We start from the raw sequence: 142,238 nt of genomic DNA, 5'->3' as shown, positions 1-142,238 counted from the left end.
TCCCACCACGTCACATTTGCAGTGCGAAAATGGCGCTTCCGTCAGATTTCACATCCAATCAGTTTCTATTCAGAGTGAACAAGCGGCTGTGTTTCCTAGACAGGGCAACTATACTCCCTCCTACGAGGTTCCCAGGTCACTTCCATGACCCACTCACCGTGAGAACCACAGGGTGGCGGGTTGCATCAACAACCACTACCCTGCCATTCCTGAGATTTTCGCACTTGAGGCCATGACATAACTGGAAGTTGCCTTGAGCTTGTTGAACTCCAACCAGCTTCAAACTTTAGACTCAAAATTCAGATAAATCTAGGTATTCTCTCACCGCACGTCTTCCTCGCCACCCCCTCTGCGCGTGTCTAATTGAAACGCAGAGGCAAAGGAGCCGTCGTGTTTTTAATACTTCTGAAACATGGAAGTGTTATTGAACGCAGCTACGTTTTCACGCGCGCCTTCAAAGCCAGACACACAGACCTGATGAACGACCAGTTTCCATTTTTAGGACAGCCCTTTATTCTGCTTTTGAACTCACAGAATAAATGCAGCAGCAAAGGGAATTCAATCACTTACTGTGCTGGCTGCAACAGCTAGGGCTGAGCTGCAGGCATACGCAGAGCTGTTTATTAAATGAAGCGAGGGGCTGTTCAGGAGGCTTACATAAAGGCCCTGTGTCTCTGGAGCGCTTGTCTAAGTAGCCGGCCGGTAAAAAGGTACTGCGTTTCCCGGTGATGTTGTCCTGCAACGTATTGATCCCTGATTTAGCTCCTCGCCAGCTGCCCAGACTGCTGCTGGGAAGTGAGACCCTCACACTGGGTGTCTGCAATCTTTCTTACACACACATATTTTACATTCTCTCCCTCTCAGACAGTGTAGGAGGAAGATTAGTGGGAGGCAGGCAGGTGGGAGCGAGGCGAAGAAGGAGGTGGAAGGGTCAGAGGTTGGAACTGACCAATGTGCCTTAGGGCAGGAGAGAAGTGGGCTATTAGTGAGAGTGTGTGCCAGAGTACAAGCACCCTGACACCTGTGTGGGAGGCTTCAAGTGTTTACTGGCTTTTAGTCAGGCATACTAACCCAACACCTTGTGGTCCTCGCAGAGGTGCCTTGAAAGTACTAAAGGGCAATTTAGCAAGCTTTATCACTTTTACAGGGTAAACTGTATTATTCCGAAAATACATTTTCTAAAAGGTGATATTCGGATATGAAAAAGATAGGCCTACACTAGATTTGTAAGGCAGATAAACAACTTAAATACCCTCTTTGATAAATGTTCTCCCTCTTTTTGGGTAAATACCAGAGAATCATTGTGGAGCTGTAAGGTGGCTGTAGGTGGCTTGAAGAGACAGATTCAGTGAATGGGGAACTGTTTGTGTTTGAAAGATGAACGCGTGGTGCTCAGGCTTTTTCAGAGGGCAGCCTGACTGACACAAGGACAAAACTATTTGTTTTGAATTGTAAAGCTTCATTGAGGCAATGATTTAGCAGTACAAAAGATTGATGGCCCCATGTTTTGAAATGGAAACTGGCATATATTACCTATTCTTCCTCCTGTCAGAGATGATGTTACCCTAGTAACATCAAGAGAAAGATAGATTGTTGTTCTTGACAATAACCCAATTTACGTCAAGGATATTTTGGGGTGTTTTAATGAAATTGCAGGCATTGAATGATGTCAAAGGATAAAGGTAAGGTCTCCTTCAGAAATGAAGTAAAGATGAAAACTTTAGTTCAACCCATGTAATGTTTGAGTCCATACAAGAACCTTGTCATACATCTTTAAAACCTTCCAATTGTGTTTTCCTTAATTTACCCCATCTCTCTTATCAGTCTCATCAGTGCATATCAGTGAAAGATTAAAACACACACACACGTTTGTCTGTGAAGCAAAACGAGATGGAGCGTTTTTGCGTCACAGGCTTTTCTGAAAGCGGCAAAGCGTAAAAAGGCTTTATCGTCGTTTGCCATCGCTCGTGGCCCGCGGCCCAATCGCACGTTACGCTTCTGTTTGTGTGCGAGGACCCGGCTGCGTTTACCGTGCCCGTTGAAGCATAGGCCCAAGCACATTCCAATTTTCTGCCTGTGGAGATGCCAAACTAAATTAACTGCGCATACAGACAAAACATCAAGACAAAGTCATAAACCAAGGCAACTTCCACAAAAGACCAGACTTTGTCTGTTACTTAAGTCTGCCCCCTATAGCTAATGTGCTGTATAAATGATTGGGTGGTAAGCAAATCCTTCCGAGAGGAGAAGCAATCATAACACAATCGATGAGAGATAATGAGAGATGCATGAGGGTCAGCAAAGGAGAGAAAGAATGAAAGTGGGAGCGAGGAAGAAAGGAATGTCGAAGATCAATTGGAAGACCAGTGAGAGATCTACATAGATATCTATATATATGTAATCATGTTCTATCTTTAATAGAAAGAGAGAGAGAAAGAGACAGAGAGAGAGATGTGTTATTGTAAAGTCGAGAGTTAGGAAGTAAGAGGTGTAAAGTAAAACTAGCGCTGTTTAGAGCAGATGTTTCACTTTGGGGAAAAGAAGCACAGCAGTTGATATCAAATCTTTTGTCCCAACTGATATTTCTACATCCAGTACTGCTGTTATGTTTCTGGACTGACCATTGTTTGTCTGCAAATAGAGGTTTGGAATGTGTTCATGTCATCATTACATTACATTTACATTTATGCATTTAGCAGACACTTTTATCCAAAGCGACTTCCAAGAGAGAGCTTTACAAAAGTGCATAGGTCACTGATCATAACAACGAGATAGCCCCAAACATTGCGAGCAGGCAAAACATGAAGCATACATTGTGAAAAACCAAATAAGTGCCAAAGGGAAGAACCATAAAAGCATGCAGTTAAACAAGTTACAATTAAACAACATGAAACTCAAAAAGTGCAAGAGTGTACCTGTAGAAAAACAATCAACAGTAAAATATTTCACAGCGAGTACAATAATTTAAATCCGTTACAGCTAACCAACAAGAGCAACAAGTCTCTCAATAAGAGTAATTGTGATCCTGGAAGAAACTAACAGGTCCAGCCAAGCATTCCTAAGTGCTGTTGTACTCTGGTGGTCCCAACGCTCTTGAGCGGTGGGACCACCAGACGGTTGTCAGAAGAAGACCGTAGGTGGCGGGTGGGGTGTAAGGCTGGAGGAGAGACTTGATGTAGTCGGGTGCAGTCCCGTTCACCGCTTGGAAGGTCAGTACCAGAGTCTTGAATCTGATACGGGCCGTGATGGGAAGCCAGTGGAGGGAGATGAGGAGTGGGGTAACATGGGAGCGTCTGGGTAGATTGAAGACCAGACGGGCTGCTGCGTTCTGAATCCTTTGGAGAAGGCGGGTTGCGCATGCTGGGAGACCGGCGAGCAGCAAGTTGCAGTAGTCCAACTTTGAGAGGACAAGTGCTTGGACAAGCAGCTGGGTGGAATGCTCAGACAGGTATCCTAGGTAGGCTCTCCTGCCAAAGTAAATTCCTTGTCTGTGCAAACTTTCATGGCGAATAACCCATTCTGATTCTGATTCTGATCTCCTGATCTTGGGGTTGTTGTAGAGGGTGAATCTACACGACAGGGAAACCACAGCACTGTGGGCTGTGAGGGAGAGCTCGTCATCACCCCGAGGTTCCTGGCAGAGGATGTAGGGGCCACCGTCGCCGATCCCAGGGTGATTGAGAGATCGTGGGAGATGGAGGGTTTGGCCGGGATGATGAGGAGTTCTGTTTTGGCGAGGTTCAGCAGGAGGTGGTGCTTCCAGGCGGAGATGTCTGTGAGGCAGGCCTCGATCCTAGCTGAGATCCCCGGATCAGTCGGGGGGAACGACAGGTACAGCTGTGTGTCATCAGCATAGCAGTGGTAGGAGAAGCCATGGGAGGTGATGATTGGTCCAAGCGAGGTGGTGTACAGGGAGAAGAGGAGGGGTCCAAGGAAGGAGCCCTGTGGGACACCAGTGGAGAGCTGGCCTGACACGTTGCCTCCCCAGGAGACCTGGTAGGATCTTCCCGACAGGTAGGATGAGATCCACTGAAGTGCATTGCCAGAGATGCCCATCTCAGAAAGTCTGGCGATCAGGATTTGATGGTTAACCGTATCAAATGCTGCAGAAAGGTCCAGCAGAATGATGATGGATGACCTCGAAGCCGCTATGGCAGTCTGGAGGGCAGTGGTGACTGACAGGAGGGCAGTTTCTGTGGAGTGGCCAGTCTTGAAGCCTGATTGGTTGGGGTCAAACAGGTTGTTCTGAGAGAGAAAGTTTGACAGTTGTCAAACTTTGACATTGCATTTCATCATGCAATGTCAGGCTAGACTGATCCATCTGTATCCAGCTGTCAGGTGGCTGAGCGGTTAGGGAGTCGGGCTAGTAATCTGAAGGTTACCGGTTCGATTCCCGGCTCTGCCAAGTGACGTTGTGTCCTTGGGCAAGGCACTTCACCCTACTTGCCTCGGGGGGAATGTCCCTGTACTTACTGTAAGTCGCTCTGGATAAGAGCGTCTGCTAAATGACGTAATGTAATCCAGCTAGGGCTTCCTTTTGTGCTTTTGACAGAGCTAGATTCTGTCTGCTTCAATCCAGCATTCAGTTTGGTCAGTTCCAGCAATTTCAGACATTTCCGGCCAGTTCCAGCCAGTTCCATCCAGTTCCGATCAGTTCCAGTCAGCATGGTGCAATTCCCATCCTTCTTCGGTTTGTCCACACCATGGTCCACGTTAGATCACCCAGAGACCTCTGTGGGAGTCTGGCCTCGTGTCTCCTCAAGGTGACACGAGGACAAAAACCTACCAGAACCAATTTTTGTAGCCTTAGAAGCAGGTCAAAAATAAGCACAAGAGTAAATGGTTTTGTCTAAATTTACTCAAAGTAATCCACACTACGGCTCCAGTGATATAGACAGCGTGTTATTGGCTAAGATAGTTCAGCCAAGAAACTGAGCAAACATGACTTCCTGAGAAACTTGATTGTCTTATTTTTATGCAAATTTGTGAATGTGGAAGATTTGAAATTACCTCAGAAGCTTTTTAGAGGGAGTATTTTGTCAAGAGAGGGGGGTAATTTTGCTTTAGTTTTGTCACTGTCACAGTGGGCCGCATTATCTGTTGAAGGAGACGTCGAGTCTGCTGAAAATGTGACATGAAATTACCCACTACCCCTTTCTGCCCTCCCATCTACTTGACACTTTAGAGTTACAGGGTAATTTAGAAAACGCTGTTGGAAAATTGTGACTTTTTTGTGTGTCTGTGAAAGTGTGTGTGTGAGTGTGGGGGAACTGACAGAGGAACTGAGGAGAGGAGAGAGTTTACTCAGTGAATAGTGACTGGAAACGTCTAAGTGCAAAACTTTTTACTGCTACTTGCTGGCTGATTTGAGACGGTACGGTGACTTTGCATTGTATGTAAAATGAATTGGCAGCATGGCCCTAATCAGACCTCATATGCTTTTAAGAACTGTTTAATAAACTAAGAAACTTTAATAGATTACTTTTTTACTCACTTCATTGCTATGTCTCAGTAAAAGCGAATATTGCCCTATATGACAACTTCCTTTATGGAAATGTACTGAGCCAAATCAACTTGCAAAGTCAATTCATACATACATATCAGCTCAACCACTTCATTAAGGATCTTTACAACTCAGATGACATTAAAAACTCTATCATACAAGCATGCTTTCCAATGAAGCGTACACTCCAAAGCTGCTCTCCAGATAGTAAACAGGTCATGTGGGTTCTGGGTGGACGTGTGTGTGTGTCTGCTGTGTGTGTGTGTCTGCTGTGTGCGTGTGTCTGCTGTGTGTGTGTCTGCTGTGTGCGTGTGTCTGCTGTGCGTGTGTCTGCTGTGCGTGTGTCTGCTGTGTGTGTGTGTGTCTGCTGTGGGAATGCAACACCTGCTTGGTCCCGGGTATGTGGATGAGCCTCATCTCCCTCCATCTGTCTGTGTGCGGTGGCCAGATGTGTTAAAGGGGAACACTAATGAAGGAAAGAGACAGAAAGACAGAGAAAGAAAAAGAAAAGATGGAGACTCTTGCTCTGAGACCGAGGTCTACAGGCAGAGATCCTCATCAAACACAGAAAGCTTGTCTTTGATAGGGAGATATATACCATGCCTACCTGGAAACCACCAACAACACAAGCTTTTGATTTCATTGTTATGGCTACAGAGAAAGCCCCATGTTCTCTAGAGGAACATTATCTGTGTATTGTCTAGTGGTACAGAAAAATCTGTCCTCAGCCTCGTAGACTGTAAATAGCTAGTTCCTGTATCTTCCGTGCTGCTCTGTAGATGACAAACCAAACCAATCCTCTCCAATTGATCTGCATTAATTATCTGTTGTCACCAGTGATTTATGGTCCCATCCTTCCCAGGTACGGGAAGCCATATGCCATCCCATCCTGAAGTACTCAGGGACCATCCGATTAATGATGTTTGGATTCATCTTCCTAAGACAGAACCAACACTCCAAATGAACATTTATTGGCATCGACGTCCACGTTTTCCCCCAGTTTCAATTCCCAACTCTGCATGCCTAGCAGAAAAAAACTCGATTTGGATGAGAAAAAAGCTCCACGAAGCAGTTCCTCGGCCTTGAGACAAGCCCATTGTCGCCAAAAAGACATACAAAGAAAGAACAATGCCTCTTGGTGTTGCTCATGGGCCAGCGTTGTATTGAATCCCGTTGTGTGAAAATCCCCTGAGATTCAAAGAAACCCATTAGGCAGGGAAATTCTGTGTCTCGCTGTATCTCACCAAGGGTCATTACCTGTTTGGTACATCTCATACTACCAAGAAGATTAGGTGCTCCTCATTGTCTCCATCTCTGATAGACACCAGTCACGTGGAAGGGCTCTCAGACAAACACGCTGTTGGTGTTCAAGGGTCACTGTGATGTCATTTCCTAAATCGGCTTTTAACTAGGGAGGTCAGGAAAAAAAATGGTTTTGCACTGATGGCCTCGCTAAGAAAGGTCAAAAGTGCTGACTTTCAATGAAGTGTTCAACAAGGTTCGTACACGTGTAAAACATGTGTATTAGAAGTATAGACCTTGTATAAAGTGTTTTGTCCTGAAGGTTCTGAATACCTACCATTCTGTAGGTTTGTACTCAAACTCGAATCGAGTGCACCCAAAACGCATAATTAGCTTATCAACATAAGCACAATCAGGCTAGTTATAACTGGGGTTGGAGCTGTAGGACAGTTCTCCGGGAATAGGGTCGGGTAGCCTTGGTATTGTCAGTGTGGCAGCTTATAAGAGTGTCTGCCTGTGTTTGCTCTCCCGGAGCAGGCCTGCTGTTGACGGGTCTGGCAGGGCCCCTGCGTTTTACGGCCAAGGAGTGAGGATCAAGACAGGCTTCACACTCTGTCCCTGCCAGGTCCACTTACATCTCACTTCCACTGCACGACCTCACCTCTGACAGGAATGGTGGCCATCTCTGTTCACAGCCCATTTCCTGTTTGACAGCAAATATAGCCTGAGGTAAGAAATTGTTCGAGTTGATAGAGTACCCAAACAAACAAAAATGTGTTTGTTTGGGTACATTTACATTTACACATTTATTCATTTAGCCGACGCTTTGATCCAAAGCGACTTCCAAGAGAGAGCTTTACAAAGTGCATAGGTCACTGATCATAACAACGAGATAGCCACAAAACATTGCGAGTAGCCAAAACATGACGCACACATTGTGAACAACCAAAGTAAGTGCCAAAGGGAAGAACCATAAGAGCATGTAGTTAAACAAGTTACAATTAAACAACATGAACTGCTATAAGTGCAAGTGTACCTGTGAAAAAAACAAAAACAAAAAAAACAAGCAACAATAATAAAAACAATATATCACAGCGAGTACAAACAATTTTAAATCAGTTACCACTAACCACAAGAGCAACAAGTCTCTGAGCAAGAGTCATTGTGATACTTGAGGAAACTAACATCGGGTCAAGCGAACCATTCCTAAGTACCGTTGTACTCCCGGAACAAGTGCGTCATGAGCCTTTTCTTGAAGGTGGAGAGACAGTCAGTGTCTTTGATGGAGGTGGGGAGTTGATTCCACCACTGGGGGGCCAGACAGGAGAAGAGCTTGTGTTGGGACCGGGTGGTCTTGAGCGGTGGGACCACCAGGCGGTTGTCTGAAGAAGACCGTAGGTGACGGGTGGGGGTGTAAGGCTGCAGGAGAGACTTGATGTAGACGGGTGCAGTCCCGTTCTCGGAAGGTCAATACCAGTGTCTTGAATCTGATACGGGCCATGATAGGTAGCCAGTGGAGAGAGATGAGGAGCGGGGTAACATGGGAGCGTCTGGGTAGATTGTAGACCAGGCGGGCCGCTGCGTTCTGAATCCTCTGAAGAGGGCGGGTTGCACATGCTGCGAGACCAGCGAGCAGCGAGTTGCAATAGTCCAACTTGGAGAGGACAAGTGCTTGGACTAGCAGCTGGGTGGAGTGCTCAGACAGGTATCTCCTGATCTTCCGGATGTTGTAGAGGGTGAATCTACACGACCGGGAGACCGCAGCAATGTGGGCCGTGAGGGAGAGCTCGTCGTCCATGGTAACCCCAAGGTTCCTGGCAGAGGATGAAGGGGTCACCATCGCAGATCCCAGGGTGATTGAGAGATCGTGGGAGATGGAGGGTTTAGCCGGGATGATGAGAAGTTCTGTTTTGGCGAGGTTCAGCTGGAGGTGGTGCTCGGTCATCCAGGCGGAGATGTCTGTGAGGCAGGCCTCAATCCTAGCTGAGATCCCCGGATCGGTCGGGGGGAACGACAGGTACAGCTGCGTGTCGTCAGCGTAGCAGTGGTAGGAGAAGCCATGGGAGGTGATGATTGGTCCAAGTGAGGTGGTGTACAGAGAGAAGAGGAGGGGTCCAAGGACGGAGCCCTGTGGGACACCAGTGGAGAGCTGGCGAGGGCCTGACAGTTTGCCTCCCCAAGAAACCTGGTAGGATCTTCCCGACAGGTAGGATGAGATCCACTGGAGTGCAGTGCCAGTGATGCCCATCTCAGAAAGATGGTACTTACTGTAGTGAATGTTGTTACGTTGTTAAATTCTTAAATGACAAAGGTGAATTACCACACCATAAAACTAAAACTAAATACAGAATAAACTAAATCTAGCACTTTTTCACTGACAGTTCATTTCAATGCAGGACCAACTTTTTGAAGCCAGAATTGCCATTTGGAATATGAAGGAAAATGTTTCATAAGTCAGGAATGATAGGCTGACTTGATATGTATATATTAGAAGGGACTTTGTTCATGGGCCAGTGATGCTTTGAGGAACATTTCTCTCATTGGATCGTTTAGTGCTCATTGATCTCAGGATTACCATGTTAACCAGGTTGTCAGCTTTGGCATCTGGACTCAGTGATTCACAGACAGACAGAGAGTAGAGGGAAGCTCACTTATCATGCCTGGCCATGCAGACCCTTTCCTTTCCTCTCCATATAAAGTCTAGCCAGCACACATCATTAGCCAGTTAAAAACAGGGCTAAATCGGCTACAGTATTTTTCAAGAATACACTGTCCTGTCCTTTCTGGCATCTTCCAAACGTATTAGTCCCAGTCCACTGTCTGAGCTACTTGACTGAACTACAAATGCACACACACACAGACGCATAAACACACACACACAATCCAGACATGTCTTTAATATTATCATTAGCCTGCTCTGTGATGCGCCACCGTGTCCCAGGGCAAGCTGGCGTGATTGATTGTTGGGACAGTGAACAACGTACCCATTTGATGTTGAAATGAAAGTGCGAGAACTGATTTAGAGAAAAGAGAAACATGACTGATGTGTTTTGATAAACCTGTCAAAGGCCATCTCTCTACAGCAGATCTGGATGGAGAGAGAAGCTGTTTAGAATGTGAGGAGCGATAACAGTTTCATGATACTAACTTACAACATCCGGATCCAGATTTATACTGTAGTAAATCTAGAGTAGCCGCTGGAAAGCAGAGTATCCTTGTGTAACGCAGCTACTGCAGAACCACTAATTCAACTAACCATCTTTTAGGGGCAGCCCGATTTGATTAATGTTACTTTTAATTTAACGTGAGCTTTTAGTTTGATTAAAACGCGAAAACAATGCAGGTGCAGTTTGCTGTAATTTGATCAAATTACCCAAATGTCGCTAGGGCTGAAGGGCTTTGTTCTTTGCAACACAGAGAGTAGAACAAAGTTGGGTGGAATTTCATTACAATAATTACTTTGCTCTCTCCATTTGCCAGCACTGTTCTCTCACACAATGTTGGAATGCGGCACTGTTCAAGCTTGTCTTCACTTACTTTTCATAAATAGAAAACAATGAATAATTAATTTAGAAATCTTTTAGGAACCAAACACTCTGATGTTGTGAGTAAAATGCTACATTTTAATCTGCACTTTAATTTGTTTTTGGTAATTAACTGATGTGAAATGCCAGGAAAGTCTAACTACAACACACTTGCACAATAAACGTTTTCATTATTACTTGCATATGCAAAGGTACATTTATTTAATTGATTACATAAACTTGAACAGCCCAAAGATTAAAACAACAGCTGAATGGAAAAACTGCCAAGTGTCACATGTATCCCAATTCTTCTTGCTGCAAGTTCAGTTCTCTCCTCTCTCCTAAGAGTCCAGAGGTCAAGCTAATCATTTCGGAGATCACGCCCTAGCCCTCCTGTCACAACAGTCTCTGATTGGACGTTTGACCTTTTTTTGCCACTCAGGGCAGAGGCAGTGTGGTTGCACAGAGTTGCCATGGGTAACTCCATAAGACAAGCTCACAATGGGGCTATGATTTTACTGCGGGAATTCAATACCTTTGATAAACAAGTGGACAGACTTCACAATCACAGGGAGGTGAGTGAAGGAACCTTAGTAATAAACCTTGGATCCCTGGACCCTGATGTCTCCTCTATCTTATATCTTTCTATCTTGCATCAACTCTGAAATGGCAGCTCATGTTAAGCACCCAGGCATGGTAGATGGTGGCTCATTTAAGTAAAGAGCAACAGAGCCACTCGCTTGCTGAGGCCAGGGGTGTACAGTAACACATTACTAGACACTGCTACATCTCCCGCCAAGACGTGGAATCTATTGATCTGGGATACAGCTTTATTTACAGAGCCGAGGAACTTTGCTGCCTCGATACCTGCAAAGTGAATCTGCTGTCAAGTCCAATTCGGGTATGATAAATGATACACACTGTTCAGCAAGTCAGCCAAAATGTCTTTACAGTGGATTCAACAGCATGAGTTGTTCCAACGCATAACATTGGCTGTGTAAAATTATGACATGTCTTGTCTCCATTTCCTGTTGCAACAGTTTGTTGAGGGAGCTTATCAAAAGATACACTAGGCTTTAGAAACAGAAACTGGGTTTGATTCATTGGTACACTGAGGTTTATACACAAAAAACACTGGGGTTCATATACAGGTACACAGGGGTTCATATACAGGTACACAGGGGTTCATATACAGGTACACAGGGGTTCATATACAGGTACACTGGGGTTCATATACAGGTACACAGGGGTTCATATACAGGTACACTGGGGTTCATATACAGGTGCATTGGGGTTCATATACAGGTACATTGGTTTACTTTTTTGGCCCACCCACACCCATAGAAAACATTGTATGTTTCTAACGACTCTGTCAGTCTCACACTCTGTTGGACTCAAAACACACTTACACACACAGCACATGGTGGACTGTACCAATGTGTCACCTTCCCAACATCCAAATGAGGATATGTTCTGCAGATGAAATCAATGTGCGGTGGCGGAATATAAGATAGAGTGGACAACAGCCACTTATTGACAGCCAAGACGGATTCTACCACAGCCAGCGACTCCAGCGGATGCTGATTGAGGGTTGGGGCTTGTCAAAGGAAAAGACTTGCTCCATCCATTTCTTGCTTTTCAGCCCCGTCGTTCCTTTTCTCATGATGAGTGGTAATGCACCTCAAATGAGTGGAAGCACTTGAGCGTTGAATGGAACGGAGGGAGGTCATCTATTCTGCCTCGGTATTTCAGGAGCTGCCATAGATGTGGTGTTAGGGAGACCCTGGGAGTCGATTTCAACAGCACAGCCTTTGAGGCGGGCCTTGAATGTCTTACTGTGTGTGTTGGTATCGCACACAAGCTGGTGAAGAGAGACGACTCATTGAGCTCCCTTAACCCTTGTGTTATCTTCGGCTCATTCTGACCCATCAGTCATTGTGACCCACCTTCGTATTGCGACAAATTTACCTCATACAAAAACAAAGTGAAGCATTTTCTTTTAACTGTCGGGCTGTCTCAGACCCCCCACATTGGAATGGTTAAAAGAAAAAAAAAAAAATTGGGTAAACACAACGATGGTTCGTTATGAACCTTTGGGTCATGTGACCCGAAGGCAGCACGAGGGTTAAGAAAATGCAAACCCTTTTTGTGTGTGTGTGTTGTTTATGTCGGGCATTATAGTAGTTCTGTCAATAGCATTTCTGTAAAGCGCACAAACACGTGTGTTTTGATTTGTGGCAGGACTAACCAAAAAAAGGGTAGGGGACCAACTGTTGTCAACTGTTGCTCAGCCACAGGCTGCTTGGCAGCATGGAGACTGTGTGATTTTGCACTCAAGATGGTCTTTAAATATCTGTACCAAATATCTGAGGTATCCCATGAGGTATCCCATGAATTGCGTGTGTAAGATTGGGGGACTCAGATAGAGCATGAAATTGTTTGCGCGTGTTTACAATTTGCAGAGATGAATGAATCACAGAGGCACAGATGGTGTGTCAAAGGGATGAACAGGTGAAGAGATGCAACACTCGAGAGGCATTCCTGCAGTCTGAATGCAAAATGCCAAAAGACTTTGGAGTCCCTGCACAGAGAGGCCCGTCATTTCCAGATGATCTGGAGGGAATTGGGGTCCATTATCAGACTGTGAAAGGCTGGCTCTAATAGAACAAGACACCATCACTGGTGTGAAACTCGTCGTACAATCCCTAGAATAGGAATATGCATCAGTTAGACAGATAAATATGAAACATTGCTATATGGATCCTGTCAAAGCATGAATAGAAATTCAGAAAAGGCCCTTTGACAGTTTTAAAACATCACTCATATGTCACAGACATGCATTGAAAGTAGTTCAATGTTCTCAGTACATTTGTATGGTGTAAGACTAGACTTGGAAGCTATTGCAGTGTAGCTCTTCTTCTAATAGTGTTCTAACCTGAGCACCCTGTCTCTTGAATTATACAACACAAGCTAACAAAACAAGAGTTATGCCATTCAAATATGTACCCGGCATTGTCATTGCTGACAACACCAGGATATGAGAAATTCATGTGTTGCCAGATGTTGTAAACTGACTGAAATAAACATGGATTTGCTTGTTTTTACCCAAGGAACATCTGCTACCTTATCTGAAGTGTACTATATTTATATTTCAACTGTTGTTCAAGACAACTCAATTCCTTACCAAGAAGGCACTTTTTTCTTGAACAATTCTTCTGCTCTACCTTCAGTCATCAACATATGAGTACAGAAGCCTGCCAGGGGTGTCAGGGACAGAGAGCGAGATGTCCCTGAAGGCTTATCCCATCTCAAGAGAAGCACCTCAATGTATTTCCAATGCTCCTATGTGGTGTATGAAGAGCTATGAAATCCACCACCCACCCTCGTGAGACTAGGAATAGTTCAAACAGTTCCCCCTGGTTCCTCTCTTCATAAATGCTCTCTATTACAGGTGCCACAGCACCTGTATGCCGATGTGGTTGTGTATGTTTGCTACGGGAGTCCGGGGGTGAAAGTAATACATATAAAGTGTGGTTGTTTGTTGCAGGTGGCTAATAGAAGCGTCTGCAGGTGAGAAGATCCACGTCTCCATGATGAATGGCCGTCGGACGCAGACAGGCGCACACTAATAGAGCCTGCCGGAAGATGAATGTGAGATTTCTGTGAGAAGCCATGAGTTCATGCTAAAAATACCACCCTGAAAATAGAGCCAATACACTTCAACAAAGCAAAGGCTCGCGCTTTTTCATTGGTTGAAAAAAAACGTACATGGTTTATTTATAAAAATGCATATCTTTTGCCTGCAATTGTAGACTGATTATAAACAAGCAGTTGAGGCAAGCACACTTTAACTGTAAGGTCATGGCTTTCTGAGTAATTAAAAAAGGTCCTGGCACTTCAAGGGCTCATTAAAAGAAATCTGCCCCTAGCATAGCTGGTAAATGTGAGGCCTTCCGTCTGTTATGATTTATGTTTTTATTTGATATTCTCTTCATCAGGCGTATAGTTCTCCCATAAAAATAACTTTGACTGACTCACTATAGGTCTGCCTTCTGGAAGATATGAATTGGCCTGCTTCCATAACAAAGCAGACATTTTACCAGTTTGCTGATAGTTTGAGCCTGTTATTTCCCTGAGATATTATTGGTGATATTTGGACAGCGAGAGTGAGTGGATTTAATTGTATTAAATCAAACAGGCTATTATTGTTTGAATATGCGTAGATCACATACTTGGACTGTATCATGTAATATACGTAATGTGTGTACAAAAGGTATCATGTGGAAAATCATGCTGAACAAGTTTGAATGCAACTAAAAACTCCTCAAAAAAAGTTTGGAAACGTTATTTCGGTCGATTATTCCTCCCCTTCAATAATACCAATTGGTATTGTATTTTATATTGTTGGAAAGCCTGATTAGTCACATTTACAACGAGTTACAACTTGTAAGGATCGTGCATTAGTGGAATGAGAAACACAGCTAACCGTGTAGATAGCGGCCCCAAAAGATTTGACAAAATCCTCTGCAATATTCTTCTGTTGGTATTCACTCTCGGTTTGAGCTTCAAGCGGGATCTGCTTGGGTGTGCTGTATGTGCCAGAATGACCAACGCAAACATGTTGGCTGACTTGCGGCAAATCCTGGTTGAGGAATGGGATGCCATCCCACAGCAGTGTGTGACCAGGCTGGTGACCGGCATGAGGAGGAGGTGCCAAGCTGTTGTGGCTGCGTATGGATCTTCCACATGCTACTGAGGTCCCTGACAGTGTAAAATGAATAAAGGGTAAAAATGGCTAATATGTGTTGTTTTTTCCTATTACTGTGGGAGAGTGCAATTATCCAATCCACCAAGCAACTAAAAACGAGAGTGAATACCAACAGAAAAAGCCTCCTAGGTTAGGTAATACTCCCATGCGGAGAGAAATATGGTAACATGTTAACAGGGTAACATGGTAGCATGTTAACATGGTAGCAGGATAACATGGTAGCAGGGTAACATGGTAACAGGGTAACATGGTAGCATGGTAGCTTGGTAACATGGTAGCATGGTAGCATGGTAACATGGTAACAGGGTAACATGGTAGCAGGGTAGCAGGGTAACATGGTAGCATGGTAACAGGGTAACATGGTAACAGGGTAACATGGTAGCATGGTAACATGGCAGCATGGTAACATGGTAACATGGTAGCATGGTAACATGGTAGCCACTGAGCCTGGAAAGGCTTGCCTTAGTCCTCCTTTCCTCCTGACTTTGCTAGAATATTGAATAGCTCAGTCCAAACCCGTCTTTGTAAACAATCCTGCCGAAACCTACTTGTTTCAATACCCATTAGCAAACCAGGAGCTACTTCATTTTATTGCAGAGCTAAGACAAAAACGACATCTGTGTGACACAACCATTACTGGAAAAGTAGTAGTAAGATAAACTGTGAAGTCACATTCAAAGAATGAGTGTGTGGTGGAGCTTAAATGAGTGTGTGGTGGAGCTTAAATCAGGAGAATGAATGTGTCATTCTGAGAACAAAGCAGAATGGATCCATTCATGCTGACAGCTCACCGGGAACAGATGTGAGAATAGGAGAAAGACAAAGGGAAAGAGTTCATAGTTTACTGTAATAGCATGTACGAAAGCAATATGTATTGACTTCAACCCGCCGCATAAAGAGCACAATGAGAATAAAGATCGGGTAGTAGTTCATGTGTCATACATGAAGTGGGCCAGGGCAAGGATGCAGTTAGGGTTTATTCCCCCTAACTGGGCAGACCTGAATATATATATTTTTTTTTTTTATTAATGGAAACACAAACAAGATGAATTGTATCTGAACCTCTGAAAAGTTTGGAGAGTCTGTTTTTCATCTATTGACTGAAAACAGTGAACGTGGAGGGAGGAACTGCACAGCTTTTCCACGGCTTTAAGGTTTTGTTTGTTTGCTTGGATTTATTTAGCAGGAAATGACATTTTCCTTTTCACAGGTAGCATTAAGGCCTCTACACAACAAAGACAACTCTACCATTTTCCTTTACAGCCTTGGACGGTGAAAACACAGAATTTCTGTGAAATGCCACATAAGCATCTGGGACCCGGGAGTAATCCTTTATACGTAGGAGACGAATTTGGCACAGAAGATATCAGGTGAGAGAAGGCAAGAGAGAAGAGAGAGACTGACTGGTTTATATTTCTGTCATTTGTTCGACTCTCGCAGGTAAAAATGTGGTCATTGCCCACTTTACAAAATCTACTATTCAAGCATCTGGGAGTTTCTTCGAGTTTTTGATTTATTCAGTCATCAAAGTTCTATTAGCAGTCGACAAAACCAAACGTCAAGGTGCCTTTTCAAATGTCAGCTGAGAATGTTTTCAGGCTACCTGAATATTGACCAGAATAGGACAACCACTCAACTAAAAAGGCAGTTTTCATCAAATTGAAGTGAGCAGAAGTTTATTTTGCTTTTAGTTATATGACCATCTGGCAACTCGCACATTAATCATGGTGATTGGACAAATGTATTTTGGTAAAGCATTCTAACTTGAAATGTGTCACACTTTAGGACCTCCGGGTCCATTGCCTCTAATCCATTCACAGTTTGCAACTATCCCTTTGAACCACAAGGGGGCTCCATTCTCAAGTCTGTGGGCAACAACCAGACGAGCGTAGCTGTCCAAACTTGAGTAGAAAGTCTTCCCGGGCGCAAACCAAGGCCTCTTCATCAATATAGACCGCCGCCCTCCTGGCTGCAACAAAGTACTGCACCCTCCTCAGGCTCCAGCCCAGGATGTACATGAGGAGACCACACACGGCGGCGGTGGAGCGGCCTACGCCCGCATTACAGTGAACATAGACGGTGTGACCGTGTTCCAGCAGCCCGTGCAGTAGGAAGACAGCCTGGGGGAGCATTCTTATTCTACCTGTACAGGGAAACAACAGGGGGAACCATGTTATAGTTCATAGCACATGACTCACTCATCAAATAATAGGAACTATATGGATGGGACAAATGGCATTTAGGTCTGCACATGCAGCAGTCAGGAGCTATCCAAACTGTAGCATTCTCAATCACTCATTTCTCCAAGATATATTGGACAGGTCTTCAAATCTGTCAAACTTTCTGACAGCTTTTGAGTTTTGAAGTTTCTGAATGAATACCGTGAGACAAGGGTGTTCCACTGAAGGAGACTTGACTTGTATCATTTTAGATCAGAGGCCAGCTATAAAATAACTTGGAGGAGACCTCCTCTGCTCAGTAAATGAACACTCCGGTTTTGACGTAGGTGACATGGGTCAAGAGAGAAGGAATGATAATAGGTTCAAAATGTTCTATTCAAGAGTGATTGATTCAAGGACAAGTGTTTCTCAATTAGTAATACTATTCAAGTGTTTCTGAATGCTTTTTATGTAAGTGTTTATGAATGGCTACTTCTATTTCACATGGCTTTTGCATCTTATGTGCTGCCATGAAAAGTTCGGGCTGTGACACCTCAGTATTGTATTAATCCTCCTTTACATTTCCAACATAAATGTGGTTTCTCTGGGTCGTCATAATAAGAGACAATCCTATAGGATCTACAGGAGAACTTATTTACTCCTGAATCCTTCCCAAGATCCTCCTCACCCTCCGTGCTCATGTCTGGCGTGGGGATCCACACGTACACCAGGCCGCTGTCCTTGTACAGGTGCATCATGGTCTCTGGAGTCATGGGTTGTCCAGGGTCGTGCCGGCAGCCGTGCGAGTTGTTGACCACATCCGCTTCCGTCTGGAAGTTCATCACCGCGGAAACGCCCAGCTCCTGCTTCAGCTTGAGGGTCACATGCTCCAGCTGGCGAGGACAGCTGCCTAGCCAGACCCTGGGAAGGATCCTGAGGGTAGAGAAGGGAGCACGGGGGTTTAAGGAGGAGTGAGTGGAGGGTACAGTGAGGAGGACTGCAGAAATGCTCGGCTGTGTTGTAATGGACCCAAGAACAGAGTGCAGTCTGAAGGTCCGGGAAGGATGAGAGCAAGGTGAGGGAGGAGTGGTGAGGCGTGAGGTGAAGGGTGCTGGAGTGCTTAGGGACAACGGGTGAGAGTGACAGAGCTTGTCAGAAGCCCAAGGAGAACGGAAGTATTTTTAGAACCACTCTCCCAGACCGACCACAAGCCAGCCAGCTAAAGCTGTTCTCTCATCTTATTTTTCTGTGCAGGAAAAATAGGCAGGGAGGGGAGGGGGGGGGGGGGGGGGGGGGCTCTCCCTTCTTAGAAGAACCTCTATTCTATTACTCTCTCCCTCCCTACTTGTCATTCTCCCCATTGGTGAAATTTCCTCCTCTGCCTCTCATTTTCTGCCTTGTCACTCTCAGGCTAGACTTCATTTAGCACTCATTAGCATGCATAAACTCTGCTGCAGAAGGAAGTGACACGTAAAAGAAGGGACGGCGTCACTCAGGGATGTCCTCGAGTGAGACCGCAGGGACCCTTCTGGTTAGGCCGTCAGCGGGGCAGGTACTCAGAGACCTCTGGGTATTATTGAAAAACTAGGGCAGAGTCGCACTCACAGACAAGTCAGTGAGAGCGCGCACATGCTTAGAAGCTTAATGTGCTCCTCACCAACCTCAAGTCATCGCTTTAGACTACCGTTTGTTTTCAATGCAAAAACATTAAAGCAAATCGTTTTTTACTTTTCAAATGTAGTCACAACAATAAAATATGGGCCTACCCACGACAAAGGTAGAACTGACTGCACATTCCTGAACTGCCATGTTTACATTTCTGTAGCACATTTCCTTGAAGGTGTTTCTTTTTTTTGTACTCAATGTTTGTCTTCATTTGGCTGTGGTGATGATGCTACAGTAAGCTCATGTGGGATCATCTTTCACTGCGTAAACTTGGCCAGACATTAAAGCACTAGCATGGTGGCAGAGGAGTGCTTAAATCCTTGTTCACAATACGCAAACAAACATCCAAACCAATTGATCCTATTCGTATGAACAGGGTTAAGGCCGATTATGAAGATGTAGGCAAAGTCATAACCTCTTAGAAATGCATTGGGGATCAGAAACTTGAAAAGCGATACAAAGTCTCTTTCAAACTATTAATGAGACATCTGAGGCACCTGAGACTTGTGTGTGTGTGATACAAGGGGCTACAACGACACAAGCCTAGAAGTCTAATTTAAAAAGCCATTATTTGAGGAGACATACAAGGACATTATGCCTCCTGATACTCAGGTCCTTGACCAAAGCTTGTAAGGTCTTTGGACACAAATTAAAACCGCCAGGCCCCTGCCAACCACGCTCATTTTCATGCAGGATACGTGCTCCATGCCTCAGAGGATCCAGATCCTTTCAGCAGTGTCCAGGAGCCCTCACCAAAGGGTGGGACCCTGGGTTAGAGGGCAAATGTATTTTGGATCTGAATGAGATGACTGAACGGGATGTGAGTGGAGTAGCTTCTGTTGTGCTACTGGCTGTGAGACCACACTCCCTTTCGCTCATGTCATTCACTCACTCACATACTCACTTCTCACTCAACTCCATTTCTGTTTCCAGAGAGATCGGAAAGGGCATAGAAGGCTTTTAGTACAAGCAATTGTTCTGTTCCAAGTGAAATGACATCATTTTACCGGATCCATTATTATGCACAGCGAAAGGACTCTCACCACCTTTAAAGGGAAAGTGTGAAAGATCCTAAATATGATGACGGTAATTGTGATGACAATCTGCCTGTCATAAAAACATATTACCAGTGACCTCCTAGAGGTCTTTCACTCTTCAAACCCATATCAATTTAGGGTCTTCAACGCTTTTAATCTCTCATTCCTCTAATGGATTTGGCACACACAAGCGGAATGAGCTATCTATGAGGTACCTGGAGGACATGGTGTGACTGCTCCTTCTTTATCCAAACCGATGGAAGGAAAGGTTGCAGGGGTTGACACATTCCAACCACTAATGGTTTAACTTCACGAGGGAATGGGCGTCTCTCTGAAATAATTGCAGAGTATCGCACAGAACCACCTTGCCACCAAGTAATTAAAAGCTGTGCGACATGTGACTCGGATGGTGTCTTTCCACCTAACTTTATGGAGAGAGTGGAGTGACACTGAAGATGGGACAGAGAATAAAGGCCCATATTTTATCGATATGAGCTACAGTTTACAAGGAGAAGAGAGGAGGTACTCTTATAGGTAGGCTAGTGATCTCTATTGGAAGTTCTTTCTCTATTCATCAAACGTTAATGGCATAGGTAGGTTGACCGCCATTAACATCATATGTGTATAGCATTGAGGGATAGAGTTATGGCTATAGAATGACCTTGCAAAAAAAAAAAAACATTTTCTCACAATGTTTTGTGTTAACCATTTCAGGAAATTCCACTGGGGATAAAGAATGTGAAAGACAATGAGATGGAAGACACACTTTCTAAGAAAACAACATCTTTACCCATACAAAAAAAAACAACGATATAATTGAAATAGAGATCCTTCAAAAGTTCCATTAAAGGGGTCATCCCACTATGTACGGAAACAGACACACAATGACAGTAACACATACAGACAATATTAAACCCACACACGCACAGGGCCCCCTAGGGAACTCATTAATGTTGTAATGTTGTGAAATGATGTACTCATCCATTGAACATCACAAAAGGCAAAGGCAGGCAAACAATAACTGGTGACAAGTGTGTAGAATGACTGGAGAAGGATGCTAGATTAGAAACTCACTGGGCTCCTCCAAACCTGGTTAGCTCCTGTTTTTCACAGTACTGGTCAGTACTGGTCAGCTGTACTGGTCAGCTGTGAGCAGTATTTCACATACTGGCTAGCCAGGGCCTTGATTTACTGTTGTACTTGTCAGTGTTCAGTCCAATGCCATTTTCTGGTAACATTCTGAATACAAAAGCCAGAACACTTCTGAATGTAGGGATGGTCAATGCAGATAAGAACATCCTATCCAATAACCTAAAGAAGGCTGTAGGACTCAATGAAATTATAATTGTAATAATGCAATCAGCAACTGTCTCACAGCAGACATTATAAAACAATTTTGATGGTCAGTTCTATAAATAAAATATAATAAGCTAATAAGAAAAAGGATGGCTAAGGATGGCTGGTTAGTGTAGATGGCTGAAATACCCCTACTCCTTTTCTCTTCAACTGTCTCCATCAATTTACATAATCCGTTTCTCCTTTTGCTCTCATCCCTATCTTACAAATATTGCCAAAGTGACCATTGACCTCTGACAGGGCAGATCTTCAGCAAGGTCTTGTTTAAGGCTTGGTTGAGTGGACAAAAGGCTATGTTTGTTTACTCTGTAGGTGTATGCCTTCACCCTTACCTTTGACTACATTACCTGAGGGAGAAGACAGAATTAGTGAGACCGGTTTGCTCACCTGGAGAAATGCATAGCTTGCTGGCCCGCCACACCAAAGTAGAAGTCAGTTGTGTGCTTCATCTCATCTGTGTGGCCAGTCTCCTCAATCCAGTGGCCAATGGGGTGACAGTAGACACCGTCCACCAGGTTGTTCTCATCATACACACAACATCGGTCATGATGGGGCCCATTGCCTGGATATCCAAGATCAGAATTATCGAAAAATATGGTAAGAGCAGGTGACACACTCAAATATTCTATAGATTTAGAGATATTTAAAGTTAAGGGTTTTAAGCAGGGCCGGACGACCCAATAAACAAACTAAACATTTCTTTAGGGCCCCACATTGGTTTGGGCCCCCCCAAAAAAAAACATTTTTGTAAAATCAAAACCATAGGGCCGGCCCTGGTTTTCAGGTTAGAATTGGATACATAGTGTTTGATTGCAGCATGGGCCTGTATGTGTGAGATAAGAATGAGACAGAACTGTTTGACAAACTATGTACGACTATGTCCACCTGTCGGGATGGACTCTTGGGACAGAGATGCACTTGTCACACATCAGCTCTAATGGTGGCACCAGAGTGGCGCAAGCTGCAGCCTCCCGAAAGCGTTTCCAAAGACGTGTCTTTGCTGCCATCGAGTGGTAGTATGACTGACTTACAAAAACAAAACAATGTTGAGAAATATTCGAGAGGGACCAATCATTTTAGATTATATGCACAGGTTATATCATTTTGTATTAAGGGGTTTGTTATGTCACTGGTCACATCATTTTCACTCACTAAGCGAAACGTAGGGTGAGAGTAGCCTATGCAGAATAGCTCCCGTAACAAATGGTTCATTATTTAAGAGTCCGTGTTGATGGGGTTTCGTTAGGCCTATGTGTAATTTTAAACTGTAACAATTTAACTAGGTGAGTAATACCTTCCCAGATGAAATTGCCATCTATTCTTTTAATGAACTTGAACCACAGGCTGTCTTTGCACGGCTCCGCGAGCTGCACGTCGCCGATCCAGAGGCAAGGCTCGTGCATTGACAGGACAGCCTGTGTAGGTTTCATAAGAACCGCCTTGTTCGGATCCCAGTGACCCATCTCTGGACGGGAACCCAAAACATACACGTCAATGTCATTGCACTCCGGAGTGAGAATTACACCGAATCTGTAAAACATTGTTCAGAGATGAATGCACTGTCCTAACAGCAGTGTGCTTCCAGATTTGGCGTGTGGTCCGGATTAACCAGTAGTTTCTGTGTACTGATTGTAGCTCCGTTTCTCGTCTGCGCTAAAAACAACATTTGACTACAGCTTTTATTTGTAGGTTGATCTCTGCAGTGTAGGCTACCTACAGACGCTGATAAGGGACACTCTTCCTCGGAGTGCGTTAAATCCTATTTTTCTCGCAGCTTCATACAGCAATAGGCTACAGTGCATGAATTCACAAAACACATCATTTATATTGCTTTGTTTCATCCATCATGAAGTGTAGGAGTTTCACGAGTGAGAGCTAAGGGACACATAAGAATATTAAGTTGTGTTTCTGTATTTAGGCCCATTTGAATTATGTAATTGATTTTTCCCCGGGTTATCCCTATGGTTCCACACACTGATATAACATATATGTTTTTGTGGGATCTGTGAACTTCAGCAGGGCTGTGTTGCTCTATGCTGCCATTCGACCTGAGTTTCTGAGAGCCCCAGACAGCTTCAGTAGGAGCTGAACCTAGTTAATATGTAACTATTTGTATCAGATGCAATTCTTAATGATCCCCGTCCTGAAGGGTGTGGACAGAAGGAGTTGTAAGGAGAAAAACAGGTGTGAACTTCCAAACAGAGTTGTTTTTCACTGCGTACACAGGGGCTTAGGTGTTAGTGTAGCTGGTGATCGTTTTGTTTCCCGAATGTTTTTGTTTTTCGAGGGACTAATCAAGAATAATTAGTCATGCGTCATGATTGCCTTAAAGACTAAAGCTGGTAAGGAGATATCTCCATATATTTACTGTACCTGTCAGAGTTAGCCAGGACACATGGCGGCAGGAGAGTAGGATATCCTGTCCAGTTGAATGAAAACCTTACATTTCAAAAGGAGTGACTAGTCTAAATTGTATATTTTGAGGATAAGGAAAATACCGACCATATCAATGGTGTAATGATCATGTTTCCTTACTTATTTACATTTAGTCATTTAGCAGACGCTCTTATCCAGAGCGACTTACAGTAAGTACAGGGACATTCCTCTGAGGCAAGTACACAACGACAGTTGGCATGACCGGGAATCGAACTGGCAACCTTCGGATTACTAGTCCGATTCCCTCACCGCTCAGCCACCTGACTCCCTGTCCAAGGTAGCAAAATGGCAGAGTCCGGAGTTCACTGTAAGTCCCCACCTACCGAATCATAACTCACAGTGACTGAATACAAAAATGTTCAATAATACACTGTATTGTATTACTGTACACTGCCTGTGAGAAAAAACCTTGGCTCATGGCAGTTCAGTGTCAAACATACAAGCGTTTGTAGCTGTAGATCCTTTCTCAACACTGGTTATCTTATCGTAAAACCTTTTGTGTTGTAGATAACCAAGATACAGTGGTTGCTTAACATTTGTGCTGTATTGTGTGTTTCAATTATGTGAATTATTTTCGTATCATCAAACACTTTACAACAAAAGAAAGATAATTTCTAATCAAAGCAAAGAGCAGAGCAAATTCTAACGTGTTTAAACTGTAATCCTGGGGTAAAAGGCACTTTGAGTTTCCCCACTGAGAACTTCCCATCTGTCCTTCTTGTCTTGCACCAGCAGAAATGCCAATACTGTTTCTCTTCTCCCCAACAGATGTTAAACTCTGGATACCAGAGAAGGTTGTGGGGGCTGGTGATAGAGGATGTCACCTTCCCATGTCACCTCTTGCCTGAGACCAGCGCTATTGCCATGACAATCAGGTGGTTTAAGAGGACAGAGTGTATTTACCTGTATAAGAACGGCCAGGTGATAGAGGTGAGGGGCTACGAGGGCAGGGCGAGTCTGGTCCCCCAGGAGCTGGAGAGAGGCGACGTGTCTCTGAGGCTGAGAGAATACGGGGGGTCAGATAGAGGAGAGTACTGCCAGGTCATCCATGGAGAACAGATCAAGGAGGAGGCTATTGTGGGTCTATGGCACAAGGATAGTAAGTGTTCTAACAGCTACAGAACATAACTGAACACATGGACATAAACACAACACAAATACATGTATTGTACTGTAAGTATATGTTTGCATTAGCGTTGTTTACATATGGTTATGCTGCACATTCTAACCACTCTGTTATGAGTCTGTCTATACAGTCTAGAAACTTAACATTTACATTACATTTAGTCATTTAGCAGACGCTCAGTTTGTCCTAACTGGACAAACTGGAGGAGATATACATCATCATTCAGATATGTCCCATAATAAGCTCTGCTGTATTCACCTATAATTACTTTTTTCAATTTATTTTTAAACTGACATATTAAATAGAGGTAAGTAATATCTAATATTTAATATAAAATCATTGTGAGTAAAGAATGTACCATTATCTTTTAGAAAGTTGACATTACATGTTATGGTTGCCGTTTTTATATCATGGTGTTATTATAAAAATATCAGAATACTAGAAATTGAATTATACATTTAATCTGCAGATTTCCACGTCCACACAGCCTTTGTAATAACTTTGCGAGAGGAGATTTGTTCATTTAATTCACTGTCCAGCTTACCTATTCCATCAGACCCTGAGTCTTAGTCTGGTTGTACTGAACATCCAGTCAAGCTGGAGACTTGAGGGAATTCAGTGCGATGTTAATGCAATGCATTATTGTATATCTGCAGTGGGGGGGGAGAGCAGCAGTGTGAGACTGGTGCTGCTGGGGGGGACTACGGCAGGGAGAAAGGCAGCCGGAGACACCATCCTTGGCAGAGAGGAGGTTGAGGCTCAGGACAGCCCCTCTGCAGTTATCCACAGCTGTACGAGGAGAGAGGGGGATGTGTGTGGGAGACGGCTAGTACTGGTGGACATTCCAGACTTGTTCTTCGCTGGACTATCTTTGGAGGAAATGAGACAGCGTGTGGCTCTCAGTGTCTGTCTGTCTTCCCCAGGACCCCATGCTTTCCTCCTGGTCAATCCGATCGAGTCCTCTGAGGGGGAAGAGAGAAGAGCCATGGGGAAAATGGCGGAAATATTTGGAGGGGATTGCTGGGAGCACACTATCGTTCTGTTCACCCATGATGATAATCGGAGAGAGGAGAGCATGAAGGGGTTTCTCCTAAATGGAGGTCAGGACCTCCAGCAGCTTTTAGACAGATGTGAGAACAGGCACCACGTCCTCAACATTAAAGACAGAGGTCATGAATCTCAGGTCTCGGAGCTGCTGGACCAGGTAAAGGAAGTAGTGGCAGGAAACAGGTTCTATAGCAGTCAGAACTACCTAGAGGCAGAGGCCCAGGTCAGAGATATCGAGGAAAACATTCAAAAGAAGAGAAAGGAGAAGGTGCAAAGGGATGAAACAGAGATGACAAACAGGTTTGCGACACGGCTGCAGACCTAGCTGAAGAAGATGGATGGAGTAATCCTGGAGCAGGAGGTAGACATCAAAACACTTAGTCATCAAACAACTCAACTGGACAGCCGGATAAAAGAAGAGAGGAATGAGGAGACGAAGAGAGAACTGGAGAGGAAGCTCATTAGAGAGTCTGGTCAAAGGGAGGAGATGAAGAGAAAGCTGGAGAGACTGAGGGAGGAGAAAGAGAAGGAGGGAGAGGGAAGAGAGACACGGGCAGCCTATGGAGAAGATCAGGGATAACTATGAAGGGGAGACCAGAGTTGAAGCCGAGACTAACCTGATGGAGGTGGTCCTACCTGAGCTACAGAGGAGCATCATGGTCTTGCAGACTAAGATGCAGGGGATGTTCAACAGGCAGATAGAGGACAAGGATAGGCAGATAGAGGACCGGGATAGAGAGACAGAAAGACTGAGGATTAAACTGAAAGATCTCAGTGAAGACTTCTTGAGGGAAGTCTATGCAGTAAAAGAGGGTGGTAAAAAGATCCCTCCTCACATGCAGAAAAACATGGAAAGACAAAGTATTGTATTCTGTTTTTATTTCCATTTTCCACAACGTCCCATTTTTGGGGGAATTGGGGTATAAATTAGAGAAGAGACCTATAGTAAATTGTTAGGTTCAGGCACTCGAGTGAAAATGAACACATTCACATTCTTCTGTACACCAGATACTGGCAGTGCGATCTAGATTCACAGCCGTTGTTTTCTGAAACCACCAGTAGAAGGTGTCATACTGTCAAATGATCTACTTACTGAAAGGTTGACAGGACTGTATGTGATGGGAAGTTTGGATCTTGTTAACTTGAATTTACTTGTCATTCACATCTTTGAATCTAGTTCAATAAAGTTAATCTTTTTCCAAATGTTTATCATTGTGGGGCACAGGAAGTGGAGCTTCATAAGCAACTGTTCAAGTGAGTGATTTTGTGTCATTTTACTTGCTCTGTGCTCAGGCCAATGCACATTATTATTGACATGCAGATACAATAAGCTGCATCTGTAATGTATCCACTTTATATTGTCTTGCTACTAGTTAGCCTCCCACCATTTCCTCTCCAAAGGAAACCCTTTGAAACTATAAATCAGTAAAGTAAAAAAAGAAGTCAATTTACTTCTTTAGAAAACTGGCTAAAGTAACTAGTTTCCTAATTCATTGTGATGAATTACCCATTAAAATGTTTTGCTGTGTTGTTTCAGAACCTGTGTATTTTCATTCTCTTGTTTCAATATTTAGGCGGGCTGAATATGCAAAGGGAGCCTAAATACATAATACATAATACTTGAATAAATAAATTATTATATAATACAAATGACTAATTCTATAATTGAATGCCTAATTGACTACCATATTTTTTTCTATTAAACGCCGCCCTCAAATAAACGCCGGCCTCCAATAAACGCTGCACCAAAAATGATCATTGTGTAATAAACGCTGCGGCGTTTAATCGAAGAAATACGGTACAACATTTATAAATTACAAATTAAATAAGACACTAAATATATAACACAATGTATTTGTGTGTATATATATTGATTTTCTTTTCATGTGTTCACATTTATTTATTTATTTACACTTTTATTTATCCACGGTGTAACTTGTTGCAGCAAAATAAATCTGTTGTCACCCGTCATAAGTCAGGGGGCAGAAGTTTGCATTAAAGTTTGTAAAGGTCTTAGCTTTTAGGTTAATTTATGTAAGTTTGACACATTTCTGTCAACCTTTATCTGATATATTGATCTTTGAACCCTTGCCAGGGGTCACCTTTAAAGCCCTATATTTCAGTGATTAAAAGAGCTACTAAAAGTGGTCATTTACTACTAAGAGTCAAATAATTTTTTGGTGGCACATAGTCCTGGTGAGCACGGGGAGAACATGCAAACTTCCCATAGAAAGGCTAGATAGATAACCCACCTGAGCACAGGTAGGCCTGAAGAGGGAATCGAACCCAGAGCCTTCTTGCTTTGAGGCAACAGTATAAACCACAGTTAATGGCCTCTTCAACAAGGCCAAGGACTACCACTGACATTTAAATATTATCTATTGCACTTCACACAAGCCACTTGAAATGTTACCCATTCATGCTGCTCATTCATATTCTTATTCATATTCTTATATTCATACTTATTTTCTTATTCTTGTTTTTATATACATTTTATGTTTATGTATGTTAATTTAAGATTTAAGTAAAGGGAGTCTGAGCGGTCAGGGAATTGGGCTAGTCAGAAGGTTGCCAGTTTGATTCTCAGCTGTGCCAAATGACGTTGTGTCCTTGGGCAAGGCACTTCACCCTACTTGCCTCAGGGGAAATGTCCCTGTACTACTGTAAGTCGCTCTGGATAAGAGAGTCTGCTAAATGACTAAATGTAATGTAAATGTAAGATCTATATATGTTTGCACCTTCCTGCCACAGTAAATTCTGTGTTTCTGTAAACCTATATGGCAAATAAACCAAATTCTGATTCCTATTAGGGAGTTATTAACTTTAATGGAACCCATCTTAAAGACACATTGATATCAAGGAAAAGGGCTTCACACGAGAACTTACCCTTTCCATGGAACCGTGACATGGCTTGGGGGTGTTGTAGCAAAGACAAATACCACACTCTCTTTTGGTTTATTGCTTCATCACTGGAACTGTTTTTTATAAAAACATGTTCTGAAGTGATGCCATCGAGGCCATCCAGTAGATACATTGATACCAAGGAAAAGGGCTTCACACGAGAACTTACCCTTTCCATGGAACCGTGACATGGCTTGGGGGTGTTGTAGCAAAGACAAATACCACACTCTCTTTTGGTTTATTGCTTCATCACTGGAACTGTTTTTTATAAAAACATGTTCTGAAGTGATGCCATCGAGGCCATCCAGTAGATACATTGATACCAAGGAAAAGGGCTTCACACGAGAACTTACCCTTTCCATGGAACCGTGACATGGCTTGGGGGTGTTGTAGCAAAGACAAATACCACACTCTCTTTTGGTTTATTGCTTCATCACTGGAACTGGTTTTTATAAAAACATGTTCTGAAGTGATGCCATCGAGGCCATCCAGTAGATACATTGATACCAAGGAAAAGGGCTTCACACGAGAACTTACCCTTTCCATGGAACCGTGACATGGCTTGGGGGTGTTGTAGCAAAGACAAATACCACACTCTCTTTTGGTTTATTGCTTCATCACTGGAACTGGTTTTTATAAAAACATGTTCTGAAGTGATGCCATCGAGGCCATCCAGTAGGTAAAGAGTTTCTAACTTGTAATGGAAAGTATCTGCCACCTAGCTGTGTGTCTGTGATGTCACCCTTAATACATGTTTTGGCCATGTAATATTCTAATTAGCATATTTGCATCATGCTAATCACTTTTCTATCATGCAATTTGCATGATAGAAAAGTGATTACAGGTACAATTATATATTAAAGCAATTGGTTACAAGCATATTTATCCGAAAAATAAGGACAATTTCCCTTAAGTAATTGCATATTTCTCCTTTCTCATATCGTTTTGCCTAGTGTTGGTGGTTTATGTGGTTCATAACCATTCTTTTGATTCCAATAAAGAATAAATTCATTAGAACTGTGTGGTACTGTAAAATTAGTCAAAACATGGCTGCCACGTGAAGGCTCAGTACCGCTAGCCCCTTTTATTTTTAAATATTTTTTATAATGCGTTTGGTTTTTTTTTCCTTTTGGTTTTTATATTTTCTAAAATACTTTTCTTATTTATACATATCTTTTTCTATTTTCTTCAGTTGATTCCTGTTGTTCTGGTTTATTTGTTATACTTTTTTGCACTGTGACTTTCACTAGACTTACCATTAGTCATCACACTCTTCCTCCCATAGAGGTTAATTATAGTGATTCTCACAGTTCCCAACTTGACATGGTCCACAAGCAGGCAAGCATGGTAGTCCATATGCCCTGCAACTGCACCGTTGTGTTCAACAGGTAGTTGTGCAATTACAGTGGATCATCTGCAGGAGGCTTTCTGGGGTGGCAGTCTTACTGGTCATAACTGGCAGTAACCGGTTGTCTACCAGTTTCCATCCCCAATCCACTGTTTTCATGTCACCTTCCTTTCCAATCCACACCATGATCTGGAAGTATACTCTTTGGCAGTGGTATTTGGTTGAGGACTCAGTTGGAGGCAGATGTTCTGGGGTAAAAAATGATTTGTCTGAATGAATGAAAATAGAGGCCTCTATTGTTTGTCCCAATCAAGGTTGTGGGCTGATGTTTTGAGGCCTTGACTGCAGCTTTGACAATGTCAACGTCAGCATCACCTGATGCATTAGTAACAGTGCAGCCCTTCTTCTCCAGCTCCTCGCTCATAAGATTGATAAGTCCTTGTTTGTTGCAAGATCTGGAAAGGAAATCATCCTTTCTTCCCACAAACTCAGTCTCTGCATTGAAGTTAACGATGGGGTGAGTGTTTTCACCACGTCTCTGATGCGTATTGTCTTTGATGGATGGACCTTCGCTATAACCATCAAAAACGACTGTTGTTTTACCATAATGGCGTATGGTAAAGTCTGCATATGTCACCCTTTTTCCATGCCAAGGGGTGAACCAGGAAGCCACCGTCAAGGATATAATGCTCAGTTGGTGGGATGGAATCAAGGACAGTTTTTTAGATGTCTTGCTTGAGAACTCAGTGACTGCCTGCGCTAGTTGGGGCTTGTTGGCTTTACGGAAGATTTCCTTTCCTTCGAAAAAGGCTGAGCTCGTAGCTCATAACATCTTCCAGGGAAAATACAGAGCTACACTCTGTATTTATTTTTTAGAGTTACACTCCAAAAAGCTGTGTAAGTTGCCTTACAAGTAGAGTCAACTAGCTCTATCTGTTTGATAACATACTAAGTCATGACTTACATTGACGTCTCCTCGACAAACATGGAAAGACAAAGTATTGTATTTAGTTTTTATTTCCATTTTCCACAATGTCCAAACTTTTTGGGAATTGGGGTATAAATTAGAGACGAGACCTATAGTAAATAGTTAGGTTCAGGGACTCAAGTGAAAATGAGCATATTTCACAGAGTTCCTCTGTAAGCTAAACACTGGCAGTGCAATCTAGATTCACAGCCGTCAACAAAGTTACCACTATAAAACGTACACACACGCACACACAAAGACAAACAGAGAGTCCTGGAATTACAGTATAGATTAAAGAATGAGCCTGCAGAAGAAGAGATCTCCAGGAGAAGACAGAACACTTCAGGCCATCCTAGGTAGGCTCGAAGTCAAATGTCTTAAAGGCAGAATGAAACAGATCATCTCTATAGGGGCGTATTTGCATTCCAGCCTGCTGATGTGACCTGTTTTGCAACCGAATTGTTATTCTTAAAGGGGAGGAGTTTTACAAATATATGAAGCTCTCTAGTCAAGAGAAAAAGCAAAAGCAAGCAAAATCTGAACAAGGTTTTTTCTCATCTGTTCTAGTGATTTCTATACCAAATCGTCATGGCCGAGTACAAAGTAGAGGTGACCACTGGTGAGTGGGTGCTGTCTGAGACATCTGACTATATATATGTCACACTGATTGGAAGAGATGGGCAGAGTAACCGCACAAACCTGGACAACTATGGTCTGGATTTCCAAACTGGGCAGGTAAGTTAAATTTCTATGAACCATTCAAAATCCATATATATATTTTTTATGTCAGTGGATGATGGGATATAAGAATGTTATAAGAATATTTTGTGAATCACATGTGAACCCTGTTAGTAGATCATTTCTGCACACTAATCTGTGCTGGTTACTATGTTAGATTGATAAATGAGGGTCAGTGTCAGGGCTGTATGAACTTGAAAATGTATTTGAAAATACTGTGTGCAAAGGAAACCAGGCTAGGTTGATGAATTTAGCCAACATACTGTGTGTTCTGCCAAGTAGGCCTAAGCTATAAATACTGTAGACACTAGCCTATTATAAGTAGAAGTCATATTCTGTTTGCTAGTAATTGCAAGCATTTCCTCGACTGGAACCATATTTCAATTACCAACATCCTACCTATATTATGGAGGACCAAACCTATGGAGGACCATATTTAGATTTAGTCATTTAGCAGACGCTCTTATCCAGAGCGACTTACAGTAAGTACAGGGACATTCCCCCGAGGCAAGTAGGGTGAAGTGCCTTGCCCAAGGACACAACGTCAGTTGGCCCGGGAGCTTCAGGGAGCTTCGCAGCCAGTGTGTCCCAGGCGTTAGCTACATTGAATCTATGGCTCTGGATTGATTGCAATGTCTGAACGTCAGTTTCCACGCCTCCTCTCATTATCATATTGGGAACAATGAATAAATAAATGAATAAATAAATGAATAAATAAATGAATAAATAAATGAATAAATAAATGAATAAATACATCAATGAATATATAAATGAATCAATCAATCAATAAATGAATACATGAATAAATAAATGAATACAAAAATAAATACATACATAAATGTAAAATATATGTAACTATTGATTGACAATTGTGCATTAATTAATACATATATTCGTTGATTTCTGTCTAAATGCATGGATGTGGACATTTATTTATTTATTTATTCATTCATTTGTAAATATGGCAGGTTTGGTCCTCCAAACCTGCCATATTTTGCCATAGACCTAGGCTGTTAAACCAAGATACTGTCTACTGGTTTCATCATGTCTATGTCTTTGACATAAGCAAAAAGTGCAAAGAGTACTAGTTTTCCCATGTTGTTTCAAAATCAACACATTTTGGCCAAAGATGTATTCTATTTATAACAATTGTGGATTATTGGACTTGAGCTGATTTAATTAAATCACCGGAACAAGCCAAAACTGACATGTAATACTACCAATCCATCGAGGCATTTGCTTCAAGATGAGGAACTAGGGGTGGGGTCTTGATCCTACCACTCCAGTATCCGTCAGAAGGAGATGGTTGCATTGGGACATGCAAGTTACAGCCTCTCAGAGACATGGCATCCTGCTCACTTATAATTATCATTCATTTAAATATTATTATTCAATGACAATTGTCCATATTGTATGTCAGACAAGCAGCTACAGTGTCACCAGCACCTCGTCTCTGGGGCGCCCCCTCCTGGTCAAGCTGGAAAAAGAACAGTTCCTTTACTTGCCTGAAAACGAGTGGTTCTGCTCCAAGATCGTTGTTACAACCCCGGAGGGTGATGTCATCCTGTTCCCCTGTTACAGATGGATTTCCAGGGGGGAGGTTGTAGAGCTCAGGGGGGGGAAAGGTACATCTTGAATTTGTATTTGTTAAGCAAATATAAGCCTTCAGTTATTCATGAAATCTTGTAAATAAACATTGCATTTATTTAATAACGTAAGTAAATTATGTAAGTCTTTTCACTACCTCTCAGCCACCAAGGTTTTTGAGGATGAGCTTCCTTTACTGGTTAAGCACAGGAAACAGGAGGTGGAGCTTCATAAGCAACTGTTCAAGTGAGTGATTTTGTGTCATTTTACTTGCTCTGTGCTCAGGCCAATGCACATTATTATTGACATGCAGATACAATAAGCTGCATCTGTAATGTATCCACTTTATATTGTCTTGCTACTAGTTAGCCTCCCACCATTTCCTCTCCAAAGGAAACCCTTTGAAACTATACATGAATAAAGTAAAAAAGAAGTCAATTTACTTCTTTAGAAAACTGGCTAAAGTAACTAGTTTCCTAATTCATTGAGATGAATTACCCATTGAAATGTTTTGCTATGTTGCTTCAGAACCTGTGTATTTGCATTCTCTTGTTTCAATATTTAGGTGGGCTGAATATGCAAAGGGAGTGCCTTACATTAACAGCATCACTGACACCCTTTCCCTCCCTTCTGAAGTCCGATTTTCCTTTTCTAAATTTGGGGACTTCATCTACACCAAATCCATAGCGTGAGTTGCTGTTGAATCACCTCAAATTGACAAGTACTGTACATTGTATGTTAATGGGAGTCAGGTGGCTGATCGGTGAGGGAATCGGGCTAGTAATCCGAAGGTTGCCAGTTCGATTCCCGGTCATGCCAACTGACGTTGTGTCCTTGGGCAAGGCACTTCACCCTACTTGCCTCGGGGGAATGTCCCTGTACTTACTGTAAGTCGCTCTGGATAAGAGTGTCTGCTAAATGACTAAATGTAATGGTACTGAGTAAGACATGTTGTGGAATATACACAACAAACGTATTGGTATGCGTGTGTGTGTATGTAGTGCAATATATATATATATATATACACACGCACAGTATACTTGTATATTGTGTATATTGGTATTGGAAATACAATGACATTTCAATGCTGAATGCTGAATGCTGTTTTATATACAATATGTACAAATTAACCTTTCAGAATTCACTGAGTTTTAATCTTTTTTTTTTTTTATCGCTTTCCTGTTGTGCAACCTCCTTCTCCAGTTTGGCTGAGCTCAACCTTAAGGGTCTTGCATCCTCCACTGAGCACTGGAAAACCTTGGAGGACATGAAGAAGGTCTTCTGGTGCAAGAGGACACCCATAGCAGGTAGATGAACAAATCCTCTTGAACAAATGCTCTTTTGTGCTTTTATGCTTCTTTTGCAGGAATACAATATATGTCAAAGAGGGCTTTCATATTGTCTGTTGTAATCCTCTTTGTAATTCCCCCAATGTATTTTATATATTAAATGACAATTAAAATGTTCCTTCTAGAGTACGTCTATGAGCATTGGAAAGATGATGAATTCTTTGGGTCCCAGTATCTTAACGGAACCAACCCCAATGTGATCCAATGCTGCTCCAAACTTCCCCCTAACTTCCCTGTCACTGACGAGATGGTACAGCCCTTCCTGGAGTCTGGAAGCTCTCTAGCCAGAGAGACCAAGGTCTGAGTTTAAATTGTTAATGTGGATCTGAGATACGAAAACTGAGTTTTCTTCCATAACAGTGCAGTTAAGATAATACGTTTTGTTTTGCCCACAGGAAGGGAACATATTCATTTGTGACTATAAGAAACTAGAGGGTTTGCCAACCAGGGTTGTCAATGGTGAACCTCTTCCTCTGACTCCAGGATTCTGTCTTTTCTACAAGAACCCAGAGGACAAATTGCTGCCCATTGCCATCCAGGTACATTAATGCCCAAAAGATGTTAGCCTGTATAATAGACATGAACCTCTTTGTTTGTTGACCATTCTCATTTCACTCACAGCTGGGACAAGTACCTTCGGAGCATTGCCCCATCTTTCTGCCTAGCGACTCAGAGCATGACTGGCTGCTAGCCAAGTTATATTTGAGATGTGCAGACTTCAATGACTATCAGATTACTCACCATCTACTGAACACCCACCTGCTGGGAGAGGTCTTTGCAATGGCAACCTTTCGGAACTTTCCTGTGATACACCCCATTTACAAGGTACATTTTGTGTAAAATAGTGCATTTCAATATGGCCACTTGGGTCCAGTTGTACACATTGATTCATGGCTAAAAACATGTAAATGGTGACATTGATTAAAACAAAGTAGGCGGTAACAATTGTCTTAGTGGATTTTTTTTATAACACAATGTATTCACTTTTCTTCTCTCTGTATTGTTCTTGTTTGCATTCCAGATGCTGACACCACACTTTCGTTACACTCTGCAGATAAATGTCCTTGCTCGTAAACAACTAATCAGTCCAGATGGACCCCTGACAAATGTACATTGCCATTCATAAGTTTACATTTCCCTTATATCAGTGTGACAAGTGAGAGTTCAACATAACTAGATTATGGTTGATCCAGGTTATTGTGTTCAGTTTTCCACAAGAGTTTAGTGTTCTGACTTGTGTGTTTGTTTCTTCAGGGTTTGATAGACGGAAATGGTCTGAAAGAACTTTTGAAGAGGTCACTGTCGGATTTAACTTACAGCTCCCTCTGTCTGCCGGAGGACATCACTGCACGAGGAATGGAGTTCATCCCCCACTACTACTACAGGGACGACGGCCTGAAGCTGTGGAAGGTCATCAACAGGTAGCACAACACTGTTCAGCTGTTTTTGAATTGACTTCAAACTGAACTCAAACTCTGAAGGTATATTCTCTGTGTTGTGTTTTGTTTTATAGCTTTGTCAAGGGGATGGTGGAGTACTACTACCCCTCTGACAGTGAGGTGTCCAGGGACTCGGAGCTCCAAGACTGGATTAAAGAGATCTTCCTCTATGGTTTTCTGGGAAACAGCAAGTCAGGTACTCAGCTTAATGATGGCAAATGGCTCTGAAGGAATTGTTGAACGTGACATGTTTCAGTGACACTGACTGCTCTGGTATTTCCAGGAATCCCTGAATCGTTTCATACAGTGAGCGAGCTGGTCAAGTTCATTACAATGATCATCTTCCTTGTCTCCGCTCAACATAATGCTGTTAACATGGGACAGGTGACATTCAAGTAGTCAATAAGCTCTTATATATATATATCACATACCATTTCCCTATCTATAACCTAAATGACATACATTCCATTGTTCTTTTCATTTTCTTTATTGTACGCTTATTAGTATGACTACTCCAGTTGGATTGCCAACAACCCCTTGTTTCTGAACAACCCTCCTCCGACCACGAAAGGAAGGTCTGGCATGGACTCCATCTTGAAGACTCTACCAAATGTTGGCACCTCAGTCAACAACATGGCCTCAGTGTGGTTGCTTAGCAAGAAATTTGACTCTGACTCTGTGAGTAAGCCTATAGATTTAGATAGGAGCAGCGTTTCATTGAGTGAATTCAGAACTTTTATCTCTGTCCATTCCATAATTCTCATCAAGATTACAATTTGTTGTCCTTCTTCAGGTTCCCCTTGGAACATACCCAGATGAATACTTTGATGAGGCTTCTCCCAAGAAGATGAAGAAGCAACTGCAGACCGAGTTGTCCTTCCTGAGCGAGTTCATCAATACGAGGAACTCAAAGCTTAAACTGCCCTACATCTACTTGAACCCTACAAATATGGAGAATAGTATAACGATATGAGTGATTTTGTCAAACAATTTTTGTTTTGGATCTGGTGTCTGTAGCACCCACTAGAGGCAATTTATGTTCTGCACGTCTGTAAGTAGACTTTGAAAGGGTGTAGAGCCTGACACTGTGATAGCATAATGACAAATGTGAAGTAGGACTGGAAGGTTTTGCATTAGACTTGAAGTTGAAAGGCATCTGGAATATGTAGTAATGTATGCCAGGAGATTTTAAAATGTAATGCAATAGTTTTTTTATGTCTTACAGGAGAGGGGGTGTATTAAAAGGAGAGTCGGGGTCCTCCCCCGTGGTAGTCTGTCCTTACTGTGAAAGGTTAATGTTAATGCTGTATTCGCCTTGCTTTGCAAATAAAGAGAAGATAGATTGGATGCTGGACTCAGACATTCAAGGAAACATTAGGACCTTGTTTGGAGAGATGTTGAAAGAACCTGAGCAGTCTGTCTGACACATCACGTGGCCTATCCTCATTCATATAGGGATGTCCAAGTGATGGAGGGCCTATCCTCATTCATATAGGGATGTCCAAGTGATGGAGGGCCTATCCTCATTCATATAGGGATGTCCAAGTGATGGAGGGCCTATCCTCATTCATATAGGGATGTCCAAGTGATGGAGGGCCTATCCTCATTCATATAGGGATGTCCAAGTGATGGAGGGCCTATCCTCATTCATATAGGGATGTCCAAGTGATGGAGGGCCTATCCTCATTCATATAGGGATGTCCAAGTGATGGAGGGCCTATCCTCATTCATATAGGGATGTCCAAGTGATGGAGGGCCTATCCTCATTCATATAGGGATGTCCAAGTGATGGAGGGCCTATCCTCATTCATATAGGGATGTCCAAGTGATGGAGGGCCTATCCTCATTCATATAGGGATGTCCAAGTGATGGAGGGCCTATCCTCATTCATATAGGGATGTCCAAGTGGGGGGGGGGGGCTTTCCTGAAAGTTATCTATCAAACAAATAGGTAAGGTTAAATAGCTGGAAATGTGTCTATCCAACCAAGGATGGACTTGATCACCAATATAAACATGATAACATCATTGATTGGGTTCCTTATAGTGGGGAGAGTTATGCGAAAGGTTGTTGCACGAAGGATTGAAGCATGACATTTGTTATGTCCTTGGATGATCCTAAGACACCCTAGAAGGAGTGCCCCCAGAAAATCTTAAACACAAAATAGGTTATGGAAGAAATGCAATATGCCGCGTAAACAGGTGACAATTGACTCAGAAGGCACCTAAAGGACTTCATTAAAGCATGACCTTTGGCACACATCCCCATCCCTGGGCTGAGTGAGAAGAACTGAACATTACAGAACTGTCGATAGTTAAGTTACACCTGGAGGCAGAATGTTGACTGGAGCATGGGGTGAGGGGGACTGAGAGAAGGAGTGAGATGGGTCATTGAAATGGAAACGGATCATTGAAGAAACCGTATAGGCTACATATTGCACACCCATTTCAAATAACATGATATTACATTAGTTGTTTTTATATTTCTCCTGCTAACCTACTATTTTCAGGGTATCCACTGACTCGACATATTGCACATTCTTTTTGTTACCTGATAAGTACAGAACACAATTTGATAGACTACAGAACACAATTTGCAACAAGACAAATTCTTTATTTCATAATGCTGTAAGAATAATGCACGAATAATAAAGAATAATAAGCAGCACAACGAGCAGCAGCTAAAGACAGATCCACTATATCTTGTTTCTGCCATTCAACAATTCAAATGTTTCAGGGGCAGAAGTTAAGTAGGACACTTTGTGAATGTACGATCAGTATATTTGTAAAAGTTAAGCTTAACTACACAAAAGGACAATAATTCAGTATCTATGATTAGGGTCACAAATGTAAGTCTTAGTTTTTCACCCCCCTGAATATTGTGCAAGAAGCCCCAAGTCTACTTATTTATTTGTTTGCACAAGAAAACAGACCATTCCTGTTTCCCACCTTTTTGCCACCTGAAACTGTTGGGAGCATCTGGTGTAACATGTTTAGTAAGTTCTGGTGCCTATTAACTTTCCAGTTAACCTTCTGGTCTCATCACTTGCAATATATTAAGTTTTTAGTATGTGACAAATCCTTCAGATAAATTTGGATATTCAGAGACATGGAAAATAACAAGAATGAAAGAAATTATCCTTCAGTAAGTCTATTGGTCAGACTTTTCTTCCCTCTAGGACTAGGTCATGACAGTCCAACCCTCTTCTTAAAGAGCCACCCGTCTGAACATTTATATTTTTATAATCAGCTGGTTGATAAGCAAAAATATTTTTGTCACACGTAGGGCTGGAGTTGTAACAGGAATATTTTTGATTTGTGTACACAAGTATGAAGAGAAAAAAAGATTCCCATTTCGATGGAATCCATATTAATCTTAAAGTGAGGCCGATGCAGTTTTACTCAGTTGCTTTTGTGCCCACATTTGTCAGATCACAGTTGAAATTCTATAAAAACTGAAACTACTTGTTCAGCCTTCACATCCTCTGGTCATTTATGCATATGATAAAAACAATTATGAGAGTGGGGGTTTAGTTGCTATGGCAGGTCTGTATATGCTGGGTATAGGGTTGCTGGTGGTCCTGGGCAACACATATGTAACCTTTTGGCAAAGGTCTTTTCTTTAGAAAATGAGCTCATCCAAACAACATCTAACCGTGTGGCACCGCACGTCCTGGACACATGGACACCTGCAAAATTACAACTTTGCACAGTGCTCGCTTCTCAAGCTTATCTTTGACAAAATTACCACTATAAAACGTGCACACACACAAAGACAGACACAGAGAGTCTGGAATTACAGTATAGATTAAAGAATGAGCCTGCAGAAGATGAGATCTCCAGGAGAAGACAGAACACTTCAGGCCATCCTAGGTGTGTAACCAGACCAGACTCAGGATCCAGGTGCAGAGGGTTTATTGTAGAACAGGGTAGTCCAGGAACAGGCAGAGGTTGATACACAGGCAGACAGGGCAATATAGGTCATTCAAAATCATAATCAGAAGACAGGCAAATGGTCAATGCACAGAACGGCCAAAACTATATAGAAGAAGGCTCAGACAGACTGTTTAAAAAAAGAGTAAACTTTGAAAAGAAACTAGGAAACACTGGGGTTTAAATAGCAAACATCACCGTCTGGTACGCTGCTGCCATTGCCAAGGACAATAGCAGGCTGCAGTGTATCATCCACACTGCTGAGAAGGTGATTGGCTGCAATCTGCCTACCCTCGAGGACCTGCACACCTCGAGGACCCTGAGGTGAGCGAGGAAGATTGTGGCCGACTCCTCCCACCCTGGTCACTCCCTGTTTCAGTCACTCCCCTCTGGCAGAAGGCTGCGGTCCATCAGTACCAATACCTCACGCCACAAAAAGAGTTTCTTCCCTTCCGCTGTTGGCCTCTTCAACAAGGCCAAGGGACCACACTGACTTCCTGCTTAAAACACACTGCTTTTTGCACTGCATTACAAAATTGTATCTTGTACATTTGTATTTTTTGTAATATTTGTATTTTTGTATTTTTATATTGTAATTTACGGCAACTTATATTTTATTTTATTTTATTGTATATTTAATTCAATTCTAATCCCACTTAGTACTGCTAGTTTATGTACCCTTAGTATAGATAGTCCACATATTTAAATTTGAGGTCCCTATATGTTTATTGTATGCACCTTCCTGCCAAAGCAAATTCCTTGTCTGTGCAAACTTTCATGGCGAATAAATCCCATTCTCATTCTGATTCTGATTCAAACAAGCAACAGGTGAAATACATTTGATTAATTAATCAGGTAGGCTTGAAGTAAAACTTCATTCCAAACTTCATTCTTCATTTAAACAGACAACTAAAGGCAGGGTGAAACTGGTCATCTCTTTGACCACAGGGATAAGTGATCATTTGCATAAAATCCTGCTGGATGTGACCTGTTTTACAACTCAATTGTTATTCTTAAAGGGGAGGAGTTGTACAAATATATAAAGCTCTCGTCAAGAGAAAAAGCAAAAGCAAGCTAAATCTGAACAGGTGTTAACGGTAGGTTCTGTTTTCATGTATTGGGATGCAGGATGTTTAAAGACACAGGCTGAAATTAATACCCTGGAATCCATGAACTTGTACAGTAAGGTTTTTTCTCATCTGTTCTAGTGATTTTTATACCAAATTGTCATGGCCGAGTACAAAGTAGAGGTGACTACTGGTGAGTGGGTGCTGTCAGAGACATCTGACTATATATATGTCACACTGATTGGAACAGACGGGCAGAGTAACCGCACACACCTGGACAACTATGGTCTGGATTTCCAAACTGGGCAGGTAAGTTAAAAACCTATGATCCATTCAAAATCCATATATTTTATATAGAAGATCATTCCTGCACACTAATTTCTGCTGGTTACTATGTTAGATTGATAAATGAGGGCCAGTGTCTCAAGCTGTATGAACTTGAAAAAGTATTTGAAAATACTGTGTGCAATAGGAAACCAGGCTAGGTTAATGAATGTAGCCTACATACCTTGTGTTCTGCCAAGTAGGCCTAAGCTATAAATACTGTAGACACTAGCCTATTATAAGAAGTCATATTCTGTTTGCTAGTAATTGCAAGCATTTCCGCTAGTGGAACCGTATTAAAATTACCAAAACTCCAACATCCTACCCATAGACCTAGGCTATTAAACCAAGATACTGTCTGCACCATGTTGAACTTCGGGCTTCATCATGTCTGTGTTTTTGACATAAGCAAGACGTTTCAAAATCAACACAATTTGGCCAAAGATATATATTCCATTTATAACAATTGTGGATTTTTTGACTTGAGCTTATCAAATAAAATAACCGGAACAAGCCAAAACTGAAATGCAATACTTCCAATCCATCGAGGCATTTGCTTCAAGATGAGGAACTAGGGGTGGGGTCTTGATCCTACCACTCCAGTATCTGTCAGAAGGAGATGTTTGCATTGGGACATGCAAGTAACAGCCTCTCAGAGACATGGCATCCTGCTCACTTATAATTATCATTCATTTAAATATTATTATTCAATGACAATTGTCCATCTTGTATGTCAGACAAGCAGCTACAGTGTCACCAGCACCTCGTCTCTGGGGCGCCCCCTCCTGGTCAAGCTGGAAAAAGAACAGCTCCTTTACTTGCCTGAAAACGAGTGGTTCTGCTCCAAGATCGTCGTTACAACCCCGGAGGGTGATGTCATACTGTTCCCCTGTTACAGATGGATTTCCAGGGGGGAGGTTGTAGAGCTCAGGGGGGGGCAAGGTAAATCTGGAATTTGTATTTGTCAAACAAATATAAGCCTTCAGTTATTCATGAAATCTTGTAAATAAACATTGCATTTATTTAATAATGTATGTAAATGATGCAAGTCTTTTCACTACCTTTCAGCCACCAAGGTTTTTGAGGATGAGCTTCCTTTAATGGTTAAGCACAGGAAACAGGAGGTGGAGCTTCATAAGCAACTGTTCAAGTGAGTGATTTTTGTGTCATTTTACTTGCTCTGTGATCAGGCCAATGCACATTATTATTGATAGCAGATACAATTAGCTGCATCTGTAATGTATCCACTTTATATTGTCTTGCTACTAGTTAGCCTCCCAACATTTCCTCTCCAAAGGAAACCCTTTGAAACTATAAATCAATAAAGTAAAAATAAGTCCATTTACTTCTTTAGAAAACTGGCTAAAGTAACTAGTTTCCTAATTCATTGTGATGAATTACTCATTGAAATGTTTTGCTGTGTTTCAGAACCTGTGTATTTGCATTCTCTTGTTTCTATATTTAGGTGGGCTGAATATGCAAAGGGAGTGCCTTACATTATCAGCATCACTGACCCCTATTCCCTCCCTTCTGAAGTCCAATTTTCCTTCTCTAAACGTGCGGAGTTCATCTACACCAAATCCATGGCGTGAGTTGCTGTTGAATCACCCCAGATTGACAAGTACTGTGCATTGTATGTTAATGATTGAGGTACTGAGTAAGACATGTTGTGGAATATACACAACACACGTATTGGTATGCCTGTACAGTACCAGTCAAAAGTTTGGACACATTTTCCATGTGTCCAAACCTTTGACTGGTACTGTATGTAGTGCAATATTTGTGTGTACACACACACACACACACACACACACACACACACAGTATACTTGTATATTGTGTACATTGTTATTGGAAATACAATGTAATTTTAATGCTGAAAATATATATTTTTTTTGATAGACACACAGTTAAGTACAAAATAACCTTTCAGGATTCAGAGTTTTAATCGATTTCTTTTTTAACCTCTTACCGATTTCCTGTTGTCCAATTTCCTCTCCAGTTTGGCTGAGCTCAACCTTAAGGGTCTTGCATCCTCCACTGAGCACTGGAAAACCTTGGAGGACATGAAGAAGGTCTTCTGGTGCAAGAGGACACCCATAGCAGGTAGATGAACAAATCCTCTTGAACAAATGCTCTTTTGTGCTTTTATGCTTCTTTTGCAGGAATACAATATATGTCAAAGAGGGCTTTCATATTGTCTGTTGTAATCCTCTTTGTAATTCCCCCAATGTATTTTATATATTAAATGACAATTAAAATGTTCCTTCTAGAGTACGTCTATGAGCATTGGAAAGATGATGAATTCTTTGGGTCCCAGTATCTTAACGGAACCAACCCCAATGTGATCCAATGCTGCTCCAAACTTCCCCCCAACTTCCCTGTCACTGATGAGATGGTACAGCCCTTCCTGGAGTCTGGAAGCTCTCTAGCCAGAGAGACCAAGGTCTGAGTTTAAATTGTTAATGTGGATCTGAGATACGAAAACTGAGTTGTCATTTCTTCCATAACAGTGCAGTTAAGATAATACGTTTGGTTTTGCCCACAGGAAGGGAACATATTCATTTGTGACTATAAGAAACTAGAGGGTTTGCCAACCAGGGTTGTCAATGGTGAACCTCTTCCTCTGACTCCAGGATTCTGTCTTTTCTACAAGAACCCAGAGGACAAATTGCTGCCCATTGCCATCCAGGTACATTAATGCCCAAAAGATGTTAGCCTGTATAATAGACATGAACCTCTTTGTTTGTTGACCATTCTCATTTCACTCACAGCTGGGACAAGTACCTTCGGAGCATTGCCCCATCTTTCTGCCTAGCGACTCAGAGCATGACTGGCTGCTAGCCAAGTTATATTTGAGATGTGCAGACTTCAATGACTATCAGATTACTCACCATCTACTGAACACCCACCTGCTGGGAGAGGTCTTTGCAATGGCAACCTTTCGGAACTTTCCTGTGATACACCCCATTTACAAGGTACATTTTGTGTAAAATAGTTGTACGCATTGATTCATGGGTAAAAACATGTAAATGGTGATATTGATTAAAACAAAGTAGGCGGTAACAATTGTCTTAGTGGATTTTTTTTATAACACAATGTATTCACTTTTCTTCTCTCTGTATTTTTCTTGTTTGCATTCCAGATGCTGACACCACACTTTCGTTACACTCTGCAGATAAATGTCCTTGGTCGTAAACAACTAATCAGTCCAGATGGACCCCTGACAAACGTACATTGCCATTCATAAGTTTACATTTCCCTTATATCAGTGTGACAAGTGAGAGTTCAACATAACTAGATTATGGTTGATCCAGGTTATTGTGTTTAGTTTTCCACAAGAGTTTAGTGTTCTGACTTGTGTGTTTGTTTCTTCAGGGTTTGATAGACGGAAATGGTCTGAAAGAACTTTTGAAGAGGTCACTGTCGGATTTAATTTACAGCTCCCTCTGTCTGCCGGAGGACATCACTGCACGAGGAATGGAGTTCATCCCCCACTACTACTACAGGGACGACGGCCTGAAGCTGTGGAAGGTCATCAACAGGTAGCACAACACTGTTCAGCTGTTTTTGAATTGACTTCAAACTGAACTCAAACTCTGAAGGTATATTCTCTGTGTTGTGTTTTGTTTTATAGCTTTGTCAAGGGGATGGTGGAGTACTACTACCCCTCTGACAGTGAGGTGTCCAGGGACTCGGAGCTCCAAGACTGGATTAAAGAGATCTTCCTCTATGGTTTTCTGGGAAACAGCAAGTCAGGTACTCAGCTTAATGATGGCAAATGGCTCTGAAGGAATTGTTGAACGTGACATGTTTCAGTGACACTGACTGCTCTGGTATTTCCAGGAATCCCTGAATCGTTTCATACAGTGGGCGAGCTGGTCAAGTTCATTACAATGATCATCTTCCTTGTCTCCGCTCAACATAATGCTCTTAACATGGGACAGGTGACATTCAAATAGTCAATAAGCTCTTAGATATATCTCTATCTCTATCTCTATATCTATCTCTATTATACCATTACCATTTCCCTATCTACAACCTAAATGACATGCATTCCAATGTTGTTTTCATTTTCTTTATTGTATGCCTAGTAGTTTGACTACTGCAGTTGGATTGCCAACAACCCCTTGTTTCTGAACAACCCTCCTCCGACCACGAAAGGGAGGTCTGGCATGGACTCCATCTTGAAGACTCTACCAAATGTTGGCACCTCAGTCAACAACATGGCCACAGAGTGGTTGCTTAGCAAGAAATTTGATGACTTTGTGAGTAAGCCTATAGATTTAGATAGGCGCAGCGTTTCATTGAGTGAATTCAGAACTTATCTCTGTCCATTCCATAATTCTCATCAACATTAATTTTTTTTGTCCTTCTTCAGGTTCCCCTTGGAACATACCCAGATGAATACTTTGATGAAGCTTCTCCCAAGAAGATGAAGAAGCAACTGCAGACCGAGTTGTCCTTCCTGAGCGAGTTCATCAATACAAGGAACTCAAAGCTTAAACTGCCCTACATCTACTTGAACCCTACACATATTGAGAATAGTATAACGATATGAGTGATTTTGTCAAACAATTTTAGTTTTGGATCTGGTGTCTGTAGCACCCACTAGAGGCAATTTATGTTCTGCACGTCTAAGTAGACTTTGAAAGGGTGTAGAGCCTGACACTGTAGCATAATGACAAATGTTTAGTAGGACTGGAAGGTTTTGCATTACACCTGAAGTTGAAGGGCATCATCTGATTTCATATGATAGTATCCTTACTTTTACTGTCATAAAAGTGTATTTGAAAGGCATACAAGATAATAACTCTGATAATGACTTTTTAGCTTCCAGCGGGATTATTAGTATAATATTTGAATTGGTGTCTCGTATTCAACATGATGGGTCATCCACTTGTAAAACCTGTTAATCATCAAATTGAATGCTTCTTGCATTACTTGAAACATGTGAAACTGGTTTTTCACACTCAGTAATATTCATGGTAGGGGAGAGTGGGGTGCTTCCAACTAAAATATGTACATATATTTCAGGATGTGGTGCATCCCTGGGATCAATCACTTTAGATCTGAAATGTAATATTGAAGAAATATAGCTTTCTGAAAAAAAAGTGGTCTCGTGGCACAACTTGCCCCCAGTGCGGGGTAAGTTGTGCCTTTAGAAAGAATACATTGTGGTAAATTGTACCATTGAAGTAAAACAGTATATTTTCATCTCAGAAACTGTGATGCTATATAAAAGCTAGACAAATTCAATACAAAATTACTAATTTAAGGTTTATTTAAAGATATTTTACAACATCAAAGGACGATTTTCTACAAGCCTATTGCGCCACATGAGCACATCAAAGGTCAATTTTGTTAAACAAGGCCTAGGGCTTCATGAACACATCAGAACAACGTTGAGTTCAAATGGAAAAAAAAGCAGTTCAGGATAAAATTAAATTCAAATGAAGACCAAATTGACTGCAATTCTCTTCACAGATCTGGCCTACTACATAACATCACACTTGTCAATGCTACAGGGGAATATACATTATGTTCCCTTCTGGCTGTACCACCAAGTTTTTGTGGTGTGGGTAGTTTCTTATGCACATCTTCTCTAGGAATGACTCCATCATTTTCTTTGAAAGTGAAGATGGGCTTTCCATCCACAGACCTCTTACTACTTCGCTTTAGAAACTTTGCACTGATGTCGGCACCACCAACCTTCTCAACCAATCCAACGTAGTTGTATGATTTGGTTTTGCCTGCAAAGTTCACAATGACAAAGTCCCCAGCAGACAGATCCTTGTCACCACCTGGCACAACTTAACCCAGGCCCTTTGGCACAAATCACCCCAATCCCACGTTTTTGGAAAAAATGCATCATCCAGCAGTGCAGCTATATATATATATACTCATTGTGTAGCTTACCAAAGCACTAAAACATGCGTGAAATGTTTTCAAACTTGTTTATAACTGTTCAGACACAACAATCAAAAAACCTTGATCATAGAAATTTTACTTTGGAAGGAAAAAAACTGTTTTTTGAACTTAAATGTGCTTACCTCTCATGCAATGAGGCTCTCTTCTTTGCAGGATGAGTTAAATGACTCACTCTTCAAAAATGTGTGGTCACATGACCAATGTCTTCTTCTATGGTTCCCTAGAAACAGAGGGTGGCACAACTTCCCCACTGGCACAAATCACCCCACTCTCCCCTAATATATTCCGAAAACGTTTGGTAGATAATGGTTCCATTAATTGATGGTACAATGGTGCATTTACTGTGACCAACATTTGCATGGCTTCCGTTTGCTGCATTGTACATCATATATCCTTGTGTAAACACAGCCCAGGCTGTCTACTGGACCAAGGCTTTCTGTCCCCATTCAGGAGTGCATGACTGAACAAGACGGAGGTGATCAGAAACTGTGTTTTTGCAGGTATGTTCAAAACATTCAAGTTAGTCTGTTGAAAGGTTGCTTTAATCCAAGTTGGGCCTGATGTATCTGATGATCTGTGTCCAGGAAAATTAATAATATGGTAACACTGTGCAAGGAATCCAGCTGTAGAAGTGTTTGCTTGTATTATGTTTGAATGGTATTGTCATCAAGACGATTGTATGGTGGTATGACAAAATTAAGGACCAGCTAATACTAGCATACCCTAGAAGTCTATATCTGTCAGGAAAAATAATGGGCAAAGCATTCAATATATTTTCATTTGTATTATCTCTCTTATTTTAAGTGTGTAACTTCCCCATGGCTAGTTACAAAGTAGTGGTGACCACAGGTGACATGTTCCTTGCTGGCAGCTATGACAATGTACACATCAAGCTGATTGGCTCTGAGGGAGAGAGTGAGCCAGTAAACTCAGGACTAGACTTAATGTTTCAGAAGGTAAGGAACCAGAGGCAACAATGAGGAAACTAAACTATACTGAACAACACAAAACTGTCCTTTATGGCACAAAAAAATAAAACTAACTACAACAAGCATGTTTCAGGTCAAAAGCAGTTGAACACTAGACTCCTCCAACCCTGTGAGCAGCTCAATTTAACTATCTTGCATTGGACAGCTGATTTACATTTACATTTAGCAGACGCTCTTATCCAGAGCGACTTACAGTAAGTACAGGGACATTCCCCCGAGGCAAGTAGGGTGAAGTGCCTTGCCCAAGAACACAATGTCATTTTGGCACGAACCGGCAACCTTCTGATTAATAGCCCGATTGCCTAACCGCTCAGCCATCTGACTCAGTGATTAACTGAAATGCTTTACATGTGGAACGTTTTTGCATGTCACTACCTATTTAAGGGTCCAAATTTCAAGTGACTTATTTGCTGCTGATGTACAGTTGGACCAAATATGGAAAAACGCTGTCATTCATCTACAGACAAGCAGCTACACTGTCACCAGTGCCTCCTCCCTGGGACGCCCCCTCCTGGTCAAGCTGGAGAAAGAACAGTTCCTTTTCATGCCTGAATACCGTTGGTTCTGCTCCAAGATTGTCGTGACGACCCCACAGGAGGATGTCATCCTGTTCCCCTGTTACAGATGGATTTCCAGGGGGGAGGTTGTGAAGCTCAGGGGGGGCAAAGGTGGGCCCAGAGTCTGCATCAGTAAATGCGACATGCTAGTTCTTCAAACTGATTTATGAGCAACGTTTCTACAAACATGTATGGAAAGATTTGTTTGTCATGACAGACATTGTGTCATGCTTGAATATCCCATAGCTGGCAGTAACACTGGCATATTTTTCTCTTGCTACTGTAATTCATTACAGCTACTAAGAGCTTTGAGGATGAACTCCCTCTTCTGATTGGCCAGAGAAAAAAGGAGCTGGATCAGCAAAGAAACCTCTACCAGTTAGTCTTCCTAAGGGGCTGCTCCACTATAAATGTCTACATGTCACATGACATGTCACATGACAGTTTCAACAAGGATGTATGTGGCTATGAATGTGTGTATACTGTGTATGATTGTGTGTATGTGTGTATAAATGCATGTTATATCTCCCAGGTGAGTTGTGTATACTGAAGGGCTGTCCCAGATGAACTTTGCAAGTGATATATCAGCTCTGCCTGCAGGATTACCTTTTTCTGTTTCCAAAATAGCAGAGATGGAGTTTACCAAGAATACCAGGTGAGTTCAAAACTAGCAGATATATATCATATAACCTGTGATACTCACTAGGGTCAAGTTGACATATATTCATGCACAAACCCAACTTGTACTCATATTAATGACCTGCCTTCCTGCCACTATGATCCAGCATGGACGCAGATCCATGTTCAGTTTCCTTAAGAGATCTGCTATCATGCTTTTGAATACCAGTCTCGAATTTAACCTGTACAGTAATGTGTCTATGCTAAAAGGTATTGTTCCAGAAATAACCTTTAAAACAGGACTTACTCTAATCAAATACTAATCTATGTTTAAAACATTGTATTTTCAAAAAACCAAACCCACTAAGGGTTTTTAAGCATGTGCACCTCTTACAGTTATTGCTGTCTTTTTGCATACAGTATATCATAGTTATAGCCACTCTAGTGAATAGTGAATCTTTGCAGAGCTGGCACCTGTGGTAAAGACTTTTAATTAAACAGTAAAACTACATGCATTGTTGGGATATTTTCATGCTAGTTTTTATTTTGGACTTGGTTTGTTTACACTTGTTCAATCCACCAAGAACCCACCGACAACCGTTGCATTTCATGACCCCAATAAAGGCATTACACGGAGGAAGTTTGGTTAACTGAACATGGGTATAAGATTGACCTGGGATTAGCAAATCTGATTAAAGTGCGATCATAACTTCTGTTATGCAAAAATGATGCAATATGGTAAACAACTTGCTTATTCCGCGACTATGACCGAAAAGGCAGGACGCAACCAAGACATCCGATGATTTCAGATTTGACAAGTCTCTCGCAGTGAATTGGAATATAAAACTGCTATGTACATGTTTCTTTCTCCTATAAAATCACGTTACGAAAATATAGGGGGACAATTTTCACACCACACCATGCAAATAAATGTTATAGTGTACTTATTTTGCTCCTCCTATGGTTAAACTGCAGGTGAATGTGCTACCCGCTATAACCATACCAAACATGTCAAGTGTTATTTCTTACATTAAGGCTCTTCTCCACCCACATCCATACGACACAGAACGGTCCTTTACGATATCAAAAATAAAGCTAACAACAACAACAAAACGATGGTATTCAATGACACAGTGACTGTGGTGCATTTAAGAGAGGTTAGGTATTGGTTAGGTCTGGTGTTGCTCCTGGTGCAGTTTCAGGATTTCGAGGAGGCCACGGCCGTGCACAGGACAGGGACGTGCGGTGCACATAGAAGGCAGCGGGAAGGCCTCGGTCTTGCGTTCCACTGTGTTGTAGCGACACTTTCCAAGGTGGTCGGACATGCTAGGGACCTTGGCGAAGCGCCATTCGCTGACCGGGCTAAAGGCCGTGCTGAATCTCCACACCTGCAGAGACGGCCAGGCATTGACAAAAGAGATGATTTAACGTCAGCAAACACTTTAAATTGTTGTTCATGTTTACAAATGTGTAGCGATCCATACATGCATGTGTCTTACCTTGTCCTTTATCTGCCATGAGAAGGAGCCATTGGTGTTTGGGTAGTGCTTCCTCTCCCAGCGGAGCTCCACGATGCCTCTGGACTGGAGCAGGCTGGAACAAACGTCCCTCATGGTCCGCGACACCACGGACAGCTGGCACAGGCTGAAGCCGTCCAGGAAACCAGCCACATGCCGCAGGATCTCGAAGGGGAGCCCGCTGAACTGGTCCACCTGAGACACGTTCACATGTTCGTCGTCTGGGCCCGGCTGCACGCCGAACGACCTGAGGTTCCGGTCGTGGATGACCTTTGACCCTTGCGCGGAAGGGCACAGCCTGCGCTGGGAGTAGGTGCAGCCGTAGTACGCTAGCGGGCACCGGTGCTCCATCCACCCGTTGAGGCCTGCATGGATGTCCTCGTGGACGTTCTTGAAGTGGGACGAGTATTCGTCCCTGCGGAACAGCTGGCCGCACACAAAGGAGAACATGTGCTGGAAGCGGTTGGAGGGAATGTTCCGGATCTGAGGGACCTCCTCCAGGACTAGGTCAAGGCGGAGTGTACGGAAGGGGCTGGGGTAGGAGAGCTGGGGGGCGGCGTGGTCGCAGGCGGACGCCGATGCTACATCGCCTACCCTCGTGCTGGTCACCAGGATGGCAGCGGGGAAGGTGAAGGTTTGCGTGCCGAAGTCGACGTGGAAGCCGTCTACGTAGACCGTGTCGGAGATCCGGCGGCACTCTCGGGACTCTTCCAGACAGAACAGGAGGGCCGCAGTGATCAGGTCAATCTCCCCAAGGCCCATCGGGTCCTCTTCCTGCTCCAGGTCGGATGTATCCACTGCCTTGTCCTCCATTTTGGGTCTATACCTATACAGCGACCGGTCAGAGAACAGACTTCTCCGCCCATTACACAGGGTATACTGGCCTAGACCTCGGAGCAACTGGTGGTTCTGGAACTTGCGTTCAGCCCCCCTGTCCTCCAAGACCACATGCCCCGCCCTCTGTGCAATCTCCTGCTGCACCTGCAGGGGAGGTGCTAGAGGCAGGACTGAGTGAGGCTGTGGCTCCTGACGAGGAGCAGAGAGCAGTGGAGGCGCAAGAACAGAGTTGCCTCCATCTTGCACCACAGCTGAACAGATTGGCTCTAAAGAGGACCCGCTAGGTCCTTCCTGTGGATTATCTGCTGCGTCTGAGGCGTGGCACTCTGCCCTGTTCTCCGTCCGGTTCCCATCCAAACAACCATTGCATAGACTCTGCTTGTCCCTGACCTCAGCAGAAAGCTCCATGGCCTGACCTGAAAGCTCTGGCAGTCGATCGGTGGCCTCCACAACAGCAGCGTGGCTGACGGCTCCACTGACTACTGGGATTAGCCCTGCCATGCCATCTTTCACATACACAGTGGACCCCACATCAGTGGGGTCCACGGACTTTAATTGGTGGGAGCTGCAGCTCGGCTCCACCCTCAAGTCAGACAGGGCTCTGTTAATTGGGTCTGTGTCTTTCACCGTGTTGCCCAGCACGCCCAGCGCTGAGACCAGACTTCTCCTCAGCTGCACCGTGGCCTGGTGGAGCTGACCGTAGCACTCCTTCACACCCACTCCCTCAGTTACGGGGGCTTTAGACTCCAGGCCGTTGGAAAGTTCCACAGCCCCGTCGCTGCCCTCACTGTGCTGGACCACTGCTGCTTCGTTGACACATTCCAATTTGTTGTTGTCCGAGGTGCTAGCACTGCTAAGGACATCCAACGCTGCTGCCAGACTTCTTGCCGTCTCCACTGTGGCCTCGTACAGTTTGCTGTACTGCTCCTCGTTCAAACCGTTAATCCCGTTAGCAATTTTATCTTTTGCCGAGGTTGGCGGCAACACTGATGGCAAGGCCAGGGAGGAGCAAGGTTCAGTAGTTGATGCCATGGGGGGACAAGCCACTGAGGTAGCCACGGGTTCGACTGAGTCTGATAAACTGTCCCTCTTGCTCTCTGCGACCGGCGGATTTCTCTCAATGGTGGGCGCCATGGCAACTACCTTAAGGGACTCAAGCAGGGTGCGCTGGTCCTGCAGAGCAAGCGCCATGTCCAGCTGCTCCACTTCCTCCACGCCTCGACTCAGGCTCTCATAGGAGGTGTAATCCAGGCAGCTCACGGGCCACCTGTTCCACTCCATGGTGCAGCATACCACACCGGCAGGACACACTTCCAAGTGTGCCGGCATCCGGTGGCGTATCAATGTGGCGGGGCATCCGAAGCCGCTGTTGAGGCAGGGCACCCTCTCCAGGGGGCAGAGGAGGCGGTGCTCGCTCCCCTTGCATGCGTGGAAGGAAGCCCCGCAGACCAGGGAGCAGGTTACAAGGTCACAGGAAATCCCTCGCTCAGGTCTGGTCATGCACCTCTGGCTCACACAGGTCACACAGTGGGCATGCTGCTGCTCCATCTTCAGGGGGAGCGAAGTGTTTAAGTGGTTGGACCACCGCACTACAAAACACAAACAATGTATGTTAACCTCTTCTATTGATTCTTGTTAAAACGGAATAGTACACACCATTAAATACTACTTGGGTAGTCTACTACTTCTTCGATTTAAAGGTAATATATTCATTGATAGTGTGTGAATTGGTAAGCTACATGCGTACAGCATAGCATGCACATAGCATCAATTATTGCATCAACAATTTGATTAGACGGGAGTTTGTTTTACTGTGCTAAATAATATAGTAATGCAATCATTTATCAAAAGCAAGAGATAAATTGGTTGACAACTCCAGGAAACGAGGATTTAGGCTCACTTGGGCTACCTATCCATCTTGTCAACCAGCAAATAACATAGTCTAAGAAAGAAGGCTAACGCTTAGTTAGCTAAGCCTGCGAACAAGCCATACACACTAGTCTATCGTTAATGCTAGCGATCTAATAAACGTAGTTCGAATATCTAGAGCTGGCTGTATGCTAATCGGTGAATTGCTGTCACTATGGGGAAAAAAGCAAATGGTTTTAAAGATAGTATTTATTTTAACCAGCAATCGTAGCTAAGAACCAATATACTCTTGCTTACATGATTCTAACCGTGTCGCATCATAAATGACGACAGAACTCTGTCTCAGATGTCCCATCAAGAACTCTACTCGCTAGCAAACTAGCTACCAAGCTAGACAGAACTTTTTCCTTTTTTGTTTACCTAGCTAGCTGGTGCTACATACCGTGCCGTTGATCTGATCCAACCGCTCACTGCAAATTATGTTACAACCTTGCTTCTTGTCCAGCATCCATTGAAATCACAAATGGAGTTTACCAAATATTTTCCTAGACATTCAATCTCTGCCTTTCCGTCAACCTCCTCTAGTGGTATTTCTCTGACTGGCCGCTGCTTACAGTCATTGGACTGCTGTCTGACCGACAAGATCCGATTCCGAGGAAAGATCACAGTCGCTACCATTGGACAATGTATAGTGGACTAAGAGAACATTTATTATCAGTTTAAATGTATCTTTTTAATACGTATGTAACCTAACGTAACTTAAACTGATCCGTAGTCAGATTTCAGTTCAAGGCTACTTTTTCCCATTTTCACAAAAAAAAAATTGGGGCGTAATTTTAGGTCCTTTTTTTAACCCTTGTGTTATCTTCGGGTCATTCTGACCCATCAGTCATTGTGACCCACCGTCGTATTGCGACAACTTTACCGCATACAAAAACAAAGTGAAGCATTTTCTTTTAACCGTTGGGCTGTCTCAGACCCCCCACATTGCGAAGGTTAAAAGAAAATTATTTTTATTTGTTTTTGTATTGGGTAAAATTGGGTAAACACAACGATGGTTCGTTATGAACCTTTGGGTCATGTGACCCGAAGGCAGTTAAACGTTCCACCGCTTTAATTTTGTGACCCCATGAGACTCTCCTCTAGTTTAGTGCAAACCATGATGGACCAAGCAAAGGAGCTCTTTAAAGATGGCACCCCCGTTAATTTATTTTATTACATCCTTACAATAAGATCAAAATTGTTTCATATATACAGAGACCTATCGATTTGTTTTCAAAGAACAAACAAAACATCAACACATGATGAACAGAGAGAGGTATATGATAGGTGTCAATATAAAGAGGAATAGTTCAATTTGTAGATGTCCATAGTTCTCACAGCTTTCCGGCTTGAAAGTCCTTATACAGTTTCAAAATAAATGTGTATATCCGCTTTGAAATTGAAGATATTAGGCATCCTTCCAGACCATTTACATTTGTGTAAATAAAACTTACCAAGTAACAAAAATGTTTATCATGATAAGGTGGTTCTTGTTTATATATTTTGTCAAAATAAAAAATACAATATTTTTTCTCTATGTTAATATTAATACCACATAATGTACTAATTAAATGTTCAACATCAAACCATAAAAATGTTCCATAACCCCCCGTTCATTTCTATGTAAAAGTGCTCAGTGGCGCAGTCAGGCAAGCGAGAGCGAGAAAAACGGACCGCGTTGTATTTTAACTTATGGCTCGTCCGGTCTTGCGCAGTAGAGTGGCTCGCCATGCTGCTCGCTCAGAGGTTCGTGCACGCTCGCAACCAGCTAAATACGTCATACCTTGCGACAACCAGCTGTGAGCGTGTAAGCTAGGGCAATATGTCTAAGACATTACCATAGACATATTGGCTGTTTATCAATCCGAAGAACTTTAAGAACGTACTTGCGTTCATGAGAAGAACGTTCTTGCAAAGCGTCCTTGCGGGGAACGGTCTTGCAAGACCGCGAGGACGGAGAACAAATTGAGATGCGTGTGTTGTTGACGCAATACCCTGGACTCTCAGCGGTATGACAACACTGGCAACATCAGCGCAAAATGTGATAACTGTTACTGGATTGTGTTTGTGTATTAGGTAACATTTGTGTTTTATGTAGGCTCCTACTTAATAAAGTGAAAAACAAACTCAAAAATGTTATGAGAGGGGAATCAATGTGGAGCATTGGCTCCCTCACGAGGCAGGAACACTGGGAGAAAACCATAGAGTAGCCTATATGTACCACAACAGCATAGACAGGAACAGTAGTGTGTTGGATCTCATGAGATGATTGGTTTAAGCATGGTAATCGTAATCCTCACAAATATGGATGTTGATTTGACTCCTAACAAACCAGTACAATGTATGTTACCCATAGAACTAAACCAAGGAATGCCAAAGGCTAGCATAAGAGTTATTACGTTGCCTATTGTATGTGTCTATTTAAATGCATAGCCACAAGCAAGTAGGGCTTATCTCAAGCAGACTAATAGGTTTGAAGAGGTTTCATACCAGATTTTGTATCAGTAGGCCTATTCTATTTTTGTTAGAGATCATTTAGAAGATAGCCTAAAGTTAAAAACGTTGTTAAATTATTTTAATACACTAATGCTACAATTAAATATCTGCATAAACGTAATTTAGTAGAAGACATATAGGACAGGGTTAGATTTGAAAGTGTCTTTAGTACATTAGTTCAAATAATATGTAGAATAGTTTACATTCACACAATCTGTCAAGACGAATACAAAGGCTGGAGGACAGCAAAGCAATCTATGACAACTTGATTTTTTTTCTTCCATTGCTTGGTTCAAGAAAGTGACAGTTATCCAAGGGGTAACACCGCAAGTCAGTTACATCTTTACAGAGATATGCCGTTTTACCGGGCACTGGGCAGACCATCTGTTCCTTGACGATGGTTCTCTGTAGCGCATATCAATTCGAAAAACATGCACGCCAGTCATGGATTAGCTTTCAGGGGATACTTTGCAAGCCCAAGGCAGAGTTTGGCCGCGAATGAACTCCTCGCACTGTCCCCCCAAACCTTGTAGGCCTGCATCCAAGACTACGTCTCTGTCTCTCAAACATGTCTCTGTTAATCTGAATCAACATCAGACTCATGACCCCGGGCTTGCGAGTTCGTCTCCATAGCCTAATGTTTATTTGTGATGTGGAGCGCTGGACCTGACTCACGACTCTGGACCATATCAAGCAGCGGGGGAAGATCGGCGTGCCCTGGGGTTTGGGGCTCATCTGCTGTAGCTGCTGCGTGGGATTCTCCCGTTGGGATGCATATCGTTAACGGAGAAACACGTCATCCATATGGCCTGTCTTTCACTTGTTCTTTCTCACGTTATCTTTCCTGTTTTTAACCACACGAGGGCGTGATTGTTTCACTAAAACGATTATTTATAAAAAAAATAGTAGCAGGTCTCAATACGGTTTATGCTTGTTGGACTCTAAAGTAGTGATAGTCATAGGGAAAAGGGATGTGATGTTTTAACTGTTAATGTTAGGCCTATTCTACCCTTAATTGCATTATTCCGTTTTGCAGAGATAACATGATGGACATAAAAAGCATACGGCATAAGTCTTAAAAATGCACCCCATGTAACGCTGTCCATGGTGCTGAAATGTTCTTCATTCCAAACTTTCAATTTGGGGGACAATGAGTTAAGGCAATAAATGTGTTATATGTATTCATAGATAAAAATACTGAGGTGTTGATAGATGAATAGCCTACTGATTGAGTCAGTCATATCCTATGTTCATGTCAAGTAAATACATTTAAGTACCATGATTTGGACACAAAGAGATATCGGTAGGGACAGGCCAATATATTGTATTAATCTGTGCAACAATGCAATTTGTCTGATACGGGTGTGATTATCTTCAACGACACACTACGTCACTGTGATGACTTTAAACGTCCTTCTGAAACATTTTCTCAAGGTTTTGACTGGTCGTAACGCTTGTCTTGTTGCATGCTAGTGCAGACAAATAAAGGCACTTTGACCACCATGCTAAAAACCAAGAAGGGTACAGTCGTAACATATTGTGACATCCATTCATAACAAGTGACGCCCCCTCTCTTTCTCGTCTATTTCACTATTCCTCGGTGTGTGTGACAAATGAGGGAGGTAATGGTTGAAATGGAGCTGATGGGAGCTTTCCATTAGAGCAAATCAATGTAATGGACCTTTCTCTCTTTTATTTCATGTATTTCTCTATCTCTCTTCCTCGCTTTCTTACACATGCATATTTCACACGAACATTTCGAGTGCGTGTAAGATGGCAGGCAGTGTATGTTGGTTGTCTACTTATTGAACGCCTGCTGCTTTCCTGCACTGGTCCGCACGCAAGGAACTGGCTTTGTGAACTATTCGTTTTTCTATTTCTCCCAAACATCGTTTGATAGTTTATCCCCCCATACCGTCCTTCTAGTTGTTTTTGACAAAGTCTAAATTCTGCCGCTATAGTTTACCATTTTGTTTAGGTAGCCACATATATGCATCAATTACTCAGTATTTTAGACTGGGGGTACTCGGATTTAAAAACGCGTGATAATTCTTTAAATGAGAACTCTCGAGGCTGACTCACGGCAGGTCCGCAGGCACGTCTGGGCCCCTGTACTTTGACGTCAACCCGCATGAATCAGAGAGATTCTCAATCCTCTCATCACTGCTGTAAAGGAATGTGCTTGAATGATGACTACCACTACGTTACCTCGTCAACCATCAACAAAAAAACGAGGGTGTTCACACCCCCTGAGCGTGGATGCCGCTACACGGGATTGGGATTCTTTGGTCATATCATTAATCTTACATGTCTTATCTGTTCATCGCAATGCTCAATTGCGGCACAATGAAGGATCAAGCTGATTAACCCCTATCTGAAAAAATGACAATGATAATCTATAAATAAGTGACCTGTAGTGCTTCTTAAACGCCTGCCTATTAAAGCTGCAGTTTATGTGACCCGGTTTTTGAGATGTGGTGAGAAAAAGTGGCAGAGGGAGAGAGGACGAAAAGGAGGGGTGAAGGGCTCTCGTGCTCTCACTGGAGGAGAGAGAGAAAAAACGTCCGCTGGTGGAGCAATACAAACTCAAGTATCATATCCAAGGACCGCGCGGCACAGAAGACGGAGGAAGACACGCGATATGTCTCGCGGATTCAGGTACGTGTCAAGTTCTTCCAGTCCAAATTCTTACACGAGATGACAGAATGATGGTAGAATATAGACAGTGTCAATTCAGGTTCGACCGTGAGACTGGCAGATAAAGGCAGGTAAGTGCGTATATAGCCATCCTCACGCTGTAGCCTATAAGAAGCTGCCTCTTTCGATACAACCTATTTCACGGAATGTTTTGAATGAGACCATGGGTGTGTGAGTGCTGCGTTCTGGCAAATGAGGGTGAAAAAAGCAAGTTTTGTGTTTGACTAGAAGGATCAAGACATCATTGATTTTGTAAACTGTGTTCAACTAGGCTCCTTAAAGACTTCACGATACGGGAATTATATTCCCTCAGTGTTACCAAATATAGATAGTTGTTGGTTAGGCTATGATTTCATGTGTCCCATTTCAGTAAATTAATTACTCTAGTTAGCGGATTAATTTCAACCTCTACATTGAGTTAGTGGCATAGCCTCTAGCTCATTACCAGCACCTGTTCGAAGGCGTTTCCTCACTGAGCTTGAGTTTGTATGTGCGCTGTCCTTGGTGCTGAACTGTACTTTTCTTCAAAGTACAAGGGGGGAAATTATGCCACCCGTAACATTTGGGGGAAACTATTACAATGTAACTTGGCCTATTATATTATAACTACTGATTGATGTTGATATATAGGCCCATAGTATTCCCTGAACGATGGAGTCTGCTGACGTTGATAACTAAGAAAACTGAGACGTTCACGTGGCTGTCTTGCTAATGTTCCTTTGCATTTCACAGTAGTCTGTTTTAATTTCTCTGCAGGTGTGTGTGGATATGGTCCAGGCATTGTGCTCTCACATCATGGTCACTGGGTTAAACGTGGATATACACTGACAGACTTCCAACGCTCCTGCTCAACTGCCACGAGCGGATAGTATGCCCGCACAGCTGGCACCGTTCACGCGATGTGGAATATGGCACGCGTAAAGATGGGTTTCCTCGCAGTCCTCTGTCTCCCGACTTTATTCTTCGACGTATTCGTGCTGTCTCACAGTGGCAACATTTACGAGAGGGCGGCAGTCCCGCGGGCCGTATCCCGCTCCGTGGCCCGGATGGATGGCGACGTGATTATCGGTGCGCTCTTCTCCGTTCACCACCAACCGTCTGCTGAGAAAGTGGCCGAACGAAAGTGCGGGGAAGTCCGCGAGCAGTACGGCATACAGAGAGTGGAAGCCATGTTCCACACTTTAGACCGGATCAACGCCGACCCCTATTTGCTCCCCAACATCAGCCTGGGCTGCGAAATCCGAGACTCCTGCTGGCACTCCTCCGTGGCCTTGGAGCAAAGCATCGAGTTCATCCGGGATTCTCTCATCTCCATCCGGGATGACAAGGACGGGTCTAAGTGGTGCATTGACGGGACACCATCCACCCAGCCTCCACCCACTAAGAAGCCCATTGCCGGGGTAATTGGGCCGGGCTCCAGCTCCGTTGCCATCCAGGTGCAGAATCTCCTCCAGCTCTTCAACATCCCGCAAATTGCATACTCTGCCACCAGCATCGACCTAAGCGACAAGACGTTGTTTCAATACTTCCTGCGAGTCGTGCCCTCTGACACACTGCAGGCCCGGGCCATGCTCGATATAGTCCAACGGTACAACTGGACATACGTGTCAGCGGTGCACACGGAAGGTGAGTCACTCACAACACACAAAAACGATTTATTTAGGTGGGCGTGGAGAGATTAGTCCATAATGGCGCAGACACTGATATTGAGAGTTTTTTGTCTAGTTGTCAAGTGGATTTTGTCTAGTCAGTGGGCTAACTAGAGAAATACATAAGTAGGTCCGTTTGTTAAGGTGGCCAACTGCATGAGTCTAGGATCGCGAATTCCCTTCCATTAGCGTCTCCACATGAGAGAAACATGTTCCCATTAGACAGGTACAGAACTTGTCATGGAACTATTGCACACTCAGTCAAGAGCATATGAGAGTGATAGCTTACTCTAGACAGTCCCATTTTAGATTGTGAAGAAAGTATAACTACTGTTCAGGGAATCTCAATAATATATACACTGAGCTAGCTTCTACTGCTAGGAGAGAGGCAGTGTCAAAGTCAACAACACTGCACACTAAACATGTATAAGTCATTTCTTTATTTCTTTCTGTCTATACCCTTCTTACTCTGTGTTTTGCTCTCTCTCTCTCTCTCTCTCTCTCTCTCTCTCTCTCTCTCTCTCTCTCTCTCTCTCTCTCTCTCTCTCTCTCTCTCTCTCTCTCTCTCTCTCTCAGTTTTACACATAGGACAATAGATACACACATTGTATCATAATCTATTCCACCCCAAATCGTAATTGTTGTCTGTGTTCTCTGATTGTACTGTCACATGTGCTGTTGTGGGTTTTATTTGCATCTATTCGCATAATGGAAAATTAGATTGGGGGCTAGATGGGAAAGGTAATTAGTCAGCACGCCTCTCTCTCTTTTTATCGTTCACTCTTTCCTATTTTTTATGAGATGCTAATGCTATTCCATTAGAAAATAACAAGGGGACTGTGTCATCTCCGTTATTTGCATATCTAAGCATGCCTTAATTACGTAATCAATCAGATAATCCATATTAAACAGGCCAACTAATGTGCTGCTTCTCTCTGTGTAGCTGGTCATGTTGTTCTCTTACCCCAAATCTACATAAACCCAGTTTTGTGTGACATCTTGTAATCTACAGTAGTAACTCTTTGTTGATGAGAGGAACCTGCCTAAAACAGCCTAAGGTGTGTCAGTATGAACCTGACATCACAAATATTTTCAATTGACAATTACATAGCATCTAGCTGTCCTAAGATCTTCTCCTGTGGAACTATGGGAAATGTAATAGATTGGGGATCAGATATCAAGAGTTGTCGTAATGTGACAGGCAGGTGTCACATGAGTTCCCAGGTCACTGTTAGGTTAATAGGCAGAGGGGGTGTCTGCATCACTTGCAATGCTCTGAGGCAAAGCTAGGGGGCACCAGGGATCTGACCTAGTCCAGACCCAGGGGAGCCCCTGGGAACTGAACTAACTTCCTTCTTTGGTACCTTCATGGGATGACTCAGAGTGAATGTGAAGATTACTACTGTAATAATTGCACCCATTGAATCATTTTAGATCACATATTAAGCCATGGAGGGGGAGAGAGAAAACTAACAGGGGCCTTGCATGTGTCTGGCCAAATATGGCTTATTTAACTAGTGCCTCACAGCAAGAGTAATTGTAGGTCAGTATAATGATGTATAACTATATAAGCATGCAATGCCGTGGCACCAACATGAAATAATTGCATCTGACAAAACAAACCAGGCTACAACATCACAATTGCCCTGAACATCTTGCTTTTGGTGAACGGACAGTAGGATATGGATTGATGGAATGAATCAGGGATTATTGCATGCAAAGAAGTACAAGGGGCTGCGGATGGATCTGATCTAATTACAGTTATGTATACACACTCTATCTATGGTTACTTGTTATGAATTGACCTTTGTGTCTTAGGATGATGTATGTGATGTGCCTGTCTATTAAGTCCAGGTGAAGTCAGCCTCCATACTGCCTCCAGAGAGCTCAGATAGGTGGAATGAGAGAGAGAAAGGGGGGGGTCACCACGGTCTGCCCACCGCCACCACACGTTCCTCTCTCTTCTACACTACTTCAGACAGTTGAAATGCAGCCTGTTGCCCATAGCAACAGCCAGGGGTTTGCAATTGCATAAATTACCTGGGAGGATTAGCATCAATCTTGTGGAATGTACAAAACGGGTTTCAGTGGCCAGAATCAAATGGACGTCAATATAAGCCCCCATTCCCCCGCCCCCCTACCCCTCTGTCCACACATCCAACCATCGCCCACACACAGCCCAGCCCCGATGGAAAGAGAAAAATAATTGGATATCATGATTCATTTTCCAGCAGGAGAAAAAAAAAATGAGGCAATTGAAAAATATCATCAAAAGACTATTGAAAAACCAGCACATGGCCCTGTCTATATTATTGTGCCAAAGTAAATGCATTAGACTGTTGCCAGTTCAGCCCTTTCTTCTGTGGTCAAATGAAACCTGTTGACTGTACAAAGAAAAAGTGTGACTTCTCTGGCAGCTGACAAGACACCTCCCATCTTCAGACTGAATACCCCCTTGCTGTGCCCTTGATGCTTTGATGAGTATAGCTGCATAGATATTAAAATTAGTTTGAAAGCTTCCTAACTGTCCCTCATCTGCAACAAATTGCATGCTCTACGTTGAAACATTATACTAAGTATCCCTCCACACTGTTAAAAGCTGATTTGGACATCCTGTCTGTATATCTAGGGTAGTTCTATAAACCCCATCATGTCTGATTGCAATCAGTTAGAAGTCCCCTAGACTCCCTAGTTCACTGTCATAGGGGTGGGACTGGAGGATCCTCACACACAACCTGACCTGTCAGAATCATCATACTGCCTAGCAAGTCTGGCCAGTGTATGTATATGTGTGTGTGTGTGTGTGTGGGCGGTGTATGTGTGGGTGCTTTTTATTAAAAAGCCCAAAATATTGGGAGCAATACCAGAGATGTAGAATTCCTTGCTGGGGGTTGAAAGATGTGCTTCAAATATGAGGAGTTGTGACACAGCTGTCCCTGGAGGTGATACCAGTCGATACAGCAGACTTTCTCCACAATCTGGGTCCTCCTCAATTGAAACTCACTTCCCTCCACTACTGCTGCGAGACAGGGAAGCTAGGCATTTGAATCTTCATTTTAACGCTGGACCCAATTTCTGGGTCACTCAAAACAATGACAAACCATTTCCCACATTTCGCAGGCGAACGAGCAGCTCCTCTCTATCCACCATTTTGTTTGTCTTCTGCGATGAGTTCTTGACGTGACTCCTTTGTGTCCTCCATCTCCTCAGGAAACTATGGGGAGAGCGGTATGGAGGCCTTCAAGGAGCTGGCGTCTCAGGAGGGCCTGTGCATCGCCCACTCTGACAAGATCTACAGCAACGCCGGGGAGAAGCACTTTGACCGGCTGCTCCGGAAGTTGCGGGAGCGCCTGCCCAAGGCCCGCGTGGTCGTGTGTTTCTGTGAGGGCATGACCGTGCGCGGCCTCCTCATGGCCATGAGACGTCTCGGCGTAGCCGGGGAGTTCCTCCTCATCGGCAGGTAAGATGTGGCTGTGGACCACCCAAACACTGATTTCTGGGTCATTTGGTACAGAATACATGCATTCTGATTGGATGATTTGCTACAGTGTTGCCCGCCTAGGATAATATACTGGATGCCTCTAAGTCATGCCTAAAAGATGCTAGGGAGCATTGGTGATGAATAATTCGTAACTCTGTCGGAGACACAGCTACTGTGTCCCTCCTCGACATTGAGCTGTTAGCTACTGGATTCAGCTTCAGGAGCCCTTGGCAATGACGCCCAGCAGAGCGGCCACCTTTTCACCTTGCACAATGAGCCACAGAGTCAGGCTGGAGGCACTAGAGGCATGCAAAGTTGCCTACAGTTCCACTACAGTGGGTACAGGATTTGACATAATGAGATCTTTTTTTATTTTTTAAAGATTTAGTCCGATTCCTCTCATCATTTAAAGCTGCACACAGGCACTTTCGACCTCTCTTGCTGTCTGTCGACTCCCTTCCACTTCCAAGCCCTCGTTCCACCTCCATGACCTCTCTTGCCCTTTTAACACCCTCTCTCTGGTGACTGAGAGAGGGTGTTACCCAGCTCCTAGGGATAGACAGGAGGACATGGTAATAGGGATGACTGGGGTTTTATTTAACACCACTTCATCCAATTCCATAAGTCCAGAATCAGCAATTGGTTCCAGCAATTTTCCCGAACCGAGCAACTCGTCCCGGGCTATCCTCGGAGACACTGATTGCCTACAGCGTCCATCAGTTTCACCCAAAGAGCAGAAAAGGGGCCGAACACAGCATTCAGACCATGACAGCCACACATTAGGCCATCAGAATAGCCTAAGGGAAAGCCTTATGCTGTCATCAGAATGCACCGTGAGACATGACCGTCACCTTGTCCCATGTTTTGTCATCTTGGGTCCAGCAGACAGCACATTGTGGGGTGGGTTCACTGAAGGACAATACTTTTATCTGTCAGCCTTGTGTCTCAGTCAGAGGACATTATTAAGACAGTTAGAGTGACCGGGAGAGGAGGCAGGGGGTGGTCTGTGATCCTGGGAGATTTGCTGAATGTTGCTCCAGAGCTCAAGAAACAAGCCTGTCTTCTTCATCTGGTTCATTTCTTTTCTTCTTTTTTTTCTAATCTTTGAGACTTGTTCTCTCCTGTCACCTCCCTATGGATGTGGAAGAGTCCTTTGGCTGGCTTGTTGTGCAAGTCGTGTTGAGTTTGAAGGTCGTTAGAGCCTAGGCACCTATAGCAGGTTCATGCCATATGAATTATCCATCATAATGATGCTCTCTCTCTGTCTGTTTCTCTCTCTTTCCCTCTCCCTCGCTCTCTCTCTCCCTCTCGCTCGCTCTCTCTCACACAATTTCTATCTCTCCCATTTTACAGTATCTATCTTTACTCCTCTCCTCTCTCTCTCTCTCTTTCCCTCTCTCCCTCTCGATCTCTCTCTCCTCCATTGGAGAGTGGGTCTTTTTTTAGCTGATATGGAGGTCTCCATGGGCAAACGAAGAGGACTGTAGGTCCTCTTAGCTCCACATGCTTCTGGGTCAGAGAAAGAGAGAGAGATAGAGAGAAAGAAAGAGAGAGAGAGAGAGAGAGAGATAGAGAGAAAGAAGAGAGAGAGAGAGAGAGAGAGAGAGAGAGAGAGAAGAAAAGACGGAGAGACTAATAGACAGGAGAAAGTGCGACATGACAGTGAAAGAGATGAATACTGAGAGATTATTATTCTGGGGCAACACTAGCACTAAACAGGGTGTGCGTATGTGTGTGTTTGTGTGGTCAGAGATGCTTGGTGGTTGGCTGACAGAAATTAGCTCATCCAAACATGGCCTGCTATTTTATGCTAATTTGTGCCTTCGCCTCTCCGCAGAGTGAGAAACCGTTGATGTGTGTGTGTGTGAATGTGTGAGTGTGTGTGTGATACATAGAGGGAGAAGGAGAGACAGTGAGAATAAAAGAAACTGAGAGAGCTGAATGTTCAGTGTGACCCTGGAAGAGAGCCAGAGAGGGACTGAAAGACCTTACGAGACCACACAATTGAACAAGGGAGAGAGAAAGAGAGAGAGAGAGAGAGAGAGAGAGAGAGAGAGAGAGAGAGAGAGAGAGAGAGAGAGAGAATGTACTGTAATTGACCGATGGTGGCATAAAAGGTAAAAGGGTAAAAGGGAGGCAGACAGGCAGAGAGAAGATGGCCGGCAGGCAGACAGACAACATGCAGAGGCCGACAGGCAGACATCCAGAGAGGCAGACAGGCAGACGGGTAGACAGATAGACAGGCAGACAGGCAGAGAGGTAGACAGGCAGAGAGGTAGACAGGCAGAGAGGTAGACAGGCAGAGAGGAGGCAGGGAGGTTGACAGAGAGAAAGGACAGAGAGGAGAAACAAGACGAGAGAGAGAGAGAGAGAGAGAGAGAGAGAGAGAGAGAGAGGGAGGTAGAGAGAGAGAGAGAGAGAGAGAGAGAGAGAGAGAGAGAGAGAGAGAGAGAGGGAGGTAGAGAGAGAGAGAGAGAGAACCACATCGGGGACGGCAGATTGGGAGAGGGCTTTTGTTTTCAAAGCGAGGCTGTTGAACACTCCCCTCACCTGCTCCTCCGTTGAGAGCCAGGGGAAGTTTGCAGTTTCCTGGTAGAAGTGCTTCCTTCTATGCTGGCTGCAGAGGGCTCCTCTGACAGATCGCCACAGCCCAGTCATCCTGCTCATCTCCTGGTCCACACCAGAGGAGCTTTTGTCTCCACCTCCCTGTGATGTTTAGCCGCTTCAGTTTAACCCGGCAAAAGGAATCAGACAGTCGCAGATAGCAACTGTCTCCGACGCAACTCCGGAGACAGTCTCCGGAGTTGCGCAACATTTCTCTCTCTCTTTCTTTTTTTCTTCTACTATTCCTACCCCACTTGCCTCTCTCTCACTCTCTCTCCATTCAGTCCATCTTATATCTTGTTGGCCCCTGGAGCACCTCCAATAACAAGCATTTGATAGATTGTCTGGCTGGTCTGGATCAGCTGTGTTCCTGCTACACTGAAAATGTGGCGTCGTTTTTCCTTCCCATTGCAAAATGACAGAGGTTCATCTGAGGTATTGAAAGAAAATAGTTTTCTTTCTGAAGCATAGTTTATGCCAAAACATATGTACTTCATGATAGAAAATGTCTAGCTTTGCTGCATTTGAAATAAAATAATTTATGGATTTCGGAATCTACTTAAAATGTTGTTTTGTCATTGTACCTAGTAGAGGAATGAAAAGTATAGCCTGACATATTTTCTGGTGGCTTCTCTTTGGAAACCAAAACAAATGTAAAACACCTTGCCTCTCAAAATCTCCAGGATATACCAACGTGTTGAAATGAGGAACACTGAGGCTATTTGCAAACATTGTAAAAGCTCTGAGCTTTGGGGCTTTTCAGTAAGAGGCAAACAAAAAATTATGACAAATGCAATTCTCGTGCTGAATAGATATAAATATACTTGCAGGGTTACTTATTCACTTACATTCTGAGCTTGGGCCCTTACTTGAAAAATAACCAGCGAAAACTGATGAGTTCTAATGAAGTGAGCTTCATAGACTCTCTCAATAGAACTCTATTACCTGGTTTCAGACAGCACCTGACATAGGAGTGGGTTTGTGTTATGCAACAAGGGTATTGTAGTCCTGGCGCCAGTTTTACTGTCATACTTTGATGAAGCACGTTTGGATAGGTATCCTGCACAGATGTTTCCTCTCTGGGAGGGGGGCTCCTGATAGAGGCCCTCAGAGGAGACTGGGGGCTTAGAGAGAAGGTGTGAAGGACGGAAAGTCGACTGTGCTCTGTGCCTCAAGCCTCTCAAGACACACACACACACACACACACATAAACACGGGCACACACATAGACATGCATGAATACAGCACTGACGTAAGGGAACACCAAGATTCCTAAACTCTTCTCTTCTTTTTCCTTCTCTTCTCTTCACTCACAGTGAATGTATAGTTTAAAGTTCCTTGGCCTGTCATCCCAAACAAACAATATAAATACACATGCTGTACATACTGTAGACATCATAAGAAAGAAATATTAGCTAAATAATTACAAATGACCAAAATCAAACACCCTGTGTTAACGAAGTTCATGCAGTCATTTAGACAGCGTACCCGTGAGAACCAGTTAAGAGTGATTTTTTACTTCACACATTATTTATACATTTTTGTATTACGTGACACAAACACTGATGCTAAATACCCCCCAGCATTGACTGATAGGTGCATATCTAAACCTCATTCTGGGTGTCTGTTCCATTATCATTACCATGCCACCCCCCGGCCCCCCCACCATTAAAATGCCAGTGTGGAAGCAAACCCACCCACCAGCTTGCAATTAACACCATCACTGGGCTTCTCTCTTCCTCTAATGCTACCTCAATGCTGTTATTACTGAGCACATTTGCATAAGCTGCTTTTCCACTTGTAACACTCATTTCTGTGCTGTCCTATTGCCAAGATTTCATCGTTCTTTTTTTCCTTTTTTGAGTGCCTATTCCCCTCACGTAAATGTTCCTCTGCTTTCCAGAAGTGGTCAGATTGAGAAGGTGGACTGCAGAGGTTGTCTGGCTCATTGGCCGACTGTCTGGATTGTTTGTCTTTTGCAGTAGGCCTACCGTTTGTATGCTTGAAGGACAGAGAAAACAACTGTGAGGGAGAGAAAGAAAATGGCTAAAATACGAATAAATCAGAGGCCTATCTTTCTTATGTTATCATTTTTTCCTCTTCACATTTCTTTTCTAAATTAAATGTTGACTAATTTAGGGAGTCTCCAGGAAGTACTTGGAGACACAAAGGGGCGTATGTACGAACACTTAGTATTACTGTGTTAGGGTCAAGGTGAGAAGATGCCTTTAAATGCAAGCAGGCCAGTAATGGTCATTGTTTTCCAGTATAAAATAAGAATCACTTATTTTCAAAAATAATTCCACGCTACCTAACTACATAATGACTGGTGAACGTTTGGCTTGTGAGTAACCATTGCTTTAAGTATTCAGAGACAGAGATGCTTCATCTTCTTCTATCTGCATCTTTTCCTCTGACATTGCACACCATGAAGCTTGGCAAGAGTAGCCACACAGCAAAGGTTATCTTGTATGTGGCATCTGTCTGCTTTCATTCAGTCACAGGAAGATGCTCCATGGTCCTTATCTTCACATACATTTACAAATCTCTCACTTTAACTTGCTTGAATGATCCGCTGGTGTGTGTGTGTCATCTTGCATCACTTGCTCCTACAAACTGGGTTTCCATTTCCAGAAACCTCTTTCTGTCATTAGACTTCCATATTCAACACATTAGCTGCTAATACATTAATCATGAGGACTTTGGGAGATAAGATCTCTATCATATTGGGACCACTCTCTCTAGTCCCCCCGCCCCTCTTCCTCCTCCATTTTGCTCCCCATATGACCCACTGTGTCAGTTTAAGTTTAAGTAGAGTTTAGAAGGATGAGTCATGGGGAAAGATCTTGGTTGTGATGTGAGGGTTCTCAGAAATGTGTCTCTTTGGCGTTCAGCTAGTGGCGTTAGCTGTGGGGTAAAAAGTCAGTTTCGTTCTCACAAGTTAGCGTGTTGCTAACGTTACTGTCACCATGGAGATTTTGTTTTGTTTAATGAGAGACTCCAGTGCCAGGCTCTCACAGGAGCTCCCTCAGACAGCTAGTCAGTCAGAGTAGCTCCGAACAATGCCTCCCTTCCACAAGAAAATGTTTACCTTTTCAAACCACGCAGCATTTACATTTAGTCATTTAGCAGACGCTCTTATCCAGAGCGACTTACAGTAAGTACAGGGACATTCCCCCCGAGGCAAGTAGGGTGAAGAGCCTTGCCCAAGGACACAACGTCATTTGGCACAGCTGTGAATCAAACCGGTAACCTTCAGATTACTAGCCCGACTCCCTTACCGCCCAGCCACCTGACTCCCGCGTCTTTATGGAAAACAATTCTTGCAAAAGTTACAAACATTATACTTGCAAAACAAGATACAGTATGAGCAATTACACCAAATCCTTTAGTCGCGATGTTTAAACGACATGATCGTTTTTTTGTTTTATTGGGATTTTTTGGGGTGTTCATTCTGGAGTCTTGGGTGCATCTGTTTCTGTTGCAGTAAACACAATGTTCACAAGGAATGTGAATATTCATAACGTACCACCGATTCTAATTGGAAGCGACAACACATCACCAAGGACATCTCTCTCACTCAAACGATTGTTTTGTTGTTGTCATCGTTATCCATGGTGGTGTTTTCCTCTGATCAGGAAGGAATGGTGGATGACATTGAAGTGATCAGAAACAGCGTGCTGGGTAGGCATCTGGATGGAATGTTTAGATCAGACCAAGCTGAGGCAGAAAACAGATCCTGTCTTCAGACACATAGAAGACATACACTTACGCTGTGGACACGCAAACATACGCTCGCATGCCCACACGTGCACACACGCGCACTCACACTAAAATAGACGGGCGCGATTACAAAAAGGCATAATCAGACATGAGAAACAAGAGAAGTGGCAGCAGGTAGCTAGAAGAGAAATCTGTTTTGGCAGCAGTGGTCCCTGTCGATGGAGGAGAGATGGATCTCCAAACTGGGGCGTGATGAATAAGTAAAGGCTGCTGGATGGGCTTTTAATGGATCACAGCTTGGGCAGGACCTTCTCTGCTGCCTCGGGAGAGGCCCGGCACCATGTAGATAACAAACCACCACTTCCCTCATGCAAAATGAACTGGATCTGGGAGAAAGATGGAGAGATGGAGAGATAGAGCAACAAGAAGAGAGGGAGATGAGGGGGAAGGGATGGGGGGAAAGATGAATGGGAGGGGGAGGGGGAGATGGGAGAGGATAGAGAGAAGAAGAAAAGAATGAGCTTGCAAGACAGACATACATAATATATGTATGTATATAGTGAGAGAGACACACACAGATAGATTGAGGTGGAGAGAGAGGCAAGAGAGGGCTGGGAGACAAGTGTAGAGATCACGGATAAACGCAGAAAAGAAGGGGGGGAAAGAGGGCGAGAAGGAGGAGCATGTGGAAACAGAGGAAAAGAGAGAAGTGTGATCGACCTGTCTGCTTCGCCTTTCATATGTCACAATCATTCTATTGTAACGAGTTAGTTTGAGATGCCACCCGTTCTTAATATCTGAGGTGTCAGCTTTCTTGACAGCGAGTTACCTGAGCTGGTACAGTATTCAAACAGCAGTGCTGCAGCTCACGTCAACTGGCCCCAAAAATGATCTCTCCCTTTAGTACTTTTTAGGAAGCTCTGACAATCCATTCCCATGTGGACGCCCGTGCATGTGATTAAGTCTCCGCCCTGCCAATTACTTCACGACAGATTCATAAATATACAAATGGATTCTTTCAATGTGGAACTGGAGCACCCAGTGTCTTGGGAGGCCTCTCTGCTCCAGCTCTTAACGACCACTCCAGGCACTACACACTAACTTTTGGCTTCACCAAATGTTGTTTCGCCACACTGTGCATGTGTCAATCATCTGCCTCTGGTGCGTACAGCTCTAATTGACCACGTGGACGCATGTGATTTGCCCCCTCCGACACACAGTGCATGCTGACAGGGAAAACCAACCAATCAGATGGCAGCTCACTGGGTTGGACGAGCTTTCGTTTCAGCTGTGGAGGGTGTGATGTGGAAGCGTGTGGCGGCTGTTTCTATGCTCCCACTCTCACTCTTGTAACTTGTAGTCATAAATATCGAATGAAGGTTACCGTTCACGACAATCATGATTATGCAACTCATAGAGCCCGCTGATTATACAGTGTACTTTCCTTATCATGCTCCCCTCCATCGGTGCGCTTGTTTTGATACGCCGTCTGTGGCGTGCAGCACGGACAGGGGGGAGCCTGACAGCGCGGGAAGGCAGAATGTCGTTTTTCTTTATTACAAACTGTGATGCTGAGGCAGCCATGTATGTCTACCTCTGGAGCTCCTCATGCATTATGTATGCTGGCGGTAAATAAATGCTCCACGCAGTCTCTCTCCCAAATCCAATCTCTCCTGTGGCATCGCTTGCCTTGGCCACAGAGGAGTGGAGTTTGCTGTTGTACTGTATTGAATTGAGCTCTTCAAATGAAGTTACAGTAGGTCGAAGCAGAGGCCAGGCAACTGATGGGAGAGGTGTGGAAGGTGCAGAGGAACAGTAATTATGTTCTAGGTGGGAATATTAGGGTGGCAGGTTTTTGGGAATTAACTTGCACACAAGTAGACATGCGCATACTGACAGCCACACACACACACACTCTCGAACGCGTGCATGCAAACATGTGAACACACCGACACGGCTGCACATACACACAAACACACGTTGAAAAGTCACACATACGTAGATACCCACGGTGACATGTACACAGTGTTCCTCAGAGAAAGAAATGGGACTGTGACCAATCAGACCCACGTGTCTTTAACCTAAACTCAATTTGGAGAAGGGGAGATGGTGATGTTTGCTTAATCTTTCTAAAAATACATTAACAGAGCCTTGCATTTTTTTTAAAGGCATGTTATAGTGTCTGTATTACCAGTGAGATTGAGAGTGAGGAAAGATACATACTAAATACCTAAAACCAAGATAACCAAATAAAATCCCTTGATGGCTCACTGCTGCTGCTAGTTACCCTCTGTGATTCCTTACCAATTCCAGAACATTCCTGTGTCTTTCAAACCTCATTTAAAATGGTTGAACATGGCCAAGAGATAAGGTTTAGACTCCCCCCTTACACACGATGTCTCAGGTAATTGGATACTGGCTGACTCACTCCCTAATTGGTGGATATCTGTCAATAGCACAGGTATTTAAGGCACCAGCACCTTAGGGATGGAGAGAAAGAGGGAGAGCAAGAGCGTGAGTGAGACAGAGAAAGGGAGCAAGAAAATCCTCGCCACACCAAACCAGACAACCCCAAATCAGAGCAGAAAAGAGCATGGCTTATGGAAATAAGATTTATTTATTGAGGTTGCTTGCGCACTATTATTCATTTGTTCCTCCCATGAGGAGTCCAGGGGCTTCTCGACCAAATGAGCCAAGCTCGTCACAGACAAACAACAAGATGGCTGACAGATTTTAAAGCCATCTAGTAAATGGGAACGATTCTTTCTCCTGCACCCTTTGGTATCAGTTGGTGCTTAAAAATGGAGATTGGCCTAGCTAGCTATTAGCTTAGAGAGTATAGGGAAAAGATCTTTGTTGCAGGTTCTGGTTACAGGACTAGACTCTGTGCAGACTTCTTCCACCCCATCTTTCCTAGCCATCTCATTTTTAAGTGAAATGACAGTATGTATTCCCTCAAGGTATAGAACAGATAACATAACTGACACATACATTTGTGTCAGTCACACATACAATCAGTTTACAAAGCACAATGGAGAAAATATGAGAACTCTTCTAATAAAACCCAATAAAGGAGAGCAGAGCACTTCAGTGTCACTAAATGAATGTCCTGAATAAGAAGCTAGCTCACACACACATCACACTCCAGATTCTGGACAGGATTCTTGGGTGTGTTGGGGGTGTCTGTTTAGACAAATTCTCCAAATGCTGTGGTCCAAGAGATGAATGGAGAAAGTCTGTGTGGGAAAATATTTGACATCTTGCGTTTCTCTCTTTTTGTGTTCTCTTTCTCTATCTTTATCTCCCCACCCATCCTCACTAGTGATGGATGGGCAGATCGGGATGAAGTGGTGGAGGGCTATGAGCAGGAGGCTGAGGGTGGCATCACCATGAAGCTGCAGTCAGCGGAAGTCACGTCATTCGACAATTACTTCCTGAAACTTCGTCTGGACACCAACACCAGGAACCCCTGGTTCCCTGAGTTCTGGCAGTACCGCTTCCAGTGCCGCCTGCCAGGACACCCTCAAGAGAACAAAAACTACAAGAAAGTCTGTTCTGGTGAGAACAACATCAAAATACTCCAAAGACTGGTTTCCTTCTACAAATAACAATCACGGGTTATGATTGGTAGAGGAATGAAGTGAAAATGAAATTATTTTAGCCAAAGCACAGTGGTACACAGGTAAATTAGATCATCTTTAAATGCTTGGCTTAATGTAAGCCTTGTGTTCGTGTAAGTAGTTAGTTGCCCCTATGTCTTTGTATCCTTGTTCATGAATGCTGTATTAGTGGATTTGTTTTAGACGGGACCTGATAATACTTAATGAATAATGATAATGTTATCTATCTTCCTTTTCTCTTTTCTGAATATTCTCTCTGCTTGCCACTGAAAGGTGACCTAGGTAAATTGATACATTGTCCCGGCCTGTTGTTCTACTTACTAATGTCTTTTTAATCACAAACTATTAATATGCTATTCTAACATAGGCATCATCTAAAATGTTCTATTATTGAATATGATTTAAAGTCATTTAGAATAGTCTTATTGAGTGGTATGAAAACCATACCAGGGTACAATATCTCAGAATTTATGAATCCACAATTGCATAGTAGCAAAGTTGTAGCTCGCTGTTCTACAATCTCTGTTGTTATTCTCTGTTTCTCAAGATCTCCAAGGTGGTAAGTCCATATTTCCAAACACAATTATTTGATCGACCTGCACTTCCACTGAGTAAACACCTCACTCTGGCGAGACTTGTTGGGTTTGACTGAAGCTCAGATGATCACAGATGTCATTCATGTCACCCTACAACCCTAAATAAGAAGGCAGGTCAGGGGTGGGGCACCTGCATCAGTCAAACTCTACTGTAGAGCACTTGGGATGTCTTGACCTCAGAAAGCACCAAAGAAGGAATGAATCACAAACACAAATCTGTGTCCACCACCCCCACCTACTATGGCACCCTGTGTGAGTGATGTGTTTAGACCAATCCCCCTCCTTCATTTGTGCATGCGATTATAGTCAGGCACGAAAAGTGCCATGGAATGTGGGTGACAGAGTAAAAGATGGGGAAAGTATGTTTGTTATGAACCGGAGCTGAACACAGGGCAGTGAGCCAGGTAAGCTATATGCTTCAAATGTATGCTGTGTTAAAAAGGTTCACCTTCCAACTGCTAGCATCTCTTCCCCTGGTTCAGAAGCGCTATGATAGTTATGCGCTGTTATGTTGCCTTAAAGAGCTTATTGCTGGCTGACAACAAATTGCTTGTTGAACAACATGGTGTCCCCCAGTAATGGTCCATAAATCACATTTTCGAAATGAATCCTTTGGACACCATATTGTTTGTATAGTAATTATACTGTGATGCCATAAAAAGAAGACACTGGCTTCTTTTTTCTAACATCACTATTTAGCCAAAAGGGCTAATGAAAATAGAGTTACAATTGTCCTGCTGTACAAAATTATCTTGTAGACTATAGATGGGCAGTGGTCCTGCAACTCCAGTGCAAAAACAGAAAACAAAAAAAGATGGTTACAAAAACAAAATGGTTAGAACCCTCCTTCAACGCCATCAACACGCCAACTCTCATTGTCTAACCTCCCCTTATTTTCCTTGGGTCTTCAGGTAACGAGAGTCTGCATGAGAACTACGTCCAGGACAGTAAGATGGGCTTCGTCATCAACGCCATCTACGCCATGGCCCACGGCCTCCACGACATGCACAGCGAGCTCTGCCCTGACCAGCCAGGACTGTGTGAGGCCATGGATCCTATCGACGGCAGCAAGCTGCTAGGCTACCTACTGAAAACCTCTTTCAGAGGAGTGTCAGGGGAGGAGGTGTACTTTGATGAGAATGGGGATACCCCTGGCAGGTGAGAGTAAACGGGGGGAGGGGGGGCGGGGGTTCTATGTGAGGGATGGAGGGAGGGGAGGAGGGGCTTTGAGAAATGAGGTTGCTATGGAGAATTGTCAGTGAGAGGGATTTCAGTGTGACGACAATCGGGCTGCGACTGGAACAAATTGAGTGTATCGGGCTTGCGGCACCAGTCATTTCCACTGATCTGCAGTCCCTGAGTCCCTCAGACAGGGGCTGACGAGGCCAAACACATCACCACACAGGTAGAGGTCAGGCAGAACAGGCTCAGAGACATGGCTGATAATCACAGCAGATCCTGGTTCAATGCCCACATGGGGCCTTGTGTACAGTCAGTAAAATGTCCTACTAAGTGGTCCTAGCTGAAATTGCATCAAAGGGTGTTCAACTACACGGTTGTAAGCCGCCGTTAATACGATTTTGGATAAAGGTGGTCTCCCAAGCCAAGGAAGCGTTATCATTAAATTACCTGTCACTGATTCACTCCTGCTTTCCCTTGTCTCCAGTCTTTATCTCCTTATCCCCTCCGTTTTCCTCTCTCCCTCTCTCTCTCTCTCTCTCTCTCTCTCTCTCTCTCTCTCTCTCTCTCTCTCTCTCTCTGTCTCTCTCAATCCCTCTCTCCAACCCATAATCTTCCCTCCCCCACTCCCTCTTTCTATCTCCATGTTTCTAAACTCTTTTTTTTTCTCCCTCACCATTCCTCCTTCCCCCACCCCACCCCCTTGGACAGGTATGACATCATGAACCTGCAGAGCGTGGGGGACGGCTACGACTACCTACACGTGGGTTCCTGGCATGAGGGAAAGCTGAGCATCGAGGACTACAAGCTGTGGATGAACAGCAGTGACATGGTGCGCTCAGTCTGCAGCGAGCCCTGCACCAGGGGACAGATCAAGGTGAGGGAGCCCCAGTCTGAGGCGTCGGGCCTGGGATGGGCCTAGAGTAGAAACAGCCCTTCTCTTGACCCAGGAAACACCCCAGTACAAAATTGTGAGGGATATTCCTGGAAGAAATGCATATTGTGTATAAGGAAACATTCAAGGACAGTTTAACTTGTTCTCGCATGTTCCCTCATTGTCAAGATCGGCCAGAATTGGCTTTATACTGTAAATGAAACATATCATAATTATGTAGGTTAGCAAGGGGAGGCAACTTGGTACAGCATTCTACATCAAGTGTAGCTGGAGGCAGCACCTTGAGTATGTGCAGCCAGGTCTGTCTGGATCCAGCCCTAGCGGGAAGCCCCCCCGAGGGAGCATGCACACTCTCCAGCCTGCAGAGGCTCTTCCTGTTAGCCTCCTTTGTTTCCCAGCTCTTTACCCTGCTTACCATACCACAGCCCCCCTCACAGCCCCCCTCTCTGGGAACAACATCGCGGCTGCCCTCATTTCTTATCAAACATTGTTGGAGCTTAAAAGAAAACGGTTCAACTCCACCGGTTCTTTGAAAGCACAATCAAAAGCATTTGGACTTAATAGCTCCTATGACGTCTGACAGTGTTAAATCTGAGGGTGTCGTTTTCAAGTTTGTTGGGCTTTGGATGTTGTTATTGTCTTGAAGAGGAGGTTGGGATTGTAGTATGTTGACACCAGACACCATCTTTGTGTGTGTGTGTGTGTGTGTGTGTGTGTGTAGGTGATCAGGAAAGGAGAAGTGAGCTGCTGCTGGATCTGCACAACCTGCAAGGACAACGAGTATGTGCAGGATGAGTTCACCTGCAAGGCTTGTGAGCTGGGCTGGTGGCCCGATGATCAGCTGGAAGGTATGGGAGACAGATCCTCCCTTCTCCCAGATATACACTCTCCCCATCTCACCTTCTTCTCATTACCCCTCGTCAAACTCCCCTGGCTTCCAGTCCCCATCTCCTGTCTTCCCAGCTTCTAACCTCGAGCAGGTCTCCCAGGGCTTACCCTCACAGAGCAGATCATCCTTTCTCAGTACACTTTTGTCCCCTGTTCTCACTCCTCACATCCCCAAGCCCCTGGCTCAGGCTAGCTATTGTCTGCTAGACTTAGAACACACAATCTGCTCTGCCCCTAACTTAACCTGTATGCTCCCATAGGGACACCATGAACCTTTCGTCTCAACCTAAATCTGTCTACCTGTCTCGAAACCCAACAGTACCATCCCATTACAAGCCTCATCTCATTTCACACCTTTATCCTGACAACTGGCATTTCAGAACCAGCCTTTCAAAGCCTCTCGTGTCTCCCTTCTGCCCCCCTCCATGTCAACCCCTGTCTCTCTCCTCTACCCCCTGTCTCCCTCCTCTCCCTGTCTCCCTCCTCTACCCCCTGTCTCCCTTCTTTCCCTGTCTCCCTCCTCTACCCCCTGTCTCTCTCCTCTACCCCCTGTCTCCCTTCTTTCCCTGTCTCCCTCCTCTACCCCCTGTCTCTCTCCTCTACCCCCTGTCTCCCTTCTTTCCCTGTCTCCCTCCTCTACCCCCTGTCTCCCTCCTTTACCCTGTCTCCCTCCTTTCCCTGTCTCCCTCCTTTCCCTGTCTCCCTCCTTTACCCTGTCTCCCTCCTCTCCCTGTCTCCCTCCTCTACCCCGTCTCCCTCCTCTACCCCTATGTCCTTCTGTCTCAACTCCTCACCTCCTTGGCTACTTTACTTTACTCTCTCTCTCTCTCTCTCTCTCTCTCTCTCTCTCTCTCTCTCTCTCTCTCTCTCTCTCTCACTCTTTGTCTCTCACTCTCTGTCTCTCTGTCTCTCTCTCTTCCTCTCTCTCTCTCCTCGGCTTCCTCTTCTGTCTTCCTCTCAGTCTGATCCGTCGTGACCCAGCCGTTGTTTTGACAGTGATTCGCTGAGCTGGGGAAGCTCTCTCAGTGGCTAGGTGAAATATGCTATTAGTGCTTTGAGAGGCCTGAGGTAGATTTCACCAGTTTGCCGTTCTGATTTACATTTACCTGAGGAATACTGATGCTTGATTTATACTGTATACTGTCATTTGGGTCTCTTTGTTTTGTTACCTCATGTACATGGAGAGAGATAACTTGCACTCTGAGGGGCTGCTATGTGTGGGAAGGTGTGGGGGGGGGGGAGTCGTGAAGTGATCTTTTGAATTATTCAAAGGTCTACTTAAAGCTTAGACAGGAAAGTATACAGTAGGTTTAGAGGAAGAAGGGATTTGGAGCTTTGTATGAGAGTGGATCAAGATAAGTGCATTTCATCTGCCACCCTTGACCATTCTCACTCTGAGCGGCTGATGCCTAGGTGAGCTTATCTGGCCTGGCAAAGGAGCAATGAAAATGTCCCTCAGCAGGACAGCTCAAGCCCAACCTTGACGCCTTGCATGAAGAATCGTAGTTTTTCATGGTGAAATATTTATTCGGGTACTGAGCAGGAATACACCTAGGGATTACTTTGGAATATAGAAAGATGCAGTTTCATGTCCAGACTTAAAATTGAGTTCACTGGCAATTCCAGAGATTCCGAAGTTCTTGTGATTTGGCTTAGGAGGACTGATGTATCCAGAAGTGTGAGTCTGGTGGCGACGGTGGGATGGTGTAGTCTGTGGTGGCAGTGACTGTAATGCTATCAGAGGCAGCGAGTAATTCATGGGTTCTTAAGCTGAGTCTGGGGACGTCACTTTTCTTCCATTAAGCTTCTCCAAGTCTCGCTGCGTAGGATGAGAAATCACCAACGCGATGTGATGGACAGGGCAGACACACACGCCTGTGCACCATCATACGCACACACACACACACACACTGACACGCATTCACACAAACACACACAGACACTCTTGCTGTAGTATGAGCATGTGAGGAAAAGCTGACAGATTCGGAGCTTTGAGATGCGTATGAGTGTGTGTGTGAATGTGTAAATGAGTTCCTGAGCAGGCCATCTTTGAAGTAGCTTGATCAGGCTTGTATATTGTATCTCTCCACTTCCTCGATGATTGCAAATCTAGTCATCATGTCTACGCTTTCCATGTCTCCCTTGCAGATAATCCTACCCCTCACCCATCTCCTCCCATTCATTCTATCCTTGTCCTCCCGTGAAAAAAATAATTTTTGTATTGTTTTCTGCACAAAGGTTGACCTTTATCTTAAAACATTTTTTTTGTCAAGGGCAGACATTAGTCACACAATGTAAAAAAGGCAACTTACTGTTTTGAATACACAAGTTCTTGTGAAACTAAAGTCTCCATCTTCTGATACAGTCTGCCAGCCGCTGCCTCTGAAATACCTGGACTGGTCCGACGTGGAATCCATGGTGGCGGTGGCCTTCTCCTGCGTCGGCATTCTCATCACCTCCTTCGTCACCTTCATCTTCATCCTGTATCGAGACACGCCCGTGGTCAAGTCCTCCAGCCGGGAGCTCTGCTACATCATCCTGGCGGGCATCTTCATGGGCTACATCTGCCCCTTCACGCTGATCGCCCGGCCCACCGTGTTCTCCTGCTACCTGCAGCGCCTCCTGGTCGGCCTGTCCTCTTCCATGTGCTACTCCGCCCTGGTCACCAAGACCAACCGCATCGCCCGCATCCTGGCCGGCAGCAAGAAGAAGATCTGCACCAAAAAGCCCAAGTCTGTCTGTCTATTGTTTATTGAACAATCACATTCACATAATGCACACCAAAAAAATGGATCAATCTATAATTAGCTACAAATCAATACAAATGTATTGATACTTCTAATACGTCGAAATTTACCATCAGGTTCATGAGTGCCTGGGCCCAGGTAGTGATTGCCTTCGTGCTGATCAGTTTCCAGCTCTCCCTGGAGATCACCCTGATCATCCTGGAGACCCCCATGCCCGTCAAGTCGTACCCCAGCATCAGCGAGGTCTACCTCATCTGCAACACCAGCACCGTGGGCATGGTGGCTCCGCTGGGCTACAACGGCCTGCTCATCATGAGCTGCACCTATTACGCCTTCAAGACCCGCAACGTCCCGGCCAACTTCAACGAGGCCAAGTACATCGCCTTCACCATGTACACCACCTGCATCATCTGGCTGGCCTTCGTGCCCATTTACTTCGGCTCCAACTACAAGATCATCACCACCTCCTTCTCCGTCAGTCTGAGCGTCACCGTTGCGCTGGGCTGCATGTTCACGCCCAAGATGTACATCATCATCGCCAAGCCGGAGAGGAACGTCCGGAGCGCCTTCACCACGTCTGACGTGGTGCGCATGCACGTCGGCGACGGGAAGGCGGCGTGTGGGAGCAACAGCCTGCTCAACATGTTCCGCCGGAAAAAGACCAGCTCCGGCAGTGCCAAGTGAGTCCCAAAACATTTTTCTTCCAAATGTATTGTGTCAGGATTTCATTATCAAGGTCAACTATACAGTGAGGGCAAAGTATTCTAGCACAGATCCCCCCCTTCTGAGGCGACAACAGCTACAACCGAACTGAGTTGGTTTGAATAAAAAAATCCTAAAATAAAACAACTGGTATTAAGACAATCCCCAAACTGATAGACTTTGAAGTGAATGGGAGCATACCTTACCTGTGTTGTGATATAAGTACTGACTTAATTGATCTAAATTTGTGCTCAAGCTGCCCTAATACATGCTCAAGATGCCTTACTGTCCACAGCAAAGACACATTGACAGTGTCTAAAGTAAGGAAGGAAACCAAAAAGGATGGGGGAGTGTTTGATCTGAATGTTGTCTCTCACCCTTCCCCTGCTACGTGTTTCTGACCCATCCCTACTGGACTGAGGGCCCTCTGCCTTGTCCTCAAGCAGGCTCGTGTTTAGATTCAGAGATGCTCTGCTCCTGTTCTCCAGGGCTGTCTTCTGAGAGTGCTGCATATTTAGATACTTACGTGGATAGTCTTTCTGCCTTGTTGCTGTGTTTTGGTGTACAGATCGAAGGTGATCAGTACTGTAGACTCTCCAGCTCTCCAGCACAGGAGTCGTTCACACCTGATCCAGCCTTTCCTTAATGTAAACCCAGATCCTAGCATGAAAACCTCTCCGTCTCCCTCACTAATCACCCCGAGAAAGCCAATCCAAGCCTGCTCTTCACAGCACTAAACCCTGTGTAATCTGCAGACCAATACAGGCACTCGATACATTTTAACAATTGCATGTCGCCCATTTCAGCTTGACAAGCACTTAGATAAACAGGTGGAATTTAACAGGATGGCTTTTAAGTACTTTGACGCTAACCATCTAATGTTCATAATGCCCTGTTGGCAGCACATTATGAATTACTATGTATTAACTAACTGCTCCAGTTGGGAAATGGATAACCTTTTGGAACTAATGATCTTAAGTACATTGTCTGTTATTGTTAACGTCTAAAAAACAAGGTATTTTAACATCCATTAGAAATGTTGAAATGCTGCTTTTGTAATAGTTCATAATTTGTGCTGCTGCTGTTCTTGATGTTATTGTTATTGCAATGTGCTCCCCCTCCGGTTTCCTGGGATAGTAACGGCAGTCTTTATCTCGTTCATAGTTCTAATGGCAAGTCTGTGTCATGGTCTGAATCAGGTGCAAGACACCCTCCGAGGGGGGGGAATGTGTGGCACAGACTGTCTGTGCATGTGAGGAAACAGGAAGCCGGCTCGAATCAGATGGCGGTCATCCGGCCCCTAACTAACGCACCCGACCCCCACAGCTGCAAACCCGTCACCCCCGGCCCTGGCACAGACCCCCACCCCCCACACCAACCCAGCACCAAGGCTCTGTACAACCTGGCGGAGGAGGAGGAGGGAGATGCGGCCCACCGCCCTCTCTGGACTCCTCCCCCCTGCTCTGGACATCTCCACGGGCAGGACTCTAACAGGTCGCCCTCTTATTCTCCCCCCGCCCACGCATCGGGCTGTGCCGCCGTGCGCCCGCGGGTGGCCGCGGTGGACACGCACACCTCAAATGTCCCCCGAATGAATGACGCCATGGAGGCAGCTAACCTCGTCGCTACCCACCAGCCACTGAGCCTCTCCCCCTCCCAGCTGCAAGAGGGGGCCTTTGGAGGAGAGGGGCTGTTGTTGCCCCATGAGGGGCTGGAGAGCGATGAGTTGGACCTCCTGCACAGCTACATGTATGACGCCAAGGAGGCGGAGGAGGACGAGGAGGACGAGGAGGACGTGGAGAATCGGACTCAGAGTAAGCTGACTCTGGAGGACTCCCTGGCTCTGACTCCCCCTTCCCCTTTCCGAGACTCTCTGTGCTTGGGTGGGTCAGGGTCCGGATCCCCCATCTCTGAGTCTGTCCTCTGCAGCTCCCCCAGCTCTGCCTACGCCTCGGTCGTCCTCCGGGATTTCAGACAGAGCTCCTCCACACTGTGAGAGCCTCCTGGACACTGGCATTAACAAGATCAAACAAACATAGCTTGTACACCCGGCATATTTTACTCACACCCACACACCTACATGCATACTTACACACATATACATACACACACACACACACACATATACATACACACACTTGTATGCATATATGTATATGTATATATACACATATACACACAATGCATAATTACATGCACATACAACTTAAAAGCATCTCATTATATGTCTTTACTAGTTATATGTTTGTATTTTGTCTGTCATTTGCTTGCTTTGTTAGACTTTGCGGTCAGAGAGCAATCAGAGTGAAAGAAAAAGCAAGAAAAAAAGCAGTTGTATTGTTCAGGAACAATTATGTATCTCAACGGTGGTAATTCACCCCAGCACTCCTGTGAACTTTCAGACTGGGAGAACTCTTGCTGTGCCAAATGGATTGAGCAAAGCTGGGAAACACAGCTGTAGCTATCGTTTTCCTTTTATTGTGCATTTGAATAGCCAGTATGCTACGGTGTAAATGGAGAAAAGCCAAACTGCTGTCTAAATGAAGTACTGGGGCTTGTTTAGTGATTTGGAAAAGATGAAGGGCCCAAGCTGATTGAGGACCACAGCCCACAATGCATTGCGTGCTTGGACCAATCAGCTTTGCACAGTTCAGGTCACGTGTGTAGCAGGCACACACCCCCCCCCCATGTTATTTTTTCCCCCTTATTCTGAGACTTAGACAATAATAAGACATGCTTACCTTTGCTTTCATCTCTTACCCATCTATACTACTGGCCTCTTTGCTATTTATACATACAGTATGATCTGCCAGAAAGAGAAATTAAGTTGTTTTAAGATAAGAAGAGTGCAGTACATTGAGGTTACTTATTAATCAATTGTCGATGCAGTATTACAGAATGTGTGTCTGAGTTTACCGTAAACCCACTTTGTGTTCAGTTGGCACCATTGGATATTTGCGCTGTGTGGATCCTGGTGTTCCAATCAAAGTTGTTTCCAGATTTTTCTGCATTCATGTTTACATTATGTAGCTGCTCTCTATAGAGACTGATCACACCTCTTCTTGAGCTTGAAATGATGTGGGCTTGATTGTAGGCAACGGTAATTTTGTTTACCACATTCACATACAAATACTATGCCCCATGGGGCATGCTGGGTTAGAATGGGCTGCTAAGAAGATGAGGCTCTGTTTTGCATACAGTATGTGATTTCTTTTCTTTTTTGGGTGGGTTGCTGTGTCATTGTACTGGGACTATACTTGTAAAAGTTCTCAAAGTTTGTAATACTGTTGAACCATCTCTTGTTTTTTCACATGGATGGTATGTTTGTAATATCAGTAAATGTTTATATTTAGAATGTGAAACAAATATTTATACGTTTTGAAACGGTCTTACAGATATGCTTGTGACAGAGCTGTGTGTTGACATTGATTTGGGTAACTTTTCAGATAAAATCATAAAGTCATCCGTATTCTCTTTTAAATATTCAGTTGTAAAGATAAACCAATGGGTAGTTGCTTCTTGTGACGCGATTATGAGCTTCAATCTGCTTAGATCTTGTATTATAAATTGCAGTTGTATCAGTTTTCTTGATCTTAAGTTTCTTAGTACTTTAATAATAAGAATGCAACTTTCCAAAGTACAAAACATGAATATACAGTCCATATAGTATTATATTGTAATTGTCATTACAAAAATGTTATTTAGTATATTAATGTAAATTGTTTCAAGACTATAATCTTTATGTAAAGTAATTAAACAAGTCACCAGTTTTACACTGTCAACGCTAGAATGAGATAGGTCTACTGTAGGCTACATGTTTTGGCAAGCTGAACAATGCTGTAAAATAAAAAAACATTTTATAGTAAGATTACATTCGATTCCACGAGTCCATGCTGTAACGATTAAACTAATGCATTGGACTGCGTCTGTACTGCGTCAAGAGAAACATTAGTATTTCGATTGTGTCGACTTTGTATTGAATGATTTAATATTCAATCTGTTTGACTTACAAAGACGATACAGTCAGCCAGAGTGGGCTAGTTTTACTCGAGGGAAAAGAATGACCGTGGGTACAATGTTTTGTAAATGTGAAAGGATTGGCTGAAAACTACAGTATAAACCAACATTTCCGGGTCCTATGACTTATCAGGTGGTTTGGTAAGTAGGAGGAGGAAGGAAAGCTAGAGTACTTTCTATTACAGCTCTTTTGCCCCATTTTCAAACCCGTCAGACTGTTTCCAACATCTGCGAAAAAAAGGAAGTACAGGACTTTAGAAAGTTGACAATTGGAACTGCGGCAATTTCATACCATGGCGGGAGGGTCGGTATCGGAGTGTAAGGAATACTTATTCAAAGTGCTGGTGATTGGGGAATTAGGCGTGGGAAAGACCAGCATCATTAAACGTTACGTCCATCAGCTTTTCTCCCAGCACTACAGAGCCACTATCGGGGTTGACTTTGCGCTCAAAGTTATCAACTGGGACAGCAAAACATTGGTGAGGTTACAACTATGGGATATTGCAGGTAAGATGATGTTCTTCCTTGTTGTATCATTTAGAATAAGGAAAACTGTTTGAATGTTGTAGTTATTTTGACACTTGTTCTGTGAAACAGATTATTCGTAGTATAACATTTGCTTGTGTGCGGTGACAGCGCAGTAGCCCAAAGGCAAGCTTTGAAATTCACAGGCGCTCGTGAAACCATGAGCGATCTCCCTTGAGGCTAATGTAAATAGTGACTGTGGGTTTTCCATAACAACATTTCCTAAAAGCTTATTAAATAGCCCTTTCACTATAAGTGCAGGTAGCCTATTCCAGACAGACGGAGAACTTTAGTTATTCCGTTTTTGTTTTGTTGTTTTCCAGTTATGATTACATTAGTGCACATAATTGCCAACGGAATGTAGGTCATGTTATGGGCTGGTAGCTCGGGCGCCCGTCCCGTGCGCAGAAACTCATGACGAGATAGTCACAGGCACTGAAATCCTGCTTCAATCCTGCAGTTGGCAACGCATTCCGAGAAGATTAATGGCAGCAGAAACTTCAATATACCCAACATTGACTTAAAGACTCTTTCTCCTGTCTGTTAATTGGATGGCATGTAGGTGTGAATCCCTTGTCTAAAGTGGGGTGAGGTGTCTGAAATACTACGTTATGTAGGCTAAACCACTTGATAAACGAAGATAAGTTTTCACTCCTTACAGTAGGGTTTGGAGTAGTAATGTATGAATGCTTTTTTAAACTTCACATCAAAGACCTGTCAAAACTAAACATAGGCCTACGTTAGGTAAAACACACATACTTTAATAAGTTTGGCGCATACCTGGCCAGTATGAGTCAGCAAAATATTCCACAGTACAGAGTGTGCTGTAGAAGTATGATGCATTACCGCAGGTAAAGTTCAATGTTTTTACAGTAACAGCAGTCTCATGTGCCTCAACGGTGTGTATGATGGTGAGCTACTCTGTCCTAAAAGCGCCTTCTCAATGTTGATATTCCAGTGCTTTTAGTATTTCTTCTTGCGTGAGATTTAACAGGAACAAAAAGTAAAGTGTGTGCGTGGGTCTGTGTCTGCCCAAGAGATACTTAAAATGCGTCAAATGTGTTTTCGGTGTGTGGTTATGATTGTATTTGTCTCTGGAGTGGTTGTTTGGTATTGGTGATGAAGCAGGCCTCATCATTCCTCTCTCATACATCACACAGAACCAATACAGAGCCCTGGCTCGTACATCACCCGTATCTCCTCAGGACATACCTCTCAGTCTCCCTGCTGTTCAGCACAAAGACTATGCACTGGTGACAGTAATGCAGTCTGCCAATTGGGCCCCCCCAATGAATGGTAATGAGTAATGGTTAAATTGCCATCAGGATGTGTGTGTGTGTGTGCTTTCTGTCACAGGAAAGCGTGACTTTGTCAGGCTGCCGGGAACCATACAAGTTAAACATTAGCACCAGTCAGGGGCCTGTGTGTGTGTCCATGTGTGTGTGTGTGATTTATATCTCAGTTGAGATCATACCCCATTCTTACAGGGGTTTATATCCTCAGAAGAATGCCCTCTCAGAAATGTGTGACAATTTGAGATAAAGGCAGACAGGCAGGTGTCCACACAAACAGACAGACATAGGGAGGGAAGACACTGCTGTTTTCCGACTGATACCTCCTTGCGGTGCTACAAGAGAGTGAGGCCGTCAGAACAACCGGCGTGTCTGTCACTTCATTCAGATCGGCAATGGGACGGTGTGTAAATTCCCGGCGTGGCGGCGGTTGTGCCTGTGTAGGTCCAGACACTACCGTACGCCACGACGTCCAGGAGGCCTGCCAGCGGAGGCAGCCTGTCACAGACGGAGAGCACTCTATCAGAGGAGCTGTGAGGGTAAATAACACACTCACACACTCCCTTGCTTTCACTGATATCATTCATAGAGACAAGCTGTGAGAGAAAACGCACTTTCAGATATCCCTATCGGATGAGCTCTGGGGTAAAACACACCCACATGCACACACACTCAGGCGCATCATTCACACCTACAGTGAGGCCTAGCCTGGAGGTAATCTGAGGATAAACAGGACTTAGAAAAGGAGTGAGGGAGTGAAAGAGAGTTGAAGCTTGAGGTGTGTTTCGCCTCAGGTCATTATGGCCCATCATTAAGTCCTTTAATCGTGCAGAAAAAGTCAGAGGACATGTCCTTATGGCTACACTGAGGCTCAACGTTATAGTCGTCTTTACTTTCCAATAATGATTACCATCGGGGGACGGAATGATAGTAATCAGGGCCTAGTGGAAGATGGATGCCCGTTGGAAGTCAGCGTGAAGCCTGGGACTTGCCCGCCCCCTCTGGCCCAGAATAGCTGGCCTCCTCTGGGCTTGTCTGAAGCAAGGACAGGATGATTACCGCCATGTTGCTGTGGAGTAAGTAAGCCTGAGCCTTGTGCCAAGGATTTAGAAATTGTGAGAGAATGGCTACTTCACTCATGCACTATGGGGGGTGGCCGAGTGGGGGAAAGAGGGAAGGAGGGAATGGTGTGGAAAAAATACATTGAGGGAGAAAAGCCTAAAGCTAGCTTGGTTTTTACTTCGTTGAAATGAGGGATTGTTTTTGAAAGGTTCTTTGGGACTGTAGTAAGTAGCAAACACTTCCTCACAAGCTGCCCAGTGGAATGTAGGCATGTGGGGGAATCATGAGTTCGGGGGCTTTGTTTCAGGGCCAGGACTGTACTAACGAAAAGCGCTAAAACCATAAATGGTCATGGGTACCTCCGGTGCCGACGTCTTTCAAGCGTTGTAGAGGCGTTGCGTGGTGGTTCGCAGCCCAGACGCCTCAGAATAACAGAGAGAGACTGCCGCTGTTGCCTCTGCCGCGTCTGGCTTGGACAGTTTCCATGGTAACCCGCCTGCAGATATCATTACGACCACGACCAGACGAAACTCTGGTTGCTAGGGCTCTGGATGAAGAGCAGTCCCTTTCTCTCTTTCAGTCTATAACAACAAACTCCCACAAGGATTAAGGTGAAAGGAAATGGACGCCCTCACCTTGGTCTGTTTGTGAAGTAAACACCTTCCTCTTCCTACGTAGGAAAACGTGAATGTGCAAAAATTCCCTGCAAAGTTTTCAGTGACCAACATGAATACCTGCTCCTGGAAGACTGAAAGTGAAAGGCAGTGAATGAGTTTCCTCAGGCTTTCCAGCACTATTGTGTTTTACTGTTGACCTTGATGATCTTATCATCTTAAAGGCTGATTAAGTCATTGTAAATTCTGCTGCTTCCTTGTTATTCCTGCGAAATGTACTGCCTAAAGTACCAATATGAATAGCTGATGTCCTTAGATAGAACAAACTCTAATTGAGTAGTTTTGACAATTTCCTAGCAGTATTAGGCAAGGCAAAGCAGACCTCCTGTCCTGTGTCTCATGTAGATTAACTTAGAAACAGTTTTCGTCTTCTCCAATACAGCACTCATGATTCTTATTTGTCCTCATAAACTAGCCATTGTCCCCTGCCACAAGGTTCTGCTGTGAAATATAGGTCACCTTTTAAGTCAAGAATCATTTATGTGTTATGCCTGCACCAAGCGTGTGTGTGTGTGTATTATTGATCAGTTTAATCGAGCACGGAGAGCTATGCTCACTAGTTTCCCTTGGGGGAGGGGGGGGGGGAACTCCTACAGACTGAAGACTTTCTCTTCAGAATAGCAATAGCAGAATAGCATATTGATCCTAAAGTCAGAGTGGCACCCATTGGAGTTTGATATGGACACACACACACACACACACGTACACACATGCTTCATAGCATTTCCAAGGCCAGGTACATGTTTTATGTTGCCATCACAATTGAAGTAACTAAAACTGAAATGAGCAAATCTGACATACAGTCGTCATAGTCATATGTGTAGAGTATGTTGCATAACTGGATCCTCCAGCTCAGTGTTGAGAATGACAGTCGTGCTCAGAACACACCTTAGTTTGTACCGTGCTAGTATGTACTAAACCCTGTTTGTAGGTGAGAGAACTGAGGCATATACGAGGTCTGTTTCTATCAGGCGTTTCCTCCACTGTTCACTGCCGAGCAGATGTCAATTAGGAGGTTCTGAAGCTCACAATCACGCACCTGGCCTTTCTGGTGTATTTCTTTTCACTATAGCGTCAAGCTAGAAAAAGCTTCATCAAGAGATGCAAAACAAAACACTACTTCTTTTTACCCCCTTCCAAAGCTTTTCACAAAATTGCTCTCCTGCTTCTCCTTGTCAATAGCTGACATTTGTAAAATATTAGAGTGTTTGTTCAGTCTATATTTGACTCCCATTGACCACTGAGTTCACCTCTTCACTCAATCCATGTCCGATAGCCATTCAAGAGCTTGTGTGGTGTCTAGCCTGCACTTAGAGGAGTCTGCCAATTAAAAGCCATGAACATTTTTACATGAAAACCCCCTGAAATAAGCTTCCTCTTTTCTGTTTTCATCTCTGTGCTCTTTCAAAGCCCTCCCCCCTCTCTCTCTCTATCTCTCTCTCTCTCTCTCTCTCTCTCTCTCTATTTCTCTCTGCTGAGCACCAAGAGGCCTGGAAATGAAAGCCTTTTTTCAATCCGTTGGCTCTCTGTCCCAGTGTCCTACTGTGTTGTGCCCCTGGACGATTCACCTGGGGTTAAGGCGACTAAATTTAGACACTCAATTATGAGCAATTACTGGCAGGCCTGTAGGCTCCGCAGTGTATTCAGTCCCTCCCTCACACCCGCTCTGAGTCGCAGTGTCACCAAGCGCCTGGGTAACTATATAATGAAGTGAAACTGCGGGAGGGGGAGCAGCCATCACGGTTCCTCAAACCCCTTTCTTCATTCCGTCTCTTTCACTCTGCTGCACTGAACAGGGATGGGGGTAGAGCACTGAGACCTGAGTTGTTTATCTCTGATTGAATTAAGTGTGGTGCGGAAAGAATGTCACACTTGTGAATAGACAGTTTTGAGGGCAGCCATTTTTAAATGCTGCCGCATGCTGGCAATTTAGCGGCCGAATTCAGACATAATAGGCAGGTTCTTTCTTTGAGTTTACATCGAGAAGTAGCCATGAGTCATTGGATCTCAGCTCTGCTTGAAATGTCTGTACCCTCTGGCAATTAGACATTATCAGTTTACATGATCAGTTCTCTATACCACTGTTGATACTTTAATAGGCTATTAACGGGGGAATGTGTTGAAAAAGTTATTCTTTCACTGCGTGGATTGTCGTGTAAAGGAGTTGGATGTTGTTGAAAAATTGGATATAGACATTGGACATGGAATTGATGGAACCTATGAAAGCATTCTGAGATACCCAATCAGAGGTCATCACTGCCTCAATCTTTAGATTGAGGCTTCTTCAATGTTCTTCAGATAACCATTCCAGGGAGAGAAGGATGTGTGTATCCGTCATACAGCAGTCTGACAGGGGATGGGGGTGGGGAGATGATCACAGCTCTGTCTGTTCCAGTCAGCTTCAGCTCTGGACCTGTGTTTCTGTCTCCCCTGTGATGCAAGCGGGGCAGGTAGTGTTCAATGGAGCGTATGGTCTTTTCTCCTCCTGCGGAACAGTCAGTCAGTCTTTCACACACGCAGCCTGACACAGACGAGGACGCGAGGGGCAGGCGCGGGTCGACGTGTCTGCAGGAAGTGTTGGGATCCGAGGGGTGAAGTCAAGATGTGCTGATCGGAGGGGGTGGGGGGGGTGGGGGGGGGGGGTTGAGGGGGGGTGCTGGAGGTGTGACCCCAGACAGGTAAAGCGGAGGTAAAGTCGTCACGTTGAACTCCCCGACCAAAGATTCACCTCCGTTGAGATCTGCCTCAAAGCACAATCACTCCACGGGTGAGTGAACAGAAGAAGTCTTCCACATCAACTCAAAAACCTGCTTCCTCTTATAGTTTTTGCCCAGTTCCCTTTTATGAAAATTCATATGGGCGTAATTTATCTGTCTGATTTGTCTCATACGTAGCGGAGGACTTATTAGCTGTTGTCAGTTATTCTTTATGTTCCACATTCTCGACAGACACGTATCCACGACACCAGTCACAGCAACCATATCAATATCCAAATCGCACAACCACGAGGGCATTCACCAGGAGACAGTCGGAAGCGATAAGGACAAAACAAATCTGATGTCTGAAGTGATGTGGCTGTATTTTAAGTAGAGTTTGTCTCAGATTGATAGTGACACCCAGGATCCCACTGGTAATTCCCCTTGCTTTGACTTTGTAAAACATCGACACAGATTTCAGGGTTTGAATACAGAGAATGGGTTCATTATCATGGCAGATTTCTTTTGACTTGTCTCTTCGGATTAGAGTGATGACAAATTAGAGAAAGTGGGTCAAGACGCGCGTTCTCATCATCTTTGTTCAAGTCCTCGAAAAAAAAAAACGTTAGCACGCTGTTTTGGGACGGAGATGGAATAAATGTCCAGTCAAGTCTACAGTAAGCCCCAAACTAGGCGATCTTTTGCTTTCCTCCTAAAAAAAACCCTGCGTGATACCATCCTCCCTCATTTCTCTTTCCAAGCCCAATGCTTCAATTCACAAAACAGACAGATTCTAACTGCATGGACTCTTCCAAGAAACTCGAATGCGGATCCCGTGAGATATTAACACATGGTTGGTGGACGGATGTGTCCCCAAGCAGAGTAATCAATCACATACACATAATGGCCTTGTTGTGGAATGCTGAGGAACCAGGGCAGATAGATTGATATCTGACGTCTGATGTGTGTGAACCGTGTTTGAGATGAAGCAGACGGCTTCTGAGATCATGCCGGCGAGGATAACTCCCCCTAAAACTCTACCTCTATCTGCTTGATCTTGCTGCATACATAATCTTCTAATTGTTTGAACTTCTGCTGCCCTTTTGCATTCCTCTTTTAGTCTACATGATCTACTGGAACAATCGTGTTCGTGTGTGTGATGAATAGCGGTGTTCCTGCCTCTCCTTCAGGTCAGGAGCGCTTCGGGAACATGACCAGGGTGTACTACAAGGAGGCAGTGGGAGCCTTTGTGGTGTTCGATGTCACAAGGGGCTCCACGTTCGAGGCTGTGTCCAAGTGGAAGCATGACCTAGACAGCAAGGTGAAACTGGCCAATGGCAGCCCTATACCCTCGGTGCTGCTGGCCAATAAGTGTGATCAGAAGAAGGAGAACTCCAACAGCACCTCTCTCATGGACAACTTCTGCAAAGAGACTGGCTTCCTGGGCTGGTTTGAGACCTCTGCCAAGGTGAGTCAGACTCAAGTATGCACTCACACTCACACTCTCACTCACACACTCTCACTCACTCACTCACACACACTCACACACACACACAAACACACACACACACACACACACACAAACAAAAGAACATACTTTACATTCACAAAGTCACATCTCACATGCATAATAACTTCCAGATGTACACTGGCTTGTACATAGGCTTGCGGACACACACAAACACTCAAAAACACAGATGTTGTGGATTACGTCTGGGGCTAAGGTTTGAGTGAAAAAAAGGCTTTTGTTTCCTATTTGAACAACCAAACTTCAGTTGCAAACACAAATGTTTTCTGGTACTTACACTGCAAATCTAAGATGGCTGACCCTCCTCACAATGTTCAGGATAAACCGGTACTCAAAAAGGCCTAGTTATAATCAATAGCAGTTTACAGGTTGAAATCATGCTTCACACATGAATGATATACGATGCAGAAAGCTAGTCATTTATCATAAAAGTGGTAAATGATAAACTGTAACTGTGAACCCAGACTTTAAATACGTAAATCTGCTAGCGTAATCCTTGTACTGCCAAATAGAATTAGTTGTACTGCCGGTCATAGTACTACATTTACAAGGAAAATTAAAAGAAAAGGAACTGCATTGCCCAATATGCCACTTTGAATGCTACTCTGAGACAGCATAATGGCCTGGTGTTGCCAGCACGCGATGATGGTGGTTCTTGTTTTCGTGTCAGTGATAAACGCTTACCGTTTAATGTTTCATCATCTCAAAAACATTCAGAAGATTTGCCATGTTTACGGGTCCCTCTGCCAGGCAGTAATAGGATTTGATTTGCTGTTATTGGGTTGGGTCTCTCGGGAAAAATTGAAAATGTCATTTGTTCTGTTTCAGATCACTGAGCAGCCAAATCATATTTAGGTTCTCTCTCTAGTTTCATAGAGTTGTATTCTCCAGGAATATGTATGCTCTCGAATCAGAACATGACACTCACGCGAGCACATGCGGAAAGGAAGGTTTAGCAGTCGTTCCTGCTTTGTAAATATGAACATCGGGTAAACGGAGGCCACCAACAAGAGGCCGGTTGTGGGTTCATTTGTGCCTGTGTGCGCTTGCTCCTACATGCCTGCAATGCACGCGTGCGTGTGCATACTGCATGTGTGTGGGTTTGTGTGTGTGTCCACGTATGCTTGCGACTGACCGCCTTTGTGTGTCAGTTCACCTGGAAGTCTGTAGGTTTCTGCTTGTCCCTGTCACTGTGATTCCACTGGCCCCACTAGCCCCGAGCCCAGGGGAAATCAGTGTCCTATGCTCCCCTGCATGGCTCCTGTCCTTCCCTGGTAGGATCTCCCACACCTGACAGCCTCTGCACCAGGCCTGGGAACCTCTCTAAGTCAAGCACACCATCAGCCTTTAGAAATGTATCATCTCAAATGATAAAACGCACACACAGACACACATATTTTTTTCTTGTGTGTGTGTTCTCTTGTGTTGTAAGTGTGTTTGTGTCCAGGGTCTTTACTTTGGGTTGAAGGTGACAGTGACACACACAGCAGAGATCCAGTGACTCGCTGGCCCCTGGGGAACTGGTTCAGAGACCCCGTGCCACAGTACCTAACAGTGTGGGTCTTCAATTTGGGTGGATTTTGGGATAGCCTCAGCCTTTCTTTGTCTAAAACCCAGAGGTGTTGGAACAGAAAGAGCTTATACGGGCCTGTTGATTTAAGATAGCTTAAGCCCACCCCGTGAAAGCAAAGGAGGCTCCTTGCTATCTTTCTTTTCTGTAGGCAAAAATGCCGCTGTGCTGAATAGTAGTCCAGTCCTTTGCTCTTCCATCTTCCGTTCTCGTGATACAGTTGGATGCAGCTGAGGAGATTTAAAAGGTGTTTACGTGGACACAGATGCCGAGGCAGCATGAGCTGCCGGAATACATCCTGTTCTCTTTCAGGTTTGAGGAGAGAAGTCACCCTGGGTAATTTCTCAGGGAATAACCTCTGAACTTGTGCTTTATCTCTGTCTCTTGTTAGAACCTTGAGAAATATACTTATCTTTGTGTGTGTGTGTGTGTTGGGGGGGGGGGGGGGTGGTGGTGTTTGAACTCATGCCCTAACAGTATTAGTATCAGCTGTATCAGAATGACAAATACTCTACTGCTGGGAGACCTACTTTTAGGCTTCGTTAAATGTGAAATCTCGTTGCTTCTGTATTCCCTTTTGTGCCACCTACAACTGTGTGTGTGTGTGTGTGTGTGTATATAACAGAGTGAGAGAGACTGACAGAAGGTGTGCCAGTACCCAGCATGTGCCAACACATGTTCCTGAGATGAATGACTCCATTAGGGAATGCAAGTCAGTCTGCCTCACAATTCTGGCACCTGGTGTGTGTCTGCATCTAGTTCAGTGTCTGTGGTATCTCTGTGTCTGGTCCATTGTGTGTGTGTCTGTATGTACACTTTACATACATTTCCAGAGTAATTATCTTATCTACTTAAGATGAAATTCCCTATTCTAACAAAACTCTTCTGTTCATCTGGGACTGTTTGTCTTCTCCCGATTTACGAAGGGATGATGTGAAAACACAAAGCTCTCGGGAGCTGACCAACCTGACAACTGATGCAACCCAAACAAAACAGACCCAAAACAACAACCCAAACATGAGGAAGGACATGATAAGTCACAGAATTATCACACACACACCAGTTGTGCTATAATGTGTTTTGGTGTGTATAGCTTATTTGTGTGTGCATAAATAATGTATACTCTATACACACGTGAAAGTTCACACAATTTGAACAATCTTGGTGAATGACAGATTCAGGCTACCGGTATAGAGCCTTAATGTAGTCAAACTGTTGAGATATCTCTGTGTCTGTGTACTGTTAGGATGGTAGCAGGGGTGTATAGGCATGCTAAACATAGTATCTTACGTGAGAGACTATATGTATGTGTGTCAGTGTGTGCGGGCAGCCATGCGGACAGAAGTCTGCCTAAAGCTATATCCCCCAAGGAGTCAGGGAGTGGGGAAGACATACAGGTCATGTGACTTCCTGTGACACTTGTGCCTGAGACGTTCTTCAGACAGGGAGTGGGCTGGTTGCATCCCATCATTATTGAATTGTAGCGTACTCTTCTAAACTCCTTTGAGTACTTTGACCGTGTAAGGTTGTCCAAACAGGCCACACAAACTGATCACACATCATCAAATATCAAATCAGATTGTGTTTGTTCAGCTCTATTTTCGCATGCAATATCACAAAGGGCTATATTTTATGCTCATAGACTTCAATAATCCCAGACCCAACCCAGAAGAAGACAAAAAATGCCCCTAGACTAGTACTATATAACTAATCAAAGCCCAGAAGAATCTTTACCAGGGTCAAATGTTTGAGCCCCCCCCCCCTGCCTCCCCACTCCACAACCAATCATTTCAGTTCCATGTCTTTGTTGTCCAGTCATATGCTTTCCCTGGGTTTCAGTATTCCTAAGATGCCCTGGATAGGCCTATTTCTCTGGAGTGGCCTTCAGTCAGTGTCTTAGTGCCCACAGAGACACGTTAATATTCATAACTCCTCCAAAGAAAGGGATGACAGCTTTGTGCTGCACTCCCAGTGAAAGACAAACGGAGGGATGGCTTTGATTTAACCCAGCTGTTAACTTGTTCTCTTTATCTCTCTCTCTCTCTCTCTCTCTCTCTCTCTCTCTCTCTCTCTCTCTCTCTCTCTCACTCCTACTCTCTTGGATTGTCCCACTCTGAAATATAAAGAGCCACACTGGAGTCATGTGGAGATGGTAGGAGTGTAAGTCATGTTAGTGTGTGAGTGTGAAGGTCTTCTGAGGGCTCCCAGTCTCTTGCTGATGACAGTTGTGGAGGAAACAACTACTTCTTCTCAGCGTTGGGGTGAAAAGGCCAGGAAAATATCATGGTCTTTGTTCCAGACGGGAAACAGGGAGGCTTCACTCACTGTGAACGAGAACTGTCTGAGACTTGAGGCAAAGCACATTTTTCTGCTTGCAAATAGAACCATGGTTAATGTCATCCATTTTTGCATGTTTGACCTTGGACCTTTTCTGACCTTTCCCCAGGACAACATCAACGTGGACGAGGCAGCACGCTTCCTGGTGGAGAACATCCTGCTGAACGACAAAGGCCTACCCTATGAGGAGAGTAACGGAGAACGCATCAAACTGGACCAGGAGACCATAGCTGCCGAGAGCAAGTCTGGATGCTGCTAGCACTGAGCCTTCCCTGATACCACACCACCCCTCCCCTCTGTGTCTCTCTCCAGAGAAAGAGGGTGCCAGCTAGTGGGCTTGGATAGATCCTCAGTGCCTCCCTCCTCCACCTTCCACACTCCCACACTGAAGTTTACTTACTCATGCCTTTCAGGAAGCTGTATCTGAGCATTCTAATGGGCACCCTTATCCCCATGCCAATATAAAGGCTAGTCGTTGATATGGTACATTATACCTCCCAACCCCCAATACCATGGCCCTTAACCTAATGGTCTTCACCCCATGTCCATTAACCCAGCATCTGTTTAGACAGAAGGTCTTTCACACACCCACCCAACATACTACTGCTGGATCCTAAAACAAACGCCCTGACCTTCAGATACCCCCCTCCCTAAGCTAAAGTGTGATGCAGTACATCCTCTGACTCCAGATCAGGCTGAGGGAAAGGGTCAGACAGAGGATACTTGGTTTGACATAGAAACATCCCGCATGACCACTTCCTCTATCTCATTTTCTATGTGACTCTCTCTTTTTCTTCACCATTTATTGTTTTCTGCCGTCTCTCTACCACTGGTACGCTCAGGACCAGTCAAGAGATACAAATGTAGGAAGGAAAATAGGTTAAAATGACAGGTCTGAAAGTCATCCCTTTTCGATAGTTCAGTCCACCATTCTCACCACTCCAGATGCCACTCAAAATACAAGCTCATTCCACAATGTGTTACTCTACTCTTTATTTATCAAATCGACAATCATTGAGAGGGCGTTTCGCACAGTTTAGCTTGAAGAAACTGTCTTGCAATGATGCCAAGTTATGTTTTTTGTAATATATCTGAAATAGTGTGAAGAAAATAATTCTCCATAACCATTTTTCTTTTTTTAACATGCAGATTTATGTAAGATTTCAGATGATCTCCCAAGCAAAGTTTATCATGTGAACACAAAAGGAGAAAAAAAGAAAGAGGTTACCATAGAAATGTGTATCTGTGTCTGTGTGTGTCCTCAGTAAAGGTACTGAAAAGTACGTCTTGAATGTGTAATTATAAAAAGTGTATGGAAGGTGATGAGGTACGAAAGTATCAGTGTAGGATACGAATTCCGCACAAGCTTGAGAAACGGCTTGTGTCCATTTTTTTTTTTTTATAGGGCTGGGTCTACAAGTGTACATGTGAAACTACTCGGAGAACAAAAAATAAATGTTTTAATTGATGTGTTGTGTGAGGCTTTTTATATCTTTATGAGTGAGGCGAATGATTGTCTCAGAGGAATGAAAAGACTGCAGTATGTCACCATGGGTATCCCACAGGCTCAGCAAGAGAGGCAAACCCACGGGATCACAAAATTACACTCATATAATAAATATTCCTATATAGCACAACATTGTGTGTTTGTGTGCATGTGAGTTTCAGTGTGCATTAAATATAAAAAGAGAGCAAGAAAGCATGGGGCAGAGTGTGTATGTGTGTGGCTTCACTTGCTGTGTGGGTGTGTATATATATACTATATGACAGTCAACAGACATACTCTCACCCTTAATTGAAAGCATAATGCAACATGCTAGAGTAAAGATGTCCTCAGTAACACCAACCGATTGATATTTACAGTGAATTTATTAGACTCACGTGGGAATTAATAATACATTCGTAAGAGGCTGCGTGACAGATTGCAATTAGGCTACATGTAGGCAACATACAGTGTTTGTTAGAACTGTAGACTGTGCAATTAATATGAAAGTGTTTTTTTTACGTGCTTCTTTTAAACTAATACAAAAATCGTGTCCAAATAAACTATGTAGTCAACTAACGTTCTAACTACCCAACCTTATCTATACAAATGTAAATACACAAACTAAGTTACAGCATCGTACCTTAATAAAATACACATTTGGCAGCAGTCCTTGTTGCTGGGGCTCAGGTTTGTGATGTGTTTGGACGTCAAGGTCATCTTTGTATTTCTAAGTTGCCAATAGGCATTAACATTCAGGGGACAGCAAGGGGAAAATACATTTAATTACATTTAATATTATCTGACCAAATAAAAATCATCTCGCAAGTACAATTAGGTGTAATGTAGAACGCAGTAAACCATGAGAAAAAAATCGGATTTAGGATTTGGAAAAAAAGAGACATAAGAAGAAAGATGCAGTTTTACTTCGAGGTGATTTTATATTATTTCCTCAATTGGTTGTATTAATGAAGATATATGAGTAAAAGAGAACATTGGGTTTTCATATTATGAACGCAGCATCGTTTGACTACAGCCAAGAGGCTCGAGCAGTGGGAGGTAAAGCCTGGTCCACCGTCACCCCTCCCCGAGCGTAGTCGCCTAGCAACTTCTCAAACTTTCTCTCTAGCTAGCCAACAGACAATGCAAGCGCAGGCTAAACAAAGTAACTAAGCTATTCCCTTTCAGTCTGTTTAGCTAAGTAGTTAGTGCTGGATGACAGCCAACTACAAATAAGACTAGTTGGCTTGTTGGCTTATTAAACACAACGTTCTGCACAATGTCAAAGGCGCCACCGAAGAAAAAGGAGTTGTCTTCCAGCCGGGTTACTTCATCCCAAGGACAGACACCAAATAAAGAGTAAGATTACTGGTTTGCGGTGCAGCTAGCTAGGCTAGCTAGAAAGATACTATAGCAAGCTGGAAATGGAACAGCTGTCTAACAAGCTGCTCTACGGTGACCAGACACTTTGATATCATCTAATCAATATGTCGCAAAACTCAACGATTTCATACTGAAATCAACAAACGTTGTTGTGTTCCTTGTGTTCAGAGCTGTACTGAACTACAGTGCTAGGCTATATTCAGAGCTTGAAACCAAGCTGGCATAATTTGGCTATCTATGTGGCTTTAGGGCCTCAGCCTTGCCCCTCTATTCCAAAACCACCCAATTTAAGAGTTTCATGAACAAGCTGTACTCAAGGCATCTTGCCAGAGTTCTACTTTTTCAAATCCCAGCCTCCAGGCTCTTCTTACCATGCTAGTGTGGGGTCAGAACATGATAGCATAGATAACACCAAAGCACATTTATCTGCCTATTTCACACAGAAGAAGACGTACAGTAGATGAAGCAGTGTAAAGCCCACACAGTATGTTGTGCTATTTTTGTGCTGACAAATACATAGACTGGAGATTGCTGTCCTTAGAGTTTAGAAATGCCTTCAACAAAGTTTCACAGCACCCATTAAAGTAACACTCAATCTCTTGAAATGTTGGTGACCTCAATTACTCAGATCCCATGTTGGATATCGGATTGTTTTTCATGTATATTATTGGTTTGTTGTTTTCCAGAGTCTTGTCCATGGGGGTCAGTTTGTCAGAGGGTCCGGTTGAGCAGAAGAGGTTCCGTTTCCCGGTGTGGCCTGAGTGGAACGAGGCGGAGGTCAACGCGGAGAAGTGGGACGCAGCCAAGGGTGGCAAGGACGTGAAGACAGGGAAGAGCCCCAGTGGCGTGAGTTTGGGCGTGGACGACTAAAGAGCCAAGCGATGGATACATTCGATTTGAGTCGATGTTGCATTTGCATGGTTGTACATTAGATTAGTGCCAGTGCACACTGCACTTTGATACCAAGCACAACCTATATGAACTGTGGTGGCTCTTTCTTTTCCTCCCTCTGTGAAGCACATTGTGTTCTGGTATGAAATGCGCTATATAAATAACGTTTGATTTGATAAGCTGTAAAAGCCTCCAAAGCCACTGTTAACAGGAACACCTTAGATAATCACAATTCAAGTATCTTGCCTTGTGCATGTGTTCTATGCAGGACATTCCTTGACTTTAGTCTGTTTTTCACAGCCCTTCTTTGAGGATCCTGAAGGAAAGGTTGAAATGCCTTCGTCCCTGAATGTCCACTCCTGGAAACGCCCATCTGAGTACATTCTCACCAAGGTATTCTATTAGCTCGAAATGGATGTACAGTACTCTTTTAACACACGGCCACGACACAATCTCAGACACCTACTGCACATAGCCTGAACATGTTCCTGGCACATGCAGTGTGACACAAAACATTGCGCTTGTTATCAGTAGAGGCCACAATAGAAATGTAACCCTGACCTATTGCCTCAGCGCTCCTTATCGCACAGTTCAACTGCGTGTCAGCGATAACCCAACCCCTGCAGCCTTCTTAGGTGGTGTGCAGGTACGTATGGCTGCCAACAAAGAAAATACTCTCCACTGTACCGCACACGGCCTAATTAATCAAATGTGCTCTCTGCGTGTCTCCGACGTAGTGCCACGCCGTAATCGCATCGCTCCACTTTCCTCCCATCTCCCGTCTCTGGGCGCAACGCTGAGCAATTAAGCTGCCTGCTCTTTGAATTAGCGCTCACCAGCACAGGTCACAGGGCTCCTTCCACTCCACCATGTCGAACGCGTTCCATTCACTTTGTATGAAAGGAACGGCGGAATAATCACACACACGGAACCAAGCGAGCAGAGGCGGCAGACGCCACAGTGCGTTCCTCCCCTTCCGACCCTCCACCACCCAGACTGCACCCAACAGAACATTCTCCGGTTAAGAAATAGATCGAGGTGCGGGCTTATTTTGATGTACGGTTGCCATGACAATGGAACCGCTCCTTGGGAAGTGAGGAGAAGAAAAAAAATGAACAAAGGAGAGCAAATCATCTCCGCTGACCCAAAGCGACAGACTTTCTCTCCGCTGTCGAAGGCTGGAGTCTTTAATTCCTATTTGATTAGAGGCCTGTTGAAGTCAATTAACTCCGTGATCAAATATTCATTGCAAACATGGCCTCCTGAGAAAGGGGCTTGCTGGAGATCTGCGCGGTCTCTGGTACATCTAGAGAAGCATAGCTCAGAAGTAGATTGAGCTTCATTAATATTTCCAATTGAAACAGATGGGCTATAGCCATCTAATGAACTTCCCCTGGCTGTTTGACGGGTCTGTGGCGATGTAGCTTCCTCAACTTATACGGTTCAGTCGTTCCCATTAAACCTAAAGTTCACCGTCAGGCCCCGGTTGTTCACCAATTATACAGGAGTAGCAGCAAATGTAGAAAGTTGGTTTCTCTGCGCAGATGTACATCTTCACCCTTTCTGTTTTAGACTCCTGTGGTGGTGGAGAACGAAGCTGCCTTCGATCTGACATCAGCCAATGAGCATCTGATCTGCAGCGAGGTAAGCTGTGATCAAGGCCAATGAATAAACAACCTAAGGGACCCTCCCACGGCTGTAAGTCTGCTTGACATGTGAGAGAGACAATAATGGATGCTCGGGTATGGATCCACTGAATGACGTGTGGTAGTAGTGTGAAGGTGTCGATGAGTTCATGTCTCTTGTCAACCGAAACGTTGTTTTCAACCACTTAGATGATCCGGTGTATCATCAGCGAGATCTACATCGTGTGGAGGATCTGTAAGGGTTCTCCGGGGGAGTGTGTGGATGGGCCAGGGGGCGGCTGGAGACCCTGGGAGCACATCTACTCGCTGTGCAAGGTGCTGAAGGGACACGTGCCTCTTTACAACATCTACGGGAAGTACGTGGTCAAACTCTACTGGATGGTGAGTATCAGCCTGGCTCCTTGTCAGGGATCAGGCCCTGCTGTCCCCTGGGGCTTTCCTCAGTCAACTGAGCTCTGACTTCCAAACGTTCCATCCGGGCAATTGACCCGTGCATCGTTTAACCAAGAGCGGATACCGCTGATGACTGCACGTTTTAAGAACCACTACAGCAGGCTGCACCGAGAGCTTTCACAAGACGAACTCCAGGCTGTCCCCAGAATCCCAGAGGTCAGCTTGTTTTCAGCTACGCACACCTGGAAGGGGGGGGGGGGAGAGAAATCTCTCCCTGACTAGAGTTCTGTGCCGGGGCCAAGCAGGATGGAGTGGTGAGGGATGCGAGATGGATGCGACCTTATCCATTCTGTCCTGCTGCAGGCAGAACTGTGGCTGGAAAATGAGGTGTGATGGTGGGAACGTGTACATTGCAGTCTAGGTTGCACAGTCCGGGGAGTTGCAGTCTTGATTGGATGCATCCTATATTGAGCCTAGTTTGCGGTGGGTGCTGATGGGACGTGGGTTTTTTTAAAGGGACGTAGGCCACGTATGTATTGGATGTGTCAAGCCGGTTCTGGAATCATTGAACCATAGAACGATATGAGTCGTTGAAGATGGGAATGAACAGCAGAGGGCTGGTGAGAGACGGGAGGAGAAGAGGCTGCGGAGAGGAGGGAGCTGCTGGAGTCCTGGCTCCCATGACGGGGGGGGGCGTGACATGATCACAGGCAGCAGCTCGCGTGCCAGCTCCAGCAGAACGCCAACAGATGGATGAAGAGAGACACAATGCTTCCTCTCTCCCGTCTTTCTCTTTCCGGCCCTTTCTCCGTCCCCCCACCTGTCATTCTCTTTCTATCTTTTGCGGTCTCCTCTGAGTTTAGGCCCCCCCCCCCCAAATATGACTGTCTCTCTCCTCCGTAGCTCTCTCCTTAACTTTCCTTGTTTCTTTCAGTTTCCCTCAACCCCCCCTTTCTCTCACACTCTCTCTCCCTCTCTCCTTTCCTCTTTCTCTCTATCTCTCTCCCTCTCCCAGTCTCTCTCTCCCTCTCTACACCCTCCCTCCTAATAAAGCTCCTTCACACTACGTCCAGTCTTATCAGTGGAAAGGGTGAGCTTGTCCTGAGGGTGATGATTAAGATGGGGGCTGCAGGAGGAGAGAGAGAAACAGAGAGAGAGAGAGACACAGCTGTGAACAGTCAGTCAGATTATAGCCTGCGTCTACAGACTAAGAGACTTAGTGACACTGTGAAACTCCCGCAGATAGCTGTCAGTCAGCCAGCCAGCCAGCCAGCCACTCATTCAGTAAGTCAGCCAGCCAGCCAGGCAGCAACCCTGACTGCAAAGCTAGTCAGTCATTTAGTCATCTGTCAGCCAGCCAACCAACCAGACAGCTTGTCAGTCAGTCAGCCAACCAGTCAGCCAATCAACCGAGCCAGTTGGTCAGTCAGTCTGCTACCGGGGATGAATGTATACCGACATGAGACAAGCTGCTAGGTACTGGCAAGCTGATGCTGATTAAGACTGCTCCACCAATATGCCCAGCTGAAAGCTAGCCTTCTGAGAGTCAGGGAGGCTGGAATGGTTGAAGCAGAAGAACACTTTCTTTGGTTGTTTTCAAACTGTGTGCGAGAGTTGTGTGTGTGCGGCGGAGGGGGATGGGGGGGGGGGGTGCGGGTGTGCATGGATGGGTGGGTTTGTACATGGTCTAGAGTGTGTGCTTGGAAGAAAAATCAGTTTCAAGAGTGCTGCAATAAAATATTACTGAAAAAGTAGATTTATGAAGGGCCACTTGTGTAGTGTTCGGTTTCAAACTACCATGTGGTGACTAAGTGTAGCAGCAATGCAGTCAGAATTGGATTACTCCTTGATGTCTTAAACAGCAAATCAATTGAAGGAGGCAAAATAAACTCATATCCTGAACATTGACAGCCCAGCAGGGGCTAATCAGATTATGTAGCAAGCTATTAAAGACATAAGAAGAATAAAAAGCTGTGAGTCTAACCTTCACACAATAGTCTGGAATTAAATATACCATATGTTCTTGCTTTGTCAGTTTCTTTCAGTCATATATTACTCATTTGCTTTTCTCCTCCCTCCTGCTTCTTTTTCATTTCTCTTGCTCTGTTCTTTCTCACCCACACTCTTTCTGTCCCTCCTCTCTCCTTCCTTGTGCAACCTCTTCTTTACCCTTCTTTCCTTCCTCCCTCCCTCTTCCCTTCCCCCTCTGTGACTGGTGTCCACCTCTTCAGGGGTGCTGGAGGAAGGTCATCGTGGACGATGTCTTACCGTTTGACCAGGACAACAACCTGCTGCTTCCTGCCACCACCAACCAATCAGAGCTGTGGCCCATGCTGCTGACCAAGGCCCTTATTAAACTGGCCAACACAGAGTGAGCCAGACACAGCACATCACACTGTCATCCCAGCATACTGCTATGATGCCGTACTGTCATGCCGACCCCGTAGTACCATGATAAACATCGTAAGAACTTGCTGAACAATAATACTACCCTGTTAAACCTCCACACTAGCCTGTCAAACCTCCATACTAGCTGGTCAAACCTCCATACTGCCCTACTAAACCTCCATACTAGCCTGTCAAACATCCATACTAGCCTGTCAAACCTTCATATTAGCCTTTCAAACATCCATACTAGCCTGCCAAACATCCATATTAGCCTGTCAAACCTCCATACTAGCCTGTCAAACCTTCATATTAGCCTTTCAAACATCCATACTAGCCTGCCAAACATCCATATTAGCCTGTCAAACCTTCATACTAGCCTGTCAAACCTTCATATTAGCCTTTCAAACATCCATACTAGCCTGTCAAACCTCCATACTGCCCTACTAAACCTCCATACTAGCCTGTCAAACATCCATACTAGCCTGTCAAACCTTCATATTAGCCTTTCAAACATCCATACTAGCCTGCCAAACATCCATACTAGCCTGTCAAACCTTCATACTAGCCTGTCAAACCTTCATACTAGCCTGTCAAACCTCCATACTAGCCTGTTAAACCTCCATACTAGCCTGTCAAACCTCCATACTGCCCTACTAAACCTCCATCTTCCGTACTACTCAGCTAAACCTCCATATCAAAGCCCGTACTTTCCAACTGAGGGTCCAAATAAACACATCCATGTCATGCACACAGGCACCATTTCCCTCAACTTTGTGTTGTTCTAGTCCTCCCCTGCTGAGGGAGCACTGATGTGTCAACCCATACTGTACCCTTCAGACTATCCATCTGTTTACACAGGAATGTACTACCCACTGTGCTGTAGGGAGGGAGACGAGGTAACACACACACACACACACTCTCTTCTTTTTGCTGACTCAGCTAAAACCAGCCTCGCCCCCCCCCCCACACACATCTCCCCCTATCTCTCGATCCAGAGTTTGGTGACACCTGTGTGCGTGCCTGTGATTGGAGCATGTACGGTTCCCTCTGTGTGCTTGTATTCTTGTCAAAGGTCCACACATGAATGTTTCATCCCAGACAGGATACCTGGAGCCTCTCGGCTTGTGAATCTTTCATGACCGGAGGGAAAGTTCAGGAGAGACACTTTCCCCAAGTGTCTGCAGCAAACCCTGTTCACAGTAGACACAGACAGCAGAACCCTGCAGTTCAGATCTGATTAAAAAATGTACTATATATATATATATATATATATATATCCAGGCTAGTATGGATGTATATATATATATATATATATATATATATATATATAATATGTGCAATGTCCCCTTGAATCCCAGCATGAAGGCTTCAGTGCCATTTTAATACCTTTTAATAGGGTTTCTATAATAGATAGTGGATGTGGTCACAGTTGAGGCTGGTGATCAACTTTTATTGATTTGGTTTTATGGTGCTTCATTACTGAGTGTCTGGACAGGTTGGGAACAGGATCCCTGGAGGTCCAATTAGAGCAACAACCATCTGCTTCAGCAGAAAAACACCACCAGGGTAGCACTCACACTCACACACACACGTACACACACTCTTATACTTTCCGCCTGTACACACACACGTATACCCTAACAAAACAAAATACAAAGGAATCCATTTCCTTATAATCCCATTGTTCTAACTGTATAGTTCTTTGTATTGTGTTTTTCTTTTCTTTCTGTTAGCAGTCCCAGAGTCACCTCTTGTCATTTGCTGTCTAACAGTGGAGTGTGTTGGCAGTCTGGACCAGATATGATAGCATAGCTGTGTTGTGTTTTCTACTGCGTATCCTTCTAATTGCTGTCAGGTCAAATATGCTTGCTGTGAAGGAAACCAGACAACATGGGGAGATCCAATAGGCCCCTTACAACCAAAGACTTGTTCTCTCATCTGTTATTCTGTCTGTCTGTCTGTCTGTCTGTCTTGTGTGTGTGTGTCTCAGTGTGGTGTCAGAGCAGAGGAAGGAGCTGGGAGAGTTCACGGTCATCCATGCACTGACTGGCTGGATCCCTGAAGTCATCCCTCTACAGTAAGCTCTTCATCCTCCTCTCGCAGCCTCCTCTCCATCTCTATCTCTCTCTCTCTTTCTATTTCTGTGTCTGTCACTCTTTTGCACTTGTTTGCTCTCTTTCTCTTGTTTTTTGTAACCTCGGAAATAGATGAAGCTAAACTGTAGCTCAAACGAGTTCCACAGTTCCATGTTGGTACTAAAACCCTGTCATAAACACAACCAAAAATACCTTAAAGCTGGTGGATTGATTTCATATTACATATTGTTGTTGCTTCTCAACAACATTGCCTACACCATCTTTAACAGACTGACCCCTTTTAAATATCAGGTCAAATATCCAAACTACGAAATGGAATCATTGCTTTGCTGAGTGTAGAGCTGAGCTGCTGGAGAGACTGTAGCTGAAGAGAGGAGTATGTGTGGTTTGGGGGAAAACATGCGACGTGTGATTTCTTCCACAGCAGGTACTCAGTTGTCAGTGCGGCCCCCTGGGGACACAGTTTCCTTTTTCCCTTGACAAACACACACCAACGCACACACAGTTGGAAGCACCCTCTCCGCAGCACCTCTGCAGGATAAGCTTGGTGGGATGTAGGGTAGTAGTAGTGGGCGTGTGTGTGTGTGTGTGTGGGGGGGGGGGGGTTGCAGCAGGCAAGGACAGGTTACCATTACAGAAATACAAAAATACGCAGTATATACTATACAAATGAAGAGATATACAAGATACAACTATACATAATGAATACAAATATAAATAGATACAAAATAAATAAATAAAAACCCAATATAGAAAATAAAGGTTTGCAAGGCTGTGCATGGGGTACAACATATACAGAACAATTAAACTGTGACAATTTGCTACTTGGTAAAAGCTGGTTGAGTGTGTGGGTTGAGGTGCCAGCTAGCCAGTGTTTTGCCTTCCCTCCTGGCTCCCACAGCAGGAAGATGAGCCTTTTAAAAAATCCAGGAAATTTAGCGGCCCATGACTCATCATAAGCGTGTGACAGTGCCATTATTCAAGTCAAATTACAGCATTTGTGTAGGAGCCCCAAGCATAAAAATCTCTCCATAAAGAGCCCGCCGGTAATGAATATGGAACAGGTCCAGTTTAATGATAGACATCCACCAGTGCCTCACTCGAGAGGTTTATCCACCTCTCCACCCCCGTCGACAGAGCAGGAGGACCCTGAGTCCACCATCATCAAACAGCCTGACCTCTGACCCTCGCCCCTACCCTGCTGGTCAGCAGGAGTTGCGGAGGGGCAGCTAAGCACCTTGATCTAAGGAGCCGCTAACACGGTTGCATGTGATTCCGGCTGGTCGCTCCTCCATCACTAATCACCTTCACGGGGGACGTGCGTTGTGGTCGGCAGGTGCAGGCTTTTGGGGCAAGTGTGGGAGTTCCTGAAGAAGACCATTCCCACGTTCCAGTACGCCGACGGCAGTCCTGAGGAGAAGCCTCCGCCGGTGGAGTCCACGGCCGAGAGGGAGGCCCACCTCAACGACAGCAAGAGCGAGTCTCCCCCGACAGCCCGGACCCCGGAGAAAAGCAAAGGTCGATAGATTACCCACCCAACCACACACACACACCTTCCTACACCTCGGGCGATCCACGGACCTCAATTACACATGCACTGATTGGATCACTTTGATTACACAAGGCTAATTGAGCAAGTAATTTGAGTCATTGATTCGATTAGATTAGAATCCCTGTGTGTGTGTGTGTGGCGATGGTTTAAATCTAATCGGTCGCAAAGTGTTTTGGCTAATTGAGTCATTAGATATGTGGGAGTCAAGAATAAGTGACATATAAACTGTGTGAGAGCTATTGGTGTTAAAACAGATTCATAATTTCCAGTCGGCGTTAAAACAGATTCCTGAAGACCTTATTTGTCTTCAGGCTGGAGAGGTGTTAAACCAGTGTTGTTGTTCCAGACTCAGCCAAGAAGAAAGGGAAGGAGGACAAAGACAGGAAGTCAGCCAACATCAGCGGCCCCTCCGCCCAGGCCCAGCCCACCAATCAGCCCACAGCAGAGGGTATGACACATGCATGCACACGCACACTTGTCCTCTGGTGATTTTTCAGTGCACCGAGTGTCATTGATTGATATATAGACGTGTGTGAGTCTGTATGTGTACTTTATATAGACAGTATAAATACACATATTCTGTATAGGCTATATACTGTATATTATGTACCGCATATACACATACTCACTAAATATATACGGTCTATATATGTACGTATGTGTGTGTATACATGTGTGTATGTACTGTACACAAAACTCCATCTTTCCCTCACATCCATTATTCAGCCAGTAAGGAGCATGAAGATGAATATTTCATAGTCATACAGAAACACAGTATACTACTCTGAAAACAGACATTAATAATTTCACCTGGATCTTGTGGTAATCACCCTTACACCCCTGCATCATTCATAATAAGGACCTGGACTTATAACCAGGAAGTACCTTCATCATACTCGCCCTCAAACTGCCACCAGCCACTGCATAGCCCACCTCAGCCAATGAGTACTTAGGCCTAGTCGTTTAGTTTCACGCATCACTTCCTGTCTCCCTCCCTCCTTATCCGATATTGAGTGGTTCATAGCTAGATGCATGTGTCACACAGGCAGACTTCTGTTGTGAGGGGGGGTGAATTCTTTGTTGAGCCTTGGGGAGCTGCTGTTAATGAAACATTAACAGCGATAAAGCATGCCGGTGGGGGAGGTTGGTGGAGGTTAATGACAGGGGTCATGGCTGTGTTGTGGTGGAGGTTAAGATGGGGCAGTATGAAGACAGGCAGATGGACAGGTACTGTAGGGACAAAAAGCTGTGTGGGTGAACAGTGCTGGGTGTTTCCAACATGGGCCATCCTCCTTCTCACTGTCTCCTGTTCTCTCTATCAAACACTCTGGTTCTCTCTCTCTTTCTCCCTCTCTCCCTCTTTCACAATCTCCTTCCCCCACTCAGCTTCACGATTATTAACGCGAGGAGGTTTTCGATGCAGTGACATTCACGATGTGCTACCAATCCTAAATCTTTGTGCTTCATGGAGATTACACACACATTAGCGCGCGCACACTCACACACACACTACATTGCACACAACTCGATTTGCACCTCAGATACATTTCCCATTTGTTGCATTTTCATTTGAATCGGATTATATTTGTACACGTCCAAGACCGTGTCTCTCCAGTCAGAATAAATCATTCCTTCTCATTCATTTCTTAACGTGAGCTTCTATTTCCGTTCCCAGGAGCAGGTCTCTCCATACTGGGTACCTCAGTCTCCTAAATTGATTTTCCATGTCTTCGGACTTAGATGCACACATCATGTGATACACGCTGTGTGGAGATTTGCCATAGAGGGCAGATCCTCCCAGAGATAGCCAGGCAGAGCTTATCTCTCGCTGTGTCAGGCTGCTGCCTTGCCCTAAAGGTGAGACCAGACATGGTCTTGAATTCTCAGGGTAAAGATGATAGAATGATCCGTTTTAACATTCTGGATGTTGCTTGTACTCTGCCTCTCTCTCTCTTTCTCTATCCATTTACTCAAATTGTCCTTCTCTTTCTCTCTCCCTCTCACTCCTTCTCTTTTTCTCACTCACTCTGTCTTCTCGCTTTCGCTGTCTTCCCACTCTCTCTTCTCACTTTCACTATTCTTCTATTCTTCCCTCTGCCTGGTGTGTCCAATCCATTATCTATCTAGTCTGGCCCATCCTAAGATGACCCACAGGAATTTCTGAGCTAATCTGTGTCTTTACGTGTGTGTGTGTGTGTGTCTCCAGGCTGCGCTCCCCCTCCTGCTCCAGAGATAGTGGTGTGTGCCAGCTACCAGCCTCTACACCTGCTAGAGAAGGAGACCTCAGCCCTGGCACAGATGGTATGGCTGCCCTTCACACTGGCACACCGGCATAGCAACACACCCCAGACCCTCACACCAGCGTAGCAACACACCCCAGACCCTCACACCAGCGTAGCAACACACCCCAGACCCTCATACCAGCATAGCAACACACCCCAGACCCTCACACCAGCGTAGCAACACACCCCAGACCCTCACACCAGCGTAGTAACACACCCCAGACCCTCACACCAGCGTAGCAACACACCCCAGACCCTCATACCAGCATAGCAACACACCCCAGACCCTCACACCAGTGTAGCAACACACCCCAGACCCTCATACCAGCGTAGCAACACACCCCAGACCCTCACACCAGCATAGCAACACACCCCAGACTCTCACACCAGCGTAGCAACACACCCCAGACCCTCACACCAGCATAGCAACACACCCCAGACTCTCACACCAGCGTAGCAACACACCCCAGACCCTCACACCAGCATAGCAACACACCCCAGACTCTCACACCAGCGTAGCAACACACCCCAGACCCTCACACCAGCATAGCAACACACCCCAGACCCTCACACCAGCGTAGCAACACACCCCAGACCCTCATACCAGCATAGCAACACACCCCAGACCCTCACACCAGCATAGCAACACACCCCAGACCCTCACACCAGCGTAGCAACACACCCCAGACCCTCACACCAGCATAGCAACACACCCCAGACCCTCACACCAGCATAGCAACACACCCCAGACCCTCACACCAGCATAGCAACACACCCCAGACCCTCACACCAGCGTAGCAACACACCCCAGACCCTCACACCAGCGTAGCAACACACCCCAGACCCTCTCTTCACGATATAGAGGATACACACACAGTGTGCCCCAGGAACAGCTGAATACAACTCAACTCCATAAACCAACCTAAAACCGCTTGCCTGCTGCAGACAGCGAAAACAACTGCGTTCAAGGCGTGTGTGATGCTTGTCTCACGGCAAGCCAGCCCTGACCAGCTGATGCAGCACGTCACACAGGCTCCTGCTACAGTACTGCAGCTAGCAGGGCCTCTAGACACAGAGCACAGTGTGGCAGATATCTGCCAAGCTCGCCTGTTCGGGGGCATGTTCTGGCCTATTTGGACCGCTAGCCCCTCAGCCTCGCCAGGCTCCCTCTATTATTTAAACACACACTGACCCAGTATCATTCCTGGAATGGATTCCCCTTTCTGTCTCTTCTGAAGACGCCCCCAGCCACAGATCTGGGATCAGTTTACCCTTCCCCCATCCCTCACCTCCACTTTTACACTCTTACACTGAGCAACATAGCAGCTGGCCCTTGGTCAGCCCCCTGGGTCAGCCCCCTGGGTCAGCCCCCTGGGTCAGCTCCCTGGTTCAGCCCCCTGGGTCAGCTCCCTGGGTGAGCCCCCTGGATCAGCCCCCTGGGTCAGCCCCCTGGGTCAGCCCCCTGGGTCAGCCCCCTGGGTCAGCCCCCTGGGTCAGCCCCCTGGGTCAGCTCCCTGGGTCAGCCCCCTGGGTCAGCCCCCTGGGTCAGCTCCCTGGGTCAGCCCCCTGGGCCCTGCCAGACAGGCACAGAAGGAGTGCAGCACATCAGGGTGCAGTCTGACCAGGGTGGGTGTGTGTGTGTGTCCCAGGCAGACTCCTCGGAGACTCTCCGCCAGTACGGCCTGCTGCATCTCTACAGCCACCCGGTGCTGGTGAGCCGGACTCGCTCCTGCCCCCTGGTGGCCCCGCCCAAATCTCCGCCCGTGCCCCGCTGGAAGCTCATCCGGCCGCGCAAAGAGAGCCTGGTGACAGATGAGCCCCGGGGTGAGAGGGGCGAGAGAGAGTGTGTGTGTGTGGGTGAGGGTGGGGTGGGGCTGCTGCCAGAGAGCACGGTAGAAGTTCGAGGGTGTCGTCCTCTCTCCTCAGAGCCCGCCGTGGTGAAACCAGAGCAGCACATCGAGGTCTGCAGCCCCTTCCTCCACTACAGAGTCCTGCCCACTGCTCCTGACAAGTACGTACACACACTGAAACACAAACTGAAACACTCACTGAAACACACACTGAAACACTCACTGAAAAACACACTGAAACACTCACTGAAACACACACTGAAACACTCACTGAAACACACACTGAAACACTCACTGAAACACTCACTGAAACACTCACTGAAACACACACTGAAACACTCACTGAAACACTCCGTGAAACACACTGAAACAATCACTGAAACACTCACTAAAGCACTCACTGAAACACACGCTGAAACACTCATTAAAACAGTCACTGAAACATACAGTGAAACACACTGAAACACAAAGGGTACGCAGGCATACACCGTAAGACGCACACACGCACATTGCAACATGCACACACACATGCACACAGTAAAAACACGCAAATGCACGCACAGGAACCCACGCAAACCTAGACGCACGCAGTCTAGACACGCACACGGTCTTAACGTCCCGGCCGCTCGGCCCGCACTTCCTCTGAATGGAAAACAATCAGACAGGCAGTCAGTCAGTCAGCGTCTGGGGCAGGCTGACCGCCCACACACAGCGGGGAGCTGCCTGGTGCTGGGTGGGCGCTGGCGGAGGCGTTGTTTACTCAACCTCTGAGACGGCAACAGCAGCAGTAGCAGTAACAGCAGCAGCCTCGTCTGGCCTGTCAGAGAGTCTGTCTCCTTCCTGTATAAGACGCTCTGACTGGATTTCATCCCGACAGCATGATATCCATGGCGGGAGGTCAAACGCACACAAACCATTTGAATGCGCCTCCTTTGATTAGACGGTATAAGTCGATGTTTTTTAGAACTTTGACTCGAAACATGTCCGAGAATGGTGTTTGCTGTGTGTTGGCAACGTGTTAGTGTTCGGTAGCTTGTGGTGGTGTGCGATGAGACGGCGTGTCGCCACTGGACCGGCCGAGGCTTGTTTGTGATGTGGGATTGCTGTGTGTCTCATGTAGGCTGTGATGTGTGTGTGTGTGATGCGCTGTGAGACGGCGTGTGTGTGAGAGCATGTGACAGAGGGCAGGACGGTGCATGACGGATGCCAGTTGGATTCACGTCTGAGCGTGGTGCATAAGAAAGACTTATGTAACGCTTCCATACGTGTGTGTGTTGTCAGGGAGACCCAGAAGAGCGCTCAAAGGAGGGGCGTGTGCAGCTCCACCCTGGAGTCCTTTGACGAGATGGAGGAGAGTGAGAGCAGGGCGGGGCCCGAGGCGGCTTCAGCGGAACACAGCTCCAACCCTCTGGACCCCTGCGACACCCCAGAGGTACCACAACATACGCTCCGTCACCCGGCCTCGCTGGGCCCCATGCCGTTGTATCGGAGCACGGACTCAGACGGGACACATCTGGACACGGGTCCTTCTCAGGCTCTGCTCTCTCTTTCTCTCTCTCTGTCCTTCTGTTGCTGTCAGTCTCTCTGTCCATCCCTCACTCCCCTCGCTCGTCTTTATCTCTCCCTCCGTCCCTCTCCCGCTCTGCTCCTCCCCCCTCTCCTGATCTCTATCCTTGTGTGGGAGTGCACTGAGGGCTCATCAGGGCAGTGTTCACGGGTATCTCTGGTGACATGAGACCCCCTGTCCCCCCCGGTCCCAATGTCACTGCTGGTGCCTGTCTCCCGGGCAACCACTGACCACAGGGAAGTAGAGAGAGAGAGAGAGAGGGAGAGACAGCGAAAGAGAGACAGAGAAAGTGCAAGGGAGAGAAAGACAGGAATGGGGGGGGGGGGTGGAGAAAGACGTGGGAGGCAGGGTGGCTAGAGAGAGAAGGGTGGAGAAACAGACAGGGAAGCTAGGGGAAGGAGAGAGAGAGAAAGAGATATATAGAGAGAGAGAAAGAAAGAGAGAAAGAAAGAGAGAGAGAGAAAGTCAAAGTGGTGGAAAAAAGCGTCACGTTGTTACATAAAGGGAGAGGTCATGTACCCTGGCGATAAAAAAAGCAGCTCAATTAGAAGGGAAGCCATCAGTGTGTGTGTCTCCTAGGGACTCATCACAGAGCCCTGCTAGCGGTGCAAAAAGAGCTAATAATCACCCTCTTGTGTAACTACAGCCATGTTTAACATGTACAGTATGGATGCAAGTTAATTTGTTGCGTGTGTGTCTCACTGTGTGTGTGTGTGTGTGAGAGTATTTCATGCGCTCAGTCTCATCTCATCGTCCCCCTAATGCCTGGCTCACCCCACTCCACCCTAGACGTCGAAAGAACACACAGTTAGGCTGCCGTGTCAAAATACACAGGAAAGCATTCAATGGGTGCTAACCTCCAAGCACACTGTGACACAGGATCAGCACCGCAGGACTACAACTCCCAAAATGCCACCTGACCCTCTTGATGAGATACAGGAGAACGAGACCTGTTTCAGTGACTCCTGGTCCACAGTGTGAAGGTTTTTGAAGGCTGTGGTGAATGACAAGTGCTTTTCCCCCCCCCCACTACAGTTCTTGATATGGGTCACATGAATCCAGAATGCTGACCCCTACCCTGTCAAATCTCTGCTCATAACCGACGGACCACAGTTTTCAACCCCGAAACACGCAGACACAGAAAAGACTGCGTTTGCTCGTGTTTTCACTGCAGTCCTTCTGATGCGTTTGAGGACACCCCAGGGGGGAGCTGGGAGTTGGGTTTTGAAGGAAGGACTTTTGAAGAGGACAGACCAACTTTGGCTGGCTCTCGCTGCGGGGGAGTTCATGCCAAGTCACGTCACGCTCGTTCAGAGTGAGCACCGACCCAAGTTGTGGACCGGAGGAAAAAACAGCAAGATACCGTGCCAACTTGATCAGTAGAAAGACCCAGCGTAGGAACGCCTCTGTGACGAGGGGCAGGGGAAGGTGCCAGAGCTGGGGTGAGAGGGGGTTCATGTCTCTGTGACGAGGGCCAGGGGAAGGTGCCAGAGCTGGGGTGAGAGGGGGTTCATGTCTCTGTGACGAGGGGCAGGGGAAGGTGCCAGAGCTGGGGTGAGAGGGGGTTCACGTCTCTGTGACGAGGGGCCAGGGGAAGGTGCCAGAGCTGGGGTGAGAGGGGGTTCATGTCTCTGTGGACGCCTGTTTGCTCGTCTGACTGGTTGGCCTCCTTGACTTGGACAGGGCAGTTTTGAGAGATGTGCCTTCCAGTTATTTCTCTCTCTCTCTCCTTTCTTTTTCTTTTTGTCTGTGTGTGTTTATCTGTATCCGAGGTGGACAGGGTCAAGTGTGTCTCTCCATCACACTACCCAGTTCTCTCGCTGGTTCCCGGTGCCAATTCAAACAAGCCATGACTCACTCTCTCTCACACACACATACACACACACACACTCAAAACACACACTCCTCTCCGAGTCATTCAAGGACCTTCGTTTGAATTCTCACCAAATGAGCCCTTTATTGTCATCCCTAGCTAAATGAGCACAGTTGGACAGGCAGAGCGTATATTTGCTAGGAACATGTTCTAAACGGTATGATTATGCATGAAGGCGGCCCTAAAGAAAATGTCATGGAGTTGTTAGCTGGGCTACGAACTGTTGTAGCCATTTGTTGCCATGGTACCAGGGTTTTTCTCGAGGCGGCCGACACATCTTCCCCCACTCGTTATGTGGAAAGTGAAAAAAGGAGATATTTTAAGGTTGGGATAATGACTTGGACTTAATTGCCTGTAAGGGGCACTGTCGCCATGTGAATGTGACTGTTTGTGTTTTTCCCTGGTAATCCCTTGTAATGGAGCAACATGCTATTTGGGACACAGCATGCGCTCTATGTTCTCATTTGTCTAAAGCTAAATGAGTTGGGACGGAGGGGGTGAGCCGTGAGGGGGGGGCTTCTGACTTAGAGGGGGGGAGGGGATGAGTGGAAAAAAGGGAGGGCAGAGTGGGGGGGAGGAAGAGACCGTGAAGAGCCTTGGGCAACAGTATTTAACTTCAACATTCATGGCAACGAAGCATATCGAGATGAGCTGAGCGAGGGAAGGGGGGAGCGAGGTTGCTACTGGGGCGTACCACACTGAGCCTGCGTACCACACTGAGCCTGCATACCACACTGAGCCTGCGTACCACACTGAGCCTGCGTACCACACTGAGCCTGCGTACCACACTGAGCCTGCGTACCACACTGAGCCTGCGTACCACACTGAGCCTGCGTACCACACTGAGCCTGCGTACCACACTGAGCCTGCGTACCACACTGAGCCTGCGTACCTCACTGAGCCTGCGTACCACACTGAGCCTGCGTACCACACTGAGCCTGTGTACCTCACTGAGTGTCTGTACCACACTGAGCCTGCCTACCACACTGAGCCTGTGTACCTCACTGAGCCTGCGTACCACACTGAGCCTGCCTACCACACTGAGCCTGTGTACCTCACTGAGCCTGGGTACCACACTGAGCCTGCGTACCACACTGAGCCTGTGTACCTCACTGAGCCTGCGTACCTCACTGAGCCTGCCTACCACACTGAGCCTGTGTACCACACTGAGCCTGCGTACCTCACTGAGCCTGCCTACCACACTGAGCCTGTGTACCTCACTGAGCCTGCGTACCACACTGAGCCTGCGTACCTCACTGAGCCTGCGTACCACACTGAGCCTGCGTACCTCACTGAGCCTGCGTACCACACTGAGCCTGCGTACCTCACTGAGCCTGCGTACCTCACTGAGCCTGCGTACCTCACTGAGCCTGTGTACCTCACTGAGTGTCTGTACCACACTGAGCCTGTGTACCTCACTGAGCCTGCGTCCTCTGGCTCTCACCAGCCGCCCACTCACTGCTGCCCCTCCCCTCGCCCCCCTGTGCTTCTGTCCCTTTAGGTTACTGTGGAGGACAAGAGGAAGGACGACAACACCACCAATGGTAAAGCCACTCTCCAATCCACCTCCTGTCACCAGCCTGACTCACTGTAGCCGCGCTACACACCGTGCTGGGCACACTGTGGAACACACACACTGTGGAATACACACACTGTGGAACACACACACTGTGGAACACACACACCCTGTCACGTAGGGCTGTCAGACCCACAGAGGAGAATGTATGGAGCGACAATGGAATACAGTCAATAATACAGTCTGAATAGTTTGATGGAGTCATGTGATTAGGAGGGATTTTTTCCGTTTTCTCCCACTGTACGTCTTTCCCTCCCTCCCTCCCTCCATTCCTTTGTTTCTCCTTCGCCCCTTTCTTCCTTCCACCCTTCATCCATTCCTCTCTTCCATTTCTCCTTCCTCCCTCTCTCCCTCTTCCCTCCCTCCATCCCTTCCCTCCTTCCCCCCTCCCTCCCTTTGTTCTTGAGTCTTTGAAGATGGAACGTTGTCTCCTGACAAGCAGCTAGTTACCCTGCCTTCTTCCATCCTCGTTTAGTTGCTTAGTAACACCTGCCGTTTGACTAAGGAGACCACCATGGCTCAGCATGGCTGTAGTTTCTCTCAAGACTTTGAACTGGTCTCTTCTGGTCTCTTTGAGCCAGCCCTGTATGAGATTAAATAGACAGGCGGGTGTGTTTCTCTTCTATATTGAACGGGTGAGTTGGTTTAGTTCACAGTTCTCTGTCTCCATGCTTGTTACCGGGCCAACGGGTCTGTACAATAATACAGTTGTGGAAGGGTTTGGGAATTAACTCCAAACCCAAGTTCAAAGCAGGGAGTTTTGAAATACGTATGTGTACGTGTGTGACCTGTCCTTTCTTCAGACCAGGAGGTTGTAGAGGCTGCTCCGGCCCCCGCCCCGGCCCCTGCCCTGGCCTCAGCCCCAGCCTCAGCCCCGGCCCCAGAGAAGCCCAAAGCAGGGGCCAAGGTAGCCAGCCCAGTGCTGCTCCAGTCCCAGGAGGGCCTGCAGTGTGACAGAGCCATGCTGCAGGAGACCTGGGTGGACCTGAATGACTTTGCCAAGTGCTTCCAGTAAGAACTCCTTCATACACACACACACACACCCACGCAAATATGCACACACATGCACGCACGCACACACAGTACATACATCCACACACGGGACTTGTGATGTCCTCCAGTTCGGACATACACTCACACACACACCAAACGTGTGGACATCTCTGTGCTTCGGTCTCCAGGACTCTCCTCGTGTTCCACAAGACAAACACATATCCAAACCATTCCCAGGCATCACACTTCAAGGTAAACAACTGTAAACAAACCTTGATTTCGTTCCAAAATGCTGTGCAAACTGTGCAGACGGCTCTCCACTGAATGCCTACGCGTGTTACGTACGCGTGTTACGTAACAGGCGCCGATGTGAATGCTGGAAGTAACGCGAGGGAGGATTTCATCCGATGTGTGTTGCCGTCACCAGAGCACCATCTCGTCCAAGGCGTCGGCCTCAGTGATCACAAGCCCAGCAGCCTCCACCAACTCTACTGGACGCCACCCAGGCTCCTCTACTGCTGCCCTCGCTCAGGTACACACACACACCTAAACTCACACACACTAGCACACGCACACACAAGTGCACACCCACCAACACACTCCGGCACGCACACTCAAACACTCCCACACAGACATGCGCGGTCGCAAGCAGGCTCACGCACACCCGCTTTAGCCGTAGATGACCTGCCAGTGACCCGTGGTGGGGGCCTGGCCCAGCTCCCAGGTACTGTGGTGCCTGGGCGCGGCGTCGACTCCACCCAGGGGAGCCCCACTCTGGTTGGTTCTCAGAGCACACCTCCTGCACCGGCAAGTGTTATCAGAGTGTTTGGAGCGCAGGCAGCCCTCGCCTGAGAACCGCTCAGAGCCTGCCTGCCTGTGTGTGTGTGTGTGTGGCATTCTGTATTCTGTAGCAGTGTTTGACAGTGCCTTTCATCCTGGCACGTCTGTGTTCAGTCTCTCTCTCTCTCTCTCTCTCTCTCTCTCTCTCTCTCTCTCTCTCTCTCTCTCTCTCTCTCTCTCTCTCTCTCTCTCTCTCTCTCTCTCTCTCTCTCTCTCTCTGGTAAGTTTCTCTAGGTCTCTTCTTCTCCTCTCCCCCTCCCTCGGTCTACCCCCTCTCTCTAACAGTAGTGCCGTGTGTTCTCCAGGTTCCCGAGGAGAAGGGTTCTCACTACCTGTTTGTGGACAGCCTGCAGCCCTCCCAGATCCTCATCAGCTTCTCTGCTCTGCTGCACTGGGGAGACACCGCCGAGGAGAGTAAGGGCTCACACACGCACGGACGCACACACATACACACACACACGGACGCACACTCATACACACGCATGCACACACACGGACGCACACGCATGCACACACACACACACACACAAGGACGCCACACGCTCACGCACGCACATACACACACACACACTGTCTCAGATACACAGTTGCATCATGTTAGAATGCATCCCACATCCATCAGCCTCCCTTGTGGCTTGTTGTGAAGGGAGAAGATGTGTTTCATCCATCTAACAATATCTCCACCCCCATGTATGTGTCTGATTGTTTTTACAGCCAGCTCAAATTGCAGTGAATGTTTGTGTGCGCGCGTGTGTTTGTGTACGTGTGTTTGTGTATGTGTGTGTACGTGTGTGTGTGTGTGTGTATGTGTGTGTGTGTGACCCGTAGGGAGGGAGAGCCCAGCGTGCAGAGCAGGGGTGCTGCTGGCAGAGCCCTACTCCTGGAAGACTCTGCAGTTTCAGCTGCCTGTCCTCCACATCCAGACCACTGCCTGCAGGGCTGCCCTCCTGCTACTGCCCCCAGGGTAAGCTGCCTGCAGGGCTGCCCTCCTGCTACTGCCCCCAGGGTAAGCTGCCTGCAAGGCTGCCCTGCTTGTCAAGGCAGCCCTGGTTGGCCATATGGCAGGGTAAGACCTGTCTACTGGAGAGAGAGAGAGAGAGAGAGAGAGAGACGGAGGCCTGTAGAATCGTAATGTCGAATTTTCCGATTTTGTCATGTAATGGATAAACACACCATTTCCCAATGATCCTTGACATTTGGCGAGCAGCACACTCCTAAAACACTCGCTCACGTTCAATTCAACAGCCATCCCTCTCCAGTGTTTCACTTCCGAAGGTCAACGATCTGTCCACTCTGGCTCCTCCGTCAGCTCCTGACCTTGACTCCCAAGCCCTGATCCTCTCCACCAGGAGACGGCTGCTGTAGAGAGCAGGAGGAGGAGGAGGGATCTTCTATAGGCTGAGATGCTGGGAGCTGCAGGGCAGCTGTAAAAAGCTAGCTGCTGTCCTACTCTCTATTAATGGCTCCTGCCTGGCCTAGAAGCACGGGGGCCTAGATAGCGGGGTCAGGCGGAGGGACACGCCATCGCAATTACCACTGAGACTTCATCACACACCGCGGCTTACGCCTCCTATTATTACGCCCCTAGCGCCCCGCGGAGCTGACCGGCAAAGCACCGGGGCCGTCACCGGTGCCGTCACCGGTGCCGTCACTGGGGCCGTCACCGGGGCCGTCACCGGGGCCGTCACCGGGGCCGTCACCGGGGCATGTCAGTCGTCCCTCCCCCCCCCTCCCCCCCGACTTGTTCTCTTACTTTCCGTAAACTCGAGAAACTCTGTTTACTGTCTCTGTCTCTCTCTCTTCTTCTCTTTGTCGTTCTCTTTCTCTCACCTTCTTTTCTCTGTCTTACTCTCTCCTTCTTTTCACTCACTCACTCTCTCCCTCTCTCTCTCTCTCTCTCTCTCTCTCTCTCTCCCTCTCTCTCTCTGTCTCTCTCTCTCTCTCTCCCTCTCTCTCTGTCTCTCTCTCTCTCTCTCTCTCTTATTTTCCCCTTGCATGCCCAGGCCCCAGGCTGTTGCTATCCATCTAGTTTGGCTGTGATTGCTAAATTATGTAAAGCTAATGGCTTAGTGTCTAGCTCCAGTTCCAGACAGTTAGGCCTGTACGGAGCTTTGAACCAACCCAACCCCTACACCCCAACCTCCTTTCTTTCTGAACCACTGCCCGGACCCAGCCCTGGGACAGAAGAGATACCGATCCTTTACATTAAGGCCAAGGCAAATGAGGAAGATGTCAATACTGTTCTCGGAACGGTAATTAGAGAGTTAATGAGAACTGTATCCCCCTCTCTCCCCCTCTCTCCCCCCTCCCCTCCTCCTCCCCCCTCCCCCCCTCCCCCCCTCCCATCCTCCCCCTCCCCGCCCTCCCCCCCCCCCCCTCCGTTCCACAGCCGTCATGTCCTGTGCCTCCACACGAGGGCGGCGCTGGGCTACCAGGTCCACCTCTTCAGCATGGCTCCCTTCGTGTTCGGGGACGAGGACACCGTCATGCCCCACCTGCAGGAGGTGGGTGAGCCGTCGCCCGCCGGGAGGGGGCACGTTTTGGGGATTCGCTCGAGCGCCGTGTGTGCACGCCTTTTCTTCCTCCTTCTCCTTCGTCCTCCTCCTCTTCCTCCTCAGTGGAGTGAGAGCTGTTAACAGAGGAAGGAGGAGATGGAGGAGGACGAGGAGGAGAAGGAGGACGAGGAGGAGGAAGAGCCGAGCACACGCCTGTTGTGGCCAATGATATCCATTCTCCCGCTCGCGTTCGCTTTCTCTTGTCACCTCTCTGTCTCTCACTCGCTCCGTCACGGAAGGAGATACACAAACACGCCTGAGGAGAGGGAGAGAGATAGAGAGAGTGAGAGGTAGTGAGAGTGATAGGAGAGGGAGATAGAGAGAGGGAGAGGTAGTGAGAGTGATAGGAGAGGGAGATAGAGAGAGGGAGATTTAGAGAGAGTGATAGGAGAAGGAGAGAGAGGGAGATTTAGAGAGAGGGAGATAGAGAGAGGGAGATTTAGAGAGAGGGAGATAGAGAGAGGGAGATTTAGAGAGAGTGATAGGAGAGGAAGATTTAGAGAGAGGGAGATAGAGCCCGTCATTATATTTATACACAGGCAACAGGGAATCTCTAAGAACAAGAAATATATATTAATTCCCTGAATAAACTGCTTTTAATGCCGTGTCTCCCTACAGTTAGACAATAAATACACAGGCACAATGTGTTAGAATGAGACAGGCCATAATAGTCAGACAGCAGTATCTAGTCAGCTTTAGCTCTACACCATAATGGTCTGTCCACGTGTCTAGATCTGGGTTAGTAACCCTAGCCTTCTGTCCCTCCCTCCCTCCCTCCCTCCCTCCCTCCCTCCCTCCCTCCCTCCCTCCCTCCCTCCCTCCCTCCCTCCCTCCCTCCCTCCCTCCCTGCTGTCTCCAGGAGAGCTTGCGTTTCTGTGAGCAGGCCATGAGGATGTACCAGGCCCTGGCCAGGGTGATCTCCTCCTTCACTGATGAGCAGGAGTTCCCAGCAGCCTCCAGGGCCCTGGCGCGTGCCATCTCCCCCTCTGACCTGAGCCCCAGCACACCTGGGGGGCTCCGGGACCGCCAGAGGGTAGGGCACACAAACACACACCCACACACACACCTACAAGTATACGCACGTGCACGCACACACACCAAAACACACACTATCTGACACGCACACACACACACACAGACAGACGCATACCCCTCCCTGCCCCCTGTGACCCTGTGTCTGCTCTGGTGTGTGTGCAGGTGTTTAATGAGGCGGTGTGTGTCATGATGTGCCAGGCTGCCGACAGGAGGCTGACGGCCACAGAGCTGTTCGCTGTCCAGGCCCTCACCCGAGACCCCTCCCTCAGCAGCGCCGGGGCCAGGGGCCCCTCCCCCACCCATACCCACCTTTGTGTGTGCTCTATCCGTGTTTCGGACGTGCATTTGTATGTGTGTGTGTGTGTGTGTGCGTGCGCTTGTGACAGTACCTCCTGGGCTGTGTCTAGGTTGATTAAGTCTACCCTATTAAGTGTGTCCTTCTGTGTGTGTATTTGTGGTGATGTGTGTGCATTTGTGGTGACGCGTGTGTATGTGTGTGCCATGCAGCCCAGCCCTCAGAGAGCTTGGAGTCCCAGCAGCCCACAGAGCAGGAGGTCCGTGCAGCCACAGTCCTCCAGGCCAGCTTCAAGGGCCTCTTGGTCCGTGAGGTCCTCCGAGCCGCCAAGCCAGGTACAGGGGAATCCATGTTTGAAGCCTGATGACTATGGCTCCCATAGTCCTCTACAGTACCCCACTACTGTCATAGATACAGGAAGTCTGGGCTCCTCCACACTGCTGATGCAGAACAATCCCTGGCACCCTGCCAGACCTGTTATTTGTGCTACCATTCGTTCATGCTCTAATGCATGACGAAAGCTTCAACTCAGACACAAAACCTCTTTCTGCACTTGTGCATCGAGTAAAAGCCCACCTTTACAGCAGACCTTTTGTTGCCGGCCTGTGGTGCGCATGAGGCTGTGAGTTGTTGGTGTGTGATTGTAACAGATTGGCTCACATTAGGGTGAGAGCCCTGTTGATCTGGCCTGCCAGTCAGTACAGCCTCCTACCCAGAAAGCCTAGATAGCAAATCTGCCCCCACACTGGTGTGAAATAGATTCCACTTTCCCCTGAACACAGACACACACACTCGCTGTGGCATATCTTAGGGCCCCTGGGCAGAGAGACTGTGAGCCTTATCGATGATGCTGCCACTCTCACTAATACAGCCTGACAGGTGAGTGGGCGAGGAGACAGGAGACACACACTCAAACACCACCACACACAGACGCACATGCACGCACACACACTCCAACCTACGTTGTGACAGTTTCACAGCTAGTGAACATCGAAGAGAAAGAACGGAGGGCAGAATGAGAGATGCAGAAAGAGAGAGGTCTCGTGGTGAGAAGTGGCCTTTGTGGAGGCGTCGTGTGACGGCTACGATGTATTGGTAGGACAGACTGATCAGTAACAACAGCCGACACAACTTCAGAAACATCAGACACGACATCAGGGACATCAGACACAACATTAGGAACATCAGACACAACGTTAGGAACATCAGACACAACATTAGGAACATCAGACACAACATTAGGAACATCAGACACAACATTAGGAACATCAGACACAACATTAGGAACATCAGACACGACATCAGGAACATCAGACACAACATTAGGAACATCAGACACAACATTAGGAACATCAGACACAACATTAGGAACATCAGACACAACATTAGTAACAACATCAAACAAAACATCGGGAACAACATGAGACACGACATCAGGAACAGTTGATACAGCAGAGGAAATATTACAGTCAGAATCAGACACAGCAAAAGACACCGCAGCTAGACAGAGAGATGTATAACATCATCATCCATCAACACAGCTGTAGTATGTTAGCGTTTTGATTGCAGGAATCCGTTCTGACAGTTACTTTCCCAAATGCCTTTCACATTCATTTTTCTAAACCCATTCAAAATTTATGAATTGGCTCCAGTAATCTAGACTGACATCAACATCCTGCCTGACAATTTCTCAGATTGCACACTCTTTTCACACACACACACACACAAATATGCACAAATCACTTCTAGTCATCCATAGTCATCTGTCTGAAAGAGGATGTGAGCATTTCTTCTCACCGTGGGCCATAATGGCTCTATCGATCTGGAGAGGTTGGAGATCTTGGCAGATGCTGATGAGAAACACCTGTAATTGAGCTGTCCCCAGACACACACACACACACACATACACCTGTGAGTCTTGACAAGGTGCTTCATTACATGTTTTATGAATAGTTTTATTGCTGGCATAGTGTAATACTGGGAGAGTTGTGGAGAGAGGTGAGTGTCAGGGGAAGTGGAGGTGTGGACGGGATTCTTTTCCAGTTCCATCACCACATGAATCAAAGTGCCTGTGTGTGTCCACCTTTTCATCCTGAAGTAGGTCAAGTCTAATAATGATGTTTTCATGTATTTGGCTTCAAGGTGAACGTCTTTTCATCTTTTATGAATGCCTGTTACTCAGCGTGTGTGTGTGTGTGTATGCGTGTTATCTAGGCACAAAGGAGAATCTCAGTGCCTCCAAGACACTGCTAGAGATGTGGGCCGCTGTGGAATCAGATGCAGAGAAACATGGTGTGTCCTTACTAAGGTAGGTCAATTGTACACACACACACATCCAGATTTCTTTTGAATGTAGCACAATGAGTTTCTCTACCACAATACAACCCCCCCAAAAAGTCTGGGAGACCTAATACGTTCACAATTTACGTGACACAATTTACCCCTCTTGTGCCGACCAATGTCCATTTGATGGCCTGGTTTCCTGCATGGCCCAACCCTGCCCCTGTCTCTAGTGTGTGTGTGTCCTGGCCGTGTGTCTGGGAGGGCTCATCCACATTGGGTTCCATCCTCTCCCTGTGGTACCATCTGCTGTTTATCCTCTCTCCGCTCCAAACGGCTCGTGGCGTCTGCTGAATGACCCGGAGCCTGGGGAAGTGGGCTGTGTGTGTGTGTTGGGTGGAGGATGTGTGTGTGTGTGTTGGGTGGAGGATGTGTGTGTGTGTGTTGGGTGGAGGATGTGTGTGTGTGTGTTGGGTGGAGGATGTGTGTGTGTGTGTTGGGTGGAGGATGTGTGTGTGTGTGTTGGGTGGAGGATGTGTGTGCGTGTGTTGGGTGGAGGATGTGTGTGCGTGTGCTGGGTGGAGGATGTGTGTGCGTGTGCTGGGTGGAGGATGTGTGTGCGTGTGTGTGTGTGCACGGCGTCCTGTGTGCCTACGTGTGTGTAGGACTTAGATGTCTGATCAATGGAATCCTCCAGGCAGCTCAGTGGAGCCAGGGAGCTGTGAAGTGTGTCCGCTCCCCCCGTCTGACTCGAGCTGCAGATGAGAAGGGCTGGGGCCTTTCAACCCCAACAAAGCCTTCAGAAGCGGTTAGACAAGTTTGATACCGAGCATGTTCGTCTGGGTTATACAACGACCACATGAAACGATGCGATGAAGTTTGTTCATCGATCGATACTCGAGTCGACGGTTTGAGCGTCTGCCTAGTCGCCACGACATACGTTTGTTCGTGTGTTCAGCACTTCTGTGTTCATGATCCCAGGTCTATGCTCAGTAATGACCCTGTGTTCATGATCCCAGGTCTATGCTCAGTAATGACCCTGTGTTCATGATCCCAGGTACATGTTCAGTCACTCTGAGAGGACAGCCAAGTTGTACCCCTGTTATGAGGATGAGTGGTCCAGGATCACCTTCACAGACTACTCTGTCCCCCTGCCAGAGGGGGCTGGCTCCTGGGTACTGCTCTTCAGGTAGGGACCCTGCCTAGCTCAAACCCTAGACTTACATCTACACTCCTATTCTGTCAACCATAACTGCAAGGTTTAAAGTAAGTCTCCCCAGAAGATTTGAGCAAAGCAGGTCACTAGTCCTGGCTGATGCAAGTTCTTTCGACATCGTTTCATGTTCCGGTTTAAGGCACACACACTTACAAGGGTCCCCAGCCATTCCCCTTAGTCCTAATCCGTAATGGCTGTGTGTGTGTGTGTCTGTGTGTGTGTGTGCGTGTGTGTGCGTTCTAGGGAGGTGTTCCTGGTGCCCAAAGACATGTTGCTGGTGGCCAAGTTCTACTCCCCTATCTCCCCCTGTCTGCTCCACGTCATCGACAACGACTGTGGGGAGGAGCTGCCCAGAGTCTTCAACAGAGTCCAGCCCCACATCTACACACACAATCAGGTCTGGCCTCCACCCCAGCGCTCGGGGACCAGGACCCAAGTAACATCTCCCACAGATGTACTCATGTCATGTGTACATAACATGAATAACATCCGTAAATAGGCGTTCACCAGATAAGTGTGTGTTGTGTGTGTGTGGTTGTGTTGTCTTTGCGGCAGCATGGTTACACCTTCCTAGCAGAGGCCTACTCTCCTGACACGCCCCCTGTCGGGGGGAAGTGGAGGATGCGTCTGATTGGCTCCCGGGATCCACTTCCAGAACTGGCACGCGAGGCTCCGATCAACAACTTTATCGTGAAGGAATTCCGAGACTACTATATTCCCAACGACAAAAACATGATATGCAGGTACTCTAACAGTATGAGTGAGGAACATCATACCTGCAACTGTCTTTAGTCTAGATTCAATATTATTGTTTGATTATTGCATATTATTATTGATTTCTCTGTAGATCAGCTTTAACAAGTAGTCGTTTATGTAATAAACACTAGCACACAGGCATAGCACACAAGTGCTATGGTAATCTACAAATAAAAGGACAATTTATTTTACTATTCTGATAAACAGTGATCTCCACAGGTACTTTGTGAAGGTGTCATCGGACCTGGTGGGCACGGTCCAGTTCCAGACCTCCAAGGCCCACGTCCACGTCCGTCTGTCCATCCTGGACCAGGAGGTGGTGGTGGCCAGCAACACCGGCAAGGGTCATGTCATCATCCCGGTGTTCTGCTTCCTGTCCAATCAGGGTGAGTCACATGGAGGAGGGGGGGGTGAGTCTCCTCTCACATCTTCCTGTTTGTAGCCGACAAACAGGAGCCCGGCCCCTCAAGGAAACCCTCTCTTACTCGGTGCGAAGAACACACTGAGGCGGCGGTTTGAGGACGGCAGTCTGCTGTTACTCTGAGCGCCGTGTCACGCTGTGTGACGAATGGAGCGTCCCTGCTTTGTTAGTCCTGCCCTCGGCATGCCATGGCACAGCAGTGCCCCTCTCTGACTGGCAACACCAGCCTCTCTCTCCCTCTCTCTCTCTCTCTCTCTCTCTCTCTCTCTCTCTCTCTCTCTCTCTCTCTCTCTCTCTCTCTAACAGGGCACTCTCTCTCGGGGTCACGTCTGGCTGAGAACTGGATAAACAACACACACACTGAGCCCTCGCCAGCCTCTCTGTCCCTCTCACAGAGATAAAGAGAGAGAGAGGGGGGGGGGGCCACCAGCAGCTCCCAGCAGATGGGTTAACACACACACACACACACACAAACTCCTCCACCTCCTACCACCAATCAACGGGCAGCTTGGTCCTCCAGAGTGAGTCAGCTGACAGCCTGCAGTCATGCCCTGAATGCATCAGGCAGGCCTGCAGTCAAACTGTCAGTCATACCCAACCTTGTCTGCCTGCCTGCCTGCCTGCCCGTCTCTCTTTCTCTCACCACATTGGTGTTCCAACTACTCCACCTTAATGTCTAGATCGGTGTTTCTGTGTGTGTAGTACGTGTTCATATCTATCTCTTTCTCTCTCTCTCTCTCTCTCTCTCTCTCTCTCTCTCTCTCTCTCTCTCTCTCTCTCTCTCTCTCTCTCTCTCTCTCTCTCTCTCTCTCTGTATCTCTCTCTTTCGCTCTCTCTCTCTGTCTCCCTCCCCTCTCTCTCTCTCTCTCTTTCTCTCTCTCTCACTCTGTCTGTCTGTCTGTCTGCCTGCCTGCCAGCCTGTCTCTCTCTGTCTGTCTACCAGCCTGTCTGTCTGTCTGTCCATCCGTCTCCATGTCCCTCTGTCTCTCTCAGATCAGGATCTGTCTGTCCACCCACGTTCACATCTGTCAGGAAGTGGAGGAGCGCTGGGCTGACAGTCACCCAGATATCACTCTGTCAGCCCAGTAAAGTCTTCCATCATTCCTTCTGTGTGTTTTTACAGTGACAGCCCCCTGCTGCGGACCCCCTCTGCCAGATGGGAGACAGACACCCGAGGGCCCCGGCCGGGGGCCCAGAGTGGCAGGAGGAGAAGGGGGGCAGGAGGGCTTGGCCGGGGACGCCGGTCCCCTGACCAGCCGGACCCAGAACCAGGCCCCTACAGACACCACGGTATCAACATCTGACAGCCTTCCGACTGTCATCCCGATCCAGCTACTGCTGTCATACACACATTCGGCTATCTCCCTCTTTTTTTACATCTCTGCCTGGGACTTGCTCTCTGTATCTCTCACTCTCTTGTTGACTGTCACACACACACAGACAAATCAAAAAAGAGAGGGTGCTAGAGAAGAGGAGACAGCTGCAGGTGGAGTTGTTGTGTTGTTATCGGGGCTGCTGTTATCTGGGCTTGTCAGTGGGACTGCAATTTCCACATGATTTATGAGGACTGTGTGTGTGCGAGTGAGTTGTTTGTTTGCCAACCAACGTCACTCCCTCCCCCAGGTAGCATTGCAAGAATAGCATGGTCGCCCCCCCCACACACACACACACACAACAACACAGCCGACACAACACAGACACACAACCGACATACAACAGAGTAGACACACACACACACACACAGACACACACACAGACACACAGACACACACACAACAACGCAGCCGACACAACACAGACACACAACCGACATACAACAGAGTAGACACACACACACACACACACACACAGACACACACTTCCAGGAGTGTGTGAAGATCCCCCCAGTGAGGACAGCCACCCCAGTGTAACGCCCCTGGAGGTTATCGATCAGGATTAACATGGCTTATAGCTCCAGTTAATGATCAAGGGCCCTGTTAGGAACCCACACAGCGCACACACACACAGCACACACACACACAGCACGCACACACTTCCACTCCGCTGGAAGAAAGACAAGGCCGACTTCATGTGACATGATTGAACCTGTTTGGTAAGAACATTCTGTACCGGCAATCTTTGTGTTCATACAAAGAGGATTTCTCACCAGCTGCTGTTGCTGGTGGTTACAACAGCCTGTTGTGTCGTTGTCCAAAGTCAGCTTTGCTTTGGTGTGTGCGTGCGTGTGTGTATGCCTACAAAGTGCTGTGTGTGTGTGTGCTGTGTCGCCCACTCCTCTCCCTGTGTGTCATCAGGTGCATCAGTACAGGGTGCAGGCTGAGGTGCTCCACAGGAGCTGGGTCCTGGACGACGCTCAGATGGCCTTCGTCCACACACTCAGGGACCTGGAGAGGAACGAGATGAAAGGTACGCGCGCGAGCGCACACGCCAGCCAATCGGCTGCTCCCAACGCCCCTCCAGTCCCCCAGTCCCCCCCCTCCAGAAACAGCAGAAGCCAATGAGCTCGGAGGCTTGAGGAGGTGTCAGGCGAGCCATGTTGTGTCATGGGCTGGTGCCTCAGCGGAGGATGAGGGCTGTGTGTTGATGCTGAGTTCCCAGTCAGAGACTCGATACGCTCAGAACTGAACTATTATCTCAGTTATTAGAGATGGGTACGGGACGCGTTGAATTTGCGGGATGAAAATGGGGATTTAAATGTGGATTGTGGTTTTCGTATTACAATTCAAATGTCCCCGACACTTAACTCAGAACCGAGATCAGCCATCGCATCTCTGATAAGTTTCAGTATTTGTTATTCAGAGGCAAGCCTGTTCCTTCTCCATATTGGAATCCCTCCCTTGTCTGAATGAGCCAGCTCTTCAGCTCGGCCTCGCTGACAGACAGATAGACAGACAGATCGAGAGAAAGGAAGACAGACAGCCACAGAGACAGGCTGTCAGACAGACAGGCAGACAGATCGAGAGAAAGGAAGACAGACAGCCACAGAGACAGACTCTCAGACAGACAGGCAGATGCGTACGTTTGTTGCCATTCCGAGGCCAGCAACCACATGCCTAATGATACAGGTAATGATCGAGGTAATGATAGGCAAATGAATACAGCTGCTCCAGCAGATCAAACTCGGGGAGTTTGGATGCCCACCTGCCATTAGAAGAGACAATAGCCCAGTGCCCTCGCCTCTCCAGCCCTCCTCCCCTCCACCCCCCCCTTCTCCCGCTCCCTCCTTACCTCCCCGCACACACTAAACAGAAGCCCCCTGAGCAGTAGTGAAGGGCTGAATGAAAGGAGGTTTTGTTATGGATTATGAGGTGGCTGAACGCAGGGAGGTGAACTGGGTCCGCAGTCATTATGGATCCTTTTGTCTTCTCTCAATATGTCGCTCATGACAACACGGCCTCCGCTTGTTCTGCTCGCATGGCACGGAATCTAAGGGAGCGTGTGTGCGTGTGTGTTTATATAATCAGTTCCCTAATAAAATATCCATAAAAAAAGATCCATGTGTTTACTCGAAAGGGAGAGTCCCTAATTTATCAGTAGTGTGATTGTAATACTAATGAGATTTGACTGTGCGTGTGTGTATCTGATTATGTGTGTGTGCATTTGTGCAAAGAGCGCAGTCAACCCACACGCTATCCAGTTTTTCGAATAATCTGGTCAAATGGAGCCAGTAAAGAGTCAAATGGAGTTGGCGCGTGCCCCCGTTCCTTGGGAGATAGCTGTGCAGGAGAGTGAGCTCATGTAGGCTAACGCTAGCTAGCACCACAGCCCTGATCGCATGTTCCCAGTGCAGCACTGGCATGTGAAGCCTCTACACCAGACGCCTTGCTGTTATCCAGGCACGGGCATGCTTGAAAACACACTCGCACCTACACACACACACACACTGACACTTTCACACACACACACTTTCACTCACACACACAGAGAGACCTGCCAGCACACCCAGTGTGTTCTGTGGTGTACTCTTCTCTGTTTAAAGGGCCAGGCTCCATCGTCCATCAGCCATCGTCATGGTTTCATCAGTGCACCCTGCTCCAACCCCGGCACGTTTGCCCCCTGCTTGTCGACAAGACAAGTCTGCCTGCTTTCCTTCTGACGGAGGGGAGATGTGGGTTGTGATGCGAGGTGCCCAGCTAGCCGCGCTGGCTGCTTAGCCCAGGCTGTGGGGTCAGGCCGGCCGGCTGTCAGGATGAGTGATGGATTAGGCTACCTCACCGTCTCTACCTGTGCTAGGGAACTCAGAGACGAGGCCCGGGTTAGGGCATGGCTGGGAAGGTTTTTTTTTTTTTTTTTTGGGGGGGGGGGAGTGACTTGGTATGAAGTGCAACAGTGCCATCTAGCAAGCACATTCGCTCCCTCGAACACACCTCTCGCTCGCGCTCCCCTCACACACACAAGCACCCGCCACCCATGTGCTTTGTTCGCACCCGGTGAAGTGTGAACGGGTAATTCAAATGACTGAATATGTTTCGATTAAAATGCAATTTCCACGAGTGTTTTTTTACCGCGTTAAAACCGCGCGTCGTTTACTTGGGATTCCAAGCAATCAGGAAAATATATGTTGTTGTATTATAAACACATAAATGTGTTTAGCATGATGATGGTGTCTGCTGAATGGGTTTGTAATCTCTCCTGAAAGGGAATTTAATATGTAAACAGTGAATAAGGCACATACCATGACTGGAATATCAACCAGGGAACACACTCACATCACTGAGCGTCAAGACTGAGGGATTATTTTGGAACATGAATGCTGCTGTCATGAATAGTTAGGAATGTTCAGCGCGTTGAAATAACCAAAAGTATTATTCTTGAATTGTCATTGTCGTAGTTTGGATGCTGCTTAAAGTATTATCAAGAACCGCAGCCTAGATGGATCCGTCTCATCAATTGGTCTTGAGTTTGATTGACATACAGATCACCTGTGTGACTTCCTGCAGTGGGCGGGGAGAAGGCGGAAGACCCAGCCACTCCCGTCGGGGCCGACGCCCAGAGCAGCGAGGGCCAGAAGTCAGCCACGCCCAAGTCCAGCCGCAAGGGGAAGGGGGAAAAGGACAAGTCGGGGGCCGCTGTCAAACCTGGCTCCCGAATGGAGACGGTAACACACGCATGTCACATGCACCATCACAAACACACACAAAGATTTACACAAAGGCAGACACATACATAATCATACTGTACACACTTGTATCACACATATCACATGCACAGGCACATAACCACACTCTGGCATTCTGTTGACATGCTCTGTCAATAACCCCTCATCATAGCTTTTCAGTCTCCCCATCTGTTAAAATCAGTAAATACAATGACATTTGAAAAAAATATTTCCAGTTAAAGGTCCCATTGAATACATTTGCATTTTATCAGTTTTTGCCGAGAGAGAGAGAGAGAGAGAGAGAGAGAGAGAGAGAGAGAGAGAGAGAGAGAGAGAGAGAGAGAGAGAGAGAGAGAGAGAGAGAGAGAGAATGAACCTTGACCTCTGAATGAGCAGAGCTGTCAAACCCCTCCACCCAGTGTGAAGATGCTGTCTGAAATCACCACAGCTGTCTCGTCCCGCTCAGGAGACAGGAGAGACACACACTCTGTCATTGTTCACTGTGACACCGGCAACCTTGGACGGAAATACATTAGAATGGATTCTGTGTGTGTGTGTGTGTGTGCCCGCGCCCAGAGCCTGGACCACAGCAAGCCTAACTGGACGCTGCGCGTGGTGTGTGAGCAGAGCGACGCAGAGGGTGTGGAGGTGAGGAAGGACACAGACAGACTGGAGGAGATCAGAGCCATGAAGCAGGCCTGGGAGACAGCTGACCCAGGCCGCGCCCTCAAGGTAACATACACACACACACACACACCTGTACTCACGCACAGACACACACAGACACACACAGACAGACTGAAGGAGATCAGAGCCATGAAGCAGGCCTCGGAGACAGCTGACCCAGGCTGTGCCCTCAGGGTAACACACACACCTTTACTCACGCACACACACAGACACACAATTCATCTCACACACACGTCCATAGTCTCTCTCGGACACACGCCAACACCTACATACGTGCATATTATCGCTGGCTCTCTCCCACACACACACTAACACACACACACATTCTCTCTCCTGCTATTCCCTGCTCCTCCCTCATGTTCTGGTGCTGTTGTCAGGCACTCCAGTCTCGTCAGAAGTTCATCAACAAGCACCCGCACACAAGCCGTGGGGACACCGCTATGGACGACCCAGACAGCGGAGAGCCTGGTACACACACACACACACACACATATACATATATACACGCACACACACACACATTCACATAACCAGACTTGCCTAGTTCTTCTATGTACCCACCATACCATAGCCACTCATGTACTGTAGAACAATACTACAGTTGAATTTGGAGCCAGTGTGTTTCACCTCTGGCATCCTACATACATACCTTCAACAGGTCTTCCTTCCCAGTCACCTGACGGACTCCTCAGTCCATCCAATCAGGAGCTGTCCCTCCATGCCAACCCTGATCCCTTACAGCTCCATGTTCCCATGGACTGCACCCCTTTTATCAGGTACTGCCCCCTCCATCTCTCTCTCTCCCCCTCTTCTCTGTCTCTCTCTCTCCCCCCTCTTCTCTCTTTCCATAGGGATAAGGGTGTGAGTAATGCCCCACGCTAGACCCCAGCCTCACCCTCATTTCCTGTCGTCCAACCATACCATTTTAATCAGTCAGCAGCCTAGGCTGCAGTCAATTTGCACACACATACACACACACACACACTCATTCTCACACAGAATGAGACACACATGTCTCATTCTGGCAGCCTGTACTCTAGGTCACCGTGAGTTGGGACAGAAAACCTATTTCACCCTTTCTCCTGCAAATCCCAGCTAGCGCATTGGGCTTCTGAATCTTAACTGTATTGGACTCTGGAGGTTGTAGTTCCAGTCAGTTGTAGTTCCACCTCAAAGCAGCGGAGTTGCTAGGAGGCAATCACAGAGTATCAACAGCTCTAAAAACAGCTCTATTTGCTTTCAGGGAAAGGAAGGGAGGGCGATTCTCATTCCGGGTGGCCACAAGAGGGTGGGTGGAGGGTTGTGGAGGGTCTGGGTTCAAACCAGAGCAATCTGTAGCTGGGTCCTGGGCTGTAGGACACTGTCTCACCCTCCTCCACTGCTGGAACAGGCTGTACATGATGGAGGGGACCCGTCTGAAGGAAGTGCACTGCTTCAGGACGTGCACAGAAGTGCTGGACAGGCAGACAGGGAGGGCGGAGGAATGTGTGTGTGGTGTTGTATTATTGGCTCATTTGCAGAACAGACCTTGGTCTCAAATGACTTCCTGTCTAAACACTGCCTAGATGTCTTGTCAGGGTACTGTATACAGGACGTGGTGGGGAGGTACACTTTTTCACCTCCATCAACCGCACTCTCGCCCTCTTCTTTGCTTTCTCTTCTGCCTCTTTCTCCTTTTCCCTCCTCTCTCCCTCTCTCTCTCTCTCTCTCTCTCTCTCTCTCTCTCTCTCTCTCTGTCTCTACTGCTACTGTCTCTAATGCTCTTTCTCTCTCTCTCCTTCTCTCTATCTCTGTGTCTCTCTCTTACTCTTTCTCCTACTCTATCCCTCTCCCCTACTCTCTCCTACATGACAAATGAGATGATATTTGGGTCTATTAATTAGAGAGCTATTTCTGGGGTCCAATGAGCCCAGTGCTCTGATGAGACTTGCCCCTTTCACCCTGCACGCATATGTGTGCGTGTGTGTGTGTGCTTGCCTGTGTGTGTGTGTGTGTGTGTGTGCATGGGAAATGATGGTTGGTACTTTGTCCTGCAACTTGAGCCTGTACAGACAGTCTTTTAGAAGATTAGTCTGCAATTACACACACACACACACACACACACACACACTTATTACAATCCCACGGTATTACAATCCCAGACCTACAATTAAAGACCTGCTAATAACATGCCGTCCCTCTGACAAACATGCAGACGCTGTACACGCACTCACACACACACTCACTGGCCAGTCAAACAGTTCCAGTGTCACAGAAAGGTCATACAGTGTTATGTTCATTAAGCAGCCAATTCCATCAGCCCTGTCTGGCCCTCTTTGTCAAGGTCACACCATGGGAAATAAGCCAACACATTTAGCCCCATCTAATCTCTCTTTAAATACTCCCCCCGCCCTTTGCCCCCCTAGGGGATAAGTCATATCTAAGCACACACACACACACACACACACACTTTCGTCTCTGAGAGGTACAGCATGTTAGCTGAACAACCTGACACTGTGCTGGTCTAGAGTACACTCTAGTGGTTACCTCTCCTCACTCCTCCTAAACTAAACACCTTTCTTCTCCTCTCCTCACCTCTCCTCTCCTCTCTCCTCCAGGAGACAGAGGGAGCAGCCTGTCCTGAAGGACTCCTCTCTGGAGGAGGCCCAGCGCAGGGAGAGGTCAGAGGTCATCCAGGGCTTCCGGCTGCTCCGGGAGACGGTGCTGGAGCACCGCAGACAGGAGGCGGCGGAGAGGAGGGAGCTGAAGAGAGGCCAGCTGGAGACGTACGACGGCCTGCAGGTCAGACGGGGGTCACACACAACTAGAGACTCAACGATATCACACGCACCAAATATCTTTCACTGTAGCTTCTCGGGCGGTAGTGACACTGAGAGGGGATGTGTGAATCGCCCCCCTCCCCCCCCCCCCCCCCCCTCCAGGTGGAGTTGGCACGGCAGCGTCAGCAGGTGCTGCAGACCCGGGAGGCTCTGCGCTGCCGCCTGCTGGAGGCCAAGCGCCTCAGCAGGCAGGAGGAGGAGGCAGCCCTGGAGGTGGCCAGGCAGGCAGAGCTGGAGAGGACCGCCGCCCAGCCCCCCGCCGCCAAGCAAGTCAAGAGCGCCGGCAAGAAGAAGTGATCCCATTCGCTGCTCCTGGCAGGAAACCCCCCCTCCCCCCCTTTTCCGGCTACGACCGCTGTTCTCTTCAGTTCTCCGAAACGGATCAACCTGGAAGATCCACCCCAGCAACAGCCTCATGTTTATGGCTCCCATAATGCTTTCATGAAATAAATCAATTGTAGGAACAGATTTCTCCTGCCGTTCTTCGTCACATCCATGAGGCGTTTCGGTGCGGCAGGAACTAGCTCGGCATGTCCTTGTTCTGCCTCGTCATTCAAATCGAAGTACCGCTAACCCTCCTGGGAGCTCTTGACAGTCAGCAGGTTAGCTCGTGGACCCCTGTCCTCCCAGTACAGACCCGGGTTCCTCACCAGTGGGTTCTCCCAGTAGAGGCCCAGTCCACCTAGCAGAGAATAAAGACCTTCTCACACTAGAAAGGACATGTTCCTATTCACTGCTGTACAGTACAGTCTGTCCCTTCAGTCATGTTGTGTGTGATCCTGCAATCAGTGAGAAACAACTGGTCTTAAATGCCCCCTCATGAATGAAGCTGGTAAAAACATATGAATAAATAATGTTAATAAGCGGCATGCATATATCAAGAGTGACAGGTACTAGATAACTAATGTGCCATCCTCTGGAGAATGGCAGGAACAGTGGGGTCTACACATAATTGCCTCCACTGTAAGTAGAGGTCCTGTGATAATCAGTATATGTTGCTTGACAGAAGGTCACTGGATTGATTCTATCAACCAATAAGTGAAGGCTACATAAGTAATGGGTGTGGCCAAACCCTCTGAAGACCAGCTGATGGCTGATTGATGTTGCTGACTGATGTTAGAGACTGGAAGCCCCCCCCCCCCCCACGCCCCATCCCCCCCTCAGGCAATAGTTAAGCAGTGCTCTGGCCTTTTTTGTCATGTTCATTAGCATGTATTAAGGTAACCAGACACTGAGAAATGTGGAAGGACATTGTTTGTTAAGCATGAACCAAACTCTAATGTGCACGAGCTGAGGCTGGTGTTTCCACAGGCTCTGGTGTGTATGTGTGTATGTACAATACGGCTGTGTATGTGCGTGTCTTTGTGTACATGCCTGTGTGTGAATGTGCACCTGTGTGTGTGCTTGCCTGTGCATACGCACGCCTGTGTGTGCATGTGTGTGTGCCGGGCTGTTGACTCCCGTTCTTGAGGACAGTGTGTGTGAGTCAGCTGACCGGCTGAGAAATGAGAAAGCAAATCGAAAATGAAAGGGTGGATGGTGCCATCTAGTGGCGTTATGGAGGAAATAAATCCTCATTATTATCTTCATCTGCAGGCCCGTGGATGCTCTGCTATTTTCAAGGTTGACAATAATGAATCGTTCAATTTTGTGTGGCTGCACTGGGGAAATGATCATTACTGTGTAAGCGCGTGGCGGGGGGGGGGGGGAGGCAGGGGGGGGGAGGTGGGGGGGGTCATAGAGAAAATGTGTGTGCGTGTTCCATGGTGAAAGGAAAGGATGGGTTCGGAGCACGCACCAGCAGAGCAAGGTCATCCTTCGGTAAAGTGTCACTGTTCATCTGAAAGGTCTCCCACCACACTGGAAGACCTCATCCACCGCCCACAGCAACACAGAACACAATGTTCTGGGGCTAGCCGTGCACGTGTGGGAGTCATTGGGATAGCTAGCCTATTGTCACCTTGTAACTCGTGTGTGTGTGAGTACCGTGTTACGAAGTGTGTTTACATGTACGTGTCGCCAGTGAGGTTTGTGTGTGTCTTACGTCTGTGTGCAGTGTTTGTGTGTGTTTTCATGTTCGCTTTTGTATGTCCTATGTAACAGTTATTAGACGTATTAGTATTTGTTGTTTGTGGAAGATGTGAGGGTGTGTTTGTGTGTGTACCGTGTTAGGAGTGTGTGCGTGTGTGTGTACTGTGTCGAGGGTGTGTGTTCAGGCTGTCAGGCCTCATCCAGCCAACACAGCCCTTATTTCCCCTGTAGCCGCATGACAGAGCTAATCCACTAAGCCCTGTTCCAAGCACACAGCATTCCCTGCTCTCCCTCACTCTCTCCTTTTCTTCCTTCCTTCCTTCTTTCCTCTCTCTCTTTCTCTCTATCTCTCCTCTGTCTGTTTCTCCATCTCTCTCAAACTCTCCCTTCTTGTCTCTCCCTCTTTCAACTCCCTCCCTTCTCCCTCTTCACCCTCCTTGCTCCTCTTGGACTACTTCCTTTTTCCATCATCAGCGTTTCATTTATATCCCCGTCTCTCTTTTCTTTCTCTCTCTCCATCTCCCTTTCTCTCTCCTTTCTCACTCCCTCGCCTTCTTTTTACCTCTCTCCCTCTTTCTATCCCTCCCTCTCTCTCACTCCCCCTCCCTCCCTCTCTCTCTCTCTTTCTCTCTCTCGCTCTCTCTAAGTCCGGAGCCTCTCTCAAGGTGCTCTCTTTGTTTACCACAGCAGCTGAATGTGGAGCGCTAAGTTTCCCTCAGCAGCGTGATGAAAGAGCCCAGCGGCCAGCCCCGTGTCTGTGGAGAGACTCCGTCCAACCAGGTAACAGGCTCCGGCGTGCGCATTCAGCAGAGTCGTCTGATAATCAACAGTTCTTGGCTCTGTGGTTTGACGCAAATACATTTTGAGGGAAAGATGACCATGCACTAACCTTGAACGGAAGGAAGTGTCTGTAGTTTGTGTGTTTGTTTTGCTTTAGTTTTTTTAATTACTCCATAATAACCAGATCTACACTGGACTTAAATGAAGACTTGTAGAGGGATGATGAAATCAGATGAAAGCGGAGACACACATACACACACACAGCCCAACTTATGTGTGCTGACTAAAATAGACTTGCATCACTATAAGATGGCTGTTATTCATCTCTAGTACATTTGCGTGTACATAATGTTTCACTATCTACAGAACCACCCAACTGCATGATAATGATCACAGTGCCATTCACTGTCGCTCTCTAACACACACACATCCCCGTCCTGTTTGTTCAGTCAGGTGAGACAGGGTCAATTTCACCTTTTGGCCCAACATTCAGCTGCACGTGTCGTTTCTTGTTGCTGGGCCCTCTTGGGCCCTCTGGGACTTGCAGTCCTCTTGGGAGCCAGTCTTGTAGGGCACACCGGTTACGCTAATGCAGGGAAAACTACAGAGAGCAAGCCCAGCTCAGCGACTGCAGGCAGCTTTGATGAAGAGGGGCAGAGTGCCAGAGCCTTGATGTTGACAGAACCGTCACCCCAGAGAGGATCAGGTAGGGGCCACGATCCAGGCTGAGGATTTTACTGCAGTAATCTGACACCTCCTCACTCACTCCCTCTCTCTATCTCTCTCTCTTTCTCTCTGGGTCCCCTCCCTCTCTCTCTGTCTCAATCTTCCTTTTTTACACAGACACACACTATCTCCCTCTCTCTTTTACACACATGTACACACCTTTTGGCTCTTTCTTGTTCCACCAAAGAGCAAAAAGCGCACCCCTCCTCCTTTCCCCCTCCCCTCCTTTTCTTCTCACTCGTTTGATCCAGAACAGTCAGACACCTTGTCATGAGGGGAGAGGAGGTGCAGGGCAGGGCAGGGTGAGAGCAGAGGGAGTCAGCCACTTTGTCGAGGCGCCAGAGAGAAACAAAACAAACAAAAAGCCAGTGATGAGGTCAGGACCAGCTAACCCACAGTACATCCCACCAACTACACTCACAAAGTAGCAGCTGACTATGGGACTGCAAATGAATCAACAGGTCCAACTTCCATGTTTTAAGTCTTAGACTTTCTGTCATCTCCCCCCTGTGTGTGTGTACAGTATTGGAGTAGAATGATTCGCTGGGGGTGTGCCGGTGGCTTACCGGATAAGTGCATGTCCCACATTCAGCTGAGGCCTTACTGCAGCGGCCTGGGTTCAAATCCGGTGCAGGCCCTTGCTGAAAGCCATCCCCTGACTCCCTTCATTCCCTGTTTCTCTACGCTGTCACTATAAAAATTATAAAGTCAGAAATGCCCTCCAAATTTGTCTTTAGAATTATTTAAAGGTTTGGTGGATGTAATGTGGGCAGTCAGTGTAATTGAGGGATATGCTGGATCCCGCTGTGCTGTCCACCGTCCAGCTGCTTGCTGAGGTCAAACAGGAAGTGACAGCATAGCTGTCTGTCCCGAACAAGGACAGACAGCTATTGTAGATCAGGAACCCGAAGTGTGTGTGTGGTCAGAGCACTCCAGGTCATGTCAGTGTCTGAGGCTCCCTCTAGACCCCCACCCCCCGCCTCCCTGACAGTTATGCTAAGTAGTCTTGATAGAGGACACCATTGATGAAGCCCTCTCTTCTCTGTCTGGCCCCCACCTGTCTCCCCCCTCCCCTTCCTCCACGTCAGACTGACTGACAGTGTCAGAGACATCATCTGGAGGGTCAGAATCTCGTCTTGTCAATACTGATGGGATGTCTAGCTCCGTTTTTTCCCACGTTTTTCCAAGTGTGTGTTTCTGAGAAGAGTGGTGCGGTGTGCGTGTGTGCATTTGTGAGCACTAATCAAGCCGCATTTGATGTGACCACTTCAAAGGAAGACGCCCCTACCACTGCCTTGATAGATGGATGAAGGGACGAGGAACCAGATGGAGGACACCAGACAGATGGATGGACAGGTTTTCTCCACATAACAGCTTCAATTCATAACGTAATTGCTTCTCATTCACGCTGATTGCGTTTGATGGCGACACTCCTTGTTTTACACTCGAGCTGAGAGGCGTCACCTCACCAATACAGCGGTGGGCTGCCTCTTCCTGGAGGGTTGGATCTCCTAATGACACTCATCTCAGGCAGGCAGCAAGCGAGCAGGCAGTAAGCAAACATGCAGGCAGCGAGCTAGCAGACAGGCAGCGAGCTAGCAGACAGGCAGCAAGCAAACATGCAGGCAGCGAGCTAGCAGACAGGCAGCGAGCTAGCAGACAGGCAGCGAGCTAGCAGACAGGCAGCAAGCAAACATGCAGGCAGCGAGCTAGCAGACAGGCAGCGAGCTAGCAGACAGGCAGCGAGCTAGCAGACAGGCAGCAAGCAAACATGCAGGCAGCGAGCTAGCAGACAGGCAGCGAGCTAGCAGACAGGCAGCGAGCTAGCAGGCAGGCAGCGAGCTAGCAGGCAGGCAGCGAGCTAGCAGACAGGC

At 46.0% G+C, this 142,238-nt stretch overlaps 7 protein-coding genes across 9 annotated transcripts; 5 read left to right on the top strand and 2 right to left on the bottom strand.

The window, feature by feature from the left end:
• Window positions 1–16,415: 16,415 nt before the first annotated feature.
• Window positions 16,416–22,916, bottom strand: epm2a (EPM2A glucan phosphatase, laforin). Its single transcript, XM_067242131.1, has 4 exons — window positions 22,549–22,916; window positions 21,642–21,816; window positions 17,885–18,129; window positions 16,416–17,180 (listed from the first exon to the last, which is right to left on the bottom strand). Exons 1-4 carry the CDS (start codon window positions 22,793–22,795, stop codon window positions 16,897–16,899), a joined length of 951 nt encoding a protein of 316 aa, XP_067098232.1. The 5' UTR covers window positions 22,796–22,916; the 3' UTR covers window positions 16,416–16,896.
• Window positions 22,917–27,098: 4,182 nt separating this feature from the next.
• On the top strand, window positions 27,099–37,539 carry LOC136947330 (hydroperoxide isomerase ALOXE3-like). Of its 2 annotated transcripts, XM_067241345.1 has the most exons (15): window positions 27,099–27,117; window positions 31,647–31,814; window positions 33,238–33,442; window positions 33,569–33,650; window positions 33,970–34,092; window positions 34,608–34,711; window positions 34,879–35,051; window positions 35,149–35,292; window positions 35,375–35,578; window positions 35,775–35,861; window positions 36,008–36,174; window positions 36,267–36,388; window positions 36,476–36,576; window positions 36,697–36,870; window positions 36,986–37,539. In XM_067241345.1, exons 2-15 carry the CDS (start codon window positions 31,668–31,670, stop codon window positions 37,163–37,165), a joined length of 2,013 nt encoding a protein of 670 aa, XP_067097446.1. In that variant the 5' UTR covers window positions 27,099–27,117; window positions 31,647–31,667; the 3' UTR covers window positions 37,166–37,539. The 2 variants fall into 2 exon arrangements, with proteins under 2 accessions (XP_067097446.1, XP_067097445.1); XM_067241344.1 differs by lacking the exon at window positions 27,099–27,117 and having other exon boundaries at window positions 31,603–31,814.
• A 3,585-nt stretch (window positions 37,540–41,124) lies between these two features.
• Window positions 41,125–46,495, top strand: LOC136947780 (hydroperoxide isomerase ALOXE3-like). The gene is made up of 15 exons (XM_067241977.1): window positions 41,125–41,220; window positions 41,332–41,499; window positions 42,252–42,456; window positions 42,583–42,664; window positions 42,980–43,102; window positions 43,517–43,620; window positions 43,788–43,960; window positions 44,063–44,206; window positions 44,289–44,492; window positions 44,660–44,746; window positions 44,893–45,059; window positions 45,152–45,273; window positions 45,361–45,461; window positions 45,612–45,782; window positions 45,896–46,495. Exons 2-15 carry the CDS (start codon window positions 41,353–41,355, stop codon window positions 46,073–46,075), a joined length of 2,010 nt encoding a protein of 669 aa, XP_067098078.1. The 5' UTR covers window positions 41,125–41,220; window positions 41,332–41,352; the 3' UTR covers window positions 46,076–46,495.
• A 3,601-nt stretch (window positions 46,496–50,096) lies between these two features.
• On the bottom strand, window positions 50,097–54,404 carry LOC136948141 (F-box only protein 30-like). Of its 2 annotated transcripts, none has more exons than XM_067242462.1 (3): window positions 54,275–54,404; window positions 51,109–53,552; window positions 50,097–50,997 (listed from the first exon to the last, which is right to left on the bottom strand). In XM_067242462.1, exons 2-3 carry the CDS (start codon window positions 53,509–53,511, stop codon window positions 50,779–50,781), a joined length of 2,622 nt encoding a protein of 873 aa, XP_067098563.1. In that variant the 5' UTR covers window positions 53,512–53,552; window positions 54,275–54,404; the 3' UTR covers window positions 50,097–50,778. The 2 variants fall into 2 exon arrangements, with proteins under 2 accessions (XP_067098563.1, XP_067098562.1); XM_067242461.1 differs by lacking the exon at window positions 54,275–54,404 and adding an exon at window positions 54,130–54,187.
• A 5,562-nt stretch (window positions 54,405–59,966) lies between these two features.
• Window positions 59,967–83,147, top strand: LOC136947359 (metabotropic glutamate receptor 1-like). The gene is made up of 10 exons (XM_067241393.1): window positions 59,967–60,693; window positions 63,927–64,176; window positions 73,847–74,082; window positions 74,418–74,426; window positions 75,652–75,898; window positions 76,631–76,796; window positions 77,536–77,662; window positions 80,068–80,434; window positions 80,566–81,129; window positions 82,316–83,147. Exons 1-10 carry the CDS (start codon window positions 59,967–59,969, stop codon window positions 83,145–83,147), a joined length of 3,525 nt encoding a protein of 1,174 aa, XP_067097494.1.
• Window positions 83,148–85,369: 2,222 nt separating this feature from the next.
• rab32a (RAB32a, member RAS oncogene family) lies at window positions 85,370–98,320 on the top strand. The gene is made up of 3 exons (XM_067241577.1): window positions 85,370–85,675; window positions 92,608–92,885; window positions 96,962–98,320. Exons 1-3 carry the CDS (start codon window positions 85,462–85,464, stop codon window positions 97,109–97,111), a joined length of 642 nt encoding a protein of 213 aa, XP_067097678.1. The 5' UTR covers window positions 85,370–85,461; the 3' UTR covers window positions 97,112–98,320.
• Window positions 98,321–99,614: 1,294 nt separating this feature from the next.
• On the top strand, window positions 99,615–137,291 carry adgb (androglobin). The gene is made up of 37 exons (XM_067241752.1): window positions 99,615–99,694; window positions 100,405–100,564; window positions 100,910–101,002; window positions 102,182–102,253; window positions 102,445–102,636; window positions 104,880–105,019; window positions 107,027–107,113; window positions 108,469–108,650; window positions 109,031–109,132; window positions 110,891–110,985; window positions 112,616–112,790; window positions 112,893–112,977; window positions 114,098–114,248; window positions 116,996–117,664; window positions 117,758–117,800; window positions 118,636–118,843; window positions 119,014–119,077; window positions 119,253–119,357; window positions 119,971–120,079; window positions 120,494–120,629; window positions 122,055–122,169; window positions 123,080–123,253; window positions 123,418–123,568; window positions 123,763–123,885; window positions 125,765–125,858; window positions 126,888–127,019; window positions 127,290–127,443; window positions 127,602–127,789; window positions 128,022–128,188; window positions 129,347–129,513; window positions 130,518–130,629; window positions 133,164–133,321; window positions 133,898–134,053; window positions 134,386–134,476; window positions 134,667–134,784; window positions 136,606–136,789; window positions 136,930–137,291. Exons 1-37 carry the CDS (start codon window positions 99,615–99,617, stop codon window positions 137,122–137,124), a joined length of 5,427 nt encoding a protein of 1,808 aa, XP_067097853.1. The 3' UTR covers window positions 137,125–137,291.
• The last annotated feature ends 4,947 nt before the right edge of the window (window positions 137,292–142,238 follow it).

This window comes from Osmerus mordax, chromosome 8 (assembly GCF_038355195.1).
Source record: "Osmerus mordax isolate fOsmMor3 chromosome 8, fOsmMor3.pri, whole genome shotgun sequence".
In the NCBI taxonomy this organism is placed as follows: domain Eukaryota; kingdom Metazoa; phylum Chordata; class Actinopteri; order Osmeriformes; family Osmeridae; genus Osmerus; species Osmerus mordax.
The sequence above is the reverse complement of the archived record's forward strand: the minus strand, read 5'-3'. Positions and strand labels throughout refer to the sequence as shown.

What these genes read in the sequence shown, in the direction of transcription:
- epm2a (XM_067242131.1), bottom strand. Translation starts at nt 22,795, where the DNA reads ATGTTTTACAGATTCGGTGTAATTCTCACTCCGGAGTGCAATGACATT. An exon ending in TGGCAATTTCATCTGGGAAG is followed by an intron (nt 21,817 to 22,548) that starts GTATTACTCACC and finishes TTGGATATCCAG; the next exon opens with GCAATGGGCCCCATCATGAC. An exon ending in GCCAGACATGAGCACGGAGG is followed by an intron (nt 17,181 to 17,884) that starts GTGAGGAGGATC and finishes TTCCCTGTACAG; the next exon opens with GTAGAATAAGAATGCTCCCC.
- LOC136947330 (XM_067241345.1), top strand. Translation starts at nt 31,668, where the DNA reads ATGGCCGAGTACAAAGTAGAGGTGACCACTGGTGAGTGGGTGCTGTCT. An exon ending in CAGATGGACCCCTGACAAAT is followed by an intron (nt 35,862 to 36,007) that starts GTACATTGCCAT and finishes TTGTTTCTTCAG; the next exon opens with GGTTTGATAGACGGAAATGG. An exon ending in AGAAATTTGACTCTGACTCT is followed by an intron (nt 36,871 to 36,985) that starts GTGAGTAAGCCT and finishes GTCCTTCTTCAG; the next exon opens with GTTCCCCTTGGAACATACCC.
- LOC136947780 (XM_067241977.1), top strand. Translation starts at nt 41,353, where the DNA reads ATGGCCGAGTACAAAGTAGAGGTGACTACTGGTGAGTGGGTGCTGTCA. An exon ending in ATCTACACCAAATCCATGGC is followed by an intron (nt 43,103 to 43,516) that starts GTGAGTTGCTGT and finishes TTTCCTCTCCAG; the next exon opens with TTTGGCTGAGCTCAACCTTA. An exon ending in CAAGAGGACACCCATAGCAG is followed by an intron (nt 43,621 to 43,787) that starts GTAGATGAACAA and finishes TGTTCCTTCTAG; the next exon opens with AGTACGTCTATGAGCATTGG.
- LOC136948141 (XM_067242461.1), bottom strand. Translation starts at nt 54,187, where the DNA reads ATGGGACATCTGAGACAGAGTTCTGTCGTCATTTATGATGCGACACGG. An exon ending in TGCGACACGGTTAGAATCAT is followed by an intron (nt 53,553 to 54,129) that starts GTAAGCAAGAGT and finishes TGTGTTTTGTAG; the next exon opens with TGCGGTGGTCCAACCACTTA. An exon ending in CATGGCAGATAAAGGACAAG is followed by an intron (nt 50,998 to 51,108) that starts GTAAGACACATG and finishes CCGTCTCTGCAG; the next exon opens with GTGTGGAGATTCAGCACGGC.
- LOC136947359 (XM_067241393.1), top strand. Translation starts at nt 59,967, where the DNA reads ATGTGGAATATGGCACGCGTAAAGATGGGTTTCCTCGCAGTCCTCTGT. An exon ending in GAGTTCCTCCTCATCGGCAG is followed by an intron (nt 64,177 to 73,846) that starts GTAAGATGTGGC and finishes CATCCTCACTAG; the next exon opens with TGATGGATGGGCAGATCGGG. An exon ending in GCACCAGGGGACAGATCAAG is followed by an intron (nt 76,797 to 77,535) that starts GTGAGGGAGCCC and finishes GTGTGTGTGTAG; the next exon opens with GTGATCAGGAAAGGAGAAGT.
- rab32a (XM_067241577.1), top strand. Translation starts at nt 85,462, where the DNA reads ATGGCGGGAGGGTCGGTATCGGAGTGTAAGGAATACTTATTCAAAGTG. An exon ending in ACAACTATGGGATATTGCAG is followed by an intron (nt 85,676 to 92,607) that starts GTAAGATGATGT and finishes CCTCTCCTTCAG; the next exon opens with GTCAGGAGCGCTTCGGGAAC. An exon ending in GGTTTGAGACCTCTGCCAAG is followed by an intron (nt 92,886 to 96,961) that starts GTGAGTCAGACT and finishes ACCTTTCCCCAG; the next exon opens with GACAACATCAACGTGGACGA.
- adgb (XM_067241752.1), top strand. Translation starts at nt 99,615, where the DNA reads ATGTCAAAGGCGCCACCGAAGAAAAAGGAGTTGTCTTCCAGCCGGGTT. An exon ending in GACCCCGGAGAAAAGCAAAG is followed by an intron (nt 108,651 to 109,030) that starts GTCGATAGATTA and finishes TTGTTGTTCCAG; the next exon opens with ACTCAGCCAAGAAGAAAGGG. An exon ending in GTCTGTACCACACTGAGCCT is followed by an intron (nt 117,665 to 117,757) that starts GTGTACCTCACT and finishes CTGTCCCTTTAG; the next exon opens with GTTACTGTGGAGGACAAGAG.